This window comes from Cibotium barometz, chromosome 34, assembly GCF_041138505.1.
Source record: "Cibotium barometz isolate CiBa-2024 chromosome 34, ASM4113850v1, whole genome shotgun sequence".
NCBI lineage: Eukaryota > Viridiplantae > Streptophyta > Polypodiopsida > Cyatheales > Cibotiaceae > Cibotium > Cibotium barometz.
The window spans coordinates 13466552-13610730 of record NC_141079.1 but is presented as its reverse complement, the minus strand read 5'-3'; the positions used below and the strand labels follow the sequence as shown (position 1 = coordinate 13610730).

The window sequence follows — 144179 nt, the reverse complement described above, 5'->3', positions numbered from 1 at the left end:
GGATTAGCTTCAAGTACATTACGTCAACCAAACCGGGAACCCTTCAAAGTTCCCATCCCCCCATGAGTAGATCCTTTTGTAGTAACAACTTGGGAGCCTGCCTTGAGGCGGCATGAAGACGGTACATTTGTGGATGCAAAGCAGCTCGGATGCCAATCGGGGCTAGGGGGGATTTGAACTCAGAACCTCCCCCCTTCGGAGTTACGAACCCACTCTGCTAGTCTAGTCACTGGTTGGCTCCTTCTGGCTACTTTGATCCATCTCTGTCCGGTTCCGTCTGTCATTTCTGTCCGAATCTGTCCCCCACTTTCTGTTCCAGACCCAATCTTTGGGGCTGCTCACAATTCACATGTGGGATGCTTTTTGCACAAGAGAGAGCCGAGGGCTGATGATGATGAGGAGGAATGAGGGGACTAGGGGCCTTCTTTTATATATAGGTAAAATCCCCTCTGACTAACACACGTAGGCTAGCCCTTTGCAAGCCTTAAAAAAGTGTGATAAAAGTCACTTGACATGTTTATATTGGACTACAAAGGTGCTCAACCTTAGCCCCCTTGGTGAAACTGGTTTGCACATGCTTAGGCTGCTGAAAACTGATCTAAAACTGCCCCAAACCTGTTCTTCTACCCTATGCTGATTTGCTATTGATTTGCGCTAATGCAAGCATCCGGTATTTCCAGTTGTGTCCAACTCTGTCAGTTGCTTTTTGGTTCCCTACTTTATCATTCCCAAGCAGCGGCAACCCATCGTGGGCGTGCACCTACATCTACCCAACGTGTGTAGTCACTCAATCGATTGTGAGAGGGCTCACAAAGGTCTGCTTATCCTAACTCTCCCATGCTACCCTGTACGTGTTCTTAGTTGTCTTGGCTTCTGCAAGGCTTACTTGACAGGGAGGGAGATAGTCGTTCTGTGGCTGTCCTTCACACAATAATAAAAAATGAAGAGAAGAAATAAAAAACTTAATGATAATCAGTGCCAAAGCAGATTGACAAAGGGGTAGTACAAAGCTTGGAAGCAGGTACACAGTCTTTTTTCTTAGTACTAAAATGTGACTAAGTTCTTCTTCATTGCACAATGCACACTAGTGTACACCTATTAAGTCTTGCCCAAGGTTTCAAAAAAAGATATAAGAGGTATAAGGTGTATATGTCAAGTACAATCTTGTTCAATACCTTTCAAAATTTCGTTGTTTTTTGTTAGAGAAGTAGACTACAAAATTATGATTAAGGGTGACCATCTTTGTTGTAGAAAGAAGCGCCTAGCAGAACTGAAGGATCTTGGTAGCAAACCACGTTTTGGATCATTGCTGCACATTGTAGGGTCAGATTTTGTCCGTGAAGTGTCTAATGCTCCTCCAGATGTTTGGGTTGTGGTACATCTGTTTAAAAACGGGTATGGTACTTTGTCTAAAAGCATTCCTTGTCAGGGTCGATTCTCCTGCATGTTTAGCTGTCTTAATTAATTGATTTAAGCAAGTGTTTGACAGGATTCCAGAGTGTGAGTTGTTGGGCCGGTGCTTTGAAGAGCTGGCAAAAAAGTATACAGGAACCAAGTTTGTGAAGATTATCTCGACAGAGTGTATCCCAAACTATCCTGATCGGAACCTGCCCACCGTTCTGGTCTACAATCAGACCAATGTTAAAGCGACATTGGTAGGTTTGCATAACTTTGGAGGACGACGCTGCACACCTGAAGGTATTTGAAGCTATTTCATCTTTGCATATATAACAGGCGCGATGATATCTGACTTACCTTGAGGTACCATTAAAGGAGAAGGATTTTAGATAGTGGGATCTCTCTCTCTCTCTCTCTCTCTCTCTCTCTCTCTCTCACACACACACACACACACACACACACGCGGGCGCGCACAGAGGCCACATTATGACATGGCTGCGGTTAAAGTTGACGCGTCCTGAAGAGGATGGGAAGATCAACTACACTTGAAAACTAATTCTTCAAACCTATCTAGCAAGGGTTCCCTCTGCATAGAATCTCAAGAAGCATGAAGCAAAATACCAAAGCCCTTGGGTAGAAGAACGGAAAGTCGTTGGCAATCTTTGCCAACTAGATCAGCAGCTACACATACAGCTTAGCATTTCTGCATATATCAAGGCCCTAATCTCAAGTCAATTATGCTTGTGTAAATGCTCATCACTATGTGTTAAGCAAAAGCTTACGACTCTGTTACACTTGACAAAGCTATTTCCTTGGCACTAAGCTTTGAACTGAGGTCTGTCGGAACTGCATGAAATGCCTCGTAGTTCAAGATCAAGTTCATTGCCCAGCCATTGACAAGCCATATCACATTATCACCATGAATTGAGGGCTTCCGGCCTAGTTATCTGTGGTCCCTTTCATGGCTCTATCAGGGATGTAAATCCAATGCCTACCTTCAAGGTGAGAAGTGACTTATGAGCCCCCTTGGGTGTGGACAAGAGTGAAAGGACCTAATAATTAACAGGCGTGCTTCTATTATAATCTACCGTATATATAACTGAGTTATGAGCTCATAATCTGGGTTCCCCACAGGAGAATTCTTAGGAAAGCGTGACCTATGTTCCCATAGTTTAGGTGAATGGCATGGTTGGGTGTTGGTCTAGCCTCAGGCTCGGGGGTGCTTCCGAGAGTGCTATGGTTGGGTTATGAGCATGCTTACCCATAGAACAACGGTTTGATTATTTAAGAGTTCTTGCTGGTTTAATGAAAAACAGTGTGCCTTTTACTATCTGGCAGATGTGTAACTTCAGTACTAAGTATCTATCTTTGTAATGCAGATGTGGCTTTCACCTTGTGTCAGTTAGGCCCCGTGCTCTCAGGTTTCGGAGATGATGCAGATACTTCCAAGGATGTCGTTGCTGATAGAGTAAGAAAAGCATTTCTTGAAAAGATTATCTCGAAGCATGAGCAAGAGGATTCCGAGAAATCAGAGGATGAAGACTAACATTATGTTTCTCACATTAAATATTTTCATGTCTTTGTGTTGGGAAGTGTATGGTTTTTTAACCTGTGGAGCTCTTAACCGTTTGAAATTGCATGTTTGTAATGTAATCGAACACTTGTCATTCCCCTTATACAGCTTAATCAAGCCTAACAGCTATATGTGCGAGGGACAATTTTTCTCAAGACAGACGTGTTTCCCATCCTTTAATTTTTATGATCAACCTATGTGGGCTTGAAAAGTATTTTACTATGGCATCCATCAGTCTCTTTTGTCAACGAAGTCATTTTGGACTCAACCCTGGTGGGTGATCTCACACACACTACTGCGGTTCCTTATATATAGGCGAATATTCTTGAAAGAGAATCAAAGCCTGCAAAAGAAATTCTCAAAACTTAAGAAAACGCCATTGATCACTAATTTGCGTTCAATGGTTATGCACCTTCGACTCCTCTTTGCATACAGCCTCCATCAATATGGTTCTTGTTTGGCCATCAAAGCTCCCTTCATCACAGTGCACAAGTGGGAAGGAGATGCTAGAAATTTGAAGGACTTAATGAATGTCAATTTGCTTGAGCTTGTTATCATATGTGAAGTAGTTGCACCGTGATGACAAAGAAGGGCTTATGTATTCTGGTATACAAAATATGCTCACATGCCAGAAAACCATTACATTGAAAATGACGTGGATGATTGTGAAGTTACTTTTAAAATAGCTCTAAGTGAGAAAAGCCAAAGTTTTAAAAATGTCATGGGTTTTCAAATGGAACATTTGTGTATCTCTACCACACAAAAACTTACATTTGGTAAAGTAGCACAAGGTTTTTGTGAATTTTCACACCCAACTCTTTTTAGCATATAGAGCAAGCGGAAGGGTCTACAAGGCTTTTGCGATTTTGAGGTTTCCAGTTTTTGTTTGAGTTGGGCTAGTGTGTCATTGAGGAAGGTGACAGTTGAGATGGTACCTATGCAAGTCAATGAGGACAAGTTGAGAAAGGTGACAGTTGAGTATAAGCACACGCCTTGTGATCAAGCTTGTCGATGGGGAATGCAGTTAAACTGTTGGGCATCCTTTAGGATACAAAGATGAAGACCTTTAGGCTAAGCTTTCACGCCACATTCGTGGTGATGGATTTTCGTAGAAGAGGGTCATACACCATGATCCTTGGAAGGGCTTACAAGAGAGACGTAAGGTTGGTTTATGATTGGAAAACCAATCACATTCATATATGCAAAGGTAACTAGTCCTTGAAAATACAAGACTCGTCCCAGATGTCGAGGCGTTGATGATGAGTTTGCATAACTGCTCGGACCATGCCAATTGATAGCTATAGAGCTTGTAATAACAAGGTGTTGGATGGTGAAGATGGGAACCAAGAATATCAGCCTCTCCTAGAGTCCGTTGACTCCAAGGATTGGATTCACGTTTTGGCGACCATGGAAAGTCTTCCGTAAAAGCTTGGGACAAGGTTTGCATGATTAGGTGGTGCCAAAATCACATCCTTGTTCTTGCTTGCCTTGAGCTAGAGTTCCCTAAAAAAGGCCACCTAGTTGCATGGTCTGCCTTAGTTTGATGTAACCGCTCGGAACATATCAATTGATATATGTAGAGCTTGTAATAACAAGATAAGATGAGGATAGAGAATGAGCTCCTTCGAGAGTCTGTCGACTCCGAGGATTGGATTCCTGTTTTGGCGGCCATGGACACTCTTTCAAAGAATCTTGGGAGAAGGTTTGCACAATTGGACGAGGGTGTTGAAAATCACATCTTGTTTATGCTCATCGCATTTGAAAAAAAACTAGAGGTGGAACTCGCTTGTCTTGAGCTGGAGTTCCATTAAAAAAACCACATAGCTTCATGTTTTGTCTTAGTTGACACCGAGGCTACCCACAACATGTCTTAGGAGACATGGACCTCATTAGGCCACCCGTCCCTTGCACCATCTATAACAAATATTATCGTGATAAACAATTCCCAATCCATGACCATCGATTGCTTTGAAGCTGACTTTTATATTGGACACACCAACATTGAAGGGCTTGGTCGAGGAAGGAGACTTGTTCGGACTTTTTGGTAGGGGGTTATATGATCTCGCTCTCTTCGAGGTTTGTCGATGTATTGGTATTTAAAGTAGAGACAAAAGTGGACCTTCGAGATGGTCGCGAAGCCTCTTGCTCTTGAGATCGATCATTAATTGATCAATGAGCGATAATTCATTTAGTAGAGACTGCATATTTCATATTGTCTCTCCTATCTCTTGCTTGAGATTATAGATATGTGCAATGGTGCTCGATCTTGCTCCACTAGGTGAGGCTTTCCCAATGAAGGTGTGTCTCAAGACCTCATAATTGGCCTTTTTAAGTGGGTTTATTGTCCTAAACCATTGGCTTGCTTTGCCTCAAGGCAAAGTCTAAATGAGTAGATCTTGATGGGAGCTTTCCATTGCTTTGAAACTTTGTCAAAAAATTTCTAGGTATTGAATGGGATCTCCATTCTATCAAATTTGGTCATCATTCTTGAGATATGGACTGGATTTGTTTTATCTAACCACATGAGCCTCTAGGTGGTATGTGTGTGGCAACCCTCTTCTCATTTGAACACTATCCTAAGTATGTCTTCTGCATATTCACATGGTTGTGGAACATAAAGGAAAGGTTGCAAGAAACCCTTTGTATCACGGTTTAGAATTTCTTGCCCCATGGGGTTGGGATGTATAGTTTCCACTACACTTGCTAGCATGTGGCTTTGAGGCTAAATGCTTGCGAAAATTGAGGACACATTATACGATTGTTCTTTTGGATCCATTGGGTTTGAAGTAGTCCCATTCATTGGCTCTTTACTCTTCCTTGTGGTTAGATAAAATAAATCCAATCCATATCTCAAGAATGATGACCACAATACCTAGAAAAGTTTGACCAAGTTTCAAAGCAATGGAAAGGTCCCACCAAGATCTATTCATTTAGACTTTGTTTGCCTTGAGGCAAAGCAAGCCAATAGTTTAGGGCAATAAACCCACTTGAAAAGGCCAATTATGAGGTCTTGAGACACACCTTCATTGTGAGATTCTCACCTAGTGGAGCAAGATGGAGCCCCATTGCACATATCTATAACCTCAAGCAAGAGGTAGGAGAGAAAATACGAGATTACACGATCGAGTTTGAGGTAGTCGCATTCATTAGCTTTTTACTCTTCCTCGTGTTCCCTTTTCCTCATCCGAGAATGGAGAGGAATATGCCACACCTAGTGGACTCATGCTTGTGGTGGTAAGCTAGACTTATGTTATGCTTGGCGGACTCACGCCTATGGGATGTAGGCTGAAGAGTCTATAGGCTCACACCTTATTTGTATGAAATAGGCTCTCACAAATTTTATTTTTTAAGAAATAGGCGTATGTACCTAGGCATGTTTGTTTATGAAATAGGCCTATGACAGGGTTGGTGGGTAATAATTATACTTTTTTTAACACTCCAATAATTACAAAGGACAAGAACGTTCCTTGGAAATTCTAGTTGGTACATATTGTATGACATGAAAGTCTCAATAGGCCATGGTAGGTGTGTTCTTAAAAGTTTTCAAAGATATTTTAATTGCATGATACAATATTAGGTATACCTACCTCTAGACTCACGTCTCTAGGCTCATGTCTACATGCTCATGCCTTCAGACTCACATCTCCAAGCTCATGTTTGCGTACTCATACCTTTAGACTCTCACAGCTCATTTGTCCACATGCACAACTCACATGTCTAAGCTTACAGCTCACGACTCATGTCTGGCTAGATTCATGTTTGTTTTTTTATGGGAGTGTGGACTTATGTATAGGATATGCATTGGACCTTATGAATCGAAATCTCTCATGTCATTCCCCATTTCATCTTGCGTTGGAGGCAACAACACCTAGACTCATGTTTGATGGGTTTGAGGTAGGCTCTAAATTTTCCTCATAAAGAGTGGGAGTCTCTCATGTCGATTCCCATTGTGCTTGGTGTTGGAAGCTACACCACCTAGACTCATGTTTGATGGGTTCGAGCTAATCTACAAGTTTTCCTCCTGAAGAGGTTCCTTTGATTATTACGGAGAGAGAGGGGTACTTTCCTAGTCTCCTTTTGAGCAATGTAATGTTGATGCATAGAAGAGGGTGTGTTCTTGTTGGTAGCTTGCATGATGCTCCCCTCTGAATTGCTCTTAACAAGCTCTAACCAACACAAGGTACATGTTGCCCTAGGTGAGGAGCATTAGCAATCATAGGCCTAGTCGACATAGCTAGCAAGGCCAAGGGTTGTCCTGTCATGTGGAGGTTCCTACACCATATAAGTAAGGCTAGTGACTATTGCCTCAGGGGTTGTCCAGGTTCCTACACCATATAGGTAAGGCTAGTGGTTGTTGCCTTGGGGGCTGGTTCTTATAACAATGAGTGATGCCATGGGTTTTGACTCTATTACAATGTGCACACTAGACCCCTCCTTGTTTTGGTCTTAAATGTGGGCATCCCATGCTAGTTCTTATAGTAATGAGTCATGTCATGTGGTTTCTGACTCTATACAATGTACACACAAGACCCCTCCTTGTTTTGGTTCGAGATGTGGATATCTCGAGCCTGTATCATTAGGAGAAATATGGACTCTCCATCCCTTAAGGGGTTTCTCTCACTTCTCTCTCTCTAGAAAAAGATTCTAAATAATGTTATAATATTAGCTCTTGTAGAATCAAGGACATCTCTTTATATTGTTTTTAAATGAGATTCACCTATTATTTTATTGTAGTACTGTTCCATGTCCAAAGTTAGGACCACCTATCCTCAAAATTCTCAAATTTGAAATAACAATATTCTATTTGATCTAAAAACATGAAGCATCTAAGATGTGACACTTTTAAATACCCACATGACTTTTTAGCTTCTAAATTCTTCTAAATAGATTGCATTTACGTATTTCAAAATGGGAGAAGTTAAAAAACAGAATAACTTGATGTAGACATCACATTTTTAAATTTCTTTTTACCCACATCTACCTCTATGCTCTAAGAGTGTGACTATTAATTTTCGTCATTTTTCATTAAGTATACAGGGGTTTATGAAATTTTTCTTCATTTAGAGACTTCTCTAGATTTTTTAGAATAAGAAAAGTAGGGTTTTCAGTTTAGGGCGATTTTAATTTGCTTTGAGATGAGATATTGCTTTAGGTTTTTCACTTTCCCTCCTTTGTACAGAGAAAATTCAAATTTGTGTTTGTTTTCTTTAGTAGCTATGGTTTTTCACTTTCCCTCCTTTGTACAGAGAAAATTCAAATTTGTGTTTGTTTTCTTTAGTAGCTATGGTCAAAAGCTTTCTTTTCCTCCTAAACCACATTAATGAGTTTAGATCTTCTCAATCATGCGGTTTCTTCTCTTCTGTAAACAGAGAAATTGAAGGGTATGCTGATTATTTGGTGCCAATTAGTTGGAACCACATATTCATCTTCCTTTTTAATCATCTTTCTGTTCATTAAGCTCTGTAAAAGAATCAAAGAACAAGAGAGCAATGGAGGTATGTCCATCTTGTTATATGCTATGTTGTTTTGTTATGGTTTAATTTTGTCTGAGTTATTATGTTTTCTTTTCTATTTTGACCATCTTATTGTTCTAAATGCGATTTAGTCATGTGTGAAATAGAAGATAATAGTTAAGTTTAATGATGTTATTTTTGTGCTATTTGGATTGCTCATTTTACTGATTTTTTGAGTGCAACAAGTGTGAAATATAATTGTTGATTAATAGTATTGATTTAGTTTTGGAAACAAGAGAATAAAAGAATCAAAGAACAAGAGAGAAATGGAGGTATGTCCATCTTGTTATCTGTTATGTTGTTTTGTTATGGTTTAATATTGTCTGAGTTATTTTGTTTTCTTTTCTATTTTGACCATCTTATTGTTCTACATGTGATTTAGTCATGCGTAAAATAGAAGATAATAGTTAAGTTTAAGGATGCTATTTTTATCTTATTTGGATTGTTTATTAGTAATTTTTTGAGTGAAACAAGTGTGTAAAATATAATTGTTGATTAATAGTTATGATTTAGTTTTAGGATATATTGAAGTCTATATGTTATGTTCAATAATGTTATTTCTATGTTATTTGGATGAAACAAGTGTGTTATTTTGATTACAAGTTATGATTTAGTTCTATATTATATTGAAGTTATATCTTGTTAAAGTTGTGTTCAATAATGTTATTTTTTATTAAATTTTTGAGTTGTACAAATGTATAAAAACTACTTTTTTGTTAATAGTTGTATTTTGTCCAGAGCTAATTTTTGGTTAACAGCTGTGTTTTGTCCAAATGCTAATTTTAGGATGTAGGCCGGACAAGAAGAGAGATATTCACTTCCAATTGGAGGTTGAGTATGCACCGCTAGACAAGAGAACGACAACAAGTAAAAAGCAACCAGAGATAATGCAACAAGACAGAAATGCAGGAAAAAAACATGTCGATCTTTGGGTTGATGAGCGTATTTATCCACCCGATCCAATTACCCAAAGACCTCCACAATTTTGTGGGCTTACATCTTTCATTAAGTATGTGTGTGAAGGTAATGCAGGGTTATTGGGATACACTAGGAGGCTAGCAATGTAAGCTCATAGTGTTTCCACATCTGTTCAGTGCACCATGATGGGCATGGATGCAAGGATTAAGGAGCTCACAAAATCACTAAGTGAAAAGGAGAGAGAGTATCAAAGTATGCAAGATGCGATGCATGTTATGGAAAATGCGGTGCATGTTATGAGGTAGACAATGTAGAACTACATTGTAAAATGCAGAGTTTGAAGAAGGACAACAAAAAGATGGCAGCAATGCTTGCAAAGACTGTTGTTGCTGGACCCTCAATGAAAACCAAACAAGCACGTGAGCGTGTGAGGTTGCTCAAACCACTTCATGAGTTGACCAGAGGGAGTGGGCAATATAATCGGCGGGTCTATGCACAATGTGCAAACATGAAGAATATCTTTTTCAACCCAAGTGAAGAGGTTAATGATTCAATTGCAAAGGTCTTAAGCAAAGGTATGGTGAAGTATGCATTGGAAAACCCCAAATTCAAAACCATTGGTGAAGATGTTGCAAGAGTACGTTTGAAGGAGGTAAGCAATACCTTCACAGCAGATGCTCAAGGCATATGTGACGAGGTAGGGATTAGCTCCGAATCCTATGCTATGATTTATAAGCAATTGGATGCAGGGTTTAAGGCTGTTCTTAACACGAGAAAGGTGGTGCTCATCCCTAAATCGTTCCATGTAAAGGAGGCACGAAAAGATCTTAATGCAAAAGTCTTAGACACAATTGGTGAGCCAATGCATTTGGAACATACACAGATGCTTAAGTCTAGATCAAAGGAAGTGCCCTTCAAATTTCATGTAGACAATAACTTTGTATTGAATGTATGCAAACTACAAGCAGCAATGGTAAAGTGCAGAGGTAAGCCGAGGTAAGCTTCAATTTGTTTTGAAGCTTGATGAGAGTGAAGTCGTTATTAAGGGCCAAAAGCTTGAACGTATTAGCTTGACAGTAATGAATAGGGCGGTGGATCCTAGCATTAATTCAAAACATCCAAAATATTTTAGTGTGCAATCGGAGAATGAAATATGGTGGCTTGTTGTATTTGAGGTACCAAAGGAGGACCATGAAGTACTTAAGATTTTTTTAACTTAACAGAGATACCGGATATTGTACGACGGGGAAGTTTTGCATGTTGATGGATTTGGTGAATACAAGGTAGAATGACATCTTGTTAGCGATTTGAAAACTTTGAAATGTATATTTGGTGTTTCAAATTCAGCATGGCTGAGTTCCCTTGCTTATATTGCATGCAATCTAGAAAGAAAGGCAAGGATGGGAAGAAAAAATGGATTGCAAGGACAGAACAACGTGGTGCTCCAACACGTTACCAGTGTGTTCAAAGGAATGGAATGTTGGTGCCATTAGATCGTAAGTGGGATCCTATTTTAGAAATACCCTTAACAAGGGTCCACTTTTGCACCTTGCATTGCATAGTAAGGATAATAGAGAAGTTGGTGTTTGAGTACGTGTGTTTTGCCTATAAGATGTAGCCTGCTTTAGATGCTGATGGAACATGCAAGAAGGTAGAACAAGTCTTATCTGATGTTGGATTGCCACCGGGGCCAAGTAGAAATAAAAAAGGACGAGAAAAAGTTAGGAAAGAATGAAAATTTGCCATGCAAACCGTGTTTTAGGGGAGCGAAGGCTAGGAAATTCTTATCTCCACCACGAGATGAAGATGGTAAGTTGCTTGCAAAATAACCAGAGAAGTACGAAGCATGGAAAAAACTACACATGGCTGTCCCTAATCGAAGCAATGGGGGACGGAGACGGATAGCAAAGTCAAATGTGTGGATTGCACTTGATAAATTGGCACCACTTTTACAAAAGATGACATTCAATTCTGATGATGCCAATGCATTTAAAGAGGCGGTTGTAAACTTTCATAACTCAATGACAGAGGCATGGACTTCATATCGCATTACACACTATATGGTCAGAGTGGTCTCCATTTCATTTTTATAATTAAATTGTGAATGTAATATTTTGAGTTTAATTGTGGATCCTGTGTTTTTGAATGCAACACATACTTGAGGCTCATGGTCCATACTTTTCTGAACAAGGAAGTTTGGCGATATGGTCCACACAAGGCATGAAGCGATCTCATTGGCAAGCTCGATGCGGATTCCAAAAAGCAATGGCACATGGAGGTGGAATCAATGATTCCAATCATATGAGGTAGTTACTCCAATGGTAGTATAGGAGAATAGAGAATATATGAGGATAAATTAATAAAGTCTAAATCCAATGATACAGAAGCTGTCGTCGCAGAGGGCAATATATGAAGTGAGGAAAGCAAGATATGAAAATAGCATGGCCAAAGAACATCATGCATAATGGTTGACAACCCAAGAGATAGTCTCAGTAACAAATGGAAATATCGATAGAATTATAATTATGAAATAACATTTTATGTTTATGAGAGTATTGGAGCAATCCAATGTTTTAAAGAAATAGGTGTTTGCTAAAGTCAACATGGATAACTTTCTCAAAATAAGTGTTTACTAAAGTCAACATGGATAACTTTTTGATAGTGTTGATATTTTTAAAAGTAAGTGTCAATAACTTATCGTAAGTTCCATTTATAAATAAAGACACTTCTTTCATTTCTTTTCATTTCTCTCCATTTCTTCTAGCTTGTGAGTATGGCACGTACTAAGCAAACAGCAAACAAGATGCCTTCCAAGACACCGGTTCATTCATCCAGATCTAATGAACATACAGACATCGACAATGATGAAGGTCAAGCTCCTCCCGCTGCTCCAGCTAAGAAAGCTGCTCCCACTGCTCCAGCTAAGAAAGCTGCTCCCACCTACGTAAAAGAAGAGAAGATGGAGACCAGGCACCGTCGCTCTTCGTGAAATTAGGAGCTTCCAGAAGAGTCATGAGTTGATTATACCCAAGGCGCATTTCTCGAGGTTGGTGCAAGAAATACTGCAAGATCTACAAAAAGGAAAAATCACTACAAGTACTTTTCAAGAGATCAAGCATATAATGTGGAGCAATGGTCAGCCCAAGCGTTGCTTGCTCTTCAAGAGGCGGTTGAAAGTTACTTGGTGGATCTCATGCATGATGGTCAGCTGTTAGCCATCCATGCCCAGCGCATCACACTCAAGCCCTCGGATCTCACTCTTGTTTGTAGGATTCGTAAAACAATAGTGATGCATTCGACCTTAACCATGACATGGTTTGAAGAGCTATGTAAATGCTCGTTTATTGTTTTGTGTTTTCATGTTTTCCTTCAGTTCTACTCAACTAGTTGTACTTTATGCGATATGTACCAAATTTGGATATTTTAAGTTTCCTTGTTTCCAATGTTGTGTACTAGACTTACCCACCATTGATTTGAATATTTTAAGTTTTCTTAATTTCTAATGTCAATGTATATTCTTATATTTTTGTGGAAAAAAATTGCAAGTGCATGTGCTTGTGTAGGTGCTTTTTTATTTGTGCATGTGTTGGTGTATATTCTTTAAATTTTCAAGAAATTTTGACGCATGGTGTGCATAGATCATAATGGGCTGAAATTTGTTCTATGCATAGATCATGTGGCTTACATCATGAGCATGCATGTCCATGTGCAAGCAAGTCCATGAGCATGCATGCATGTGCATGTGCATGTGCAAGCAAGTCCATGTGCATGTGCAAGTGCTATTTTATATACAATAATATTTTTTTCTTAGAAAAAATTGATGCATGGTGTGTAGTGATCAGAATGGGTTGAAATTTATTATGTGCATAGATCATATAGTTTACATGTCTTAGATAAAATATCAGCCCTATCAAAGGCCTATAGGGCCCTTGTCCGAAGGCTCGCGTGTAGAGGCCTTCTTTTTTTAATAGCAGTTCTATACATGCGAGCCTTCGGACAAGGGCCCTACAAACCTTTGATGGGGTTGATATTTTATCTAGGAGGTGTTCCATGATACTTTAGTTCCTTCTCCCTCAAGTCCAAGAGCTCCAACACATCCTGCATGAGAAGGTACTCCACCCCTTCGATGGTGATGGCACTTAATGAAGCTAGTGGTGGGTCGTGACTTTGGGTTTCATCAGGTTGGATGGATGCAAGTGCCATGCAAGAGCTCTCTGCGGCCTCAACGACAGGGTCTAGAGTAGTCTCCTCTAGCTCTGTGTCTATGTATTTCACTAGAGGGAGATCCTGGATGTCATCATCCTCTGGCTCTTGAACATCAGAGTTCAAGATGTAAATAGCAAAAGCAATATCCCGCTCAATGAGATTGAGTGGGATGTGCTCTTCATAGAAGGTTGGGATAACGATAGTGCAAAAATCGTGCGACATGAGCTAGAGCTATGTTCAGTGCCTTCTTGTGGTTGGATCCACTCTTCATGTTGAAGAGGAACTCCAAAGGAATCCAACTCAAGGTGGAATTTGGGATAGAGTAGGTGAAGTCGTCGATTGCATCACAAAATGTAACTAGCAAGGTGGAGTTTGGGCCTAAGGTGTAGATGACATCCTCGAGGTCTAAACTCTTGCAAAACCTAGGGTAGATCTGTCCCCAAGGTGAGCATATAGCGAGTGCTGCTAATCCACGTGGCGAAAGTAGGGGAGGTGGCCATGATGGGTAGTGGGGAGTGCTAGCACACAAAGGAAGAGCTAGAGAATAGATAGTATAAATGAGTTTGATCTATAACTTATACTCATATTTATACTTACACTTAAATTTATAATAAATTTATACTTGTGTTTATTATATTACTTACAAATATCTACAAGCTTATATTTAATTTTATACCTTATGTTTATACTCTAGTAAATAAAGGACACTTCATTAAAATATAATAAATAATAAATCATACTTCTATTTCATGTTATATTATATTATTATTATTATTATAATATTATATTATTTACATAGTTACTTATATTATTATTTGCACTTAAATATATACTTAAAGTTATATTTTTTTAAAACTTATATCTATAGACTTAAAAATTAATGACACTTCATTAAAATATTACAAATCATAAAAATATATTTATATTTCTAGTATAATTAATTATATTATTATTTTCACTTTAATATATACTTATATTTATATTTACGTTTGTACTTACTCATACTTGTCATTATTTTCTTACATATTAAAGGGTTTGAAACACAGTAGACTTAAAAAACCACAACACTTTATGAAAATGAAGAAAAAGTAAATTTACAACACTTTTAGAGAAACAACTTCTTATATTCACTTGGAAGAATAAGAATTATATTGAATCCACAATATCAAGGATGTGTGGAGCAACACACTGCTTACATGTTTTACAATGTTCACTTTGACTCCCAACCTTTCTACCATCCACCTTAAAATAGAAATTACAAGGGGGATTATTGGACATAAGTTGGATTTCCTGCCTGAGAAAACTAAGGGGCCATTGACTCTCTACATTAATGTTAAAAGGGTCATGACCCTCCCAAAGAATAACCACATAAATGAGTGTTGAATGCATGCCATCTCGCATGTCTTGGTCCAAGATGAGCCACTCCCCTCGTAGAAGTCGCCACCTCCTATACTTGAAGCGAATGCACAAAGTTTGTCTTGCAATGAAGTACCTGCCACATAAAAAACAAACAACAACCAACATAAAAAAATAAAATCAACAATCAACAATCAGTGTCTTGCAATGAAGTACAAAAACCATCAACAATCAACAGAAGTGCAATCTTACCTAAAGAAGGTAACATCTGACACAGTAATTCTACACTCAATGATATCATTGTGGTGAGTTCTCTTAAGATGCCATGACTCACCCAGTAACTGAGTCATCTAATCCTCAGATGGGCACTTGCATTGATAAGTAATCTTAGTTTTCTTAACTACTGCTTCACAAGATCCAAACAAATGTGCAAACAAACCAAATGTTATCTTTACCCTACATGCTTCTAACATGTCTAAGCTAGGATTATACCATTCCTGTGGCTAAACAACAGTGGTAGTGGAATATACTCCAAACTATGTCTCTCCACATCATACATTGAATCATAAGAGTAAACATTCTGAGATGCCAATTCGCTTGCACTCTTGTTGTCATAGATCAAGGCACCTATCTTTGCATGTAAAACATTTAGCTTTCCACTAAAACATTCTACATTCTGCCATTTATGCAGAGTGGATGGATATAAAGCTGCAAGCCGCAACAAACATGCTTGTATTAAAACTCTATCTAATAACCATGGACTCAAAGCACAAGAACACAAAGCACAAAGATATAAACTTACTGTTAGGCTTATGTCTTTCACTGAAGTTATCATGATGCACTCGAATCTCTTTATACATCTAAACATGTTGAATGAAAGCCTCTGTTATTGTACTAATACCATTTGTGCATCTCGTGAACTCTATGATTCTACCTTTCCATTTCTTGTTGGGATTTGTGACATCTTTGAGCTTGACCTTGAAATTGCCACGAGTATCTGGTTGCATTAAAATCCAATTTAACTTATTGTACTGATTAGGGATCCAGTTACTTTCATCATCTCTCTTGTTAAACAGCTCCACCGTGTGAATATTACAGATATTCCTCCTCCTTGAAGACATCTACATTAATAAATCTAGACTGCATGATTAATAAATATATATGTTAGATTATAAGCAACAAATAAAGATTAAAATAACAAGAAATAAATAGCAACTTACTGCTTTGCTTTACACAACCTTGTTGCTTTGATTTACACAACCTTGTTGCTCCTATGAAAATAAACATAAACACATCAAGACAAAACATTAGCAAACCCTAAACCTATGATCATTACTCACACAAGACACAACATAGACAAATCCTAAACCTATAATCATTACTATTGTATTTCATGCCACTTGAAATGATTACTGTGTAGAGAAGATTGTAATCAATAAATAAAGATTAAAACAATAAGAAATAAACAGTAACTTACTCCTCACAACCTTGTTGCTCCTGTGAAAATAAACAGTAACACATCAAGACAAAACATAAATAAATCTTAAACCTATGATCATTACTGTGGTATTTTATCCACTTCAAATCATTACTGTGCAAAGAAGATTGTAAGCAACAAATAAAGATTAAAACAATAAGAAATAAACAAAAACTTATTGCTTTGATTTACACAACCTTGTTGCTTACAACCTTGCTCCTATGAAAATAAATAGCAACACATCAAGACAAAACATAAACAAATCCTAAACCTATGATGATTACTCACATAAAGATAAAACATAGACAAACCCTAAATATATGATAATTACTCACAAGAATTTGATGCCACTTCACATCAAGATGGCTATCTACACAGAGAAGAGAAAGTTCATGTGAGAAAATGGGCATAACTCACTGACATTTTGTCCAAATGAGATGAAATTTTAGGAGGAGAGAGCAATGGTGGAGAATAACATACCTGTAAGTTTTCGTGAAGAAAGAACCAGAGTTGTAGAAGATATGGCGAAATTGAATTCCGCCAAAAAAATGGGAAAAATGAAAAGGTAGTGAAATACAAAAGGAGGGAAAGTAAAAAGTTAAACATAAAAAATGAAATTCGGTTTTCAAATTTCCATGTCCTAACCACAAGGTACATTTGACATGAAAGAATAGTTTATGACATGAAATCTGACATTTCTCTATTTTTTAAAGATATGGGCTCTATTATTTTATTGTCTTAAGAGATTTGGGCAAAGATATGACAAAAAGATCCATGTTACATGGATCTATAATCCCAACTCTCTCATTGGCTAGGCCAAGCTTTTTTTATTCACTCCTTAAGGGAAAAAATGGAGAGTCCATATTTCTCCTAATGGATTAGCATGAAAATTGAACATCAGACCCTACCCACGTCTTGGGTAAAGATATGGTTGGCTTGTGTTATCGCTTCGTAACCCAACTCTCCATTGTCGGGTTATGTGCTACATAACTCTTGCGACAAGGTCTTCGAGGAAGGTATCCCTGAATGTTAGGGTCATATGGTGGGTAGTAGGGTCCCCCTAAGATTGGCCCTACACTGGAACCTCCTGCTCCGTGATGCATTTTCTTAAAGCCAAATGCACTAGTAGTTCCCATTACCTTTAGGGTCTCTGACATTTTGTGCCAAAGCGCGTGGAGGTGAAACATGAGGCTCTTACATCTCCTGACCATAATAATCTTGGGGTTCTTGCCCTATGACTTCGCGGGGTTATGTTGGACATTTATGGGGCTAGGATATCCGATGTGGTAGTTGTAAAAGTGGCATTGTTAGTTGTGGTTCTAGGAAGAAAAGATTCCCCTCTTGGGGGGGTTTTCACTCCTACCCCAGGTCCTAACGCGTTGGGGTCTAACCCCAAGAAGGGTTCTCTTGGGTGCATCTCCTCTATTCCTATGAGTAGAGTATCATGAACTAGTAAGGGCTGGTAGGGTTCTATGCCAAAGGCTCATTGTCCATGCAAAGAGTGACTTTGCTTTGTTTCGAGTCATAAGCTAGCGTCCTCACCATAGCTAGTGTCGTCGATTGCTAGGGCCGTATGGCTCCTAAAATTCTCCCCTGATGGGACTTGTCCACTAACTCCTCCCAAGATGTTTCTCTAGATTTAACATCGTTCAAAGCTTTTTCCTACAAGGGTGGATTATGTCCTACTACTCTCCCAGACCGTGTGTACATGAAAGGAGTTTTGGTCAAAGACCAATCTGGTTCAGGTTCCTCACGGATAATTACTAGAATTTGGGTACTACTACACCTGCAATTTGTAGGAATAGTAATGTGTGTGGACAATTTGGAACATGGGACGTGGAAGAAAAAATTTCAAAGATTATCCTTAATGAGTAAAAAAATTAGTAGATTAGATTTATCCTCTGTCAGTCATAGGAACGTCCGTTCCTACAAGTGAACATATGCACACAGACCCTGTAGTTTTCACCGTTTTAGCCAAAAAAGCCAGTTTTTGCTCTCTAATTCTTGCTTAATGGTGCATATTTTGGTTTGATAGGATGCACAATCTATTTCTAACCTTCCTAATGATATGCTCAAGGAAACCTTATTGTGTTTATACAAAAATTAGTGGCTTGATTAAATTCTAGATGCTTAAAAACTCAAAAAATAGAATAATGCAAAGAAGGAAGAAGCTTAAATCAAAGAGAAGAACTTGGAACACATGCTTGCATCCTTGAACCTTGATCTTGTGGGAATGCTCGTCGATAGCTCCATCAAAAAACCCAAAAAACAATAAAGAAAACAAGTTAGATCAAACAAACTAGTGGATTTGCACTCCAATCGGGCAATGAGAAGTATAGCAAGGGAGTCCTAAGCTAGAGTGCCTCCTCGTCGCAATGGCACCATCACCATTTCAAGAACACTTGCATGATGGGAGAGAAGAAGTGAAGAATGCAAGGCTCATTGCTGGTTTACACCTTTCACCCGTTTGTGGTAGAATGACCCTCTCTTATGGACAAGTTAGGGTCCTCAACCTTGCCTCCCTTAGTGTCACCACAAGGGAGTTTAGCACTTGGGTAGTGAGCAAAGAGGGAGAGAACTATGGAAATCTTAATGAGACAACCTCAATGCTAATGTGAGTGAGAGAATAGGGGGAGAGATGGAGATAGATAAGGAGAAGGAGAAGAAGAAGAAGAGAGCAAGCAACATCACTCTACACACTCACCACACAATCCAAATGAGTAAGCATCCATCAAAGAGAGAGAGAGCAAACATGCAAAAAATAAAGTAAGCATCAACACAAAAGCATAAAGCTAGACTTAATTGTGTTAAGCATCCATCAAAGAGAGAGAAAACATGCAAAAAAGAAAACAAGCATCGACACAAAAGCATAAAGCTGGACTCAATTGTGATAATGGGATTATGTGTGTTCTCATTGGTCAAAATGACTTATATATGAGCCTCAAATTTACAATGTCTGACCACCCATGCAATGTCTGAGAAGGGCCCAAAAGTTAGAAATAGGCTTATTTCCTAGGCTAAGTATATACTAGCAGTGTTACATAAGTTGTAAGCTTGGTAAATGACCATCTTCCCTGTAGATATCCCAAAATCTTTTACATGAAGCATTTTGAATGATATACAATGATATAGTAAAGAGAGGGTGTAGCCACCTGTTTGGAGTAATGGTAGTTTTAGCACTTCATGGAAAAATATGAAGAAATAGGACTTTAAGTCCTTATTTAATTGCATTATGTTGTGTTTTAATCTCTATGAGGACATCCGTCACCCATAGTAGTAACAACACAAGGATAGAGCATTGAGAAAATGCTTTTCTAGCATTTGGTTAGCCTACAATACCCTATATAACTTATCAATCCTTCAAGTTCAAGGGCTTGTTCTCACATTCGTCCTTCAAACTTTGGCCACAAATTGTTATCTCCTTCAAACTTCCATTTGAATCTCCTTTTGCCAAGTGGCATCATCAACATTCTCCATGTGTTGCAATATCTCCTACCATGTGTTGTAATCTTCTTTTTACACTTGTCTTCACTTCCTTCACCCACAAAATGCTACCTCATTTTGCCATGTGTGGCCATATCCTTTTGGTATACATCACCTCTCTCCACCACATGTATGGCAACCTCCTTCCACCATGTGTCATAATTTTCTTCTACCACTTGTCCTTCTCTTTTTGCCATGTGTTGCCATCTCTTTTTATCGTGTGTTACCAACCTTTGTCATGTGTGGCCACCTCCTTTTGCTATGTGTCACCTCTAACCTCCTTCCACCACGTGTCGTAATTTTCTTCTACTACTTGTCCTTCTCTTTTTTCCACGTGTTGCCATCTCTTTTTATCATGTGTTACCAACCTTTGACATGTGTGGCCACCTCCTTTTGCTATGTGTCACCTCTCTCCCTTCACCATGTATGGCAACCTCCTTTCACCATGTGCCGTAATTTTCTTCTACCACTTGTCCTTCTCTTTTTACCATGTGTTGCCATCTCTTTTTATCGTGTGTTTACCAACCTTTGTCATGCTCCTCAATCTCGATTTTTGACATGTTGCCATGTTTCTAAATCTCCTTTTTTTGCTGGTCCAATCTCCTTTTTGTGACATGTGTTGCCACCTCCTTTTTCCATGTGTTGTAGCCTTCTTTTTCCAAGTAGTGCTCTCCCTTCACCATGTAAGGCCACCTCCTTTTTCCATGTGTTGTAACCTTCTTTTTCCAAGTGGTGCTCTCCCTTCACCATGTAAGGCCATCTCCTTCCACCATGTGTTATAATTTTCTTCTACCGCTTGTTCTTATCTCTTTTTGACATGGTGTTACCACCTCTTTTTACCATGTGTTGCTAGCCTTTGCCATGTGCCTCAATCTCCATTTTCTACATGTTGCCATGTTTCGAAATCTCCTTTTTTTTTTTTTGCCTATCCAATCTCCTTTTGTCACCACCAAGTGGTATATTGAATAGTGTGGCCAAGAACAAAGACACTTTGATCATAACCTCAAATAGAGATGAATAAAAGGCAAATCTCTAGGTCTTTAATAAGGTCTTCACATATTTCACCTCACTAGCAACCCTTATTTGCACAAAACTCTCTAAACTTTATCATGAAGTCAATCTATCTTTTACATTTCAAATCGATATAAATCTTAATTAGGACATAGAGTTGGGAGGCTTTAAAAAGAGAAGTTAGTATTTTGAAGGGCTACCCATTATGACTTACTATTTAAAGATGGATCAGTTTCAATACTTAAATGAAGGTGAAGGATGGATTGGTTTCAATATTTAAATGAAGGTGAAGGATAAAGCTATGATTCCTAGGAAATCCTAAGAATTTGAATTATAGTACTCTAATCATATCACGTGGGAGACAAGGCCCTCATGCGGGATTGGGTGACAAGGCCCTCATGGTTTCAATATTTAAATGAAGGTGAAGGATAAAGATATGGTCCTAGAAATCCTAAGAATGTGAATTATAGTCTGCTCCCTTGATTGAAGAGCTAAATCATGTCAAAGTGGAAGATAAGGTCCCATACAACAAGGACATGGGTGTAGAAATCCTAAGATTCTACTCCCTTGATTAAAGAGCTAAATCATATCAAAGTGGGAGATAAGGCCCCCATCAACACTAATTAAGGCTTGCACTATGAATTGGAGAAGACGAATATTGACTTGCACCATGAATTGGGTAAGACTGGTCATGAACGCTAATTAAGACTTACACTGTGAATTGGAGAAGACTCAATCGCACGTGCGTATTTATATATATACTAAGTTTCTTTTAAAGGCGTCACATTCTATATATATATATATATATATATATATATATATATATATATATATATATATATATATATATATAAATGCGTTAATGATTAATAAAGTGGAAAATAACCTCTTAATAGTTTTATTAGTTTTTGAAAGAAATCATGATATTAATCTAGGATATGCACCTATATCCCTAGTAAAATGGGGTAGCAAAAAGAAAAAATAAAATCTTGGCAGACATTATGAGATGCATGATTTATGAGAAGAAGAGCACACCCCTTTGAAATATTATTACTCTACTTTGATGTTTGAAGCACTTTTCGAAGCTCTCCAACATGTCTTTAATCTCCTTTTGTAGCACCTATCATTGGTCTACGTCACCTCTTTGAGCTCTACAACACCTCGTTACGCTCTTCATAACCTCTTACTAGTCTACATTCTTATTGGTATGCAACACCTCTTTGATGTCTACAACACATCTCTAAGTTTTATAGCACCTCTTTGATGTCTACATCGCCTTTCTAAGGTTTATAGCACCTCTTTGATGTCTACATCACCTCTCTAAGGTTGGGTTTGCAACACCTCTTAGAGGTTTGTAGTACCCCTCCAATGTCTACTTTTGCCTCTAGGCAAAAAGGAGATAAGCTTTGAATGTAAGCTTGAGCATGTAAAGTCCATAAAGGATGTCATGGTGAGAAATCGACTTATATCTATACAAGATAAAAGAAGAGTGCCTACCCCTTCACGTGGAGAAAGGAGAGGGAGAATTTTTGAAAAGGAGAAAGGAGAAGAGAAGACAAGTGTTTGGGGGTTTCTTTCCCACACGCCTAGATGCATTGGGGGGTTTCTTTCCCACACGCCTAGATGCATTGGGGCTCACAATTAGTTGTCACCATCAAACTGTTTACTCATTGAACGAGTTATATATATATATATATATATATATATATATATATATATATATATATATATATATATACATAATACATTAGAGAGAAAATTGCCCACCCCCCGCCTCCTCACACACACACACATATATATATTATGTGCATGTGTAAGAGAGAGAATATACATACACACACACACATATATATTATGTATGTATGTGTATCTATAGGTATGTAAGCATGTATATATAAATAGATTTATATGTATGTTGACGCACACACATGTATGTTCACACACACACACACACAAGCACATGATACGTGCACACTCTCTCACACGCACACACATATACACACCTGCTCTCTCTCTCTCTCTCTCTCTCTCTCTCTCTCTCTCTCACACACACACACACACACACACACACACACATATGCACACACTCCCTCTCTCTTCTTACACTCTCCCACACATAGAAGCTCTCTCTCTCTCTCTCTCTCTCTCTCTCTCTCTCTCACTCACTCACTCACTCACACACACACACTCTCTCTCTCTCTCACTCACACATACACATATGTAAATATATAGTATATACAATATTATGTTTTAGATACATATACCTATACATAGACACATATACTTATATATATATACATGTATTTAAAAATATAAATATAAACATCGACATAATTTAATTAATTTTGATTAAATTTTAATGTGCGGAGATGGGTAATAAGTTGTGGTCACTTTTAAATATATAGATAGATATATCATACACACATCGACACACACACACACACACACACACACACACACACACACACACACACATGTATATACATATACATACATACATACATACATACATATGTATATACATACATATGTATATACATACATACATACATATGTATATACATATACATACATACATACATATGTATGTATGTATAAATGTAAATAAAAACACACACATGTATACAAACATATAAATATATGTTTTCTATTTAATTTATATTTCTGTTTATATTTTATTAAAAGCTACTTTTTATTCTCTATCTCTCGCTCTCTTTCTCTCTCTTTTCACCCTCTCCCTCTTTACATCTCTCATTCTCTCTCTCTCTCTCTCTCTCTCTCTCTCTCTCTCTCTCTCTCTAGGTTTGCCCCATCTCACTCTCTCAAGCACATTCTACACATAGATGCAAATGTACGCACATGCATGCATATACTCTCTTTCTCTCTCTCTCTCACACACATACACATGTACACACCACATATACACTAATGCAAACGCACTCTCAGGGTGTAATATTAGTAAAAGTGATAAGATAAGTTAGGGCACTTCCCATATGTCCTTAGTCCATAAATCTCATATCTTAGTCTGTTCTCTAATTTTAATGTTTGCTAATAGTATTAATTAAAAAAGTTGGCAACCTAGGCACAACATTAGCCATCTCTAGCTCTACACTATGGTTATGTATAAAAATGATGCTCAAATTTTTAGAATCCTTTTGTTAATACTTTGGAGTTGCCATCTTCTGAACCATATATGACAAGTAGACCAACATGCCATTTCTTGCAATGTTTATCAAGATAGTGGAATGGTGTCAAATTGGTCAATGGTGTTGATAACATCATCCTCTTCATGGCCTATATACAATACCTTGAAGAGGAAAACACTCTTGGTACTCAAATTGTTTCTCTTGGTGCTTCCACTTCACAGTTATGATTGTCATGAGGAGGTTCATTATTAAGATATGAAAATCCTTGTGCAAATTCTAGGCTAGCTAGGGAGACAATCACTACATCCATGCTTAAGATTTACAATGATGAGCTCAATAAATGAGAGATAAGATCAAATAATTGGATTAATAATCACTTTCTTACAATGAAAACAAGAAAGTTCCTGGTTGTACATCTTAAAAGAGCATAAATTGTAGACACTCTACATGTGTCTATCGTACAACTAATGTGGCTAGGACTTTCCACGTGGCTTGCTAGTGTACTTAACCTGTGATCTACATCTGCCATGTGAATCCATAACATTATTCAAGCACATAACCGCATCAATCTCTACACCTTTTCACATCTAATCACCAACTTGCATTCACCATATAAGCAAATAATCTCATGCCTTTTAGACCTCTGCATGCATGTAACCAAATACAACCTTGGAGTATGCTCCCTCTCAAAACACACAATGTCCATCATCACAATTTTTGGCACTCCTCATTGGTGATGGGGTTCCTTAGCACTCTGGTGTGCACTCATCCCTATACTAAAAAATCCTTTAGTTAGAGTAGTTCAAATTGGTTGTTACTAGTTTTGAACCTTCTTCGAATCTTGACCACCCTCACGAACATGACACAGAGGGTGAAGTCATACCCTTATGACATTAACATACTCATGGTAAGCTTGGGAGCATATGCGTGCTTCACAAACACATAATCACACATGTTTGTTACATCCTTTTGTAATGTGTAGTCAAACCTGGTCAATCGTAAACATTGTCTCTTCTTGCCAACACAAAAATAATGGAATAATTAGATATTTGATTGAGTAAAATGCTTGCTACTTCTTGGATCTCAAAGGAATATTGGCAAACCCGTAGTATCCAAATATTTGCACCTACTACATCTTGGATCCCAAGAATAATGGCAAGACTTTAGAGATCAAATTTTTTATTTAGTATGTTGGGCATTGATGCTAAGGATTAAGTTTATGTGTTTCATGGATGAAAAGAACTATAAGTTGATGTGCAAACGTCCACAACTACAGAAATTATGCCTAACAATGATACTATTAATAATACGTAAGTTTTTTTTTGTGCCCTTAATGCATGTTATTGTTATTTGTGAATGGACCATAAGTGATAACCCTCTTCATTTCATTTCAGGGAGTTGTAACTAATTAGGGTTCGTAGCCACACACAATAATGGATAAAGAAGCCTGCGAAGATGCGCCACCACCCATTGCAAACGCTGGAGATGATCATGCCGCTACTCTGATGCACATGGATTTCTGCTGTCATTTCTGCTACGCCTGCAGAGGAGCTGCTTCCGCCTGCACACAAACGTAGGGCTGCTGTATACAGGTCTGTTTTGACACCTTTTGCTGTATACAGATCTGGCCGTCTGATCTTCTAGCTGCCAGTTCGTCACTGCACAAGCTGCCCCCTCCCAAAGTCAATCCTCACTAGCCCAACAGCTGCCAGACAAAGAGAGAGAGAGAGAGAGAGAGAGAGAGAGAGAGAGCGCTCTTCCATTGGTTGGGATATATATATATATATATATATATAAAGAGAGAGAGAGAGAGAGAGAGAGAGAGAGAGAGAGAGGGTATTGATGTCGGTAGAATGCAACACGAGGGAATACACGACCAATGGTGGGACTTGAACTCGGGTGGATCATGGCTTTTGCAAGGGCCCTCGCACTAGCCAATCTGCCCCACTTGTGGGTGGCAGAAAGGTAGTGCCCAAGATATGTTTATATCCTTGGCTAACCTTTTCTAAAGAATATAACAGATAGAGCTAATAAAAAATTGCAACTCATACACAACGATTCTATGTGGTCCAATGAGGACTACTTCTTTGGAAGAAAATTTATACTTTGTTACTTTCTTGATGACTACAACAAGTATGGCTGGTCTCACCCCATGAAAGGAAAATCAAATGTATTTTCTCATTTTTAACACTTTGTTACTATGGTTGAAAATGAAACTAGCTTAGAAGTTTAAACTCTCCGTTCTGATAGAGGGGGGAATACATGTCTCATGTATTCAAATTTTTTTTGACATAAAAAGGTATTAAGCATGGTTTGAAACAACTCCCAGAGCTTGGTACCGAAAGATTCATGTCTGTTTGACTAGGTGGGGATTTTAAAACAGTCCTATACAGAAAGCACATTATGTAGTATTTGCTTGTTGTCATTCTCTATGTAGATGCATGATAGGCAACTAAATGTATCTTTAGATACTTGCAAGGCATTCAAGATCTTGGCTTGTTCTATGCTAAGGGGGGTGATTTACAACTGTAGGCCTTCAATGATTCTGATTGGGCAGGCGATTATGATACATGAGAATCCACATGTGGAAACTTCTTCTTTCTTAGCAATTTGTGCATATCTTGGCTCAACAAAAAGCAACCAACTATGGCAACATTGCCCTATGAAGCTAAATACAAAGCAACATTCATTATGATAGTTGAATGTGTATGGTTGAGACGATTGATGGAGGATCTATGTGTCTCTTCAGACACCCCTACTTCTATTCTCACTGAAAGTTAGAGCACAATGGTAATTGCAAAGAATAACGTCTTTCATGCCAGGACCAAGCACATTAAAGTTCATTTTTTATTGAGGTAGACATAAAGAAAGAACAAGGCACTTTCGGGCCTTTGTGAGTTAGTGCATGTTCAATGTACATATATAGAAATATAAGGGATACACACACAACCACACTAATATGGAAAAAAGAGAGATACGTACATGGTGCAAATTCTCCACACAACAATTGTTTTCCCTTTTTGTAACGCCCACATGCAAAGACTAGGCTATTTTTTCAAAAGGGCAAGTATAGGAAATTATTTTTAATCATTAAAAAAAACTGTATATCGAAACCGTAGAGAGTAGACACTCTCTGTATAAGATTCCATCATCCCACACCTTAAAAATCAAACATGGATCATGGGGTTAACGTTTCAAAAACACACACACACCCCACAAACATACATAACTAATATACACATACCCATACACCCATACATACCCTAAACTACATATTAAAACACACTTAAGAAAACCATTTATTTGTTAAAAAATAAAGATGAAGAAAACACACACCCATATACAAACATACAAACACAATCAAAACCATACACACCTAAACGTAGAAACATATAAACACAATCATACATGTAAACACATCAATGCACACACCACACACATCACAAAATGATTAAAATAGAAAAAAAAACAAAACACGCATATACACAATAACAAACACATGTTAATACCCTCACATTAACATACATATAACACACACACATAACGAGAAAGAAAAACCAACACAACTGACCTAAAAAAGTTAAAAAGAAAAAACACAATCCAAATCACTAAAAATCCTTAAAAAATTTGCATTCCATCATTAAAATCCAACACAGTAAAAAGATTTATCTTCTTGCAACAACCATGCACATGCATACATCCATGTATATACATGACCACATTGCATACACACACTATCAAGTATAAGCGCACACACATGTATTGTCTACCTTTACCTTTGATTGGACCCCTTCTCCTTTTGTGTGCACTCACTAGTACTTCTGTGTATTGTTGTACATCAAATGGATCTTGTTTGTGGGGTCCTTGTGGCATTGATGCAAACTTACCATTGGGTGTGGTGGTGTGTGCACATTTGGTGATTTTCATAGCCTTTTGAGTATATCTCTAGACAACAAGGGGGCCAGGGTGGGCGCATGTTGGTCCATGGTACATCCCATCCCATCGCCTAGAGGTCTTAGCGGTATTGTGATTTGGTGTTGGTGCAAACTAACCATTGGGTGTGATGTGTGGAAATTTTGTGATTTTTCACAACCTTCCAGGTACATCATACCATGGTGGGTGTAAGCGTGGTCCATGGTACGGCCCATCACCTGGACATTTTGTAATTATTTGACCTATAAAAGGGTATCTCTATTGGATATTCCATGTGTTTCGTGGGCCTCTAACTACCTTTTCGAGGGCACCCATGCTATACTCGATCATGTATAATTCCTTACTTAAAACTCACAATGGGGTCCACGTATGTGGACCTCCATAAATATGGACCAATTTTGCATGCATAAATTGCATTTTCTTCAACCAAAGCTTCATCAGTTGGTGGGTTATTTGTCAAGGATATTCTCGTGCTACCACATGGTCCTTCCATGGGGCCTAGGTACATTTCTCCACTCCTTTTCATGGCATGTGTGTCCTTATTTCTTACATTTGTGTCCTTTGTGGGTGGATTGATAATGATGTTTAGGCATCATGTCTTTTGCATGTGCATGTGAAGCCTTGTCCCATGGTTAAGCATGAGTACCCTCTCTTCTTGCCTTGCATGTGAGTATATGTCAAAGTCGGGGCTACATGTGTTTCTTGTGCTTGCTTTTGCTTCTGTGATGACTCGTTATTGTGTGATGATGATGACTCGTTATTGTGTGATGATTATTTCTTTACTTATTACAATTCTCTATTCATGTGCAAGGCAAGGAAATGTCTATCATCGGGAAATTCATGCATCATGTGTTAAATCTTCCTGTTAGGGCTTTCATGTGTCATTCCCAAGTCCTATATCCTTTCTGATTCGGTTGTTATAAGCACCCTAAGGGTTTCAGACTCTCTCCTTAAGCAGGTTTGCATGCCCTTTAGGATAGCTATCCTTACAATTCATAATGGATCCTCTCCTATGATAATTATTTGAATTCTTACAAGATCTCTTCATGCCTAAGCGATGTTGAAATAATACACCAAAATATCATGCGACATTGGAGATATGGGCATATGGTTTTATGGTCTAAAGGCCTTAATTGGCACAAGGTTTTTGAGCATGACCACACCTCCAGGGGGGCAGCCATAGTTTGTGTGGAAGTGATCTTAAGTTGCACTCCATTCTAGGCAATGGGTTCTCTTTTTTATACAACTTTTGGATTAGAAGGATGTGATTATCTCTTAATCACTTTTTAATTACTTTTGTACCTAGCCTTAAAATAGGCTACCATCATCCAACAAATACAAGTCTTTCTTCACTCTCTACATTGTCATTATGTTGAACTCTTGATTAATCATGTGTGCTTAATCTTAATCACTTTTTATCTTGATTCATCATGCTTAATCCTCATGATTAGGATCTTTATTAATAAGTAACCATGAAATCCAACATGGTATCAGAGCCTTGTTCCTCATTGCTAAATCTCTGTCTAATCAGTTCTTAAGTTATCTCTTAGGTTTGATTACCAAAACCCCGATCTTAAGTCTTGTAAGTTTTCTTCTCTTTTGTCCCCTATCAATGCAGGACTCTTGGCCAATCCAACACTTGGGACTTCTTCACAACTCAAGGACACATCGGCATATAGATTTAATGGCAAAAAAACATAAACCATGAAGGCGAATTGAGCAGATTAAATGGCACCTACGTTTTTTGGGCAAAACAATCTAGTGCTTCACCAATGAGGAAGAATTAGCCCAATTCCACACACCCCCGAGGGTTTTTGAACATGAAAAATTAAATGGCATCTATTTTACATTTGATGGCTTGTAGCAGCTGCTTCACGACTGTAATGCCCATAGTAAGTAAGCTCTTTTAACAATCTCTTTATTAACACACTTGATCAATTGAGCATGCTTATGGATTAAGCCTTATCTAGACACACATAGAAATCAGTGGCTTGAAGAATTTCATTCGTGTTTTGGTGAAAGGGCCTCAATTTGATGCTCCAAAGCCTCCATTTTCCACCTCCAAAACATTGAGTTTTCTCACTAACACTAAAGCTCTTAGATAATTAGTGCATATTAATCATGCCTTCATCATGTGAGTCATCTAATGTAAAAAATATCAAACCAAGGAAAATGGTTAGAAAATCCAAAGCCAAATCCAAACCCTATTGTTACTCTCATGCAATGAAAATGTGGCTTTAAGATTTTCTTGCCACACATGTGTATTTGTATGGAGAAGGTGGTTTTTAATCTCTCTTTTTTTAAATCTTTTTGTAAGGGTTTTAGACACTACACTTGGACTAGTTTTCCAAGTGATAAGACCTACCCACATAATGTCTAATTCATCTTAACTACATGAATAAGTATATTAACGCAACTGACAAGTATCAAGAAACACATTGATGAAGATGTCATCATAGTAATTCTTTTAAAGACTCTCCCTTAGGAAGAGTATAGTAACATTATTACTATTCTTAACAACTTGCCTATACCCATACTCATGGATGTTGAAGCATCTTTGCTACAAGAGTTTAATAAAGTTAAGCAAAGAGAAGGCAACACAGAAGAGGCTTTCTTCAACAAAGGAGGCTTTAAGAAGTTTGGTTCAAAAGTTCCCTTCAAAAGTACATATTAGAAAAAAAGATTTTCCTAAGAAGTCTTACAACCTCTATGGAAAACCAAGCTATGAAGAGAAAGACTATTTCCTCAGAAACAAAGCACAAAAAGGCACTTCTTACAGAAAAAGATAACTCAAGTGGTGAAGAAGTAGAGGAGAAAGAAGCAAAGACCTCAATAGAGGTTAACTTTGCTCAAGATTACTGGGCTTTCTAGAGCCGAGCCCTACCTATTGGTCACTCCTCTATCCTAAGTGAAATGTAATCATAACTAGATATCTAGCATCTGTCTCATCATAACTGGCATTGTAAACCTCCATGAGTACCTATGGGCACTTGGATGGTCATCATGACCAGTGTTGTAAACAATAACTAGAGCTAGCATTTGACATCATAGTAGCCATGGATATTTTATTGAGGGAGGGTGTTGAAATAATACACCAAAATATCATGTGACATTTGGGATATGGGCATATGGTTCTTTGGTCTAAAGGTCTTAATTGGCATAAGGTTCTAAGCATGACCACACCTCCAAGATAGCCATAGTTTGTGTGGAAGGGATCTTAGGTTGCACTCCATTCTAGGAAATGGGTGCTCTTTTTGATGATGCAACTTTTGAATTAGGTGGATATGATTATCTCTTAATCACTTTTTAATTACTTTTATACCTAGCCTATAAATTGCACATGAAAGCTAAGATTAAGAAAAATAGAGAAATCACCATGAAAGCTTGCATGCAATCAAAGTAGGAATACCATCCAATGAATATTGATAAGTCTTTCTCCACTCTCTACATTGTCATTATGTTAAGCTCTTGATTAATCATGTGTGCTTAACCACCCTAATCACTCTTCATCTTCATTCATCATGCTTAATCCTCTTAATTAGGATCTTACTTAAGCAACCATGAAATCCAGGAAGTAGGCCACGAAACAACTCTTCATTGCTGCTCTTTCTATTATCAAGAGTGTAGTTTTTAATGGGGCACAATTTATGAAAAGACGCATCTTCATTACACCAATGTGGCTAAAAGCTAGTCGGTCTATGTCTAGCTCACCATGCTCTTTTCACATTGGTTTATCCCCAAGCTCGGGATCTTACCATGGATAGTGGTTACGAGTTAACACCCCACAATATTGGTCTTGTGTCTTTTGTTTGTGAAGTACTCTTAGTTTGCTTCCAAACTAGTGTCTTGCTTAATTAAGGAGGTCAATTCCACATGTGATCTAGTACCACTCCCTCATGTCGAATGTGAGATGAAGTCTTGTATTTAAAGGTTGGGTGAGAGTATGATTGGGCAATGCTTTGACCTGATTGCAATTGTTCTTTTCTATGAGGATTTTATGATTTTTGAAGTTTTTGGTGGGTTTTTTATGATGTTTTTATAAAGTTTTTGTGTATTTCAAGGTTATTTTTTGAAAGAAAAATGTTAAACTGACATCATAAAAGAGAAAGGAAAAGGACACACTAGATGCATATAAACAATGCAAGTATGAATTTTTATCTTTTCTTTACTTTTTGGAAATCCAGTAAAAGTAGGTAGACAATTCAAGAATTGCATCGACAATCTAAGTAATGGCAATGATCTAGATCGAAGAGGATTTAAAGTTAGGATTGAGGATCGGGGATAGACCACGATCTAGCTTTAGAATCGCTCGATGCGAAAGGTAGAAATAAAAAAGACCCAGTTTCCAAAGAACGATTTGAATATGCACTGATCCTAGAGTAGCATTGGTGATCCAGACATGTGAGTTGAGATTGGTAATCGAAATGTGATGCTATTGAGGTTGATGATCCGAATTCTTGATCAAATGATTCAACTGTGTATTAATGATGGTGGTTGTTGATGATGATTTCTATGTACATTCCAAGTATAGCATGGGGTTTTTACACAACTTTATACACTTCTTGACATCCCCCTTTACAGCTCAAGTGTGTGGAAATGAGACCAATTACCATTGACAATCCCTCATTATCCACTTTTAAACTTGGGTCACAACGATCTAATCACGGATTCAATGATTCAAAAGCTAGAAGATCCAAATCCTAGTCAATGTGATCCTAAAATTTTAGAGAGTAGAAAACACAATCTTTTTAAGCATTGGCGAGCTAAGATCAGTGATCGAAATCTCATGATGTCAGGGTCAACAACCTGAATTCTTGATTGTAATCCAACTATGTATTAATGATGGTGGTTGGCAGTGATCTCTATGTACTTTTTAGGTCAACAAGGGACTTTACACAACTTTATACACTCTTACACTCTTACAAGAGAATATTTGATTGGTACCTTAACAACCCCCTTTTATAGCTCAAGTGGTGAAAATGAAACCAGTTACCATTGACCACTTTTAAACTTTGGTCACAACGATTTGATCACGGATTCAATGATCCAAAAGCTAGACGATCCAGATCATGGTCGATGCGATCTTAAATTTTAGAGAGTAGAAAACATGGTCTTTTAAGGATTTTAGTTTTTTCAAGGTTTCCCTTAATGTTTTTTTAAAGCTTTTTTGGGGTGTGTAGCAACACTCCAATGTCATGTATTTACACTTAATTTTACTAAAAGCAACAACTACAAAGATTAATGCCTTGATTTAGCTAATCTATGTTAAAATATAAAAAATGTTAATATATACTAATTTACTAAATCTAAGGCTAATGCTCATAGTAATGATGAAATCAACTAAGTGGAGAGATAACCTACCTCAATCACACTTGGAAGAGCTTGTTCTTTGTCCCATCACTTCCATCATGAGACAAAGAATAGATATACCTTTATCAACAAAAAGCACAAAGAAGTTTGAGGTTAGAAAGAAAACCTATTCTTATTACACAAATCCACTCCCAAACACCCAAATAGCACACACACAATAATCACTCAAAAAACAACTTGAATCCTACTCTAGAGCATATATCCCTAACATTCAACCAAGGATTTTCATCCAAGCGCAAGATAGAGCGAGAAAATTAGAGGATTTTGGAGTAGATGATAGCTCTACTTCCTTCCTTCATCCAAGACTAATTTGATCCCTGACAGCATCAGCATTTGTTTATATTAAGAACCTTCTTGCTCTCTAGTAAGGAACCATAGTGTTATCTCATCTTGGATCATGGAAGTCCCAATTAGAGAGGCAAAGGAGGCCAAGAGGTGTGTCAATCCCTCTTGTTTAAGCCCTTCCTCTACTCTCATTCCTCTAAGTAATCCTTCCGAAAGGTAATGCTTAAGCTAGGAAGCTTGAACCACTCTCCTCGCCACTCTTGCTCAATCACACACTCACTCAAGCTGGCAAGCATGCACACTCAACACATTCCATTCACCCACATAAGCATGCACACTACAATCAAACAAGAAAAAGGGTAAGAGTTCAAGAGAAGAAAAAGCTTTGTACTTGAGAAATGATTCAATTCTCCCTATTCACATCATCAAAAGTTGTATATATACAAATGGGTAATGGTTAAGCTATATGAAGCTTGAATTATTTTCCTTTCCACTCTTGCTCAATCACACACTCACTTGAGTTGGCAAGTATAAACGCTCAACACATTCCATTCACCCATATAAGTATACACACTACAATCAAACAAGCAAAAAGGTAAGAGCTTTAGGGAGAAGAAGAAAGCTTTGTACTTGAGAAATGATTCACTTCTCCCTATTCACATTATCAAAAGTTGTATATATACAAATGGGCTTTGCTTGGTCGCCCAATTTAAGTGGGTGCCCATTGTCTATCTCCACCCATATATATAAGGCTTTTGTTACATCATTGGGCCCATGGAAATACATAATGTGAAATATTCCTAGGCTAGAGATAGGGGATTTTAAATTTATAAAATATGTGAACAGAAGCTTTCAACTCACCAATGGCCTTATACTTCAACAACAAAAGAAGAAAGGAGTATTGTAAAATGAGCTCATCTTTCTCCTCAAATGAGGATTCCATGGTCTCACCCTTGGAGGCTAAGGTTTGGAGTTCACCAATCTTGATTGAAAAGGGAGATATAAAAGTCGAAAGAATGGTAAGCAAGAAGGAAGAGACTGTTATCCCCCATAATACTCTAAAAATTAGTCATCGTCCCCATATGAAGGACTAGAAATAACGTCAGAAAAAAAGGACTCCACAAAACATCCGATACCACATCCTCGCCTAATAGATGAAACATGACTATAATGAGCAAGGTCTACAGTTTTAAGCTCCGCAAAAGTAGTCACTTCTTAGCCTTGGCCTTTGACGATGCAAGGGTGTGTAATGATCTTTTCTTAGAATATGAAGTTTTAGAAACAATTGGACCATCATTGAGGAGGAAAATCCTAACAGCACGGCAAGGAGAATCATCACTTGTAGAGCTTCTGCTAGTAAGAACGAAGCCTAGTGAGCGCTATAGGTATTCATGGGTGAATCATGCTGAAAGATGTCAAGCAGCTCACCGAACTAGAGAGAAATGGGCCATTAGTGAGAATGCTGGGGAAAAAATTCAAACTCAAACAACAAGTGAAACCTATGTGCTAAAATGTTATGGTTATCATGAAACTGTGAGCATTCCAATATACATTGACTAAAATAGAGTGCTCTTAGAGCGATGGTCACTTTTGGCAATTCTAGGGTGTGAACGAGAGATTCTGGATAACCCAAAAGTTGTTGTCGCTTCGCACGATGGACACGAATGCTATGTAGACCCAAAGGAAAACATATATATCCCAATGCAAGTCTCCTCTAGTGCCAAATTGTTTAGCATGCCAATAGGAGCACAAGGACCTCATAGAGTCTTTGAGTGTTCAAGACTCAACCAAGTTGAGCCGGTTGTGACTCAACCTCCAAATGTAATAGACAAATTCTTCCAGAGAAGAGTTCAAGTAAATCAAGGTAATATAAATAGGCCAGAATTAGGATTACGCTTAAGGAAACCTCTTCAACATCACCACTGCATAGAGGGATGCAAATGGAAACCATAGGTTTTCGGACGCACCCCTAGTTACAGATGTTATCATCCCTCTAGTGACGTATGTGGATGAGGATGATAACACATACATCCCAAGAATGGCCGAGGAAATGAGAGGGACAAAAAGGTCTGGGCAGGGGGGTTTTCCCATCCAATATAGACCTAGAGCGTAGTACTTCTAGGCCAAGAGAAGTGAGGACCTCTCATGAGAAAATTTCCTCAAGGCTAGGAAGTGCAGCAGGAGAGAGGAGAATTTTATTTCTATTTCACAAGGGAAATGACCCACAAACCCAAAGAAAAAGTCAGTCTTCCCTCCACATTAGACCCTTGATATGGGACGACCATTCAACTTGGCAACGGGGATGAGAATCATTACGTAAGAGCCTTTAGAAAGAACTAGATCAGTAACCCCATCACAAGAGTTGAGAGCCATAGCCACAAGTATACCAAAAGATCCAAAAGCACGTGTATTAGATACCCAATGACACATTTCAGGATTTGTAACCCTAAGAGAAGCATCTTTTGGGGTGTCAACCTATGGTGGTTATGTAGGACCATCCTAGAATCAAGTGACTCCTACTGGAGGGCGACCTAGGCACATGACTATAATATCCCGTAAGCCAATTGTAGAACCGAAAGAGGCCGGGCCTAGAACTCATATAACCCTAGAGATAGGAAGAAATTTCGAGGTTTTTCTGGCACTAATCAGACCTACCTAGGGATCGAGGGAGGATTTGGAGTATGGCATCCTAGGATAAGACCCTCTCTCATGGCCCAGCTAATTTCAAAGTTTGACAGAATGGGAGATGCCTACAACCATCTTTGTTTGAGGATGAGACACACTTTTGCAGTACAGACTTGCTTTTGGCTTAACCTTAGAAAGTAACGCTTTGCCCTAGTTTCAAATGTTAGAATATTCCTAAAGAGAAACCATGGAATACTTAGAGCCAACGTTTATGATAGGATTCTCTAACATAGGTGTCAACAAGCATAGCTCAGTAACTTAACTCTATCAAAAAACAAAATAGTGAGACAGCATCAATCATCTCAAGAACTTAAACAACATGTGGTACGAAGTTCCATTGAAGATCATGACAAGGACCCAAGCCAAGTAATTGCAAGATCAGGCGGCCCCATCTGCGAGACAATGATGTCTTCTGTATATCGGAACCCCTAAGAGTAAAAAAGGGAAAAGAAAAAGCAGAGACCGTAATAAAGGGGAAGACACACATTGCCAAATGATCCTAGAATGGAACCACTTGGACCAAAGTTCTCAGATGATGGATGAGACCAAAGAGAAAGACCCGAGGGACCTACAAGGTTGTTTTGAGCTCGAGGATGTTCTAGATTCCTCCACTCAAATTACCTTAGGAGAAGACGAAGGTATAGAAAAACCTAATGGACCCAATCCTCATGGAAAGAATAGAAGAACTTATGGAAAAAGCCCAAAAGGTGTCACAAGCCTATAAGGATGAGAGGTGCAAACAAACCAAAGATCCAAGGGATAATCCAAGATATATCAAAATTGAAGACGTTGCAAAACCTCTAATACAAATCACTCTGGACGAGGAATGAGGGATGGAAAGCAGACCGGTTGATCCTGATGGGGGAAAGGATAAATGAACTCTCGGAAATGGCCAAGAAAGCTATAGAAGGACCATACAAAACAAGACCAAGAATGCCCTAAGTCGAGAGAGGAGATCTCAAGATTGAATGAAACACATGACACAATGTAGCGGATCTAACTAGAAATAGAGGGACCTACATGACTAATCATGTTGTTTCCACACAAGATTCTACATCAAGACCTCTAGAGCCAATCCTAGAAGTATCCCAAGAAGGTAGCATCTCAAGCTAGGAATTACAAAAAGACTGACTATCGAAGGACCACTCAGGAAAAATAGCTAGAAAACAAGGAAGCAATGAAAGAGCTCTAGAACCATTAAGAAAGAATTTGACATGCTTATTTTAGAAGGTTTTATATATGAAATGGAGCTTGCCAAAAGACTCTTTGGCACACACTTTTGAGTGGTTGCCTTTCTTGAATGTTACTGAGGCTCAGGCCTTGGTTGTGCCCTTTGTCTTTGTTAGTGAGGCTTTGGATAAGGTTGAGTTGGTGGGGACGTGCGACTTGACAAGGTTGAGTTTGTTTGGGTTGAGAAATGGTTTGATGATAAGGCTTGGGACGTTATGTGGTTCGAGATATCTTGATGCATTGTGGCATGGCTAGAAAAGAGCTCTAAGGTTATGGATATCTTTCACCAATTGTACAATCATTAGTGGTAGCGATCCACAATGCTTTCTTCCATGTGGCCTACAAGGGTCACATAAAACTTACAGAGTACATACTCAAAACCAATGTAGAGTTCCACTTTAAAGCATCTAACTATCATGGTTAGGTAGGTATAGACTACATTGATAGTTGCTATCGGAGGGGTTAGAGTTGGACGGCCTAAATAGGTTCATGTTTTGCATGGCATTAAGTAGAGACTAGCCCCAGTGTGTCAACCAAGGAAAGCCACACATCTACATGCTAAACCCCGGCCTTAGTAAGAGGGTTTTATAGTTGCTTCTATTTCAGCCATGTACCTTAAAGGTTAGCTTTGTACACGAAGCTAGTACTTCAAGATGAGCATTAGGCAATTGGAAGGGAAACTTTTGTCCAATATACCAATAAAACAACCTTGGTGATTATTTTGAGCAAGATGATACCAATGTGACATTGCTAATTGTTTACAAAGGTTGGTTCCTAGATGGGGGTGTTCATGCCATAGTTGTAACTAAGCATTGTTGGCAAAAATAATGTAGAATGCAAAGGAACACAATGACTTGATTGTCAAAATGGTTGAAGCCATGATCACCAGATCAATGGGAATCATTGGAGACTTAAATATCATACTTATTGCCATACTTCCTGAAGCATATAGATGTCTTCGAAGGGCCCTATCATAACTTCCACCTAAGAAATAGAAAGTGGGTCCCATTTTGTTATGAAACTGAAAGGAGGCAACCCGAGTTGAAAAAACATATAGAATAGTTTAAGGATTAGAAAACTCATCATACTAAGAAAGATTATTTTGAATCATTACAAGAGATTTCAAGAGATTTGTCTCCCTATTGGTTTTTGCAAAAAGAACAAAAATTTGTGCATCCCACAAAAATGGAGATCTCCTACCCTACATGCCTCTCAAAGTAGCCATTAATATTACTTCCCAAGAAGTAGCAACCACATTTTTCCTTGTTGTGAAGCATCTGCAAATGCATACTTGATAACTGTAAGAGAAGTAGGATATCTAATCTATATATGGTTTTTTTAAATAAAAAATTGAAGTCCTTATTTTTTTCCAATACGTAGTGTGCCCATGATACGTACATGAAATAAAAGTGTAATTAAAGACAAGTGTAGACAATCCAAAAAAATAAAAGAAAGGATTAAATAATGGATGGTATATAAATAATATGATTGAGGAAGTTGCTCCATGTAAAATTTTGGTCACTAGATAGGAGCTTCATAGGTACACTAGAAACGAATATATACTTAAGCTATATCATGATTGAAGATTTTACATGATTCTTCCATCTAAAAAGTCTATAAACTATGCCTTCAAATCTGCATATTGTAAACAATGCAAATTGTAATATGCTTGCATTGGGCCAATTTTTATTTTCTTTTATAGGTACTTAAAATATCAATACATTGATTGCATTAGAAAAAATAATGCTTTTAGGTAAGGAAAATGAAAAATCTTACCTTGCAAGCATTAGCTTTAGAAGAAAGTTATGGTAAAAGCTCAACCTCATCACATTTATAAGATTGTCCCTTTTATGGCTTTATTTTTTTGAGACAAATAATAGTAATCATGAAAGAAAAAATTCTCATTTATGTAAACGTCTTTGGGGATCTAGTCTAAAATCTCCTATTATTAGTTTTTCCTCTTATTTTTTTTGTGAATCTAGAAGTGCACATCTTGGATGGTGTTTAAGCTTTTTATTATTGAAATATCCTTCCATTTTAATCCCGTCAAGGGCCCATCTAGAGTCTCTATCCTTAGAGTCATTTTGGACACTCTAAAGGGAGCTAGGCCTTTGTACTTGAATTTTCATTTGCTATTTTCGACAATGTACATGAGTACCATCTCTCCTTCTTTCATGTCATTGTCTCTTAGTTGGTTGTCAAACCACTACTTGCGCGTCCTGTTCATTCCATATATGAATTGTATTCTTTGCTCATTTACTTTTTTAAGGGCAATAACTCTTTCTATGAGGAGATTTCCTTGCACATTGTTCCTAGCTACAATTCAAAGACCCGGGACCAAATGTTCCATTGGAATATTGCATCGAGCCCAAAACCAAGCTAGAAAGGTGTGTGCAACCACTTTGTACGTAGTGTAGTAAGCCCATTGAGCTGAACGTAGCTTCTGTTCCTAGTCGTTTCTTTTAGCTTTTTCCGTCTTAGTCACGATAGCGCACAAGATTTTGTTTGTGCTTACACCTTGACCATTTTCATGATCCTTCTCTCAACTAACCTTGTCACAACCTCCTTGGGTTTATCCCAAAGGTAGAGCCCTTACCTCCCAAAAGGGAGGTACAAAGTTCGAATCTACCCACTCACCTTGTCACTACATTGGCCCTCTTTATAGAAAATTGAAAAATACTACTGTGGGCACTGTTCTGCAAAAAGTATTTAAATACTACTATGTGTTGAAACATTTTGGAGGTAGTTTCCACTTAATACTAGGCAATTAGCACGCCTCCAAATTTGTGAGTTCTCCTTTGGAAAAAGCAGGGAAGCCACAAATGACTGCCAAACTTTCTAGGCGTCCAGATCCGGAAACTGCAAGGGCTGCAAGGTTCCAACAAAATTGCAGTCTTTGGATTTTCTATTCCATTGCAGTGGCAATGAGAAAGCTTTCCACATTTGTAAAAAGCTTCTGAGCAGCTCCACCCTTGTTGTAATGTAAGGGCCTTTGTAATGCAATATACAGAGACGGGCAGGCTACACACACATTTGACTGCCTGTCCATGAAAAGCTTTCCCCCTGCTCGTTGTCAGATCCTCTGTCAGCAAACACAGGTGTATAGACTTCCAAGAACAAAAAGCCACCTCCCTCAAACCCCTTTCCAAGAACACAGGCGAGCAACTCCAGGGTTCAGAAGTGAGTCCGCCATTATCCAGCCCTGTTGTTCATACAAAAATCACAAGTTAATCTCATCACAACACCATGACAAATAACATATTAGAAAGTAAAATTGTGAGAAACTCCATCCATGCACCTGAGAACGGGCCTGATGCTTGAATGCCTCGAAAAGCTCTGACACATGCTTGCAGCTTTCTCTAATGGCAGCTTCGATGCTCATGTCGGACTTGCAACTCCTCTTAAGCTCAGCAAGAAAATCTGTGTTCTTGCTGTGGAGTGTAGTAGGGGCAATACTACTGGAGTCTGGGTTCCAAAACAAAGGTCTCTCTAGAATGTTTAGAACCACCTGTGCCTGTCCACAGCAAACAGAATCCATGACATCCTTTGTACGAGTACAAGCCAATCAGGGATAATGAAACCACAAATTTAACACCGATGGATGATGGTGGTTAGAAAGCCAGACAAAATCTTGTACTTTGGATGGTAAGTGGAAAAAAGAGCATATCTAGTAAATAATAAAAGCAGTATAGGTGAGACTGCAAATTTGATTCTACCCTTGGATGATGTGAGAGATTTTTTTAAAGAGAGAAGGAGAGGAGGCTGGGGGGGGGGAGACAGAGAGAGAGTGTGTGTGTGTGTGTTGTCAGACACACTTCCAGGAACCTAGCACTAGGGGATGGCTCTTTTGACACCTTAGTAACCGTTGCAATGATGTATGGAGCAGCAAACCATCGGTACCCCTATCATATTGGCAGAGTTCGGGGCAGCCCACCTGGTGGCAGATGAACTTTTCCAGACAGTGACATACATAGATCGCCTCCACACCTTGGACAGCCACAGCTTACCAAGGCTTGCTTTGCAGTCCTCCCTACAGCTAGCGTAGCAGGAGTATGGTCAGGTATGGTATGCTAGGGTCACCGATTGCTTTCTCACACAGGCTCCAAATGGATTGCCTACCACCATTTCAGTACAGTTTGGAGAAAACACAACCCCCCCCCCCCCCCCCCCCCCCCCCTCCCAAAAAAAAAAAAGAAAGAAAAAAAAGCTACCCATGAAGATGCAGTTCTGCAGAGATCACTTTTTGAGGGTCAGCGGATGGATTCATCCAGAGGCCAGGATACCTGCACATGTTACATGCCACGGGTTTCATCCCACCGCCTTAAGATTGGAGATGGGGAGAGCAAAGGGCATTGCCACAGAGTGATTGGACACATTCGGGCTTCATCCCACCGCCTTAAGATTGGAGATGGGGAGAGCAAAGAGCATTGCCAGAGAGGATGAGATCTGTCGACTCTGCTCCACAGAGGTCGAGATGGAGGAGAATTACATACGCAGATACCCAGTATTTGTGAAATCTGGGGGAGATTACATTGCCTCTTCCGAGATCATTGACTTTCCTGACCAACATTACCTGAGACTTCACCTGATAGAGCTCAACGGGCACCAAGTGTCAGTCCTTAGAGAGAGCAGAGCACAACCCTGCTGGGGATGCTGGTGAGATGATTGGCAACAAGCTTAACGGGAGGTAGAAAGAGTGGGGGGGGGGAGAGAGAGAGAGAGAGAGAGAGGGAGGGAGGTCTAATCTCGATCATTGGATGGCAGGTGAAAAAGATTATTACGAATTAATTATGCCTGTACAAATGCATCATTAGCTTTTAGGCTCAGAACTCACGTGAAATGTAGCCCTTAGCACATCCTCGGAGTTGGCCTTTTCTTTCAGAACCACATACGCTTGCCTCCTCGTCGAATTATAAGTGACTATATAATTTTCCTTCTGAAATCACAAGCAACAAAACATTTTTTCAGAGATTGAAAAGAAACGGGAACAAATTGGCCTAACAAATACAGATGAAAATACCCCCCAGTAGGTTGAAAATCACAAGCATGCTTAAGAGTGAGCGAGTGTGTACATGCGTGAGTGGGTGCATGAGTGCACGTGTGCATGTGCGTGCACCTCATGTAGATATCAGGGATAAAGTGCTCTCTAGGCCTAAATGAATCCTCAATGTACAATGCCAAATGGACTCTACAAAGAAAATGCCTCTACGATGCTTTCAGTTCCCACTGTGACCTCCCACCAAAGCTTGACCAGTAGAACCCTGGATACATGTTAATCCTCCTAATGTGGGCACCTAGCTGATTCCTGTGCCTGTCCTTGACAATGCAGTCAAAAAATGGAATGACCGCAACATCCCCATCTCTCCATCCATCGGACATCCCCACTCACCCGGATCCAACTGTGAATCTATGATGAAGGATCTCCATGTGAACCATCAAAAGAGTATCCACATACCACTGCCTCCTACACTGACCTGAAATCCTAACAAGTAAACCCCTCATTGTTGGGCGAGGGTTTGGAGCAATAGCTACACACCCAACCCTGCACCAACCCCCCCCGTCAACCATGAGTTGGGGAGGGAGGGGGCGGGGGAGAAAGAGAAAGAGAGAGAGAGAGAGAGAGAGAGAGAGAGAGAGAGAGAGAGAGAGGCACACAACTCGATGTAGATTTGTGATTAATGAAATGAGTGCCAAGTACAAAAGATAAGGGCACCCAATAAGTGGATAAGAGGGAGTTCACATGCACGAGGTAAAAAACCTTCTAAAGAGGGAGAAAGTGTCCTAGCTGGTCCGAAGTGTGTTCACACGCACCACTACCATATCTATGGCTACAAATCCCCCCTAGAGTGATGATATGAACATGTATAGGGATATAACTGATCAATCCCCATAAGGCAACAATCCCAAAGCTTTGCGAAAAGCTTCAAACTTTTCACGAGGTCTTCCTTCATGAACAAAGCTACCATGTTGTCATCTGTAGACACATAAACCAAGCTGATCTCTCCTACAAAGAGTCTCTTCTTGACATAATGATAATGCACTTAATGTGCTTCCTACGAGCATGGAACAAGGGATTCCTCGCGCAAACTGCCAATGCACTCCGGCAGTCAGTGAATATGGTAGTGGAGGACAATTGTCAAACACCCAAATCAACTACAAGGCATCTGATCCAAACACACTCAACTGTCAATATAAAAGCTGCCATATACTTAGCTTCACCGCTTGAACCATCGTGGGATCCTTCTTATTGAGCCATGATAAGCATGATCACCAAGACAGAAGCAAAAACCACTAGTGGACACCCTGGTGTCATACTCTCTTTTCTCATTGATCAAGGTGATGTGGTGGAGCGAAAAGAGGGTGAGCTTATGTTCAAAAAACCACCTCGTCTAAACCTGCTTGGACCGTTTCTGCAAAGCTGAAATCTAAAATACAACAAGAGAGGGAAGAGGTGACAGTAGCCTCTCGCCATGCCTCTACTACACATGGAATCTCATCCCACAGGCATGCTTCTTCATTTTTAGGTACACATGGCAAGGAACGGACTCATGTTTCGGCTCCTATATGAAAGGAATTGTATCATTACATTCCTTATGGAGATGAAGGCAAAAAAAGACCCAACATTGGTGAGGAGGATGTTCATCATAGCAAGAGGGCCAAAGAGTTCAAGATAGGAGACAAATCTGTAAAATTTGAGTACCACCGCGAGTATGACTCTACCAAGCTTTATCTTTCATCTCCCCATTTGAGATTGCTTTTCATGACGGAGGGCTCACTAAGGGATTAAAGCTTAGACATGTTGGCATGTACATGAAGGGGAATGCAACATATTGGTGGTTGGCCGAGAAGCTTTCTGGCAACACCATTGCGACATGGGCTGAATTCAAAAGCAAATTTTATGCTCAGTTTCTACCTCCCAATTTTGGGAAGAACATACACAAAAAGTGGGATTGGTTGGGTTAGAAAGAAGGGGAATCAATCACTTCTTATATATCAAAATTTTGGAAGGTAATATTGGAAGTGATTCCCTTTATGAAAATAGATGAAGAGGAGAAGAGGAAGTTTGAGTCAGGGTTGCAACCCATCTTTCAAAATGCACTTGAAATCTACCCTAGTCAAACTCTACAACAACTAATAAATTCAGCTTTAGACTCCGAGCAACTCAATGTCAAATGGGTGCAATCAAAGACATAAGCATGGGAAAAGGGAAGGACAAAGATGATTTTAGAAATTAGAATGCAAAAAAGGTGGATGGCCACCAAAAAAAGGACTTTAACGATGCCAAAAGTGCTCCGAAAGCTGAAAATGTACAGGAGAAGAAGCCTTGGAACAAGAGGAGCACTATGGGTTATCTCAACAGCAAAGGGCGCAATACATGCGAAAGGGCAAATGCTTTAAATGTGGTAGTAAAAATCACATCTCGTGCCAATGTACAAACAAGGACAAGAAATATGCCACGCGGATATACTACTGTAAATCTCCCATCTCTGGCTAGAACATGGGGTCAACGACTAGTAGGCGGAGCTAGAACTAGCACAGTGGAAATACAAAGGTTAGAGACCTGAAAGACTAGTCCCCTATTAGCAATCATCTCCTGTCTGTACACTATGTCAGGGCCTCTGTTGTGGGTGTGCCCGCCCGTATTTGGTGTCTTCCCATTTTTCCTCTCTTCATATTTTTTCCCATTTATCTGGAGCTGTGTATGGGCTGTTGGCTGCCCCCAGATGTTGGCCGACTGTGTCTGCTTGCTGCCCGACTACTCTGTTGATACCCGACCACTCTTACAGTGCTGGCTGACTGGATTTACTCTGGCCGACTGACCTTTTTCTGGTCATGAGCAGTCAGGCTGCTGTTGACCTGTTTTGGGATGGCCGACCAGCAGCCAGGGGCCATATAAAATGGCCCCTTGCCCACACACTCCATCTTGTAGTATTCCGGGATTTTATTGGTATATAGCAGAGTTACACAAGCTTCTCTCTCTCTCTTTCATCTGTGTATTGCTCTCTACAATAGTTGTCTTCATTTCCGTTGTGCATTCTAACATGGTATCATAGCGCCACGTGGCTTGAAGCATGGAGACATTGGGACGTCGAGGGTTTGTTGATTGAGGTGCTGATTGGAGATTGTTTGGGCTGTACGGGACTTGGAGATTGGGTAGAAGGTGGCGACAGCCACCTTGCATTCTATTTGCAGCCTCTTATTCTTCTTTTTTCCCACCCACCCTCCCTTCACAAGACCTTGGAAGATAGGTCACATGCAGGCAGGAGATAGGTCACATGCAGGCAGCGGTCACAGGAGTGGACACATGTTTGGTACAGCCTTGCTACTGATCGGACAGGGGACAGGGAATCCATGGCTGAGATGGATAGTACCCTTGGAAGGTAGAAAGGGAGTGTACATGTGTGTCTACTGTATGGTATGTTGTGCTGTGATGCGAGTTCTCTTTTGGGAGATAGTTTGGGAGTCTTTGCTGTGATGCAGAAGCACTGAATGTGTCAGGGTGTGATGCTGTTCATAGGGTGAGAGGCTATGGATGGTTGTGTCAACCCTGATCATGGGAGAAAACTTCTATATGCAGAACTCAATGTGAGAGAGTCTTTCGATGTGAACAATGGCTGGACTTGTATGTGGATGCCGAGTGGACAAGAAGCCATGATGTAAGGTCTTTGCAGGCTTTAGGGATTCTATTGTGACGGCTGAGTTTCCAGCCTTATTGTAATCAAAGGCACCACTGCGTTTTGGGGCCAATCGGTGTCGGTGTACTGTTTGCAGGAGCACTCTAGCTCCCCTTGTTTGTTTTCCTTTTTTTCTAGGTCCTCAAAGGTGTTGAAGTGTTTTGTGTGCAAGTTTGTTTTTGCACCGCCCTTTGGTTTTGTCTGAAGGCTGGAGGCCGGTTTACAAGGTTCCGTTGCCGGGACATCGTCGACTTTCTCAAGTAGGTGAGTCCGTGGTTCGCCCTGGTCGGGACAATCGCCAACTTTCCTAAGGGGGCGAGCTCGTGTTTGTCTCATGAGAGTCACATCAAAAGCTTCAACATGTGGAAAGTGAAAAGGAAGTGCAAGAGGCAGTGCAGGACTGTGTCTTTGCCTGTATGAGGTGAAGAGAAAAAGCTGAAGATGAAGCTCAAGAGAAAAGACACCAAGGACAAGAAGTAGTCGGCTAGGAACAAGAAGCAGTTGAAGTATTATGGTGCAAAAGATGGGTTGAAGGCTATGGCTTTCGACACTTTGTCACCGGTGGTATCTTCACGGAGGCTTCATGCGTTCGGAAGGCAGCTTCTTTCTATGTTTAGCAGTGGTGATCTACTATGCTTCATTGGGGACTTGTGCTTACCACTTGGGTGGAGTGCAAGCAAGTTTTGGGTGCCTGAGGATGTATCAGATAAGGCTTAGACGGAAGTGGAGGAACTTGATGAGGTTCTTATTCCCGAGCAGATACTGGCACATAAGGAAAGAAAGGTACAAGATAAAGTTTCCCGTCGCGATCTTGTGAAGTTCAAGAACTATTCACCGATGGATGCGAAGTGGATGGAGGAGGGTGACTTAGCAGATTCACTTAAGGTATTTGAGTTGCCTTTGAGTTGGAGCCGACTTTATCTTGATGCCTTTGAGTTGGAGCCGACTCTTGCTACGGCTCATTCAAGTTCAGCAAAGCTGGGGTTTGGAGCATTGCCTGGGGTCTGGAGCATTGCTTGATGCTCAAGAGGGGGGTAGCACCTCTGCTCCCCCAACCTTCGCCAATTCCGAACCAGCCATGGGAAAGCATTGCCATGGATTTTATAATGGATTTGCCTTGTACACAATATGGCAATGATGCAATATGGACTATTGTGGATAGGTTTAGCAAGCAAACTCACTTCTTGCCTATCAGAAAGACCATAAAAGCTGAGCACATGGTTAGAATCTTTGTGTCATAGGTGTTTAAGCATCATGGAATGCCCAAATCAATTGTGGGAGATAGAAATCCTACAACAACGAGTCTTTTTGGAGAGCCCTTTTGCACAATATGGGCACTAAGCTGAATTTTTCTTTCTACCTCTCTCTAGTCCTCCCTCTGTAACTCTCTCTACCTCACTCTCACTCAATCTCTCTCTCAAATTATCATCCTCAAACAAATGGACAAAGTGAAGCTACAAATTCAACCGTATTAGATTTGCTTGTATGCTATGTGGCTGATCAAAAAAGTTCTTCGGAGAAGTATTTGCCACTTGTGGATTTTGCATATAACAACACAGTGCATGCTTCTACAAGAAAGGCCCCATTTGAGATCATGTATGGAAAAGGGGTATTGCCACCCATCCTTCATACAAAGGATGAATTCTTTGTTGCCGATGAATTTGTCAGGAACCTTGATATTGCCTTTGCACAAGTGTTCTCAAAAGAATCATATAAAGGCTACAGATAAGCATAGAAGGCAATTGGACATTAAAGAAAATGATTGGGTATTGCTGAAATTCGAGAAAGCCAAACTTAGAAAGAGACCTAGAAAAGAGGAAATGTGTCCTAAGCTCTCTACCAGGTACTATGGACCATTCAAAGTCATTGAGTAGATCAATGAAGTGGCTTTTCGGTTGGCTTTGCCGAATCATTTGAGGATACACAATACGTTTCATGTAAGCCTCTTGCGCAAATATGTGGGACCAGACCCTAGAGAGCCGGTTATGGAAGATCCACCTGAAGTGGATCAGCTACAAGAGGTGTTACAACCACAGAAGATTGTGTCTCACAAGGAACACAAGCTTGCAGGTGGAAAACTTCAAAGACGCTACCTTGTGAAGTTCAAGAATTATTCACCCATGGATGCTAAATGGATGGATGAGGTATACTTCCAGGAGTATCCGCAGCTCCTAGAAGCATACTTTGAAGCTTTTCAGCTACGGTCAACCGTTTAGAAGCCGGTGAATTCTCTACGTTTCCGGACCTACGGATAGGCGCCATAGTGTGGACATGACACCTCATGGCAGGGGACTTACGTCTACGCTAAGGGTCATGTGGACTGGCAATCTAGCACCTCATTGGTAGGGGACTGATGTCTACACCAAGGGCCAATAAGTTGGATATGAGAGGCTGGGCATTTTGGTCCATGCCCATATTCAGATTACGGTATTCCAGTTGGCTTGGGGATGTAATGTCTACCCGGAATGATCGCCTGCTACAAGCTAAGTATGAAAGGGAGATTGTCCAACACATTCTTATGCATGGCATACTTGCCTCGAATTGTTTTTGGGTGAAATGTTTTATTGCCAGTGCTCTACATGCTCCTCAAGAGAATGACTAAAGACCAAAATATCATCTAAGAATACCAAAACAATCTTGAAAGAGATCATTTATCATCTAATGAAATGTGGCAAGAGCATTCGCTCGTGAGCCCAAAAGGCAATACAAGAAACTCGTAATGCCAGTATCCCATACGAAAGCCTATCTTGAAGGCGTCTTCCTTGGCAATCCATATCTGGTGATAACCAATACGTAGGTCAATCTTCATAAAATAGGCTGCACCATGCAACCTATCAATCAAATCATCCACTTTGTGAAGGAAATATCTATTCTAAATAATAACCTTGTTCAAAAGCACGGGTGTCCCTCAAGGAGATTTACTTTTCCAACTGGCTCATTGTTGCAAGCTACAATACTCACAGGTTGTGCACCTCGAATGAGATCAATCTTATGATCAACCGCCCCGCTAGGAGAAAGACCAAGAGGCAATTCAATAGAAAAAACATTACAAAAGTTAGCTTTGATGTTTTATACAGCTTGCGTCTCCCATGGATCTAGTTCTAACGAATGTAAAGTACAATCAACATTAAATGAAAGGAAATCAAGAACAAATTGAAACATTCATACTCAAAACTTTGAATTATATCATGAAGTTCTATTGCATTTACAAGTGTCGAGAGTTGAACCACAAAATCGCCCTTGAAGCAAACTTGGGCACCATCAATACTAAAGGAAATGGTATGACCCTTCTAATCTACATGAAGGGTACAATTATAAAACCATTCTTTACCTAATATCAAATCTACCATATCTAGATTCATAAGAAGAAAATCTAGATTGTCAATATAATTTTGAATAACTATACGTAACTAGGACGCTCGTCTATCCCAAACTTGTCCATGTTCCGCTGCCAAATTCACAAGATAAACATGATCACTTGGCTGCATCGCTACTCCCATTTTCTCCACAACCTTAGCATTAATGAAACTGTGAGTACTCCCAGTGTCGAAAAGGATGTGGAGAGTCTTTCCCATGACCAACTCGTATATTCAAATCAAAGCATTAGGCCCAAAGACTGTTGAACTTAAGTTACAATCTATGCATGAACTATGATCCAAAGCATAAGTACCAATGGAAGTGATCTTAGGGTTACCTTTTACTCCGGTCACGTGTACCGCCTTGGTATTAGTCTGTTCGTCGAGACAATCAGCCTTCATTTGGCCCTTTTGACTACAAACAAAGCATCGACCTCCTTGCAGTTTCCAAAGTTTCTTCGTCAAGACTAGGTTCATTCTAGTTCTGGATGGCCTTCCCAAGTTTAAGCTTTCATTTACGCTTGGGTGTCAAATCAGTAGGGTGGTTTAAGGCATCATCTCATCATACATTTTAGCAAAATGGATGGCATCCTCCAAAGTTTTGCTATGGTTCCTCTTGACCTCGAGCTTATGATCCTTGGACAATCCAAGGATAAAAAATTGCCATGTTTGAGAGTTCATTCCCAAGGAGAATGAAGAGAGCTCCGATTCCGGAATGTGCATTGTGACCATTGTTTCCGCCGATGTAATTGGACCGCAAGAGAGGGATGTGTTCATATAGATTCCTTACAACCTCAATTGTGATAGGCAGTTTGTTGGTTGTACCCCGTGTTAGAAAGCCCTTTTTCAAAGTTCATTCCCAAGGAGGATGAGGAGAGTTCTGGTTCTAGGATGTGTACCGTGACCATTGTTTATGTGGACGTAGCAAAGAGAAGTGAAAAGAGAAAAGCTTGTGCCTATAGTTGGACTACAAGGAGGGATGTGTCAATACATATTCCTTAAATCTTCAATTGTGATAAGTAGTTTGTTGGGAGTTGTAACATGCTTTGTTGATTAACATTGCCACTCCAGGCAAGTTCGCCTTCTTGACTCAAGCAAGGAGCTTGCACACCAAACTAGTAATGCAATTAAACACATATTGATGGCCACATGCACATTCCACATGAAAACTTAAAACTCTTTAGTTGCTTGGAACATTATTCACGGCTTATGCCACCATAGGTATGCTGGCTTTGTTGATTATCGCTATCACTTCAGCCAAGTCCGCCTTCTTGATTGTGGCTGCCACTCTATGCAAGTCAACGTCCTTCACAATGGCGATCCCTTCTTCTAGGGCAAAGACACCCCAATTGATGGCTTTGCACCTCATGGAACCAACAATACCATTGTCCAATAAATACAGTAGGCAAGCTTTGCTTGTAGGCGGTGAAGCTTGGGTCACAACAGAAGAAGCTGTGAAGAATATTAACCAATGATAACAATTTAAATATTTGTGTGGAATGTGGCTATGGTCATCAATTAGTGCTTAATTGCATTATCTTTGTGTGCAAGCCCCTTGCTTGAGTCAAGGTGATAAATTTTGAAAGGGCAAGATTTGGGCACATGCAACAAAGAAAGGTTTAGTGCACTTGGAGCAGAGTTCTCTGTCTTCCAGATTTGGACAAGCCCTTCACTGCATTGTGTGAGGTTGGTGGTGACGGACTTGGAGTAGTGTTGTAACCCCTTGCCTATAAGAGCCTCAAGCTCCGTGGTGCCGTGTTGTGGGAGTCCAAGCATAACCAAGAGCTTCTTGCAACCATGCATGCTCTTGGGAAGTGGTGGGAGTACCTTATTGGTGTTGAGATTCGGATCCACACAAACCACTAATCTCTCAAAAGGCTCGATCCAAAACAGCGATAGTGAGTATTTTCCGCTTCAGGGAATGTATTTGGAAAATCTAGGTTTCATGCACATTAGAGCAAGTACTCACAATGCATTACTTTGAAGCATACCTTCATAATGTGTCTTATAAAAGCACCACCCCCACTACGACCACGTCTACGCATAGACAAGCAACAAGAGTAGGTGGGGCCTGATTAGCCTTGGGACATAACATACTTCCCCCCTTAAGAATCATTGATGTCCTCGGCAATGAATTTGAGGAAGTGAATCTTCAAACCACGCACTAACACCCATGTAGCCTCAACCTTAGACCATCCCTTCCATTTGATCACTTCTGAATAGCTAGTCGAGACCGTTTCATACATTGATCCAGAACCAACTCTGGTTCCATAGGAATACACCTAGTCATACCCTCGAGGTTAAGGATCTCCTCCAAGGGCACAATCTATCACCTGCACCCAGACGTTCTTTCAAATCACTGATGTGAAACACAGGGTGGATCGTGATTCCAGGAGGTAGTGCTAATCAGTAAGCCACATCACTAATCAACATCGGGAAGATAACTTGTAATGCTTGCCAATCCTCATTGTCTTAGAGTCGTTTGGGGCTTTTAAGATACACCCACATGCCCTCATGTAAAACTCCCGAGGTCCATCGCTCGTTAGCGTAATATTGAGCGTGATCCTGAGTACTCTTTTTGCTTTCCCTTGCAACTTTCAACATATCAAGAAATCCACTCATGATTGCAACTTGATCCCCCTTAGTCCTATGGCAATGGGTGACTTCGGCTCATAACATACATAAGCATAAATGGGCTAAAACCAGTAGCCGCATGCTTACTACTTTTATAAGCAAACTCAATCTATATAGAAGATACCTCTCTCTTGGAGACATATGCCCTCAACATATCCTCCATAGTTTGGTTCATCCTCTCCAACTCACCATCCAATTCGGGATGATCCAAAGATGACATGCTCAAGCGTGTTTCCAATTCAGAAAACACTTATTGCCAAAATTGTGCAAAGAATTTGGGATCCTGGTCGTTGACAATCTCCTCGAGCAATCCATAGAGCTTATACACCTGCTCCACGAAAAGCTGAGCCTGTGTGACAAACAGGCCCAAAAGGGCAGACAGGAGGGGGCGGCAAACAGGCCCAAAAAGGCCCTCCATAAGGGCCCAAGAAGGCCCTCGATACAGGCCTTTTACCAGGTCGGCCAGGCTGGCCGACAGGGCTAGCCGACCTGGTCTTTTGGGGGAGCCAGCACTATATAATGCCTTCACGCTACCCCTCCTTCAGCATTCATCATCGAGCAGCAGAGCTCTGCCCCCACACCATACAGCATCCAACAGCGTGGCACCCTGCCCCCACGTCATCAACAGCATTCACCACCAGCCCACTCCTACACCACCAGCCTGCTCAGTCACAGCCCTGGTCCAGGTCTCCCCCCTGCACAGCACACATCTGTTGCCGCCCTGCTCATTGCAGTCAGCGCCCAGACCTGCGTTTTGGCGGCCCCCACCCTCGGGATTCCTGCACATCAGCTCCTCCTACGCAGACCTGCGTTTGCACCCCCGACCACCTCTTGGAGTGCCCCTGCTGTCTTCGGCGCGAGCCTTCGTCACTGACTTTGCTTCAGCTCCAACTTCATCAGCGCTTCGTCACCACTTTACTTCTCGGGGTCGCTTCATCAGTGCCTCACACAGAGGCCCTCTTGTATTGGATTACATTCACCATTTTACATATATTCATTCATCCATTTCATGCTGTATTGATTTGCTATGATCTACACCAGGTTCTTTCATCCTTTTGCCCTCACATGGTATCAGAGCTATCTTGAGCAAAGGGAACGAAGACCTTGAGAGCACACAGCATGGACAGACTCCGCGATTCCGGAGGACCAGCCTCTATCACCAGAAGTTGATTCTCCTTACTCAAATCAAGACCACACAGAGGTTAGGACTTCTTACTCATTGGAGAGCCCTATTCGAGGTTTGACATTGGGAGTCGACCAGCTTGTCGACACCTACTGACCTTCTACACCTTTGGCATACTCACCTTCAACCCTTTGGCATCACGACATTCCTCTCCGAGCTTACCAAACTCCGCTTCCAGAGAGGGATACATGCCTACAGAGTGTCCAGTATTGGACCCCAGTATCCAGCCTTATCTGCAGAGCCCTGCTGCAAAGCCTAGCCGACAACCTAGACTTCAGTTTGGGTCATTATCTCAGGGAGGACAGGTAACAACATGGTCGTCCAGAGATCCATTGTCATCAACTTGACCGGAGACCATGTTAGGTTCGTCTGTACCATTGAGTGCTTATGTGCCTAACACTACCTAGGTGTCCACCACTGCAGCACAGGTTCAACATATTGTACCAGCTACTACCCTCGAACCCGGGATAAATGTGAACCCGAATAGAGGAGGGTCTGGGAGCAACATGCGCTCTCAGACTACTGGTGTACAAGGAGGTAACCCTGTTTTCTCTTCTGGTTCACCTTCTGTTTCTGCTCCTAATGTGTTTTGGAATATTGCACTACCTCAAGCACAAAACCTCCCACCCAACCCATGTTCCTTCTTGCTGGCATTGGCATGCAGCCATTAGCGGCCGCACCTCCACAAGGACCTACATATGAGTTTTACCCAACACAAGGATCTCTCGGCACTATAACCACTGGCACTGTGTCGCCACCCAGAATTCCGGGGTATCAGGTAGTTTACCAACCCATCACAGGCACTACACCCATCCCAGCTTATGTGCCTATCCAAGGATTTGTGCCTCAGCCAGGCATTCCACCTAGGCCGAGTGCCTAGCCTTCTATCCCATCTTATGAAGTACCCTCGCCAGGTCTTTCACCTGTGCCAGGTATTCGTGGTTATTCTGGAGTGACACCTAACCCTCTACCCTCGCGATATGGGTATTAGCCCTCCTGGACCCCCCATCTCCTTCCCTCCATGTATCTATGTCCAGAAATGCTTTTACAGAAAAGACTCGTTTCAATGGGTCTAATTACACCACCTGGGCTAACCTTATGGAACAAGTCTTCACGTCCCAAGGTTCTTGGAACCTGGTGAAGGGACTTGAACCAAAACCCCACCCCTCACTAACACCTCCTAAAGTCATCAACTATTGGGAAGTTAGAAATGCCACTGCTATAGTGGAGCTCATGCAAGGCCCACTACCGGAGTTTCGTTCGCAGCTCCAACAGTTCCCCTATGTCTCTGACAAATGAGCACACCTTGCAAAGAGATATGCAGCGTGTGATCGCATGCATCACATTGATCTCGGGCATCAAATCCAAAAATTCACTATAAAAGAGGGGGATGACCTAAAAGTCCAAGGTTGTCGAGTACCGGCGCCTTATACGGAGCTCGCCACCACTGGCTCCTCCAAGTCTGAGGAAGACCAAGTCATCACATTATTGAACAAGTTGCAACCTAGTTTCTTTACTTTTGTCACACAAACCATCAGTTTAGAAACTCTGCCTAACCTATATGAGTGTGAGTGCCAACTCTTGTGCTTTGCCCGGTTGCATGACCAATTTCACCCCAAGAAGTGATCTTCTTCCTCCTCTACCCAGAAGGAGGCGCCAGTTTCCAATACCACCTCTACCCACAGGGGGCTACAAGGGAAAGGGAACAGCAACCCAAGAAATCAAGGCAACAACACTGATCCCAAAAACACTGCCTCAACACCCCCTCCCTACTGGAAGCATATTCCTAAAAAGAATAGATACTGCACTCATTGCCAGATGTTTTGGACATGTTGATGATGAGTAAGGCATCAAAGCTAGGGAAAACAGAGGTACCAACCCCAACACCAACAACTTGAATCGCCAAAACAACCAAGGTGGCGGCAATGCCCCAAATTGGTGGTCGAGAGGGGTTAATGCTCCAGCACCTACTCTACAAGGTCCCCCACTAGGAAACCAACAACAAGGCATTGGTACAAACTGGCCTAGGCCTTCTCAGTGTGGCAAACCACTGGTCATGTCACTCAAGGTACAACCCACCCCCCCCTTCCCCAATCAGTATCCTTCGCCACCTCAGAAGGGATGTTTGATTGGTTATCTCGGCCCCTCGGCCAATATCGCTCAAGCCACATCTGAGTTGGACTTCGGCCATTCTTCCGAAAGGAAGACGAAACATCGGGCTAGACGAGGCAGTCAGCGTATGGAAGCTTCTACCCTAATTCAAATCTATCAATTACCTAATGATCCATCATTGAAGCCCACCCAACTCTTCCCTGTGGCCATCCAGTCACTAGGATAGTCGACAGTGGAGCTACACACCATATGGCACGCAATGCCAACATTTTCATCTCTCAGCGTCCTGCTAAGGGTGAATTTCGATGTGGCAACAATTCATTGATGCCCATCAAAGCTATTGGCACCGTATTATTTGACACTACCGCAAGCCACAACTAGGCAAACCTAGACAATGTCTACCTAGTTCCTAACTTGGGCCTCAACTTACTTTCTGTATCCCAGCTGACCCAACTCGATTGTGGAGTTTACTTCAACAAGCGAGTTGTCGAGATGATTGATGAGACTACTGGTCTCGTTGTTGCCCGAGGTCAAGCATAGAAGGATGGCTTATACCTAATGTCTACCTTTCTATCTGAGACATCTTTCGAGGGTTCTGATTTTCACCGGATTCGTGCCTATGTGATCAGAGCTCCTTCCAACACTGAACGACTATGGCACTATCGCTATGGTCACCTACCCCACGACACACTCTATGAGTCCTCTAGGGACCAGTTGGTTGAAGGCATACCCCACCTCAAACTGACCAAGGATGTCTGCCAGCCATGTCAAATGGGTAAGCAACATCGTACACCATTCCCACAACGTGCTACTCATCGTGCTCAGGGTATCCTCAAGTTGATTCACTTTGACTTGACTGGACAATGCCCAATCTCCTCCTTGAATGGATCACTCTAGTACATGCTGATTGTAGATGACTATTCGAGGTACACATGGGTGTATTTCCTAGATCATAAATCAAAGGCTTTCCAATACTTTACCACGTGGGTTTGGTTAGTCACTAACCAAATGGGCGTCTTGATTGGGATTGCTCACAGTGACAATGGGGATGAGTTTATCTCCCATAAGTTCACCGAGTTCTTGCAAGAGCAGGGCATTCAATGCCAGCTCACCTCCACCAACTCCCCATCACAAAATGGAGTGGTCAAGCGCAAGAACCGTACCATAATGGATATGGCACAGCAAAGATGCCTGAACGCCTTTGGTCAGAAGCGGTCAACACTGCGGTGTACCTTCTGAACCGTTGCCCTACAGTTGTTGTCCCTCAAAGACTCCGTTTGAGGCATTTCATGGCGAGAAACCGACTGTTTCTCATCTCCTGTGTCTTCGGGTGTTGTGCTTACACACACACTCCAAATGACACGAGAGGCAAGCTTGAGCCAAGGAGTGAGTTGCTCATTTTTGTGGGCTACTCTTCAAAATCAAAGGCCTACAAAGTCTTTGATCCAAGAACAAACAAGGTCTTAGTTCGTCGAGACATTATCTTTGACGAGCCGGATGTACTTCACCTTCCGCTGCCCATACCACCCGATCAAGAATCTCTGACTGTGCCACATGAACCCAATCAGTCGACTCTTACTCCACCACTTGAGGAGCCGTCCTCCTCCCGACAGCCACCCAGAGACCCTTTACCCCGCTAGTACCAACAAACCATGCGGGATTCAGGCATGCTTCCTAGCAATACCCCCTTGGATGGTCCTCGTCGGTCCACCAAGCTCAATCCTCATGCCTCGTTTGCCTCTTTGTTTTCAGCAACTATGTGGCGCATGATTAGCCAACATCGTGGAAAGAGGCAATCAAATAGCCCACTTGAAAACACGCTATGGAACAAGAACTCAAAAGCATTGACCGAAATGGCACGTGGTCCCTTGTGGATCACCCTCGTCAAAAGGGTCGTCATTGGAACCAAATGGACATTCCGCACCAAATTTAAGGCCGATGGTACCTTGGACAAGTACAAAGACTAGCTTGTAGTGCAAGGTTTTCGCTAAAAAGAAGGCATTGACTTCGACGAGACCTTCGCACCTACCGCTCGAATGACGACCATCCGTCTCTTACTCAATCTGGCAGCACACCACAACTAGCAAATCTGCGAGATGGATGTCAAGAGTGCCTTCCTAAATGGCATTCTCGAGGAGGAAGTCTATATTGACCAACCTTTGGGCTTCCCGGTCCCTAGGTATGAGGACAAAGTCTTCCGCTTACATAAAGCTCTTTACGGGCTTAAGCGAGCTCTCCAAGCGTGGTATCATCACATCGACAAATGTCTACACATCCAAGGTTTTCAACCATCCCACTATTATCCCAATATCTATATCCATATAGATCAGGGGAAGGTGTGCTACCTAGGGTTGTATGTCGATGATCTCATCATAACTGGTTCAAACTTCAAATCAAGCCAAACTGGCTGATATCATGACTCAGCCTGCGACATACATTTGAACATCCTGATGGTATTTTTGTGTCACAACAAAAGTATTGTCTTCAACTCATTAATTCCTATTTTCCTGATGGTGCTATCCCTGTGGCAACCCCATTGGATCCAACCATCGAACTTACAAAGGAAGCGGATTCACCGCCACATGAAGAGCAAGCCTACCACCAAGTGGTTGGGAAACTGATATGGCTCACTAACTCTAAATCTGACATTTCCTATTGCACATCCATATTAAGTTAGTATTTCAATGCTCCGAAGGAGCCACATTGGAGTTCCGCGATGAGGATTGTTTGCTATCTAGCAGGTACCTATATGTGCGGGCTTCACTATAGTCATGGGTTCACCCTGCGTGGTCACACGGACTCTTACTGGGCTGGTGATATCGATTCCCGATGCTCACATGGTGGTTATTTGTACTCACTTTGGATCTAGCCCTTTCTCTTGGTCTAGCAACTTGCAAGAAGCAGGACACTGCTTCAGGTTCTTCAGCGAAGGCCAAGTACCGGGCCCTCTATGACACCACCACTATGACTGTGTATCTCTATCAGCTTCTTGAGGAGATGCATGTTCCCATGGACACCTCTACTACCATCTACGTCGACAGTGAGAGTGTGATTGCCCTCGCCGGCAATCCTATTTTTTCTAGCCGTATCAAGCATGTTGGTGTTCATTTTCACTTTACCAAGGAACATGTTGAGCTTGGTACCATCAAGCTCCAGTACATTCCTACGGCGGACAACCATGCGGATATTCTTACAAAGTACGTCAATCGGCCTATTCTCAAGCGTCTTTGCGAGCGGATCGGCATCAGTCCTTCACCATCACCCTCAGCATCTTGAGAGGGAGACCATCCTCACCATTTGTAATATCTATCATTCTTGTAAAGGGCGCATGAGTAAGTGAAAACCCAGTGAAGACAATGCTCATGTGAAAACCCTATGCATACCCCTATGCATAGCATTTACCATCTTGCATACCCTTTGCATCACATTCTGTTTTGTGTGTTTGGGACACACGTGTGAACCAAACCCATATGGGCATTCATACATAATAAAACCCTTTGCATGTAGCATTGATCCAGTACGGGCCCAAACTCAAAAGACTCTACAAAAGTCAAAGAGAAGAACAAATGATCTACACCTGCAACAACCAAACCTACCTAATGTCAAATACTTCATCATGTTCCTCTTCACCCACTTACTTTTTTTTCATCTTCTCTCATGGTCCGCTTTTGGCCCAAGAGGGTGTGTGTGACAAACACGCCAGGAGGGGGCGACAAACAGGCCCAAAAACCCCTCCATAAGGGCCCAAGAAGGCCCTCAATAAAGGCCTTTTACCAGGTCGGCCAGGCTGGCCAACAAGGCCAGCCGACCAAGTCTTTTGGTGGGGGGGGAGCACTATATGATGCCTTCACGCTCCCATCCTTTGGCATTCATCATCGAGATTCATTATCGGGCAGCAGCGCTTTGCCCCCATCCAGCATCCAGCAGTGCGGCGCCCTGCCCCCACCTCATCAACAGCATTCAGCGCAGCCTGTTCCTATGCTACCAGCCTCCTCAGTCATAGCCCTGGTCCAGGTTTGCCCCCTCCGCGCAACACACATCTGCCACCGCCCTGCTCATTGCAGTCAACGCCCAGACCTGCATTTTTGCAGTCACCTACCTCGGGATCCCTCAACCTCAACTCCTGCTACGCAGACCTGCATTTGAAGCCCCCGCCACACCTCGGAGTGTCCCTGCTGTCTTCGACGCGTGCCTTCATCACCGACTTTGCTTCAGCTTCGACTTCATTAGTGCTTCGTCACCAATTTCCTTCTCAAGGTCGCTTCATCAATGCCTCACACAGAGGCCCTCGTCTGGATTATATTCACCATTTTACATATATTCATTCATCCATTCATGCTGTGTTGATTTGCTATTATCTCTCGCACATCGGGTTCTTTCATCCTTTTGCCCTCACAGAGCCAACTCGTGATTCTTCCTCAACAACTTGGTAGGGATAAATCTAGCCATCTTCGTCAATCGATCAACGACCCTAATTGAATCATGGCCCCTTACTAGTTTGAGGCAATCCAACTACAAAATCCATCAAGCCACTTTGCCACTTGTTCTCACGAATGTGCAATACCCCTCCAACTCTAAGCCTTTGAGCTTTATTAAGCTGGCACTGGGTACACTTTTGCACATAATCCTCAACAAAGGATTTCATGTGTAGTCAATAGAAATGCCCGCCAACCAAGGCCAAGGTTCTATATATGCCCGGGTGGCCTGTACTAGGTGCGTCGTCATGGCACTCCTACAATATCAAAGCTTGGACATTGTCATGTGCACCCTGCACTGGGGTACACAGTGAGACTCGCATGATCATCAGTGCAACAGTTGTACAGAAGTAATACCTTTTCCTAGGAATACTTGTTGTATGCCGTGACCCCATTGTGAGCCCTCAGCCCAAGGACAGTCAGGCACGAGCTACGTAGGTCAATCTCCGAGCCATAGAGGTCAATCCTCTTAACCCACTTGGAGAATTCATCAGATAGGTGCATTTAGCAGTCAACCTTAGTAGTAGGGTTGCATTAGCAAGCATGTAGCTGCATTGTAGACATGTCTATTGGCCAGCCCATAAGGGCAATAAATAGGCCATAGACATCAAAGGCAGCCAGTCGGCAGCCTATAGATGCCTTATATAGGCAGTCAGCCAGCGTAAGATGCAAGGAAGCATCTATCGGCTGTCGGCCAGCATATGAGGCTGCCTAGGGGGGCTGACAGCAGCCTGTGGGTAGGCAAACAGCATGCCGTGACCCCATTGTGAGCCCTCAGCCCAAGGACAATCAGACACGAGCTACGTAGGTCAGTTTACCATAGAGGTCAATCCTCTTAACCCACTTGGAGAATTCATTAGATAGGTGCATTTAGCAGTCAACCTTAGTAGTAGGGTTGCATTAGCAAGCATGTAGCTGCATTGTAGGCACATATGTCTATTGGCCAGCCCAACCCTTTAAAAACTGAGTCGAAGGGGTAGAAATCTTGGCATAAGCCTCAATGAACTTCCTTAAAAAGTAATGAAACCCAAAAATAATTTCTCTTGCCTAATCATCTGTGAAATTGGCCATTCGAAGGCCTTATGAACCTTATCAAGATCAATCCTCACACCATCAACAGAGATGATGTGACCTAGATACAAAAGTTACGGCTTGAGGAAATCACATTTTTGAGTCCTTCGCATATTTCTTCTCTCGTCTAAGTACCTCCAAGACAACTCTAAGATGTTGTATGTGCTCTTCCAATGACCTACAGTATATCAATATGTCATCCAAGAAGATAACAATCCACTTTCCCAAACATGGACAGAATAAATCGTTCATCATCTGCTGAAAAGTAGCACGAGCATTGGTCAAACCAAAAGGTAGGACCAAAAACTCATAGTGGCCATAGCGCGCGTCTGAAACGAAATCTTAGGCATGTCCTCAGGTTTAATTCTTAATCGATGATAGCTTGATGGTATTCCTAAGGCTAGGTTTTGACCAATACTTACTACGTGTAGGCTGTCACATGCTGCACAACCATGTCAGTAGATAGTTTCGCAAGCACGGTTCACAGGCGGGCGTCCCCTTACCGAAACTACACCTTGGTCAAGCAAGCATGAAAACAACATACAAATTCAATTTGTAGGCAAACACACAAAGATGCTATGTAATCCTTAATCGATGATAGCTTGATGGTATTCCTAAGGCTAGGTTTTGACCAATACTTATCACCTGTAGGCTGTCACATGCCACACAACCATGTCAATAGATAGTTTCGCAAGCACGGTTCACAAGCGGGCATCCCCTTACCCGAAACTACACCTTGGTCAAGCAAGCATGAAAACAACATGCAAATTCAATTCGTAGGCAAGCACACAAAGATGCTATGTAATGCAACATTGGTATGGACAATCCCCGTTTATGAGACTATATCAAAATAGACGTGTTCCACGCAAGTACACGAGGTACCAAACCCAACCGAACACCAATACTCAGGCATTTCCGAGCATATACACTCAAGCGCAAGTCCCAACGGAAAGCCAAATCCACAGTATCACATGACTGGCATCAATCCCCTCCATATGCAACTCCCATGGACACCAATCCAATGTATGTACATAATGAGAAAGCATGGGTGGACCAATTGGGTGGCCAAATGGTGACACCTGTGCAGGCCGCTCACTTGCAAGTTTAGACCATACAGCCATGTGCGCCCCATCTCTAGATGGGCTGCACTTGCTACCACCCGCCTAGCAGCTGGTTGCACATCCACAACCCTGACTGTTGGCACCCAGATAGGAGTATATCCAATCATATCAGATAGGCGCCTATCTACTGCTTACAAAACCTACACACAATGCCTCTCGTTTCCTACATGTCTGGCTGCCAGTCAACAGCCCATGCAACACCACGTACACCATGATAAACCGTCCTAAACTACAACACTAACATCAGAGAGAAAATCTAGGGTTAACCAAGGGTTTCCCGGGACGATTCCGCCTGCACACATGCATACAAATTTCCCCTTTGTCCCCCTTCTCTCAGAATCCAACATGCACTTTACCTTGCCAGCAAAACCTGAAAAAGCACTTAGTTCTTGCAGATTCAAAATGCAAATATGGAGAACTGAGAGATACCTGGCTTAGGCAACCTTGATAAAAACATGACGACACACAAACCTTGCTTTTTCCCACCTCCACGATTAGGATGGCTCTGATACCAACTTGAGATCCCTCCAAGATTCAACCTAATACGCAGACACAAACAAGGTTAAAGAAACCAAATAAAAGGGATGCAGGCAAGCTCACCACCCAACCAAAGGTTCACGTCCACAAACCTCCCCCGAGCTAGGGGCAAGGTTCCACTCCCATAGGCCAAGCCAGTCAACCCTAGCATCCCATACCATCAGAGCCTGTCCTAAGGCACCCTCAGCAAGACCGCCTGTGATCTACCATGTCCATGGTAGGAGTAAGCTTTATGTCCACGTGGCATCCAAGTGTGGGATGCACGTGATATCTAATAACTTGTCCACCCAATTTATGAGTGAGTGAGAATGCCCAATAAATAGACATATCTATAAACCTTTGTTCACATGTGCAAATCTTCGAATGTCCACAAAGGCCCACTTCTTGTGTTTTCACGTGCACAAAATCCCGACTCGTGGCCACAAGGTGCCTGTCACAAGTTTTATTACATAATCTCCCATTCCCAAAGCTTGTATGCAAGTTTTAAGGAGTCTATGTCACATCTTATGACAATTACCTTGCAGGCCTCTAGATATGGGGAAGATTTCTACCCCCACAGATAGTGGTTTTTTATATATGGTATTTTTAGACAATTGATTAAACCCTTGCTAAATCCATTTCTTAAATTTGAATCAAGATAATCTGGACTTGTCTCCAGTTTGGGAGAAGATTATACTAATAAAATACTCCTTGGTAACGAACTCTTCGAAGGGGAGTCAGCCCATTCTGGCCCCAGTGTGGTGCCACATGCAAACATCTCATTTTCAATTTTGTGTGGATTTTGGTTGGTTGGGTTTTATGTTCAACATGTATTAATGGTCAAATTGTATGCAAGACCCTAGTCCCCCCAGTGATTCCTCTCTTGGTTTTTTTTTCTTTTGCACTGCTTTTTTCTCTGCATAGGGCTGTAGTCAGCTTCATGCACACATTCTCTTTTGACTAATAGAAGGATCTTTTCTTGAAGGAAAAAGGAAAAAAATTCTTCTTCTCCTTGCCTGAATTGGCCTTGTAGTAGCCCAAATGTTGCACCTCTCTTTTGGCCCATTTAACCCTGAAGTGGCCCAATTTAATGAGGGGTCACCTTATAGAGGTGGCCACCTGCATTAAGAGAGGGGCTGCCACGTGTCTCAAGGGCATAGGACCCCATCTACAAACTCTCACCTCTCTCCTTTCTCCTCACGTATCCACGTGGGTGCATCTCTCTGGCTTCTTACCCAGCCCGTACCTGCTATGTATCGACTGTACCTTCTCTGTACCAGCTATACCCAACCTGTAACTTCTGTGTACCTGATGTACTTGACTTGCTCCTACAATGTACCTACTCTGTACTTGCTGAGTCTGCAATTGTACCTGCTACACTACCTGTACCAACTCTACCTACTGCATCTACACCTACCCATGTACCTGTTTGAGACTTGAATACCTGCATCGACACCAGTGTACCTGTCGAGTACCACTTCTTTACTGCGTGCCTGTTCATGTACTTGGTGCTATATGAGTACCTATTTGTGTATCCATTCCTCAAAGACTGGTGCCGTAGTCTCTACGAGTTGAGTGAGCCAACCTCTAGGACAAAAGCACCTGTTCGTGCATGGTCTCCGAACGACAGTCATTCACTCAGCTCTAGGTGTATGAGGCTGGTGGTCAAGTCACTTTGACTCTTTCTCAACGAGACCGGCTTTGACAGCCTACACCGACACACACTTGTTTGGGTAGCATGTACTCATTGTTTGCATTGCATTGAATACCTAGAAAGCCCCTGGAACTTTGTACACAGATTAAATACTCCAATAATATACAACAGTATTGAGTGGAGGGTCGTCCTGTTCGTGGCCCTAGTGGTGGTGTACTAAGCAGTCTCTATCTTTGCAGTTTTATCTTGTGCAGTGTTGTACACTTTCACTTATCTGTTGCATTGTTGCTGGTTCATATTTAAGTGTTGGCGAGCTTCTTGTTCACAAGACGGTGCCCAGAAACATTCACACCTAGCCGGTGTTATTACATCAGGGTAATATCTAGATATTATACATGTCTAACAAAAGCAATGATGTCATTCAGATGAGTCCTAGGGTTATAAAAGCATTGTACGTGGTGAAGCTTCACATCAATCATATCAAATCATTGAGTATTGCAAATCATTGTCTTCTCTTTTTAGCATTTAGCATTATCATATCCATGTCACTCTCACTCTTTCTAACCATGGACTTCTTACATCCTCCATAGACTAGCCAGCTCTCTCTAACCCTAATCCTAAACAAACAATGGTATCAAAGCTTTTTAGGGTTTTTGTTTTCCTCTGTTTTTAGGATTTCTGCCTTTCTCAGCTGCGCCCACCTCCGCCCAACTGGCTAGTCCATCTCCGCCTAACTGAGCTGGTCCATCTCCGTCTGTGCGCCACTTTTGCTCCAACAATTCCACCCTATGCTACACTAGTTCCGCCCTCTGTTGTCACCTCTACAGCTGCGCAGCCCCATCCCACTGCCGCCAAGCATTGTTGCCCGCTGCTACTCGTCACCAATCAGCTATTTCACCTCCACCTGCTGCTCATCGCCAATCAGCTGTTTCACCTCCACTGGCTGCTCGTTGCTGATTGTACCTGCATCAGCCCACAGTTCAACACAAATTTGGGGATTTCAAAAATCAAGTAAATCCATCAAATTGAAGTCTCTACATGCATAAACTTTTAGGGGCTATTTCAATTTGAGTCAAAATTGATGCCTGCTGCATGGGAGCTTTTCCAAATCTAGGAAAGAATCATCAATTTAGAAGCCCAACACACTGCTTGCAAACACCATGGATATGATCAAAAGCAACATCAATTTTGAGAGGTTCTCCAAAGCCAACTTCCCTACATGGCAAACCAAGATCAGACTATTGCTGATGCATGACGGGTTTTGGAATGTGGTCAAAGGCTCAAAATATAAGCCAGAAGAAGAAGAGGGGATCCCCATCAATGCAAGCTTGGCAGGACAAGAACGATAGGGAGCTTGCACACATCGTCTTGTGACTAGCTCTGACAACCTCATTCATCATCTTAACCTGGACAAGCCAGCCAAGGAGGTATGGGAAAAACTTGAGAATCTATTCGGTCACAAGATCAATAATTCCAAAGTTTTTCCCATACAAATGTTTTTTAACATGAAAATGAAAGAGGTTCAAACTTTGCAAGAACATCTGGGTAATCTGGGCTCAGTTCTTTAGCAACTCGCTGCACTCTCAAGGCGCGAGTTGATGAGGTCGACATGAAAGTAGTCATTCTATCCAGTATAGAAGAGATTCCAAAGTATGCAGAGACCCTCATTGTTATCAAGGTGGCCCATGAGATGTCATAGTCGGGTCACATGCCTTTTGGTCTAACAATGCATCGTCGGCATCATCAAACAAGATATAAGGAGGGTCTTCAAGCGGCAAGCGCAATGAGTGTTGGTGTTTTTGGATGGTTTTCTGGTGTTCACAAGGAGCAAGATCTAGAGAAGGTGTTGCGGGAATAAGTTCTCCATCAGCAGAAAGTTGTTCTTCAAGGACAAGGTTTCGGCCCAAAGGGATTGCAGCTGAGCTGAGCCAAGATTAGGGATTGTTGAGTGGCCAGTTCTTAAAGGGTGTGAAGACCAAGGGCAGAACGCCAGGTGACCAAGAAAACATTTAAGGCCTCCAAAAGCTGAAAGAGGTCTCCTTATCAACACCAGTCTTGGCAATGGCACGGTGGATTAAAAAATTCAGGTAAGTTTTCCAGCACACGGTCAACTAGATTCCACCAATATACACCAACTAGGCTCTTAAAAGCTTGCTTTGATAAAATAAAATTTCAAAATATATATACACATATATATAAGAAAATTTCAACAGAAAACTCTGGCATCAAACCAGTAAAAATTCATGCACCAAAACCTGGAATAGGGGCAAGAGATTTAGAAACTTGTGTGGGCTCTCAAAAGCTTCGTTAACACGTGCCCCTGCAAAATTGTACACAACTCAAAGTGAGTGACTGACAATAAAGACACCCTACTTAAAGTAAACGGAACATAGAGACTGCATTGGAACCATTACCAAGAATCGATGGTTTATCTCGAGCCCATGGAGGCACAAATATGCTTTCCTTTCGGTTCCCTTCGACTACTGATGGAACAAGTCCTATGTAATTCAACCATTACAAAAGGGCTCTCATCAATTATAAGAGGATCATGCTTTCTGCATGTTTCAAATCATTAGAATTGATATCTTAAGCATAGTCACATAGAACGGGATCCGAAACAGATAATGTCTGTGTAATGGAAACTTCCTGAAATAGTAAAGCGAAACCGCCAGGAAACGGGGCAGGTCTTTTACTAGTAAAAATAAAAAGTAGAATTTGGGAGCAAAGTGAAACGAGGGAAAATTTTGAGAGAAATTCATGTGAGTTCATAATTTGGAGGACTGTGAGAAAATTTGGAAAAGATCAAAACTTAATGGAGAAAATGAGCAGTGAATATGTTATGTTGAGAGGAGATTTTGAAACAGGAAGCAGGACACGAACATGGACACAGAAACGGAGACGGAAGCAGTGAATCTATAGAAACAGCAGTTACACATTTTCTGCTAGGAAATTGCTGTTTCCTCTTCCTGTGAGATTGTTAAGTACACAAACCTGTATCAAGGAACGACTGTACTGCAACTCCAAACCTTGCTCTATTCAACGTTGGAAGCATTACTGATTTGACCTGCAGCAGGTATATAATATATACATACATATGACAGTTCATTTACAAAGCTGTCAACTAAAAGAAAACAAAAAGCTCCAACTTTACAAAGGATATAGACCAACCTCTTGGTATGAACAGCATAGGTAACCACATGAAAGCACCACAAATGTGGCCATCAATGAGGGATTCTTTTTTGAAATGAAAATGCCCAGACCTGTTCCTAGCTGGTCATCAAAAAAGTAATCACTGCCGTGAACTTTTTTTTTTTTAAACTTTAAGAAAGAGAGATGGTTCTTTTACCGTAAAAGCAAAGCCAACAGACCACATATGATCCACCTGATGAAATCAAAGTGCAGGAAACGAGACTTGAAACACAGGATTCCTAACTTACCATCTCTCTGCCTAATGGTTCTTTTAGCGTAAAAGCAAAGCCAACAGACCAAATATGATCCACATGATGAAATCACAGTGCAGGAAATGAAACTTGAAACACAGGGTTCCTAACGTACCATCTCACTACCTAAACCACTACACCAGCGATTCACACACACACACACTCTTTTTTTTTTTTTTGTGAAACCACTACTTCATTAAGGAGTGTAGGGTACATTCATAGTTGTCCCAAGGTGGGACAGCTACTAAGATACCAGAAACAATGGGAAAACACCTCCAACTATTGAAAGATCTCCGAGGTCAAAAGAATCTCGGAGTGAAAGGTAAAGAGACCTCTTGAAAAATGAAACATATGATCTCCTCATGGCAGAACATCAACTAATTTCGTGCATGGTAGATCGTCCACAAAGCCCAATATCTAGTGCAAGAGTGTAAAACTATGTAATCTAGCAAAGGCGAAGAAAAGCGCCCAAACATCCAAAAGAATTTCCCGAAGTTGTTGTCAGAAAATCACACTCTCAAGTGCCCTAACAGTCTATCCAGGAGAGCATGAGAAGAGGGGCATCCCCATAGCAAATGAATAACTGTCTCTTGGCGATGAGAAAGTTTCTCTTAGCTAAGAAGGTGCCAACCGGGAGTGCACCCACAATGCACACCACAAGAAAAGTCGTCGTTTGAGAGGTAATTTGCTTTTCCAAACTGTGGCCAAAGAGGCCTTCCACCAGCGAAGAGGTTTGTTTACATGCCACAACTAATTTGCATGTGTCTGTATCCAAGGTGAATGGAGCAGAATTTTATAAGCTCTAGCTGTCGTGAGGTGATGCAGAGAGAAAGGAGAGTAACCTAGAAGCTGCCTCTTAAATTTCTAGTCTCTCAATCTTTCCTCCTCAAGTGCAGGCAGCGGCTGAAAATCTTGAAATATAGAAATTACTTCGTGCCATACATGTATGTGATGCATACCCAGATTGTATCTTCTGACAACCTGTAGAAGGAAAAATACATTGCCTTGATTCTTGATCATCAACAACATCATCAACTAAGCCTATGCCAAAGTTGGAGAGGAAGTATGCTTTTCTAGGTTGTAGTGCAACCAATGACTGCTGAAAAGCCCTGCTCCAATGAATACTTTCTTTTCGCAAAGAGTTGCCTCTATCTGGAGGTCTGCCCGACCAAGAAAGATGGCAAAGAAGCATTTGCCAGTCATGTACAAGCGTGGTAGAATAAGGGCAGCTCACAATGCGGCCTTCAAATCCTCCAAATATGACGTCCTGGTGGGAAACTATCCAATCCCCTAAAGCCTTTGTTTTCATTGCCGCAATCAAATGTGCCAACATCAAAGTCCAAGGTTGCATTTGGTGAAGGAATTCAAGAAGTAGAGCTACCTTTCTTGCAATGACATGGTAGCAAATATTGAGTATATTCCAACCTCCATGCATTTTGGGAGTACATACAAGTTCTTTTTTGAGCAAATTGATGGCCTTTCTATATGTTTTTATCCGCCATAAACATTCCAAAGCTTTGGACATGAAATTGTCAATATCTATCCTTATTTGACCAAGGCACAAGAGGTGTAACTGTTTGGCCTTCCTAGCATCTTTGTCCAGAGCCAAGATACAAATAGCACCAAAAGCTGTCCAAAACTGTCTCAAAACAGTCACAAATTCAGCCCCGAAACACCGCACTATTACATTGCACCAGCTGAAAACCCGCACGTGTGGAGGCTGTATGGCTGCTGTAGAGCTGTCTGTACAGCCAGCAAGCCACCAACTAGAAGGTGGCCAGCAATAGCAAAACATGGCTGTTGGTGGCTCTGTAGACGACCAGCTCCAAAACAGGGAAAAAGAGGGGGGAAAAGGTGGCTGCTGTCGGCTATGCACATCCCAAGGATAGCGCTATGCATTAAAATAAGCAGAATACATAGCCACATAACATCTTGCCATGCCCTTGGACTGCATAAGAGCACCACTCCTATTATCCATACGCATGCCCAAGCCAAACATACTTTGCATGTCCATATGGTTCACCAGGGCAACGACCCTTCCATGAAACCATAGATGCTCGCCAAGGTTTCTCCTTTCCTCGACACTTCACTCACTAGGGTCACCAACCTTTCCATGAGTCCAAATACTAACTCACTAGAGTCACTAACTCTTACATGAGTTCGCAGGGTCACCAACCCGAAGTCACTCACTAGGGTCACCAACCCTTGCATGAGTTCATGAAATACTCATGCGACAGAGTCACCAACTCGTCCATGATTCCATAAGTCCACTAGGGTCACCAACCCTTTCATGAGTCCAGATACTAACTCACTAGAGTCACTAACTCTTACATGAGTTCGTAGGGTCACCAACCAGAAGTCACTCACTAGGGTCACCAACCCTTGCATGAGTTCATGAAATACTCATGCGACAGAGTCACCAACTCGTCCATGATTCCATGAGTTCAGATAGTGAGTAGTCAGAGTCACCAACTCCTCTCACTAACTCTTCTCACTGGACACAATCACCAACTCTTCCATGATTCCATGAGTTCAAATAGTGAGTAATTAGAGTCACCAACTTCTCTCACTAACTCTTTTGACTGGACAGAGTCACCAACTCTTCCATGAGTTCAGATGCTCACTCACCAGAGTCACCAACTCTTTCATGAATGCAGGTACTCACTCACTAGAGTCACCAACTCTTCCATGAGTGCAATATAACATAAGATAAGAATAAATCACAAGCATAGAGATCATGGTTCTCCATAAATATATCTGCAATTTGATAGTTTTACAGGCATTTCGGTCGATAAAAGAAATCCATAAAAAAAAAATCCTTGATCCAGAAGATATCCATAAATCCACTACATCCTGAATAAAAGGGAGCCAAAAACATACTCCATCCCAGTAAAGCGAGCCAAAGAGCTGTATATAAAGCCCAAGAATCACCGAGCCAATGATAACCATATAGATATACCAAACCATTGTATATGTATAAATCCTCGAGTAAAGATATGCCATACCCACTCACAAAGTTTCCCCCCATCGGATGCCAGACGGCTGTGATGTCCTACCCAAACTAGCCCTTTTTTGCATAGGGGATCACTTGGGCACTATGTAAAAAAGAGCGTGTGGCAACACACCGTCACACCGATTCGGCATCCGATGGAAGTAAAACTTTGTGAGTGGGGGGAAAGCAGTCCCATGGATCCACTCACAAAGTTTACCTCCATTCGCGCCGGATGGGCATGGTCCTACCCAAACCCACTCTTTTTTGCATAGAAGACCCCTTGAACATTATGCAAAAAAGAGTGGGTGGCAACACACCATCATGCCCATTTGGCATCCGATGGGGGTGAAACTTTGCGAGTGGGAGAGAGAAGCCCCATGGAATACTCGCAAAGTTTCACCCATAGTCCTTGGACATATATATCCGTATGAAAAACCATATAAACTAGGCTTTTCAACCATTAGCACTGTTTACCTGAAACAGTTCAAGGAAAACAACACTCAATTCTCCTTGTACGGGCATACAAGGGTTAAGTGTCCAAAAACTCTTTCAACAAATTTCAAAAAGTAGCAACTTTGCAAAACTCGGCTTTCCTTTGCTAGGTTCGTCAAGAAGCCAAAAGAAATATCTCATCACCATATCCATAAGATATCCTAAGATATATCTTCAAATAGCTTGCTCATAAACTTGATTTATAATCCACAATAATCCATATGGAAAAAAGTGTTGAACACTAGCACACGAAAAACTAACTCCATACTCCGAGGATAAATACTGTGAATCCATAAATCCTTAATAGTCCAAGCTGTGTACTGCTCATGCTTCTGACACATGACCGCTTCCATAAGCTCAATAGCAAAACTGTTGGTCAATGTAGTCTCCACTTCTGATCTTTTCTCTTTCTCATTCATGAAAGAAAGCCTCTTGCTTCCAAGAAAGCCTATGCTCTGATACCATTGTAACCGAATCCGGCCCGGGAGACAAGTCTCTGACACACTTTTGCATGACCATCAATCGACTTAAAACACTTTAACATAAAGCACAAAATATTGAAAATCAATCATGTGCACAAGACACCACACTGGGACCGGAACGGCCAGTCCCCCATAGGAACTTCTTTATTCAGATAGAAGCTTTTACAAGAAACCAAGGTGCCAATGCAGTCTTGCACCGGATTTTCCACAAAGCGACAGCAAAACTCTTGCCTAGGTCTCTGTCTAGACCCAAGATACAAACAGCAGTAAAAGCTGTCCAAAACTGTCTCAAAACAGTCACAAATTCAGCCCTGAAACACTGCACTGTTACACGGCCAGATGTGTGAGAGAATCACCAGCTGAAAACCCATACATGTGGATGCTGTACGGCTGTTAGCCAGCAAGCGTCCAACTAGAAGGTGGCCAGCAATAGCAAAACATGGCTGTTGGTGGCTCTGTAGACGACCAGCTCCAAAACACAGAAAAAGAGGGGGGGGGGGGGGGGGCGGGGGGGGATAGGTGGCTGCTGTCGGCCGTGCACATCCCAAGGATAGCTGCTGCTGTATGGCCAGCACAGAAAAACACCAGAAGATGACTGTGTACAGCCAGCGCTGAGAGGGAAGAAAAGCTGCTGCAGCCGGCCAGAACTGTATGCGTATGATGATGATCAATAATAGCTGCTGCTCCTGCTTTTCAAAAAGTCGACCAGCCCTATATTTATGAGGGTGCTTTTTCGTTTTTGCCAAAAGAGGCTGAGAATGCCCAAAATATCCACTTAATGCTTTTCCCAGCTTGTTGCCCAAGTTTATGCTAGGCACCTCCTTCCGTCCACCTTTCGATGCCCCAAATAATGATATGTCCAGCCCTTCATTAATGATGTGTGAATGACTTATAACCATTATAAGTCACTTTGATGAATAAAATCCCATGCTGCTCATGCTCTGTAGCCATCTTTCAGGCCAAACTTTGCCAGTTAATGCTTCAGCTTTCTCTTGTGGAAAATTCCCATTCTCACCTTGGTTCTGCTCACTATGTGAAACACTAATCAAGACTAGTGAAGGGACCAAATGGTGACACCAATCGCCTCCAGCACCTGGCCGCCTCCACCATGTCTCCTATGCCGATGTCTTGTTGAACGCCTGTGGCCAGGAGGGATACCTGCAACCAGCACCACATGCTGCCAAACTCCTACTGTTGCCAGCACCTGTTCCGTTCCCTATGCCACCTTCGCCCTTTTGACTGCTGCCAACTGTGCCTCTGTTCCTGCTACATCCAGCCAGCACCAGGACCGCCAGCTACTGTTGCTACCACTTGCTGTCACTTCAGCGATTGTAGGCCACCTGCTGCCTGCCCTACATAGTACATAGTACCGCCGCTTGATCACTACCCTCCCTTGGGCTGCGCCACCTGCTATATTGGGGGACTAACTGAGCATACAGTGCTACCTCAGGGACCTACCTTGGTTCATACTTCACCAAACGATTTCTTGCGCGTTGTGTTTACTCCACATTGGGCAACAGAGTTTTATAGCCGGTCATCATAAGCTTCGTCTTTTGCTCATACCTCCTATGTATTTCGACTACAAGACAAGGGATTTGGACTTGGACTTGAACTTGAACTTGGATTTGGACTTGAACTTGGATTTGGATTTGGGCTTGAAACTTGGACTTGGATTTGGACTTGGATTTGGACTTGGACTTGGACTTGGAAGTTGGACTTGGACTTGGATTTGCACTTGAATTTGGACTTGGATTTGGATTTGGACTTGGATTCATTGGAGTCTCGATCTGGTACTAGCTCGGTGAGAGATTCTTGTGGGTCATCCCCCGTGGTGTGCTCGGCATCAGATATCTCATGCCTCGACACCAACTTCAACTTGGAAATTCTACATTGGCACATTTGTTTGCTATTGAAGCCGAAGGAGTTGAAGCTGCTAAAGCCTATCTTCGTGCTAAAGGAGTCACCATTACAAAAGGATCTAGAGCCACCCAGTCTATTTCTCGTGGAGGAAACAGGGAGGCTATTCCCAGGCTTGCTTTCTCAGATGTAGCTTCTTCGGGACAGGTAAGGGAAAGGAAACCAAAGGAGCCTTCATCAACCGGCAAGATGGACTTCAAGCCGGGAGAGAAGAGCATCAAGTTTGATGCTTTTTTTGGAAAGCGGGACACCCAAAAAGCTCTATCTTTTGTCAAGCAATTTGATGTCGCTTTTGGAGGAGACGACTACCCCGAAAAGTCAAAGCTTGAATGGTTCGTATGCATTTGATGGATGCCGCCTTGAATTGGTGGCTGAAAGTGGTACAAGAAATGACCGAGCCAAAGACATGGACCGGACTTCAAGACTATGTTTAACAAGAAGTTTCTACCCGCAAATTCTGAAGCAGATGTGCAAAAAGAGTGGGATGAAGTAAAGCAGAAAGTTGGTGAGAATGTGGCATCTTACCTTAACGACTTTTCAACAGTTTCTTTGAAGTTTACTTCATATACTCCCATTTCACCACTAATGGAAATGCATAAGTTTGAAAATGGATTGCAACCTAAGCTTATGCAAGCAGTGTATATGGCTGGACCAAAAACCTTGGAAGAAGCTCAAGAAAAAGCTTTGTAAGCTGCGGCCTTGTACATGGACAAAGAACGACAATCGAGATCCACCTCAAAGGAAGAAGTTTAAAGACCAATCCCCATCAAGAGCCGAGTCTCAACAGAAGAAGGATGCTTGTACCACGAGGGCCACGTTGTGGCCTATGAAAGTCTTAGATGAGGATTTCAAGGATTGTATTGGAACAGATTGTAGAATGGAAATTTTGTGACTTTTCTTTTCTTGTCATCAAGAAAGATTCTTTTATGAAGTAAACCCGTTTATGTGTAACAAAGCACTTGAACCCAAAAGAGACTACAACTCAAGCTTGGGAGAAGCTACTACTATCGGCCTAGCAGAAAGAACATTAAGTTTTATGTTCAAGAATGTTTGGAGGTCAAGTTTGACCGACAAAAGCTAGCATGATTATTGCACCCATTGAACGTTCTATGGGAGAATATTGTCATGGATTTATCTTTGGATTGCCAAAGTCAGAGAATGGAAATGATAGTATTTGGACCTTTTTTTTTCTAGATTACCAAGAAGATCGATTATGTATGTTATCACTCAGACTTTCCAAAGCGTTGGAGGATACATAATGCCTTCCTTGACAGTTTATTGGAACCATGTACAGGGTTACCCCCAGAGGAGCCTATATTGAAGGATCCACCAAAGGTGGAAGAACCAGCTCAGATTGAGTTTCATTCCATGAGAAAAAGAGAAAAAACAATGGTCAAAAAGTTCCTCTTGGAATTCAAGAATTATTCGCTATTGGATGCGAAATGGATGCCAGAGAAGTAATTCAAGGACTATCTGGATACACTACAAGCTTATGAGGAAGTGGTTAGTCCACATGTATTTGAAGTACAGATATAAATGTCTTGCGATCAAGATAGTCGAGCGGTCATTGCGACCAAATAGCCCAAATGCCTGTATTGGATTTCACAATCGGGCGGTCATTGCGATCAGATGGCCCAAATGATTGTATTGGACTTCATGGTCGGGCGGTTATTGCAACCAGATGACTATTGATGAACTCTCGGGCGGTCCTAGTGACCAGATGCCCTTGAGGATAGTCTGAGCGGTTTCCCTCAAGCCAGATAGCTCAACACGGTTTTTGATGAAACCAGACAGGACAATCCATGAACAAGAGGATCATTACTTGTGCACTGCATACTGATGTATGTTTGAATTTCTTTGACTTTGTGTGCTATTTTTGATGTGTGGACAATGCTTGGATTTATGACATGTGATAGTCCATTGGGCTCCAGACTACCTGGCCAGTACCTAGAATACCTAGTAGACGCAAATGATGCATTCTTGTTAGTTGCTTCTATCTAGCTTTTGCAGGAGGTAAGTATGCATTTATTTTATCCAACACATAAACAGGCCATGAAGAAGTACCATCAAGAACAAAGCGATTGGTCAAAGAAAAGGCATTGAGATGTTGCCAGATGAGCAGATGACACCACAGATATGGGAAAAGACCAGATGCACAAGCTCACCAGACAGGGCTAGTATTGGCAACATATGGATGTACTTGGAACATATGGATATCGTTGGAACACCTCTATTCTGTAGTTGAGGACAACTGCGATATAAGAGGGAGGGAATGTAACTATTTGGCCATCCTAGCTCTATTTTACATTATGAACCCTTGCCCGGACACCAGACAGGTGGAAGAAGGCATGGGGACAGGGACCATAAGGTTTGCTCAAGAAAAAGCACCAATCTTCATCAAAAAGCAAGTAAAAGCAAAAAGTCAAACTACATTGACCGTGAGCTAGGGGCACCACTGGCAAGAGAAGACTAAGCTGGACCAAAAAGCTAAAAGCCGCTTTTTCAAAAAAGCAACTCCAAGACCAAAAAGCAAGGCCCTAAAGTTAGAAAAGCACAGCTAAAGAACTTTTGACGAGTAATATTTTATTATTAAAAAGCAAAAGGCAAAAGCAAAGAGTAAAAAGAACAAAAGCAAAGTAAAAGAAGGAAGAAAAGCAAAAGCATTGCTTTTGGTAAAAAGCAGGGTTCTCCTCAAGTATAAAAAGGCTTGAACCTCTCTTGTAGCCCTAGGAACAAGATCATTGAGGGTGAAGATCATCATCTCCATCCTCATCGTTGAAGATAAAAGCTCTCCATCAACCTCATAAACAGAGTTAGGTGCTTTCATCAACATCATCATTGAGCATGGATTTCATCTTCGCCGATTGGTTGATTTTCCCTTCATCAATCTGCTATACGGTTGCATCTTTGCCGCTAGAGCTGTGCCCCGCCTTCAGTTTGTTTGCGCCAGCCGCCTCCAACACTTGGCCGCCTCCACCATCTCTCTTGTGCCGTTGTCTTGTTTAAGCTTGCAGCTACCCGCAGTAAGCACCGCCTGCTTCCAAACTCCTACTGTCGCCACAGCACCTGTTCCGCTACCTGCGCCACCTTCGCCCTTTGACTACTGCCAACTATGCCTCTGCGCCTACTGCTGCAACCAGCCAACCCCAACGCAGCCAGCTGTTGTTGCTGCCACCTACTCTCACTTCAATGCTTGTGGACCACCTGCTGCCTGCCCTACATAGTGCCACCACTTGATCACTACCCTCCCTTGGACTATATTGGGACACTAATTGAACATTCAGTGCTATCTTGGGGACCTACCTTGGTTCATACTTCACCAAACGACTTCTTGTGGGTTGCATTTACTCCAAATTGGGCAACATAGTTTTACAGTTGGTCATCGCAAGCTTCGTCTTTTGCCCATACCTCCTGTGTACTTCGACTACAAGACAAGGGATTTGGACTTGAACTTGGACTTGGATTTGGACTTGAAACTTGGACTTGGATTTGGACTTGGACTTGGACTTGGATTTGGACTTGAACTTGGACTTGGATTCATTCGACTTGGATTAATTGGATTCTCGATCTCGTACTAGCCCGATGAGAGATTCTTGCGGGTCATCCCCGTGGTGTGCTCGGCATCAGATATCTCATGCCTTGACACCGACTTCAACTTGGGAATTCTACATCGGCATATTTGTTTGCTTTTGTATTCATTGTTGTATTGATCTTGGCCAACGTGCCCGTAGATTATTCCTGAATAAATTCCTGAAAGGGGACGGGGTCTATTCCCGCTCACTGTGGTGTACTGTGCAAAGTACCCTATCCCTTTTCTCTCCCTCTCTCTATCTTCTCTCTCTATATTATATCTCTTGGATACGTTGTAGAATCTGTCATGGCACGCCCCATTGGGCTTACAAGAGGCAAGTGAAACTAAACATAGGCCATGATAATGGATTGAACAATACGCAACCATAACATGCAATGGCCATGTCAATAGTTTCCAATACTCAATCTTGTGATTCAGCTTATCCATAACCCATTCACTTTCTTGCTTGAGAGACACTTTTCATCCGATAGGATATCCAAGATGCCATACTATTTGGTCCGGAGGCAATATGAGTCTTGACCAAAGAATGGAATGCCAGTCACATTCTTTAAGAGGCGATAGCTTCGACTTAGTGAAATTAGCCTTCGATCCAGTAGCTAATCCATATAGCTTCAATGCATCCATGATTGTATTGACATCATGTTGTGTGTTCCTAAGAAAGAAGAAGGAATCGTATGCATACGCTTGACTAACAAATTGACTGCCTCCTGTGATGTCAATACCATGTAGCCTCCCTTCTACGATCAAATTGTCCATGTACAAGAGAATTGGGTGAGTAATTATCGCATAAAGCACGGCACTCAATGGACATCCCTGTCTGACATGATCGTCCAAGCTTCCATGGAGCAGAGAGTTCATTTCCAATAATACATTGAGTTGTCCCTTCCTCATACAGCCAGTATATGATATCCTCATTTTTGGACCAAAATCCATTTTGTCTATCACTTGAGCTATGAATTGCCATTGAATTGTGTCAAACATCTTTTCAATATCTATTTGCATTATGAGTACATGATTTGTGTATTTAGCATATTCAAAGCCTATGTAGACATTGCAATGTTATCCATGATTTGTCGCCTAGGCACAAATCCACATTGAGTAGGGTGCAGCCCATCATGAAGGACATCTTTTAATATGTTGACTAGCATTTTAGCAACTAACTTGTAAATGACAGGCATGAGGTTGATAGGTCTCCAATCTGTCAATTTATCACATAGCTGTTTCTTAGGGAGCAAACGCACCAACCCTTGCTTCCAAGAGCTTGGAAGCACACCAGAGTGCCAATATTAATCATATAAAGCACTTAATTTTTGAATGAATCCAAACACTCGAGAAAGAACTCTACTATAAAGCCATCCCAGGTAGGAGATTTCCATTTCCATAAACCACGTAGGGCATCATGCAACTCTTCCTCTATAAAAGACACTTCCATTTCCAATTGCTTTCTGAGGCGTAACAATTTGGTTAACTTGCTGCAAACGAACGCAACACGTATGCAAGGTTTGCTGCAATGGTTGTGTAGGGGCAGCAAAAAGGGCAGTAAAATGATTCAATACTTCTGTCTCTAGCTGATGTTTATTTTGAGTCCACTGCCCATTGTACACACACATAGCACCTCTCTCTCTCTCTCTCTCTCTCTCTCTCTCTCTCTCTCTCTCTCTCTCTCTCTCTCCTACATAGGTGATGAATGCTACATTGGAAGAGAAAGCCAAGAGATGGGCACGTGCCTTACATGTACGCGTGGTTGGTTGGGAAGATAAGGGAAATCCCCAGAGGATGCAAAAGCTCTTGCAACAAAATTGGAGCCATTGATGTACCCATTGCTGGAGCATGACGAGTAGGCAGAGATGAAACCAAGGCGAAGACATTGATCATCAGGTTTGGTGACTTGGAGAAGAAGAAGCCTTCCTCTCCAAAAGGATGGCCCTTAAGGGGGAAAAGATCTATTTAGATGAGGACCTTACACCGGGCACAAATAGCACACTGGAAGGAACACATGCCACGTGTGCTTGAGGCAAGGAAAGAGGGGAAATGGGCGGTATACAGAGATGGCCAAGTCATCATTACGGAGAGGAGACTAGCCTGACGGTGCGCAACCTATGAGACCTTGCGATTCACAGTGTGGAATTGCAATGGAGCCCTAAGAACAGATGTAGGATACTTTCAGACACAGTGATATTGCTATGTATATGGAGACCCATCAATGCACAAACAAGAGGCTTCCTGACGTGCGGGGTTATAGATGGGAATCAGTGTTCCGCCCTCAGCCACGCACAGTGGGAGGTACCAGAGGATCTAGAGGAGTGGCAGTACTTTTCAAGGAAGAGCTTTGTGACAAAATACATGTGGTACATAGAGATGCAGATGCGAGGTACATGTGGGTCCGAGTATGTAAATAGGGGCTCCGTGAGCTATATGTGGCGATATGCTACTTTCCCCCAGCCCACTCCAGGTTTGCACCATCAGGAGAGTCGCCCTATACGCCACCATATCATGATATCATGAGGTTTGCCAGCATGGGAGACATATTACTATTGGGAGACTTTAATGCACATACAGGCACAGAGCAAGCACAGCTGTATGATACTCGAGAGGCTATGTACCAAGACATCACGGCACAAGATGTAGGGTTGCAAAGATCAGCACAGGATGAGGAGGAGATTACAGATTATGGCAGGCATTTTCCCACACTCGAGATTGCACATAGGTTGGTCATATACAATGGCCTATCGAGATGGCAGGGATCTGATGCTCTCACACACTGAAACTCTAAAGGGGGAGCGAGCACAGTGGACTACTTGATGGGATCTCCTTCATTGATACCTGATGTGCGGGGTTTCACGATTTCTAGTCGGCCCATTGGCATAGCAACCGATCATGCATACCTGAGTTTCACACTAGTAGGTAGATCCCCGAGAGATGGGCCACCCACTCATCTACCTAGGTACCCGAGATATCAGTTTACACATGAGACACGGGGGTTTACCGAGATGCAGTATTTGATGGCTTGTTTGCTTTAGACCCGCATAGCCCTCAAAACGAGATTACAAGAGGATTGGCAGGTGTACTACATGCATCCGCCTCATATGCGTTTCCCTGCACTATGATCCCTCCCCGCCCCAGCCGCTTGCCCCCCCCCCCCCCCCCCCCCCCCCCCACCTCGCCAAGCAGCACTGCCCCACAGAACAGTTGGTATGATGATGAGTGTCGTGAGACACAGGCACAGCTACAACGTGAGATTGCCATTGGGACTCACACACACACATAGGCCAATATGATCTTTCAGCGCCTTGTGCGGAAAAGAAACGAGCCTACCTGGCTAAATTTAGAGGAGGAGATCTACCAACTCTTCCTGGGAAGGACAACAAAAGGGCATGGAAGATGTTTCTGGAGAGAGCCTAGTACTCCGATTACTGCACCTGAAGGATGCATTGCTTATGCTAGAGAGCTATATGATGCACCAGGACAACCCCCCACCCCCCCTCCACTCGTAGCTAGACCGGCTAGCAACACCTCTTTTACTATGCGGATGGTGCTAGATGCGGTAGACAAGTTACAGAATGGAAAGGCATAGGATCATGATGGGCTAGTTGGAGAGCACTTCTCATATGCGCGCGATACTTTGGCTCTGCTAATTGTACATGTGTTTAATCGTGCCATTTGTGAGGGTTTCCCGGCAAGCTGGATAGAGCATATCATTGTACCACTCTTTAAGAGTGGGGACCCCATGGTACTAGGCAACTACACGACGATCATGATTGGTCATTACTTGGCCAAACTATATGGCTCTATATTGGAGTCGGAGCTGAGCCGTTGGGCAGAGGGGCATGGTCATCAAGCACAGGGACAAACCGGCTTCAAGAGAAGATTTACTACCTTGGATCACATACTAACACTTCGAGCACTTATTGAAGAGGGCAAGGCATAGAAGAGAAGGATATACTACTACTTTGTGAACTTCTGCAATGCCTTCGATACCGTACCACGTGCCAAGCTTATGCATAGATTGCATGACATTGAGGTACCTGAAGATATGCAGTGGGGGATATATGCTTTGTATGAGTCTGTGACAGGCAGAGTCCGAGATCCAAGCGGACTATCTGATATGGTGACCAACACGATAGGGGTGAAGCAGGGATGCCCGCAATCACCCACCCTCTTTGGACTGTACATTGATGTGGTCTTCGATTATGTAGACAGATTGGGAGGCCCAAGGGCATGCCTGGCAGGAGTGTTGATACCCATCTTGTTATATGTTGATGATATTGTTCTAATCTCAAACTATCCGATGGGATTACAAAGACATCTGGATGCATTACAGGCATTCTGTGCGGATAGAGATCTGACAGTGAACCTTGGGAAAACCAAGGTTATGGTGTTTAACACCACACAGGCATGGGTGACGAGACTAGAGCCTTAGTTCACTTTCCGAGGGGAGCCGGTTGAGTACGTCAAGGTCATACGTCTATTTGGGAGTTACTTTCACAGAACTGCGTTTCTCCCTGAAGGAGGCAGCAGCAGCTAGATTAGCTCGAGGGCATGTAGCCTTGGGGGCACTTGAGAGGCAGTGTGCACACATACAATTTCAGGAGCCGTGCACCAAATTGTGGTTATTTGATACACTTGTCACACCGACCCTCCCATACGGAGCTCCAATTTGGGGGCCTAGCATACATCACAGATCTCAGAGAGGGACAGATGAGGGATGGAAGCATATGGAGAGACCACACATTATGATGATTGCCTGCATGATTCAAAGCAAATCATCGATACCACATGAGATTGTTCAAGCTGAGTTGGGTGCCACACCAATAGTGACTGAGGCCCTATTCCGAGCAGAGCGGCTATGGGAGCTTCCTCAACAGAGGTACTCCGGATTGGCATTGACCTCATCCATACACTTGGCAGAGGATGGAGATACTCATTGCTTGTATGCTCAGATGAGATCATAGTTTGACCTACATGGTTTGTAGATAGAGGCACTCCCACCCTTTCAGTACAGCCTGGATTGTCCATTTTTGGATCTCACCCGCTTAGAGCAAACCGCGTGATTAGAATGGATTTCATCAGAGTGGACACAGAGAGGACATGGACTAGTCCCCTTGAGCCCTTAGGCATGAAAATGGTGTGTGGGAGAATTAGGGTTAGGTCATGTGGGAGACATACACAGAGAGAAGAACAAGGGAGAGAGAGAGAGAGAGTTGTGGGGATAAGTCAACTCATGAGGCATGAGTGTGTGACTCCCCTATCACACATGTATATTGCACTAGTACACATAGTGCACTTAGTACATTAAAAGTACTAAGTGTACTATGTACTATAACTTATGGGCTTGTACACACTATAAGGGTGGGCATAACGCCTTTACCCCAACAACCTCCCACTTAAAGGCAAAGTGCCCTTAAATGAAGGAAAAGAAAAAATCAGCATGTACATGATAATATACAAGGCCAAATCAAGGCTGAAACTGGCCTCATCCAATGCCCATCAAGTGTCTGCAATGAGCAAACCGCTCCGGAGGCAAACTCTTTGTCAACAGATCAGCCGGGTTGTCATCCGTATGAATCTTAACAAGCTGAATTTGCTTGTTCTCTATCACCTCTCTGATGAAGTGATACTTCACATCCACATGCTTCGTCTTTGCATGAAAAACAGGGTTCTTTGCCAACTGGATGGCACTCTGACTGTCACAATGCAACAATGGAATATCCCCTGTATAACCCAAATCAACCACTAACGGAGATAGCCATAATGCCTCCTTGCAAGCCACTGTGGCTGCAATATACTCGGCCTCTGTAGTAGATAAGGCTGTGCACTTCTGCATCCTCGATATCCATGACACAGCACCTCCTGTGAATGTAAATACATAACCGGTAGTAGACTTCCGGTTATCTGGATGACCGGCATAATCCGAATCCGTGTAACCATGCACTAATGCATCCTGTTTGCCAAAGCAAATGCACATATCCTGTGTGCCCTTCAGGTATCTCATGACACCTTTCACTGCTTCCCAATGCTTCTTGCCAGGGTTGGCCATGTATCTAGAAACCACTCCCACTGCAAATGCAATGTCCGGCCTAGTAGCAACCATGGCATACATGAGACTGCCACAGGCTGAAGCATACGGAATCTTGGCCATATCAGCCCTGTCTCTATCTGACTGTGGGCTGTCCATAGCACCGAGTTTCACATATGGAGGCAAAGGAGTACTAGTCTTCTTCCCCCCGTCCATATTGAACCTCTGCAAGACTTTGCCAATGTATTCCTTCTGAGACAAATACAACACATGCTGATTTCTGTCCCGAAGTATCCGCATACCCAAGATGTGATTTGCATCACCCAAATCCTTCATATCAAAGGTTTCATGCAGCCTCTTCTTCAAGGCATCCATCTCTTTACGAGATTTCCCGGCAATCAACATATCATCAACATACAAGATGAGGATCAATAGACTGCCATCCAAAGCTTTCTTGGTGTACAAGCAGTGATCTATGTCACTTCTCCTGAATTTCTGAGATTTCATGAATGTATCAAATTTATGATACCATTCCCTTGGTGCCTGTTTGAGCCCATAAAGACTCTTTTTCAGCTTGCATACAAGCTTCTCCTTTCCACTCACTGCATAACCCTCTGGCTGCTGCATATATATCTCCTCATGGAGATCACCGTGAAGAAAAGCAGTCTTCACATCCATCTGAATCAAGTCCAGATCATCATGTGCAACCAAAGCTAACACAGCTCTAAGTGTGGTCATTTTGACCACTGGAGAGAAGATCTCCTCAAAGTCCACACCATATTCCTGCTTGAAGCCCTTAGCCACTAACCTGGCTTTGTATCTTGGCTTTGCATCTGGTGCAACTTTGAGCCTGTATACCCACTTGCATGGCAAAACTTTCTTGCCTGCAGGCAAATGCACCAACTTCCATGTTTCATTTTTATGCAGAGTATCCATCTCTGACTTCATGGCACGCTCCCTCTGTAAAGCCTCCTTATAACATGAGGGCTCCCCACAGTCAGTGAGCATCAAGTAGTCAACCCCTGGAACAAACCTGTCAGGGGCTCTGGAGGGTCTTGTGGACCTCCGTACCCAATGACCATCATTTGCAGGTTGCTGTCCAGCCTGCATATCACCCATTGGTGGCTCCTGTTCCATGCCATAAGGCTGAAATATCATGCCCGGTATCTCCTCTAACTGTGGTATATCCAAAGGGATATCTTCTGCCATCTCTGGCTGTCCATTTGGACCATTTTCAGCACCATTTAAGGGCTGGTTTTCCTGCTGTAATGGCTGATTTACAGCCCTTTGTTGTTGTCCATGATGTCCATCATCATCAAAGATGACTCTGCCAGGCTCCTGTTGCCTTGCAGGCTCCTTATACATGCATGTTTCATCAAAAATGACATCATTGCTGCGTATGATCTTTCTATTCATGGGCTCCCAAAGTCTATACCCCATTTCACCTCTGTCACCATATCCTAGGAATATGCATTTGTGAGACTTAGGATCAAGTTTGGTGCGCATTTCCCTGCGTATGTGCACGTACGCAACGCAACCAAACACTCTCAAGTGCTTGTATGACGGAGGCTTCCCTGTCCATACTTCTTCTGGCACTTTCCCACCAAGCCTCGTGTTAGGTGACCTATTTATAAGGTGAACGGCTGTCATAACAGCTTCAGCCCAAAAACCATGAGGTAATGCAGCATGTGACAACATAGAACGGACCTCTCCTGAATGGTCCTGTTCATCCTCTCTGCTGTCCCGTTTTGTGGAGGATCATACGGAGTAGAGAGCTCCCTCTTGATGCCTTTAGCATCACAAAAGTCCTGAAACTGTTTGGACATATACTCTCCACCATTGTCGGAACGCAAAGCCTTCAGTGTTTTGCCAGTTTGATTCTCAACATGAGCAACAAACTTCTGAAACACTGAGAATGTATCACTCTTCAAACGAAGAGGATAAACCCACACCTTGCGTGTGGCATCATCTATAAAAGACACAAAGTATTTTGCCCCTCCCAAAGAAAGCTGAGGCATCTCACATACATCTGTATGCACAAGCTCTAACTGAGCATCTTTCTGTCCAAGAGCTTTCTTGTGGGGGCACTGTAGTTGCCTACCATATATACAATGCTCACAAAACTGAAAACTTGAAAACTTTAGAGAAGGCAAGTAACCCAAACGAGACAATTGCTCCATTCCCTTGACACTCATGTGTCCCAACCGGCTATGCCACATAGAAATTTCCGGCAGCTCGGTTGCATTTACATTAGCATGGTGACAAACACCTGCATGCATAAAGTAAAGAGTGTCCACCTTAGAGCCTCTGGCAACAACCAGTGAGCCCTTACTAATTTTCCACTTTCCACTACCAAATGTGGTAACATAATCAGCATCATCAAGCTGTCCAGTAGAAAGCAGATTCTTCTTGATCTCAGGCACATGCCTCACATCATGGAGCATAAGCTGTGAGCCATCTGAAAACACAAGCCTCGCATCACCTCTGCCAAGAATTTTGCATGCATGGTTATCACCCAAATAAACCACTCCTTCATTGCCAGCAGTATACCTGACAAACAAGTCTCTGCAACCTGTGACATGAAAGGAGGCACCTGAATCAATGATCCATGAGTGCATACCATGACCACCTGTAAGAAGTGAATGGGCATCAAGTGAAGACGTAAAGAGGACCTCATCCTCACTGCCACCTGCATGTGACACATTGATTTCTTCAATCTTGACTCCACTTTTGCCCTTTGGCTTTACATCTTTGGCTTCATCTTTCTCTTTGTCTTTGCCTTTTCCCTTTTCCTTTTGATCATTTTTCCATTTGTAGCATTGCTTTTTAATGTGTCCCTTCTTGCCACAATAATGGCATTCCAAATCCTTTTTGGAGCGAGACTTGCTCCTTCCCCTTTCTTGGCTTTTCCCCCTTTGCTGGGATCTCCCACGTGCATTCATTGCATTGGACTTTCCAACAGAGTTGTTTTTCCTGTTCATCTCTTCTTGAAGAAGAGCACCCTCAACATCTGCATATGACAGCATAGCATGCGAATTGCTAGTGGTTGTCCTGAATGTGTCCCAACTCTCTGGCAAAGTGCATAACAGAAAAGTGGCTTTGAACTCATCATCCATGGCCAACTTTTGATTAATGACTTGGCTGACAATACCATTAAACTCATTGAGATGGGCTGTCATAGATGCCCCTTCCTTCATCTGAAGACCTATGAGTTTCTTCAACCAATACACTTTGCTTGAGGCACTTTGCTGGGCATACAAGTCCTGCAATCTCTGCCACATTCCCCAAGCTGTCTTCTCTTCACGAATGCTGAAAAGTAATGAGTCTGACACACACAACATGATAGTAGATCTTGCCAGCTCATCCATATCTTCCCACTCTTCAGCAGTAAGAGAAGCGGGCATCACACCCCTTTCTTTGATAGGCTTGTGCTGCTTTTTCTGGAGCAACACATTGTAGCACTGGGTTTGCCAAATATCATAATTATGCGAGCCTTCAAGCTTCTTGATATGAAGCAATGAAGAGCTCTCACCTGTGGTTGCCATAGCAATATGCAACCTGTTAATGCCTGACTCCCTGCAAAATGTGCAAAAACTGCACCAAAAGCACACAAAGTGCTCACAGTTTCTCCCAAGCTTTATCTCCCACTGCGGAAGCACAAATGCAACTTTTCTCCCACTTTATGTGATGAAATCACCAAAATCTGGTTGCTGCAGATTTTGGACAGCACCTTAAATGTGCTCTGTTGCCCTTCCAAAGTACTGTACAGCAGTACCAAGTGCTCACCAATGATGTACCAAATCTGTACCGGCAAGTACAGCAGCTGAAATTGAACCTTTTGGTCACTCAAAACAGTGTACAGCCATGCCAAAACTTGCACAAAGCTGTGCCAAATCTGTACCAGCAGGTACAATAGCAATAAATGCTCCCCTGGCTGTCCAAATGAGTGAAAATCAGACTTTTACAGTCCTGTACACTGCATACAACAGTCCCGAACAGAAATTGGGCAAAAGCCCCTTGACTGCAAGCTGATTTCTGAGGATTCAAGGCATAAAAGTCTTGCCTGCTGCTTTGCCAAGCTCAACAAGCATACGAACTTGAAAAGCCCCTTGATTTACAGATCAATTTCTGATCATACATGGTACATTGACGCACATGACGGCATCCAGAGTATTCACGATGCTTCCCCCTGGCCACATATACATCAAATACATGAAAGCCCCTTGATTTACAGGCACATTGAGTGCTTGTAAGGCATCAACACATTATCCACAGCATCAAATGCGATTGCCTGCATGCAAATCAACCAAATCGGCACAAAAGCCCCCTTGATTTGCACTGCAATTTGCTGCAATTTTGCCCAAATGTGCGATTTTTCACATCATACAGCATGTATGAGTGCTTAATTGCACAATTACATCAAAAGCCCCAAATTTCGACATCCAATTTCCTGCAAATTGATCCTGATTTGGCCAATTTCTTGCAAATTGATCCTGATTGTGACCAATTTCACCCAATTTTGCCAATTTTGCTCAAAAATTGAGCAATTGGGCACCTGTACCTGCTCAATTGATTACTGTACTTGCTCAATTGCAAATCCCAAAAAAAAATTGAGGCAAATACCTTGTAATTTTCTGATTTTTTGTTTTTGTTGCAAGAAAAAGGGGGGTTTGCTGATGCTGCTGCAGAATTAGATGGATGCTCCAATCAAGCTGATGCGTTTGTTGCTGTACGGATGACGGAGGGCTTCTCCATCGCTACTCGTGAGCTTCTTGAACTGCTGGCTGACGAACTCCTGGTTTCCCCTCTTCTGCAGAGCCTCAAGAGTCTCAATTAGCAGAGCTTTAAGCAACACTTTCTGCAGCCGCACGTCATTTCCCTGGACCAATTGCTTCAGAGAAGCTTCCTCGCTAAACTGCGCAGCAGCAAGCCTTCTTGCAGGTACGGCAACCCTCTTCTTCGAACCAGTAGTAGGCAGAGACGATATGTATGGCAACGTCACCAACGCTTTACTTGTCTAACGCCGTGTAGTGCTACACGCTTTGTGGCTTTACGTCTAGCGCCTGCGTATCCAGGAACTCCACGTTCACACGCTGCTTTCGCCTAGCGCATCTACGCCCAGCGCTACACGCCTTGCCTCTGATTCGCCTGAGTTCGCACAGCCGGCGCCATCGCTTGGTGGTTCTTTCGCGATACCAGGGTGCTATCGCCTGAGTTCGCTTCTTCGCTCGCCTAGCTTCGCCTAGCGCCACTCGCCTAGGTGGCCAGCCGACTCCATATTCGAGCTGTTGACGCCCGCCTGTGCGCTTGACTCATGGTGGCCCTTCACACGAAATGCCTGACTGCTGTGCGCTTCAAAGTTGCCGTCACCTTCGCCTATTCACAAGCATCTCCGCCATCACTGCCGGTGCCTGCTATCAAGGAGAAGAGGGAAGAGGGAGGGATCACTAAGCTCTGATACCAGTTGTGTGGGAGAATTAGGGTTAGGTCATGTGGGAGACATACACAGAGAGAAGAACAAGGGAGAGAGAGAGAGAGAGTTGTGGGGATAAGTCAACTCATGAGGCATGAGTGTGTGACTCCCCTATCACACATGTATATTGCACTAGTACACATAGTGCACTTAGTACATTAAAAGTACTAAGTGTACTATGTACTATAACTTATGGGCTTGTACACACTATAAGGGTGGGCATAACGCCTTTACCCCAACAAATGGCTCATTACAAGAGCCATTTTCTTCACCTCGCACCAAATGATTTTATCACCCACCCGGCATACATGGATGTACACCTATCATGTGCCCTTGGACAGATCCGGACCTCATCACACCAGCTGCGGATTGAGACGGCGCGATATGTGCATCAAATCTTGGATGACCGCCTTTGTCAGCTATGCTACCAAGAGGCACAGACAGAGGAGCACTACATTTGCCGATGTACAGTCTATCATGAGATCCAAGGGAGATATCACTGCCTCTTCTGAGTGGGTTTTGCACCGTTATGCAGGGTCATGGAGTTTGAGAATCAGAGATGCCTGGGGTTGTTCCTACTTGAGCTCAAGAGACACAGAGAGACCCTCTTAATAGACAGGAGACCGAGCCATGATGTACCTAGACAGAGGATCCTGACAGATTTCTTCAGCACCAGCACCAGCACCAGCAGCCCATCCCACACACCTCTTGATACCTCCTCCATCGGGCCATCAAGGCACCAGCCATGCTCCCAGGGAGTCACCACTGATAGAGCAATCGTCTTATGTCGTGCTCATCGGCCACGCTCACCAGGACCCCGACCACGGCATCCTCACCTCGCCAAATTAGAGCTATTATTGCTCGGCATCGGAGGCACCTACCTTGCTTCTATGACCTCTCCATTCTAGACAGCCCCATGGCGGAGATATTTGATCTGAGGAGAGGGCAGCACTTCAACTGATCAGCATACATGGATCTACTTGATATACATTTTTCAGTATTTTCTACTCAATATCAACTAGGAGTCTTACTTACAGTTCTTATAACTGTTAGATAGTCAGTTTATTGTACTTTTCAATTTCATTTGGTTGTTCTTTTTGATGAGATACCAACTTCAGATGTACTCTCAGTTTTGGTCTCACAGGCCATTATGGCCTCTTAGAGACGTTAATATATCATTTCATTTCCTCTCTCTCTCTCTCTCTCTCTCTCTCTCTCTCTCTCTCTCTCTCTCTCTCTCTTTGCCTCGTTTTTTGTGCTGCTGTAGCGTATCCCGTACCTGCACCGTACTGCTACTGGCGGCTTCTACTATCGTACCTGTACCTACTGCTGCTGTCGGACGCCTTGCCCCAAGGTGCACCCACGGCTCTCTCTCTCTCTCTCTCTCTCTCTCTCTCTCTCTATATATATATATATATATATATATATATATAGAGAGAGAGAGAGAGAGAGAGAGAGAGAGAGAGAGCCGTGGGTGCACCTTGGGGCAAGGCGTCCGACAGCAGCAGTAGGTACATATATATATATATATAGAGAGAGAGAGAGAGAGAGAGAGAGAGAGAGAGAGAGCCGTGGGTGCACCTTGGGGCAAGGCGTCCGACAGCAGCAGTAGGTACAGGTATATATGTATATATATAGAAGGATATCATGACTTGGTGGATCTGCTCACACATGCCAAGCTTGCTGCTGTAGGCATTTATATCACCAAGATTCTTAAACATCATGGCTACCTTACAGCACAATGCGACCATACGACAAGCTCCATATCACTCCCATGAAGGGAGAAGGCTTTGTATTTCCCTCCAATGAAGGGAGAGGGCTTTGTTTTTTTGTTTCTTACAGCTTTGTAATAATTTCGTGGAGGTCCCATGGGCCGTTTATCGGCTCCCAGAGGACGATAATACATTCTTCTCACACGCCCTTCCGCCTCGCTGCCGCCCACTAGCGTTGCCCTGCTGACTGTTCGCCGATTCACCTCGCTGCCGCCCACTAGCCCTTCCACCTCGCTGCCCTGCTGACTGTTCGCCGATTCCACCTCGCTGATTCGTTCGCCGCCGCCCGCTATGCTGGTCCGCCTTCCTCTCCGGTAGGCCCTGTGATTCCGCCTCGCTGATTCGCTTCACTGTTCGCTGCCGCCTCACGCCTGTGATTCCGCCTCGCTAATTCGCCTCACTGTTCGCCGCCGCCTCGCTATGCTGGCCCGCCTCCCTCTCCGCTAGGCTCTGTGCCCCCCCTTTCCCCACCGACACCCTTGCTCAAGCCCCCAAGGCAGTAACATAACTCTCTCTCTCTCTCTCCTCGCTGCCTATCGGAAGGACTGCAAAGTAATCTGGAGGAATGGCCCCGAATCTTCTAGAGAAACTCAAGGCCCTCGAGACGGCAATGAAGGCACTAATCAAGGAGAACAAGAAGACATCCGATTCCAACCTCAATGAGGTGGAGAACAAACTACACCGGCACATCATGGCTCTCAAGCACGGGTCACGGACCTTGAACAAGAGAACACGGCACTTAAGGAGGAGGTGAGTGCATTGAAAGTGGAACTGCTAGCCATCAAGAATACTAAGAAGGAAGAAGGGGAGATTGTAGGCATATGCTCACTTATGGTAGTGCTATGTGTGAACAGGGCTTAACCAAGGGCACTTTTTCCCATGTGGTTTTTCCCCTTGGACATCAAGTGTGAAAGGACACATATAATATTTTGTAGTTCTATATTATATGGATGTGGCACACATGCAAGGGTTGACTTGCATTTTGTGGATACCACACTTTTGGCTCTCTCTCTCTCTCTCTCTCATTTCTGTGTGTGAGCTTCTCTACCCTGCACCTAACCCTAATGTGCAGGTTTGTGTGTGTGAGTGTGTGAGTCCAACACCCAACATTTGGTATCAGAGCTGGGAGCTGGGAGCTGGCCTTGGAAAACTGCTGCTGGAAAATTTCTGTAAAATTCCGTCGCCTGCGTTTTTCCGTCCGTCAGATTCCGTCGCCGCTGTGTTTCCGTCCGTCGGAGCTCAGCCGTCCGGCCGCCAGAGACGGGCGGCACTAGTGGGGAGCCCACCACCACCGCCCAGCTCGCGGGCGGCGCCGCCGTTCCCAGCCAGCGGCCACAGCAACGTGCGTGGCTTCGTTCTTGTGCCCGTCGCGGTTCCGTTCCTCCGTCGGAGCCCCCAGCCGGTCGACGTCCACACCTCCTCCGCAGCACCCGCCGGCCAGCGTCGTCCGAACGCTTCCGGCCAACCCTCTCCGTTCCGGTCCGCGCCTTGCACTCCGTCACAGCAGCCGACGTCGCCGGCTCACTGTTCCGTCTCGACCCGTGCCTGCTCCGGCCATCCTACGCCGGCGACTCCAGTCGCCCTCCGTTCGCGCCTGCAGTCCTCACCGTCGCCCGTTATAGGCCATACGCGTTAGCTAGCGACTCCAGCGCTGGTCTCTCGCTTGTCCGTCTACCTCTTCGCTAGACAGCGCCCGTCTCCCCGTCGGCTGCCCACAGCCATCGTAACTGCCCGCCACCAGCTCGCCTGCCCAACACCAGCACGCCTGCCCGCCTCTGGTTGGTTCGACTCCCTCCAAAGTCTGCATCTCCAACGACTCTCAACATTTGCAGCTTTGAGTCTTCCTCATCCTTGAAGTCTCCAGCTCTGCTGGCTCCCCCTACTCAACTGTCTGCTCCAAGCCTCCTCAACTTGCACAAAGGTATTTCTCTGTCAAAATTTTTTATCAAACCCAAATACAAAATCTGCAGCCATTGCACTGCAGGTCATATGCCAATTTTGCAGACAATGAATGCTGTGCAAGTCAGATTTAAAGGAAAATTGCAGGTGCAATTTGGGGAATTTACCAATTTCAGGACAAATTGAAAATTGGGCATGCTGCTTAGCCTGCAATTTGGGGGTTTTCAAAATTGAGGCAAATTGAAGCTCTTACATTTGCAGAAATTTGGGGCTTTTGTGAAAATTGGCAAATTAGATGCACATTGAAGCGATTGGAGTGCATAAAAATTGGGGATTTTCTGATTGGAGCATGTAATTGGGCATTACAGCTGCGATTTGTCGCGTATGTATACACATTGAGTGTAATTGGACAATTTGGTGCAGGTTTACACTTGCTTTGGTTTGCAGGCATACATTTGCACAGGACATTTGGTTGCCTAGCAGTGCACATTGGTGCTTGGTTTGCTTGCAGTTATACTTTCTTGACATGGCACAGAATGCTACAGATGTATTTGGTGTGCTCACCCAGGAGGACAAGCTGGATGGATCTAACTACTCACTTTGGAGTTTTATGATCCGTAATTTGCTGGTAGCCAAAGGGCTTTGGGGCATCGTGTGTGGTGATGACACACGCCCACATACCATTCAGCCAGCCACGCCTCAAAGGGGAGGTGCTCAAAGAGCTCCTGATGTAGATCCTGCTCCCACACAAGAGCAGAAGAGATGGGACTCTAGAGATGCACAGGCCATGTCATTGATAGCCCTTTCAGTGAAAAGGACTATTATTCCGCACATTCGTTCATGCAAGACATCGAAACTTGCATGGGACACATTGGAAGCAATGTATCAGGTACGCAACGAGGCAAGAGTTGCCTACTTGAAGAGGCAATTGGATCTTCTTTCTATGGATGAGGGTGACTCCATGGCAGATCATCTCACCAAAGTGAAAGATTTGCAGGAACAATTGCTCAACATTGATGAGGTTATCCCAGACAGACAGATGGTCACCAACACTCTTCATTCTTTACCGCCTTCCTACTTGGGTTTTCACACCTCTCTCAACCTCTCAATGAGAGGAGGTGGTGATCCCGTCACTTTTGAAGAGCTCGTGGGTTTACTCTTGCAGGAAGAGCAAACATATCGAGCAACCGTGGTGGAGAAAAGGCATTTACAGCCAAGGATAAGGGTAAAGCAAAGAGCTTTAAGCATGGGGGACAACAATCTAGCAAGGCTGGTCATGGACAGCCCTCTTCTAGTGGTGAAAAGTCTGACAAAGGGGATGCAAACAAGCCCAAAAAGAAGGGCAAATGTCACTACTGCCATAAGCCTGGACACTACATCAGTGAATGTAGGAAAAGGATTGCAAAAGAGAAAAAGAAAGAAGCAGGCAATGCAGTAGCAGACTCTTCGGATGACAAAGCACAGCAATCAGCTAATGTAATCCAGGAAGAGTACACTTTTTTGGTCACATGCACTAGTGACACACCAGGTGCTTCAGACACTGATATGTCTTGCATTGCATCTGACAGACAGAATGCATCATGGTATTTTGATAGTGGTGCTTCGAGCCACATCACTTCATGCAAAGATGTATTTCAGCACTTGGTTTATGCTTCAAATGGCCGCACTGTATCATGTGCAGATCATACCACATATCCAGTAAAGGGAATTGGTAATGTCATACTTATTGCAGCCAATGGTGCCAATATATGTATGAAAAATGTATTGTATGTTCCAGGAATAAAGAAAAATCTGCTCTCCGTCTCAGCCATAAACGACCAAGGTTTAAAGGTTGAATTTGAAGATGGGAAGTGTTTGGTAAAAGACCCATCAAAGGGTTATGAAATAGTCACTTCTGGAACACGATACAAAGGCTTGTATAAGCTGGACAGCTATGACAAGCGCACTTATGATGCAAATACAGTGGCTGCCCACACTCCTGCTATGCATGATGCAGAGCTATGGCATGCTCGTTTTGGGCATGTAAATTTTCAGAGTTTGATGCTTTTGCAGAAGCATCATATGGTTGATAATATGCCGCCTCTTGAGTCTCCGCCAAGACATGTATGTGAGGGGTGTATTTTGGGAAAGATGCATCGGAAACCATTCCCCAAAGATGGAGCTGTTAGAGCTGAAAGTAAATTATAGCTCATACATAGTGATGTATGTGGTCCAATGCGGACACCATCCATAGGGGGGCATCTTTACTTCATCACATTCATTGATGACTACTCCAGGTTTGCTTGGGCTTACCCTTTGAAAGCAAAAGAAGATGTGTTTACATGCTTTCGACACTTTGTAGCAATGGCTGAAAATATGTGTGCATATAAAGTCCAAACACTCCGCTCAGATAGAGGTGGAGAATACATGTCAAATGCATTCAAGGATTATATGCTTCAAAAGGGCATCAAACACCAATGTACTGTGCCTTATACACCGCAGCAGAATGGTGTAGCTGAGAGGAAAAATAGATCTCTCATGGAGATGGCAAGATGCATGGTGAAAGCACAAAAGTTGCCTCACAAATTCTGGATGGAAGCTATAATGTGTGCAACTCATGTGTTGAACAGGTGTCCAACAAAAGCTTTGAAAACCATAACACCATTTGAGGCTTGGTATAGCCGAAAGCCAACAGTGGATTATATGCGTACATTTGGGTGTTTGGCATATGCACATGTGCCAGAACAACTCCGAACAAAGCTTGATGACAAAGCAATTAAATGCATTTTTGTGGGCTACAGCAATGAAAGCAAAGGATACCGTCTTTATAATCCAACTACACGAAGGATTTTTGTGAGTAGAGATGTGGTATTTGCTGAAAATTCAGAACAGCCCATGGTCAGCTTGTATAAAAGCAATGATACAGGCATACAGGACATGTTTGATGGACTTTTACCCATTGCAATTAGGGGGGATTCAGATCAGCCAGCCCCTACACAAGAAAATCCACATGTAGAACATGTGGACCAGCCAGCCATTCAGCCCCCTTCTGTGGAAGAAGTGGAAGATCTTGTCAGGGAAGAGCAAACAGCCATAGACACAGCCAAGTCAGTGCCAAGATGGTTGCTGAAAACTTTGCAAGAAAGCAAACTTGCAGCTCCACTCACAGGTAGAACAAGGGCTAGTTCCAGCCATGCCTTGAATGTACATCGTGGGGAGTCTGCATTCGCAATGGGTGGTCTCTTTGATTCAGAAGAGCCTTCTTCTTATGAAGAAGCACATGAGAATAAGCATTGGTTGCAAGCTATGCAAGCTGAAATTTCTTCTATCATGAAGAATAATACATGGGATCTTGTGGAATTGCCTAAAGGCAAGCATGTAATTGGCACAAAGTGGGTGTACAAAGTCAAAAGAAAGTCTGATGGTACTATTGACAGGTACAAAGCAAGACTTGTGGCTAAAGGCTACTCCCAGAAAAAGGGAATAGATTATGAAGAAACTTTTGCTCCTACTTCGAGAATGACCACAATAAGATCTGTGATTGCATTGGCTGCCCATAAAGGATGGAAAGTGCATCAATTGGATATCAAAACTGCATTCTTAAATGGGGATTTACAGGAGGAAGTATATGTAAATCAGCCCATTGGTTTTGTAGTTCCTGGTGAGGAACATAAAGTATGCAGGTTGCACAAAGCATTGTATGGGTTAAAACAAGCTCCAAGAGCTTGGTATGATAAGATACATGCTCATCTAACCAGCCAAGGTTATGAGAATAGTCCAGCTGAAAGCACATTGTATGTGAAGAAAACCGATGCCGATATTCTCATAGTCATCTTGTATGTAGATGACATGCTCATTACAGGTACAAGCAAAGCACAAATTTCAGATTTCAAAGCTGATTTGAAAGCTGAATTTGATATGTCAGATTTGGGGCCTTTACACTACTATCTCGGCATACAGTTTATGTATACAGATGATGGCATTGTTATGCAGCAAACTAAGTACATAAAAAGTTTGCTAAAAAGGTTTCACATGGATGAATGTAAGCCCATTTCTACTCCAGTAGAATTAGGTGTACGGCTTACTATGCATGATATTGGAGAGCCTTTTGAGGCCGGCCTTTATAGCCAGGCAGTGGGATGCCTCATTTACTTGTGTAACACGAGGCCAGACATATCTTTTGGGGTGTCTTTGTTGAGCAAATTCATGCACAGCCCAGGCACAAAGCATTGGCAAGCAGTCAAACGCATTTTTCGTTATCTTAAGGGTACCCTGGATCTTGGTTTGTTCTATCCCAGGGGGGGCAGCTTGCAGCTTTATGCATACAGTGATTCAGATTAGGCTGGTGATTACGATACCAGGCAATCCACCAGTGGGAATTGTTTTTTTCTTGGCAGCTCATGCATATCTTGGTTGAGTAAAAAGCAACCCACTGTTGCTACATCTACTTGTGAAGCTAAGTACAGGGCAGTCTTTACAGCTACAGTAGATTGTGTATGGTTGAGGAGACTATTGGCTGATCTTCGTGAGTGTCAGCAGACACCCACCACCATTCTCACTGATAGCCAGAGTGCTATGGCCGTGGCACGAAATCCAGTATTTCATGCACGTACCAAGCACATAGAGATTCATTATCACTATGTCAGAGAGAGGCTACATGCAGGGGAGATCAGTTTATCTTATTGCCCTACACAGGATAATGTTGCAGATCTATTCACAAAGGCTTTACCTCGAGAAAAGTTTGAAGCTTTCCGCAAAGCTTTGGGCTTACTCTCATACAGAGAGTGATCTGCTACCTTGTACAGGTTCACACTTCCACTACAGGGGGGATTTGTAGGCATATGCTCACTTATGGTAGTGCTATGTGTGAACAGGGCTTAACCAAGGGCACTTTTTCCCATGTGGTTTTTCCCCTTGGACATCAAGTGTGAAAGGACACATAATATATTTTGTAGTTCTATATTATATGGATGTGGCACACATGCAAGGGTTGACTTGCATTTTGTGGATACCACACTTTTGGCTCTCTCTCTCTCTCTCAGGTCGCATGGGCGACGGATTTATTGTAGCTTTGTGGACTTCCGCAAAGCATTTGATACAGTGCCCAGAGCCAGATTGATGAGGCGATTACAGGAGATGGGGGTACCCACAGAGCTCATATGGGGGATTATGGCTTTATATAGATCAGTTTTGCAGGACAGGTACGCACCCCAGAGGGGGTCTCTACTTTGGTTCACTCCACTATAGGAGTGAAGCAAGGTTGCCCGTTATCTCCTTCACTGTTTGGTATGTATGTGGATGAGGCTTCTGACTACATTGAGAGATTGGGGGACAGAGGAGCCCAGCTAGCAGGTACATGGATCCCACTATTGTTATATGCTGATGATATTGTGTTGATCTCTGATTCCCCTGAGGGTATGCAGCGTCATCTGGATGCTTTACATGAGTTTGCACATGATAGTGGATTGTCTGTCAACCTTGGCAAAACCAAGGTTATGGTGTTTAACACCACGCCACAGTGGGTTAGGCGATCAGCTTCCACATTTACATATGGGCAAGAGATTGTGGAGTATACAGATGCATATACATATCTTGGGGTAGTATTCAGTGGGCCAGTGTTTTCGATGAGGAGAGCAGCAGAGACTAGATTGACTAGAGCACATGCAGCCCTGGGTGGTTTGGAGAGGATGTGTTCGCAGGTTCAGTTTCAAGAACCTCGAACGAAACTTTGGCTTTTTGACACTCTAGTGACATCAGCTATGCTTTATGGAGTGCAGATATGGGGACCTTCAGTGGGCCATCATAGCGCAGGCGGGTGGAGAGGTATGGAGAGGCCTTTGGTATCTATGATTGCAAGGATTATAAGAGCCAAGGCCGTGGTACCTCATGAGATTATTCGAGCAGAGCTGGCGGCTGCCCCTCTGGTGATTGAGGCTCTTACGAGATCAGTCTCCTACATACATGGCTTGTGGGATCTCCCCCGAGACAGATATGCGTGCCTCGCCTTGGAGTCCTCCCGACAGTTAGCTTTACAGGGAGACACGGCTTGTTGGTATGGACAGATGACATCTTGGTTCCAGGCACATGGTTTTAGCATGGACAGATTGCCTCCCTTCCAGTATTCTCTGGAGGCACCCTCTCTCACTCTCACACGGACAGAGATTACCAGACTCATCCGTCGGGATTTAGTTCAGCTGGACATTAGGAGGACATGGATACAGCCGACTGAGGAGCTGGGCACGAAGATGGCTTTCTACAGAGAGCATTTTCTTCAGCTCACAGCAGATGGTTTTGTGATCAGACCCAGTTACATGGATGTACACTTGTCTCATGCAGTACGATGTGCTATTGGTCAGATTCGCACATCCTCACACCAGCTTGAGATTGAGATTGGCCGATATAGAGGTATACCAGCTGAGGCTAGGATATGCCGAGTATGCCATGGGGAGCCAGAGACAGAGCTGCATTATATATGCCATTGTACTGCATACTATGAGATACGTGGTCGTTTCCACTGTTTATTCAGAGAGGGTTTTGGACCACTTTCCAGAGTCATGGGGTACCAGGACCAGAGGTGTTTGGGATTGTTCTTGCTTGAGCTGCGGAGACATAGAGATAGCCTGCTTAGGCACACAGAGAGCCAGACTCAGAGGCACATTACAGATTTCTTTAGTCCAGCCATCACTGTGCCAGATGGACCACAGCAGCAGCAGGACATGGATACCGCCCACACCAGGGGTACACTGATTGATCGTGCGATTGAGCTTGGGTGGTCCAGACGCCCACGACTACGGAGGGGGGCATCCCAGCATAGACGGAGGTTGCAGCGGCAGATTCGGATTATTCTTGCGAGGCATGCGGGACACCCAGTCAGGGTGCTGACCACAGAGGATATTGAGGAGATCCGCCAGTGTCCGATGCGGCATATACTATGAGATGGACGCACCTCCATAGTGTACCCCTCCGTCCCACATGATATTGTATCCCCTCACTATATTCCACTCACCTCCATAGCGTACCCCCCCCCTCGCTATATTCCAGTTCCAGTTTCATTTTCTAGGTACCAGTAGTATCATCTTTATTTTTCATTTTTTGGGTTTTTTTTTATTTTTATCCAGACATTGTATCAGATCCACCATGATGTAACTTTTGGTCTCATAGGTCATTATGGCCTTTTGAAGACGTTAATATAACATTTCATTTCATTTCATTTCTCTCTCTCATTTCTGTGTGTGAGCTTCTCTACCCTGCACCTAACCCTAATGTGCAGGTTTGTGTGTGTGAGTGTGTGAGTCCAACACCCCACAGAGATCAATGACAACACTCTCACGGCCATCAAAGAAGAGATCTCCAAGGAGATCACAAAGGACATGGAGGGAAAACTCGAAGCCAAGCAGTCAGGATGGGTTGAGGTGGTGAAGAAGAACATCCGTAAAGAAGTGAGGGAGGAGACTCAAAGGGAAGAACACCAAATCATTCACACCACCATTGAGGAGGAGAAGATGAGGCATGGCCGCCGCCTCAACATTCGAGTCACAGTTATAACCGAGACACCCGACTCCACTCCCGAGATGGACAGCTTCTATGCATGAAGCTCGGCTACAGGGAAGAGGACCCTCTCCCCTTCACCAAAGCATGGAGAGCCGGGAAAGAATCAACACGCAAGCGAGCCCTCATCCTACAGTTTGCAGGAGAGACAGAGAGGGTTACTTTCATGAGGAAGAGGGTCATACTACGAGATGTAGAGGGAGCTCCTATTTTCTCGGATGATGATCTCACGAGGATGCAGCTTGAGCATAGGAGAGCTTGCATGCCACGAGCCTTGCACAAGAGGAGAGAAGGCAAGAAGGCCTTCTATCGAGATGGTCGGGTCATCATTGATAGCCGGCCCATGGATTAGCGGTTTGGGGCCTATGGGACACAGACCAGGCCACTGACAGAGATACACATGGTAGTATGGAACTGTAATGGTTCACTATGGGTGCAGCCTGGATGACTGGAGCATGTTATGGTGGGGAGAGACATCATACTTCTGACAGAGACACATCAGAGCCCAGAGAGAGGGCTACCTCGAGTAGAGGGATTCCAGTGGGAGTCAGCATACAGGAGGACCACACGCCAAGGTACCTCAAGAGGGTCGGGGGGGAGTAGCAATTCTATTCAGACGGGAGCTACAAGGGAGACTGAGAGTGGTAGCACAGGATCCAGAGGCCAGATACATGTGGATCAGCTTACAGCTCCCACAGGACAGGGTTATATACATAGCCCTATGTTACTTTCCTCCAAAAAGCCCTATGTTACTTTCCTCCATCAGGATCCTCCTATGTCATTACAGAGGACATGCCACAGGAGGAGGAGACAGGAGCCTCGCCATACACTTGTCTGTCAGAGGAGATTATGCATTATTCTACACTAGGGGAAGTATTTCTTACGGGTGACTTCAATGCCCACACACAGAGCAGACAGTGTGAGGTGTATGACTATGATGACATGGAGATCCTCCACCCTGTGGATCCACAAGAGATAGGGGCTAGTCGGGCATCAGAGGACACTGGACCAGACAGAGAACATTATGGGGACCACTTACTAGAGTTGGGAGCCAGGCATCGTCTCATTATTTATATCGGGATGCTACAGTGGCCGGGATCAGGAGGGCTGACATGCTTCCCACATGGGGGTCATACACGGACCGGAGGCACAGTGGTAGACTACATTATGGGTTCTTTGGAGGCATCACAGCTTGTCACCTCATTCTCCATTCCACCTCGTCCTATTGGGGCAGATCATACATACTTGGCATTTTCACTAGCTAGATCACCAGTATCACCAGCCCCCCACATACCGACACCACACACTACCATCTACTTCACACATGACATGGCAGACATAATACACTAGCAAAGTAGAGGATGGGCTCCTACTCATGGATCCCCAGGCACCTATGGATACCATCACAGCCCAGCTGGCATCACTCCTACACACCGTTGCATTACAGAGCTTCCCACATCGTGTCCACTCAAGAGAGCCTGCGATATCTGGGACTATGCCCCAGAACAGATGGTATGATGACGAGTGCAGAGCCCTATACTCACGGCTCCGCATACAGAGAGCCTTGGGAGCCATCACAGAGCAGGAGTCGAGGAGAGAGATGAGGAGACTTACTCGCCACAAAAGGGGGCCTTCACAAAGATACAGGAGCTAGAGATCTTTCATTTCTTCATGAGTAGAGATAGCCCTATCTCATGGCGGCACTTCAGAGAGCCCCGAACACTGACACCTATTGCAGACCCATAGACATGGCACACATATACAGAGGGCCTATACCACGCCCCACAACAGCCACCTATACCTCAGCCACCACAAGAGCCTCGACCTACCATATCTAGCTTCTTTACCCACTCGATATGGTAAAGGAAGCTATCCGCCGCCTACAGCATGGACGGGCCGCCGACCATATGGGCCTGCAGGGTGAGCATCTCATATATGCAGTAGATTGTTTGGCTCCTTTTCTTGCACACCTGTTTAACAGGGCACTAGCAGAGGGTTTGCCTGCGGAGTGGACGATGCACACCATTGTGCCGATTCACAAAACAGGGGATATGCTCGATCCGAGCAACTACAGGATGGTTATGGTTGGCCACGTGTTGGCCAACAAACTCTATGGTGCAGTGTTGGAGCAAGAGCTTAGCTTATATGCTGAGCGAGCAGGTTTACGCTCATCAGGGCAGGCAGGCTTCAGGAGAGCTTTCTCTACCACTGACCATGTATTCACTTTGAGATGTATGATTGATCAGGCCAGAGTGAGGAAGAGAAAGCTCTATTGCTGCTTTGTGGATTCCCGCAAGGCATTTGACACAGTACCACGAGAGAGGCTCTTTCAGCACCTGCAGTCTCTTGGCATACCAGCAGATATGACATAGGGCATCTATGCATTATATGAGCAGGTTTTTGGGCGAGCCAAATGTCCATGAGGTATGTCCGAGACTATTGCTAGCACCATTGGTGTGAAGCAAGGATGCCCACTTTCCCCCACGCTATTTGGGTTATACATTGATGAGGTGGCTGACTTCATTACACGGGGAGGCGGAGATGGAGTTGAGTGTTTAACACCACACAGGCATGGGTAACGAGATCAGAGTATCAGTTCACTTTCGGAGGGGAGCCGGTTGAGTAGGTCAGGTCATTTGTCTATTTGGGGGTTACTTTCACAAGACCGTGTTTCTCGGTGAAGGGGGGAACAGCAGCTAGATTAGCTCGAGGGCATGCAGCCTTGGGGGTACTTGAGAGGCAGTGCGCACACATACAGTTTCAAGAGCCGTGCACCAAATTGTGGCTATTTGATACACTTGTCACACCGACCCTCCTAAACGGAGCTCCAATTTGGGGGCCCACCATACATCATAGATCTTAGAGAGGGACGGATGAGGGATGGACTCTAGAGGCATATGGAGAGACCACTAATTATGATGATTGCCTGCATGATTCGGAGCAAATCATCGGTACCACATGAGATTATTCGGGCTGAGTTGGGTGCTGCACCAGTAGTGACCGAGGCCCTATTCCACGCAATTACCTTTTTACAATGGCTATGGGAGCTCCCTCAACAGAGGTACTCCCAATTGGCATTGACCTCATCCATACAGTTGGCATAGGATGGAGATACTCATTGATGGTATGCTCAGATGAGATCATGGTCTGACCTACATGGTTTGTGGATAGAGGCATGTTTGCAGTCATCTCCTGTCTGTATATTTACACCAGGGCCTCTGTTGTGGGTGTGCCCGCCCGATTTAGGTGTTTTCTCATTTTTCCCCACTCTCCATATTTTTCCCTATTTTTTCTGTTGTGTGGAGGGCTGTCGGCTGCCCACCTGCCTCTGTGTGGTATCCAACTAGACTCCTAGAGCTGGCCAACTCAGGTTCTGCTGGCCGACAGGTCTTCTGCAGCAGCCAACTTGGATTGCTGCTGGTCGGGTACCTTCAGGTAGTTGTCGGTTGTCTCTACAGCAGGCCGACTACTTGTAGAGGCCATATAAAATTGCCCCTTGGCCCCCCACTCATTGTATTCAGTCACCGGGATTTTCTTGTCTATATATATAGCAGTGTTATACGCTTCTCTCTCCCCCTCTCTATTGCTGTGTTTTTCTGCAGTGCACTTGCTCTTGTGTTTTCAGATCTTGTCTTCAACTCCGTTGCATATTCTGACATGGTATCAGAGCTCCAGGCTCTTGATAAATCTTGGGAACTGTGTGAGCAAGAGAGGGGCTGTTTTGTTGCTGATTGGTGGACTGTTTTGGACCATTTGGAAAGAGGAGAAACAAGAGGAAGGCGGGCTGATTTGCTGGACAGCCACTTGTAGGTTTAAGTTCTTTCTTTTTCCCAGCCACCCACCCTTGCAGGAATTTCTCCAGGCCGGGAAAGAGATATCATCGGAGGATATGGCCATCACGTTGCTGTCACATTTACCCTCTCAGTACTCAACATTTTACTCTTCTTTGATTACCAGTGGCAGGCTCAGCAGCATCACATGGGAGGAGCTTGTGCCCATGGTCTTGGACCAGGAGGAAAGATTCACGAACCCTCCACAGGGCGAAGGTTCGGAGGCCTTAACTGGCGGAGGTTCGGAGGCCTTAACTGGCCAACAGTCGAAAGGCCGGAATAATAACAAGGGCAAAGGGAAGGCTTTATCGGAGAAGTCTTCTGAGAAGAAGCCTGACGCAGACCGAGAGAAACTAAAGGCTGAGAGGACTTGCAATGATTGTGGCGAGAAAGGCCACTATTGGAGGAAGTGTCCTAAGTGGACTAGGAAGAGTGTTGATTCTTCAACTTCAGCAACCTTTGTGCACTTAGAGATGATGGACTCAGATGCTTCATCTTCTTCGAGCGAGGAGGCAGTTGGCTTCACCGCAAAGGATACTCGGGAATGGATTCTCGACAATGGTGCTTCCAGGCACATGATTCCTTCCCATGACGTCTTTTTGGATCTGAAACGGCAGTCATGTCGCTTTTTCATTGGCGAGAATTCCACAATTCTGATACACAGTGAGGACCGGATGGAGATCATTCTCGACGGCAAGGGGGTTAAGCATTCCTCTCGTGTTCTTTACATCCCAGCACTTGGTTTTCATCTATTGTCAGTGCATGAGGTATGCAAGACTAGCTTCCGAGTGGAGTTTGAGCATTCAGTTGCTCTACGAGACCGCAAGATTGGCCAGGTTGTTTGGGAAGGCGGCGTGGAGAATGGTATCTACAAACTCTCTGCACTCTCCTCGTTGACAGATTCTCAAGTTGGTGACTTGTGGCACTTTCGGTTTGGCCACTTAAATGTGGATGTGCTACACGGCGAGCTTTCCGGGACCAAATGGTGGTTGGCTTGCTAGATGTTGGCAGCAGGCAAGGACGTTACACTTCTTGCATACGTGGTAAGCAGCACAAGGAATCCTTTCCGAAGCAGGCTTCCACGCAGGCTTCGAAACCATTGGAGTTGTTTCACACTGACTTGTGTGGACCTCTGCAGACACCATCCTTGGGAGGATCTCTATAATACTTCATGCTGCTTGTTGATGATTGTTCCAGATTCACATGGGTCTATTTCCTTTCTCAGAAGGACCAAGCTTTTGCTCGGTTCAAGGAGTGGCATGTGATGGTGGAGAAAGAGTCTGGATTGCAGGTGAAGAATCTTCGGGCTGACAAAGCAGGTGAATTCTCTTCAAATGCTTTCGTGAGATTTTGTGCAGATCATGGCATCAAGAGGGAACTGGCCAATACAGGTTCGCCATCAGAGAATGGAGTAGTAGGACGCAAGAACACAACTGTGGTGGAGATGGCGAGGACGATGCTAGAGCATCGTGATCTTTCTCATCCACTTTGGGGAGAGGCTATGGCTACGGCTACGGCTACGGCTGTCCATATCCTCAACCGATCTTCGACGACTTCAGTACCTAACATGACTGCCTTTAAGGCATATTTTGGCAAGAAACCTGATGTCTCCCATTTCCGTGTGTTGGGAGCGATGCGTATGTACACATTCCAAAGAAGGATGCAAGATTGCGAATCTTGCGGTATCTGCAAGGTACAAAGGATCTTGGACTCTTCTACACAGGAGGGGGATTGATGGATGCAGTCAGACTCCATGGATGGAGTGACTCAGATTGGGGAGGAGATCCAGACACGAGGAGATCCACATCAGGCTACAGTTTTTCCCTCGGCTCAACAGCAGTTTCATGGAGCAATAAGAGGCAGCCAACTATTGCCTTATCATCGACAGAGGCAGCGTACCGGGCTGCTTGTGGTGCTACTTGCGAGGTTGTGTGGCTGCAGAGGTTGCTTGGCGAGATTGGGTTTCCACAGAAGGAGCCCACAGTCATCCAGTGCGATAACCAGAGCTATATAGCTATTGCTCGAAACCCGGTCTTCCATGCCCAGACCAAGCACATAGAGATACAATATCACTTTGGACGTGAGAAGATCTTGGCTGGTGACATCTTGCTTCTTTATTGTTCGACGGATAACAATGCGGCGGACCTCTTAACGAAGTCTCTATCTCAGGCTATGCTCCGGCGGCACTCCAGCTCTCTGGGGTTGGTTCCACATCTAGGAGTTGAGAGGGGGTGTTAGCAGTCATCTCCTGTCTATATATTTACACCAAGGGCTCTGTTGTGGGTGTGCCCGCCCGATTTAGGTGTTTTCTCATTTTTCCCCACTCTCCATATTTTTCCCTATTTTTTCTGTTATGTGGAGGGCTGTCGGCTGCCCACCTGCCTCTGTGTGGTATCCAATTAGACTCCCACAGCTGGCCGACTCAGGTACTACTGGCCGACAGGTCTTCTGTAGCTGACTTGGATTGTTGTTGGTCAGGTACCTTCAGGTAGCTGTCGGCTATCTCTACAGCAGGCCAACTGCTTGTAGGGGCCATATAAAATGGCCCCTTGGCCCCCCACTCATTGTATTCAGTCACCAGGATTTTCTTGTGTATATATAGCGGAGTTATACGCTTTTCTCTCTCCCTCTCTATTGCTGTGTTTTTCTGCAATGCACTTGCTCTTGTGTTTTCAGATCTTGTCTTCATCTCCACTGCATATTCTGACAAGGCACTCCCACCCTTTCAGTACAGCTTGGATTGTCCATTTTTGGATCTCACCCGCTCAGAGCAGAACTGCGGATGGATATCGTCACAGTGGACACAAAGAGGACATCGACTACTCCCCTTGAGCCCTTAGGCACAAAAATGGCTCATTACAAGAGCCATTTTCTGCACCTCTCACCAGATGGTTTCATCACCCGCCCGGCATACATGGATGTACACCTATCACATGGGATACGTTGTGCCATTGGACAGATCTACACCTCATCACACCAACTGCGGATTGAGACAGGGCGATATGTGCTTCAAACCTCGGATGACCGCATTTGTCAGCTATGGTACCAGGAGGCAGAGACACAGGAGCACTACATTTGCCGATGTGCAGTCTATTATGAGATCCGAGGGAGATATCACTGCCTCTACCACCAAGAGGGTTTTCGGCCGTTACTCAGGGTCATTGAGTTTGAGGATCAGAGATGCCTGAGGTTGTTCCTACTTGAGCTCAACAGACACAAAGAGACCCCCTTGGCAAACAAGAGACCGAGCCATGATGTATCTAGACAGAGGATCCTAACAGATTTCTTTGGCACCAGCACCAGCAGCCCTGCCCACACACCTCCTGATACCTCCTCCATCGGGCCATCAGGACACCAGCCGCGCTCCCAGGGAGTCACCATTGATAGAGCAATCATCTTATGTCGTGCTCGTCGGCGCCACCAGGATCCCGACCACAGCATCCTCACCATCGCCATCAGGACACCAGCCGCGCTCCCAGGGAGTCACCATTGATAGAGCAATCATCTTATGTCGTGCTCGTCGGCCATGCCCACCAGGATCCCGACCACAGCATCCTCACCATCGCCAGATAGAGCCATTATTGCTCGGCATCGGAGGTGCCTACCTTGCTTCTATGACCTCTCCATTCTAGACAGCCCCATGGCGGAGATATTTGATCTGAGGAGAGGGCAGCACTTCAACTAATCAGCATACATGGATCTACTTGATACACATTTTCCAGTATTTTCTACTCCGTATCATCTAGGAGTCTTACTTACAGTTCTTATAACTGTTAGATAGTCGTTTTATTGTACTTCTCAGTTTCATTTGGTTGTTCTCTTTGATGAGACACCAACTTCAGATGTACTCTCAGTTTTGGTCTCATAGGCCATTATGCCATCTTAGAGACGTTAATATATCATATCATTTCATGAGGAAGAGGGTCATACTACGAGGTTTAGAGGGAGCTCCTGTTTTATTGGATGATGATCTCACGAGGATGCAGCTTGAGCATAGGAGAGCTTGCATGCCACGAGTCTTGCACGCGAGGAGAGAAGGCAAGAAGGCCGGCCTTCTATTGATATGGTCGGGTCATCATTGATGGCCGGCCCATGGATTAGCGGTTTGGGGCCTATGGGACACAGACCAGGCCACTGACAGAGATACACATGGCAGTATGGAACTGTAATGGTTCACTATGGGTGCAGCCTGGACGATTGGAGCATGTTATGGTGGGGAGAGACATCATACTTCTGACAGAGACACATCAGAGCCCAGAGAGAGGGCTACCTGGAGTAGAGGGATTCCAGTGGGAGTCAGCATAAAGGAGGACCACACGCCAGGGTACCTCGAGAGGGTCGGGGGGAGTAGCAGTTCTATTTAGACGGGAGCTACAAGGGAGACTAAGAGTGGTAGCACAGGATCCAGAGGCCAGATACATGTGGATCAGCTTACAGCTCTCACAGGACAGGGTTATATACATAGCCCTATGTTACTTTCCTCCATCAGGATCCTCCTATGTCATTACAGAGGACATGCCACAGGAGGAGGAGACAGGAGCCTCGCCATACACTTGTCTGTTTCAGAGGAGATTATGCATTATTCTACACTAGGGGAAGTATTTCTTCGGGCGACTTCAATGCCCACACACAGAGCAGACAGTGTGAGGTGTATGACTATGATGACATGGAGATCCTCCACCCTGTGGATCCACAGGAGATAGGGGCTAGTCGAGCATCAGAGGACACTGGACCAGACAGAGGACATTATGGGGACCACTTACTAGAGTTGGGAGCCAGGCATCGTCTCATTATTTATAACGGGATGCTACAGTGGCCGGGATCACGAGGGCTGACATGCTTCCCACATGGGGGTCATACACGGACCATTGCACGGTCATAGACTACATTATGGGGTCTTTGGAGGCATCACAGCTTGTCACCTCATTCTCCATTCCACCTCGTCCTATTGGGGCAGATGGGCCTGCAGGGTGAGCATCTCATATATGCAGTAGATTCTTTGGCTCCTTTTCTTGCACACCTGTTTAACAGGGCACTAGCAGAGGGTTTGCCTGCGGAGTGGACGATGCACACCATTGTGCCGATTCACAAAACAGGGGATATGCTCGATCCGAGCAACTACAGGACGGTTATGGTTGGCCACGTGTTGGCCAACAAACTCCATGGTGCAGTGTTGGAGCAAGAGCTTAGCTTATATGCTGAGCGGCAGGTTTACGCTCATTAGGGCAGGCAGGCTTCAGGAGAGCTTTCTCTACCACTGATTCCAGTATGACAGGGATGCACCACATATCCGTCTCTCTCATAGTGAGAGGAACAGAGTATTGAGACAGGACCTATGGCAGCTCTATACACGAGAGACATGGATATCGCCTACACAGCCTCTTCCACCGAAGATGCTATACTACAAAGATCACTTCATGAGTATCACTGATGATGGATTTATAGAGAGGCCTAGATACATGGAGGGCTTTTTACCACACGGCTCCCGAGTGGCTACTGGTCAGCTTAGAGTTTCATCACATCGATTGGAGATCGAGACTGGCAGAGCAGCACGGATCCCCCAAGAGGAGAGGGTATGCAGATTGTGCAGAGAGGAGGTGGAGAGTGAGGAGCATTACGTATGCAGATGCAGAGCATATACAGCCATCAGAGAGAGATATCCCATTTTATTCAGAGAGCCACATTCCCTACAGGCTACGCCAGATCTTTGAGGCAGCAGACCAGCGCATACTGGGGAGATTCATTCTAGACATACAGCGTCACAGAGAGACATCATTACAGGCTCAGACAGCTCCAGAGGGGGGACGACAGACACAGATTACTACATTTTTTCAGAGATCCATCCCACTCCCAGCCCCTACACGGCAAGGAATTACTCTCCAGAGAGCAGAGACACTCAGAGCCCGGAGGAGACAGAGGACACCTGGCTTTCGGACACCACGCCTATACCAGAGAGAGATGACAGAGATCAGAGATCAGCTTCACACGGAGGGTGCGGAGCGACTTGCTCGCTTCAGAGCAGACCCGGGCATGTTCTTCAGGGAGCTGTGGACACCCCCTTCATTGATGTATACCATTTTATACCCCCAGTATGGTACAAGAGGATGGAGCTAGCTAGGTTGCATATCATGATTGTATACTCCAGGCATATAGCTTTGCATTCTCCTAGTAGTAGAGCTCCATCCCCTCCCCCACTCATTGTACTTATTGCACACCCAGATTCAGCTTTTTAGTTCAGTACTTTTTCATTTTGTTGGGATGACAGAGGATACCCCATACAGGTACACCGATTTGTCTCATAGGCCGAGTTCGGTCTTTTGGAAGACGTTAATAAAATCTCTCTCTCTCTCTCTCTCTCTCTCTCTCTCTCTCTCTCTCTCCTTCGCTTCGCCTCCTTCCCGGCTGCCTCTCGCCTTCCCCTCCTTCACCGCCTCCCTCCTCACTGACCCCTCCTTCGCTTCGCCTGACCCTTCCGCCTCCCGTGTAGCCGCCGCTCCCTTCCTGCTCGCTGCCCAGCGTGCGACTACCACACGATTGCTGGGAGTTTGTGTGCTCTCCTTCGCTTCGCCTCCTTCTCGGCTGCCTCCCGCCTTCCCCTCCTTCACCGCCTCCCTCCTCGCTGACCCCTCCTTCGCTTCGCCTGACCCTTCCGCCTCCCGTGTAGCCACCGCTCCCTTCCTGCTCGCTGCCCACCATGCGCCTGCTGCACGATTGCTGTGCGCCCCCCAGCTGGTCGACTCCACCCTCCGCCAACTCCCCCTCTCTCTTCGCTTCTCTCTGTTCGCCCGCTTCTCTTTGTTTGCTTCTCTCTCTTTGCTTCGCTTCTCTCACTGCACCCCCACAAGCTCTTCGCTTCTCTCACTTCGCCTGCTTCTCTCTACTCGCTTCTCTCACTGCGCCCCCACAAGCTCTTCTCTTCTCTCTTATCGCCCCAAAAGGACTCGGCCATCTCTCTCTCTCTCCTCGTAGCCCCCTCCCGCCACTCTCTCTCTCTCTCTCTCTCTGTCTCTCTCTCCCCGCCTACTTCCCTCTCCCGCTTGCTGCCTATCTTTCTCTCTCTTCGCAACAGCCCCCCTCTGGCCTCTCTCTCTCTGTGGGAAGCGCTGCAGACACGCACGGAGCTCTTCCTATGGCCAAGGGTTAATTAATTTTTAACCCGAAACCAGCCTTTTTCAGCCCAAGATAAGATGGAGAGGATCGACATTGAAGACCTGATCAAGGCAGCCATCCAACAACACAAGAAAGAGACGGACAATGCAATTAATACGGTCAACCGGAGCCTTCTTGACAAAATCAAGAAGCTTGAAGCGCAGATAGCAGCCCAAGATGCAGAGATCGCAAATCTCAAGAAGGAGATAGAAGAAGCACGTGCTCAACATAAGCTCGAGGAAGGTGAAATTCAGCCTGTCATGATGGAGGAGCTGAACACCATCAAGGCCCAAGTGAGAACGCTTCAAGAGGGAGAAGAAAAGAAGGCCGGGAGACCTCCTCGTGGGTGGAGGTGCTCACGAAGACGCAAAAGCAAGTAGATGAAACGGAGAAATGGATAGAAGTGGTCAAGAAAGGTAAGAACAAGGAGGCCAAAAGCACATCTACCTCGAAGATTATCAACCTAACCATTGAGGAGGAACAAAGAAGAAAGACAAGGGAACTTCATGTGCGGATCACGGGTCTTAAGGACGGTGACAATGTAGAGGAGGAAGCCAAAGATTTATACACACGCATGGGCATTTCGAGGCCTACACACACGGGGGCTTGGAGAGTGGGCAAGAAAGACAAGAATGGAGGAGAGAGCTCTCATTTTACGCTTTCCCACCTTGGAGGCCAAGAAGGATTTCTAGGCCAAGCGCTCCGCCCTTAAGAAAACGGGCATCTTTTTAGGAGATGACCTCACGTTGGCACAGCTAGCACATATAAGGGAGTGCATGCCGGAGATTAGGGCAGCCAAAGAAAAAGGGAAGCTAGCATTTTACAGAGGAGGCAGAATGGTGATACTAGAGAGACGCACCACCTAACGGTGCGAGACCTATGGGACCAGTCTGAGACTTGCAGTATGGAACTGCAACGGAGCATTGAGACTGGATGTGGGGGCCTTTGAGGACAGCTTCAGAGATAGGGACATCATCTTCTACTCGGAGACACATCAGGCCCCAGGTAGCACATTACCGAGAGTGGCGGGATACAGATGGGAGACGACTTGTAGACAGGAGGCCCGTTCGAAGCATGGTGGTCATGGATCTGGAGGAGTCGCAGTTCTTTTTAGAGAGGAGCTTCAGCCACTCATCCATGTTATGCGCCGTGATGAGAGCGCGAGGTACATGTGGGTCAGAGTGAGGGCAGATGAGGGTAGACCCCTATACATTGCTATATGTTACTTTCCACCCAGCACATCTCATTATGCAGCGCCCAAGGGGCAATCTCCATATATGATTCTAGATGAGGACATATGGGAGTTCTCCAGGGAGGGAGATGTTATCATACTTGGGGACTTTAATGCTCGAATGGCTCAGTACTACCAGACCTCCTTCTTTGACACTTCGGAGGAGATGTTGAAACTTGAGAGAGAGAGATGTGGAGGAGATGTGTTTGACCCGGAGATCACAGGATGAGGTGAAGTGTACTGAGTATGGGAGATACCTCTTGGAGATGGGGACTGCACATGGGCTGGCCATTTTAAATGGCCTAGAGAGGTATCCGCTTGCCAGTGGCTTTACTTGCTTTCCACACAGACATGGGGCCAGCACAGTGGATTATGTTTTAGCCTCGCCAACCTTCATCCCGAGTATCCAGGATTTTGCGATTGGCCCCAAGCCCATCGGAGTTACGGTGGATCATGCACTTCTCTCCTTTATGGATTTTCGCTACAGTACCCGCCAGGTTGGGCAGTCCTCCTATCACCCGAGATATACCTTCTGTAGAGAGACTGATGGAGTGTACACCGCAGAGATTTACAGCTTGTTGAGTGCAGAGGATCCACAGAGGCCATTAGCAGAGCTCACACAGATCCTGACAGAGGCTTTACATACAGCTGCAGCGACGGCCTTCCCACACGCAGCCCACAGTACAACCACGTCCTGGGAGCATACCCCAGAATAGTTGGTATGATGATGACTGTAGGGAGCTCAGAGCCCAGCTACAGAGAGAGGTGGCCACAAGTGTTACTACATATAGACAGTCACGCATCATCTTCCAATGCCTCATTCGGCGGAAGAAGAGAGCATTCTTAGCCCGGCTGGAGAGAGACATGTATCAGCTATTTTTGAGTCAGGATTCTAGGGAGGCCTGGAGATTGCTTAGAGAGCACCCCCCGCCTCTAGCCATTACCTCTCCAGATACAAGGGGCGAGTATGCAGCCTCCCTCTACACAGTACCAAAGCAGCCACCACTACCGAACCCTCCAGAGCCTTGTCCACCCCCTTCTACCTTCTTCATAGCAGAGATGGTGAGGAGGGCCATCAACAGATTGCATACAGGGAGGGCACAGGATCATGAGGGCATTGTAGCCGAGCATTTCATACATGCTAGAGATATGATTGCAGACTTGCTAGCTCTCATGTTTAATAGAGCCATGTGTGAGGGGTTTCCTGGGACTTGGAGTACTTCCACGATTGTGTCGGTACTCAAGTCTGGAGATCCAAGCCTGCCGACTAACTACCGCACCATTATGATTGGTCACTCGCTTGCCAAGCTATATGCCTCTATTCTTGAGCAGAAGTTGAGCAGATGGGCAGAGAGACAAGGGGTCCGAGCTCAGGGACAGGCCGATTTCAGGAGGAGATTCTCTACTTTGGATCATATCTTTACCCTCAGGGCTATCATTGAGGAGGGCAGAGCACATGGAAGGAGGATCTACTGTGGCTTTGTGGATTTCCGCAAGGCCTTTGACACAGTGCCCAGAGCTAGACTGATGCGCAAGCTACAAGACTTGGGGGTTCCATGTGAGCTCATTTGGGGTATTATGGCACTTTATGAGACAGTAGTTGGGCAGGTGCGGACTTCAGAGGGTCTCTCCCAGCCAGTACACTCCACTAAAGGGGTGAAACAGGGCTGCCCGCTCTCTCCGACTCTATTTGGACTATACATTGATGAGATCTCTGATTATATTGGGACACGAGGGGACAGAGGAGCCTAGTTGGCTGGCACTTGGATACCTCTGCTCTTATATGCTGATGATATTGTGCTTATAGCAGACTCACCAGAGGGTATGCACAGGCACTTGGATACTTTACATGCTTATGCACAGGACAGTGGGCTCTCAATTAACCTTGGTAAGACCAAGGTTATGGTGTTTAACACTACAGCTCAGTGGGTCTGGAGATCAGCGCCTATTTTGACATATGGGCAGGAGACAGTGGAGTATGTTGACTCATACACATATCTTGGAGTGGTGTTCACCTGGGCCCACATTTTCCATGAGGGGGGCAGCAGAGGCCAGATTGACTAGAGGATATGCAGCACTAGGAGGTCTAGAGAGGATGTGCTCACAGGTACAATTTCAGGAGCCACGCACTAAGCTATGGCTTTTTGACACGCTGGTCACATCGGCTATGCTATATGGAGTACAGATCTGGGGGCCTAGCCTAGATCGTCATAGTCGATCAGGACGCACATACGATGGATGGAAATCGATGGAGAGACCACTTGTGTCCATGATCTCCAGGATGATTCGGGCTAAGGCCTCGGTACCCCATGAGATTATCAGAGCCAAGATGGGAGCACCACCGACCGTAGTCGAGGCTCTTGCCAAATCAGTGTCCTTCATTCATAGCACCTGGGAGCTTCCCCGACACCGGTATGCATGACTTGCTTTAGAGTCCTCTCATCAGCTAGCCATGGAGGGAGAAACTTCATGTTGGTATGCACAGATAGCATCCTGGTTTGAGCTCCACAGGTTCAGTTTAGACAGACTTCCACCCTTCCAGTACTCTCTGGAGGCACCCTCTCTCACCTTGATACATTATGAGATTAGTAGAGTCATCAGACAAGACCTCATTCAGTTGGACACTAGGAGGACATGGCTAGAGCCCTCACAGGAGTTGGGGACGAAGATGGCTTTCTATAGAGAGCATCTTCTCCGCACCACTGAGGATGGCTTTATACTTAAACCGAGCTACATGGATACCCATCTGTCTCATGGATTGAGGTGCGCCATTGGGCAGATCCGCACCTCTTCACATCAGTTAGAGATAGAGACAGGCAGATTTAGAGGCATACCTCTAAGGGACAGGATTTGTCAGATTTGTTGGAGAGAGCCAGAGACGGAGGAGCACTACATCTGTCGCTGCATAGCATATTATGAGATTCGAGGGCGCACTACCATTGCCTTTTCAGAGAGGGATTTGGACCACTAGCTATAGTCATGGACTATTGATCAGCGATGCTTGGGTTTTTATCTCCTGGAGATCCGCAGGCTCAGAGAGTCCATTATCATAAGGAGCAAACGCCCGACTGGCAGGGAGTCCACACAGAGACAGATTACTGACTTCTTTAGAGGGACTACCCAGGAGGACACACAGAGACAGATTACTGACTTCTTTAGAGGGACTACCCAGAGGGACACACAGCCGACAGCCCAGCAGTGGGCACCCTGTGGGACTCCAGCTAAGAGAGCTATCCAGTTGGGCAGATCCATACGCCCGAGGGTTCGCGGATCCTCACATCGGAGACGGTGCCTACACCGAAGGATTCAAAGCATCATTGCAAGGCATCGGGCTCATCCGACCACGCATCTCACTATGGCAGATATCCAGGCCATCCGGCAGAGACCCATGCTAGAGCTCCTAGGATGATTATCACTCCAGCCATATACTGTTGTACTCACTGTCACTTTTGTACTCCCCCATATTCATGTATTCATGTATCCATGTACTCATGTACCCCATTTTGACTAGTAGCATTAGCTTCCCACTCTCCCTAGTTGCTGCTTCCGGATGCTCCCTACTGATGTATTGTAGGGCTAGATACTTACCTTCAGTTCTTTCTTTTCTTTTCCACACAGTGTATCACATGTCACATGGTTGTAACTTTGGTCTCATAGGTCACTTTGGCCTTTTGAAGACGTTAATATAACATTTCACATTTCATTTCTCTCTCTCTCTCTCTCTCTCTCTCTCTCTCTCTCTCTCTCTCTCTCTCTCTCTCTGTGTGTGTTTACACTAGGGTAGGGGAATATTATGTTTTAATAATATAAAAGGCCTAGACTACTAGTAGAATGTAAGATGCTTAGAAAGCAGTACAAAGAGTTCTACAGAAAGGGTCATCTAAAAGGCCTAGACTAGAAGCGGTAGTAGAATATAAAAATGCTTTAGGAAGACTTTTATGATCAGTATCAGATCCAGGGGGAAAGGTCATCACTTATAATCGTGCCAGATTTAAGATATTAAAAGGTTTTCTTGGCAAAAAAGTTGAAATACTGCTGTAAATAAGGTATGTCAAAAAAGAAAAGAATTTACCAAATCGGCAATGTTGCTTATGCATTCGCCTTTGGCTGTCACATCACCTATGTTCTCACCCCGTGAGAAAGCTTTGTAAATTGGGGCACGTGTTGACGTCGATGTTACAGCTGCAACATTCTGTTTCAACAAACAAGCTGATCAGTTAAGACACGATTCACACACGTCCACAAACGAGGAGTGAGTGTGCTGACTGAAACAGCGCCATCAGGTTGTGGAGAAGATCAGGCACAGCCATCTTTACATACTTGGCAGTCACATCTGCTATTGGTTGCTGAGGTGTATGTCCTACAAGATCTCACTGTTTTTTTCCACTAGCTCCACCCCAGACAAGAGATGCCCTAGATGGCAACCAATGGAAGAATATCGCACTCATGCAACCCCCCCTGCAGCTTGCTGGCCTCTACCACTTTTAGTTATAAATCTTGTTCAAAGTCCAGACAAAGCATGTGAAGATGATCTCCTGCCCAAGCATACAATGTGAATAATCTGAGCTTCCAAATTTCCTCGGACTCACCCGCAGACTCTTGTGAACTGGCTCTTTGTTGGAACAAAAAATCTCTAAACGACAATCTTTTGACACAAATATATGCAAAAATAACATACACAAACCTTGGCTACGTTTGCTGCACATGCCAAAGGTAGAAAAAAGTTGGGAGCAGCTACAGTAGCAAGCTCTATGGCAGCTCCAAACTCCATCAAAAGATCACCCATAAATCGCAGCTGACCAAGCATCAATATGAGTGCTTATAAGCTCTCTGCATTTCCTTTCTCCTAGCTGAAACAAGATGTTCATGCATTGGGAGGTCCACATGTGGGGGGGAGGGGGAAGGGCGGGAATCCAAACCTGTTTCATGTCACAATCAAACTTCTTCCCATGTCGAGCAAACAACATCTTCCCAATCCTCCCTGCTCCATCCTGTCAAACGGTTCGTATTTAGGAGTTCTGGTAAAAGCCACGGTTCGTATTTAGGAGTTCTGGTAAAAGCCAAAGGTTGCACTCTTCTTTTGGCTGATATCCTTTAACAGTCAATCAGTAAAGATGTCATGGCCGACTTAACTAGACTGGCAATACTGATGAGTTACATCTTATGTTAACTTGTGGCTCAATTATGGAGACTTAGTACTAAATAAGTGTTAGTAAGTTACTAATTACTGAGCTTGTATAAAGTCAAGGAAATTTTTACTTAGGCTGCCAATATTTTGCCTACCTTGATGACCCAATTGGCAGCCACAGCAGTAGAAGCTGCCCCCTGAGAAACTCCAAGAGCATGTAATAATGACCTGGTGGTGAAGACGCTCATAGCACCTCCAAAAAAATACTGCACTCGCAACCAGAGCCACAACATGCAACGTCCTTTAAGATCTCAAATACATATCTGGCTAGATGCATGCATACCTACATATGTACAATACACACTTGACACTACCTTCACGGCCCGCCAATGCATGTAGGGCGTGTAAGATGGTGAGACGCTTTCTGGGTATCCTTCTGGAACTACACAAGACCTTACGAAAGCGACTATATCCTGCTTTGACATCAGCAAATTATTGAAATTAGAGCACAACAAACATATCAAGCCACCCTAGCATACTAGCAAACACATGAACCTAGGTCAGGAGAAGGGTATATCCTGGCTTGATGAACTTACAGAAAATGGATTCTGGTTTAATTTCATGTTGATAACTTGAAAACTGTTGCTTTCTTTCTTGCCCTTCTCCTGCTTTGCTGCCATGTACTTCCACTGAGTTCCTCTTCCTGCGACTTCAACGCAAATAACTTGGCTGCCATCACCTCTACTGGATGACTGGTCTTTGGATAAGTGGTGTTTTGTGATGTTCTTTGAAATTTTCTCCTGAACCCGGCTCCTGCTAGCCATTGAAGGTCTCTTTGGGGTGAAGGCACTATCTTCCACATTGTCAGCTTGATTGGAAGGAAAATCATCTATGCAATGGGACTGAGCACATGTCGCCATGGCCTCCTTCACTATCTTATGAACGTTCTGCTGAGATTGTTTACTATGAGGAAAAGAGAGATGAACCGAGGACATGTGATCAAAAGAGGAAGAGGTTGCGGGGCAGCTTATGGGCACATTAGTCTTCTCATCATCTAAACTGCCGAATCTGTGTTGCAGATGCGCAGTAGGAAGACCCCTGCAGGGCATGGGACTTGGCATGGTAATAGTTCACAGACTGCATAGCCTAGTAGACCGCATTGCCAGAAAAAAGGGATGTCTCAATATATACCATGTTTGGCCATGTCTTTAAGTCTTTAACAGATCCAAAATGAGTGAATGAAGAGGACCCAAATCAAGTCAAGAAACTCAGGGAAACGTTAGGGAAGGAGAGTGTCTCAATGTGTGGTGACTGGCGATTGCAACTCGTGACTGACGACCTGCAACTGGAGACTGGCAAGCTGATGACCCGATGACTCAGCCAGTAACTGGCAACCCGCGGCTAGCGACTGATGAGATGACTTCGGCTGTGGCAGCCGCAGAGGCGGCAGTCTGTTCTGGGAGACACAGAGATGTGCAGAAAGGCAAACAAATCAATCCAATTGAACAAAGAAAACAACAATTGAAGCTCTAGGTAACACACAGGCAAGGGAAAACTGAAGAATGAAGACGACCCAATTCGAGTTAAGCTCAAATTAAGAGGACCCAAATCAAATTAAACTAAAACTTACGCGGACCCAAATAAACCTAATTAGGAATTCGCCTAAGAAGATGAAGAAGAGAAGCTTAATAATTAACGCACTGATGTAAAGCACAAAGTACCTGAATTAAGGCCATGATTAAGGACCGTAATCAATTAACGCACGAATGTGGCGAAGAGAATGCAAAACAGCTATCATACATACACATTTTGTATCTAAAACTGGGGAGGGAGGGTCTGCAGTGGGCTCCTAAATGGCATGTAAATCATATGATCTGCTGTACGTGTTGCGTCCTCCTTCCCTTTGTAGCCACCAGTGCCACCTCAGTTGGAGCCCATGCTCTAAGCCTTTTGGTTCGTTACACACAGCGTGGGTTAAAATTCTTTTTTTTCTGGGGTGGGTGTGACTTGTTGCAAAAATTTTAAACCATTTGCTATTAAAAAAACATTTACTAATTTGTGAGGTAGACCCATGAGAAGGGGGATAGAGTGTACATTTCATCCGCAAAGTAGGGACCTTACCTGAAGTTACTAAAGTTGAAAGACCTTCGATTCCCATCCTCTTCCCAAGTTAATTCTTTGGGGGTTGGGACTTGTTCTGCCAAAGTAGCTAGAAAGTAACCCAATTTTAATTTCTACCCAAAATTTTGAATTCTGAATTTCTACCCAAACAGTTCTCACATTCCCCAAATGCTATTTTATGCATACTCATAAAAGATTTCTCAAAATCATAACCTCTAAATTAAGTATCCAAATCTTGTATTAAGTTCCCTACTTTGTGTAAGATTTAATTTTCCATCTTCTCAAGCTATGAAATCGATGTTTTTTCCTACTTAAGCTTCCATGCCCTTCCTCTCTCCCTGTAAATAATCTCTCTCTCTCTCTCTCTCTCTCTCTCTCTCTCTCTCTCTCTCTCTCTCTGTGGATGATCATCACGAGTATGTGATCTGTGCCACATGAGATTGTACGGGTGGAGATGCGGAGAAACCACTGCCAAACCTATTGAGCCTTCATGCAATCCCAAAGATAATGACACTAAGACTCCTGAGGAAGGCTAAACCTTGGACAAGCTTTTAGTCGGTCGTCAATGGCCAACCACGTGCCAATTGCCAAACTCTTGTGTGCCAGCAAGCCAAATAAAGAGGGTGATCTTTCAAGGCCCACCAATAGTAATAGAGGCCATGTTCTTCCAGAGACTGACATTCGACCACACAGATTATGGAGCCTCCCTCTACACAGATACCATCACTTAGCTTTTGTGTACTCTATTGTTGAAATCCATGGACAACATGTGCATGAGCAAGATGATTAGGACTAATCCTACACTAAAGCTAATGTGATTAGAGTGAATTAATCTAAGGCGGGTGTAATCTAAGCTTACTTATGATGATGAATGTGTGCAATAGACTCAAGCATAATTAGGTCACAAGATTAAGACTTGTACTCAAGAGGCTTGAGATGTGTGTAAGTCATATGATTTCATTGCTTAAAATGGCCCCCTTTTATATGAGGAGGTACACCCTTGGGCTTGTACATCAATGTGGGATAAATCCCTTTACTTACATGGCTTCATGCTATGCTTTGCACTTTCTTGGCTTCTCAACTCACTCCCTACCTCTTCCTTTGTGATCTTTGATACCACATTTCTCAACACCCCCCTTATTGCCAAATCTTTGGGCTATGCAAATAGGTCGGATGTGAGGTTTAGAACATATCATCACTCCCCCTCATTTCTAACTTGGCTAGGTAACTCAAAGGCTCTTTGTCTTGGTTACTCTCTAGCTCCTCAAAGGTTACTCAAAGGCTCTTTGTCTTGGTTACTCTCTAGCTCCTCAAAGGTTACTTTTAGAGGTGGTGGGGTGTGAGTTTCAACAATCATTACCCCCTTAGGTGCTCAACTACCTACTCTCAGGTGGTCAGGTATGAGTTACAACGATCATTACTCCCCCTAGATGCTCAATTGGCTACTCTTAGGTCGTCGGGTAGATACACACAACAAACAAGATGATAAGATGGGTGTCTACTCGTATGGTATCTACACAATAGACAATATGATAAGATGGGTGTCTACTTGTATGGTGACCCCAAGATGGCTAGGGTAGTGGTGGTAGCTCAATGTTGCTTAGTGCTAGTGGCTCAATGTTGCTTAGTGCTGGTGGCTCAAGATCTCCTTGCTTTTGCTTGATGAAGATCCCTTGTTGCTTCCTTTGTTTTTCATGTCGATGTTGTTTCGTCTTCACTTTGTTGACTGCTTCTTGGCTCTTGGTCTTTACTCTTTGGCTTGACTCTTGGCTCTTTGACAGCTTCTTTGGTGTGGACGTCGTTCTTCTTGTTGCCACTTGAGATTTGGTTCTTGTTTTTAGTGTGGATGCCATGATGTGTGTTATGGTCATCCCATGCACTTGTGCTTTAAGCATGCTCATGATAGTGTTTAATGCATCTTTCCTTTGCTTTTGATGCTTATGCATATGTATTTTTCCATGATAAGTTTCCTAAGGATTTAACCCTTCCCCAATGAACTTCCCAATGTTTGATGCAATGAGAGGGTCTTACCATGATCTTGTGACAAGTCTCTATGGCAGTGTCTATACTCTCTTACAATATTCAACTCTAATTTTTCGTGCAATGACTTATTTCAAGCTGATAAAGATGATTTAGTTGCAAACTATACACTAAAAATGAACTGAATGCAGTGAAAAATGCTTAAATTGAGCAATACAAATGGATGAGATAGACTTGGATGCAAGAGAGGGATTCCCACTATAGATTCACACCCTTATTTTTTAAATTTAAATCCTAATTAGCCTAATTTCTGCTAATATTGTTCTAATGAAATGATTAGTTCTTTAACACAATGATTAATAGGACTGATTTTTTGGAGGCTTCAATTGAGCTTGAGGAAGCATCCATTGAAGGGGGTTTTTTCTCAAGGCTATTTTCCTTGATAGAAATCAAAGCTTTGAATAGAAAAAATCAACTAAAAACCCAGAAAAACGGTGACATTGAGACCAATTTCGTCGACTGGTTTTTTTACTGATTTTGCATCGCCTAGTTGATGAAATGATGTGAGATTTAAACTGTGGGTAGCTTGTACCATCCTCCAAACTCACCTAAAAGAGCTTGGCCCGATTTGGTGTATAGTATAGGAGAATAAACGAAAAAACCTGCAAGCTCACCTAAAAGAGCTTGTACCATCTTCCAAGCTCACCTAAAAGAGCTTGGCCCGATTTTGCATCGCCTAGTTGATGAAATGATGTGAGATTTAAACTGTGGGTCGCTTGTACCATCCTCCAAGCTCACCTAAAAGAGCTTGGCCCGATTTGGTGTATAGTAGGAGAATAAACGAAAAAACCAATCTAGACGGTGGTAGTGTTTTTGGACAGCAGGATGCTCTTTTGCCTGATTGCTTTGGTGAGGTTAAGGAGCTATATAAGGCCAATTTACACCTAAAAGATCTCGCCCAATGGTGCCTTGAGTGAGGAGAATGAGTAACTCAAAGCTTGGCCACAAATGGGGAAGAAGAGATAAGCTTGTGAGATTAGTGGGTGATTAATAACTTAAATACACTAATGAGCGAAGATTAACTAAATGAAGTGATTAGGAGAAGCTCTAAGGAGAGAGGGAGGCTCTGATACCATGTCAAAATCCATGGACAACATGTGCATTAGCAAGATGATTAGCACTAATCCTACACTAAATCTAATGTGATTAGATTGAATTAATCTAAGGTGGGTGTAATCTAAGCTTACTCATGATTAGAGTGAATTAATCTAAGGTGGGTCTAATCTAAGCTTACTCATGATGATGAGTGTGTGCAATAGACTCAAGCACAATTAGGTCACAAGATTAAGACTTGTACTCATAGAGAGGCTTGAGATGTGTGCAAGTGATATGATTTCATTGCTTGAAATGGCCCCCTTTTATATGAGGAGGAGAACCTGGGCAAGGCTATGGAGAAATGGGTGGAAGCCATGGAAGAATATTTTGACGTCACCGACTACAATGAGCAAAGAAAAATGGCTCTTGCCAGGCTGAAGAAAGTGGAAACAGCCAGGGTGGCATGGAGGAACCATTGTGACACCAACCGTCTAGACAGAAATACTTAGTCTTGGAACTACCTTAAAACCTATTTAAGGAAGATATTTTTTCCCCCTGGATTTTTGGAAACCAAAATGAACAAATTCTTAGAGCTGAAGCAGGGGAGCAAAACCATTAAGGAATATCACTAGGCTTTTGCTCTTCTACTTAAATATACACCACCTCTAGAGATGAAGAGAAACTCATGGCCAGATTCATTTGGGGAATGAACAAACCCTTGGACACACTGGTCAAAAATCCCAAGCCAGTGTCCATGGCTAAAGCTGTCAGAATGGCGAAGGACTTTGCCAAAGCCTTCATCATAAAAGTCCTGCCAAAGTTAGCCTCATTAGGCTTGTACATCAATGTGCCAGGATAAATCCCTTTGCTCATGTGGCTTCATGCTATGCTTTGCACTTTCTTGGCTTCTCAACTCACTCCCTACCTCTTCCTTGTGCTCTTTAGCACCACATTTCTCAATAGGTATGCATAGGTGGTTACATGGTTTAGAGTTCATGGTATGCAAGTTGATGCTTTGTTGCCATTTTAGTACCACACAGAGCAAAACAGAGTGATTCGATAGGATATCATCAGGCTTGATACTCACACGACTTGGATGTCACCCACAACCACTAGGGACAAAGATAAGCTTCTACTATAACCACATGCTTCATTTGACACATGACAGCTTCATCACATGACCAAGATATATGCATACACAACCACTAGGGAGGATGAAGATAAGCATCTACCCATCGCGACCACATGCTTCACTTGATAGAGGATAGCTTTATCACATGGCTGAGATACATCTATACACACCTATGTTTTGGAGTGAGGTGTGTGATTGGCCAGATTTGTATATCCTCCCATCAGCTAGATAGAGACAGCCAGATATAGACCAATAAGGATTGCACCAGTAGATCGGATATGTGAGCTATGTCACATAGAAGCTGAGACATGGGAACATTACATATGTAGGTGCTCGGTATACTATGAGATCAGGGGGAGATTTTATTCTCTACTATGATGGATTTGGTCCACTTTCTAGGGTCATGGACTACCATGACCCTAGATGCTTCCTAGGACTCTTCCTCTTGGAGCTCTGTAAACATATCCCTGCTACACCATAGGCCAACAGGGGGGCCAAGGTAGAGGGCACCTATAGACTTCTTATAGGTAGAGACTTTTAGAGTAGTCCCCCTTCATTTGGATCCCATGCAGAGACCTCTGCCGTAGACCCACCCTATCACCCAAACCCCAAGCAGTAGCAGTTTGAGGTCGATTAAGAGGAGTGCAATTAGACAGAGCCATTGAGCTTTGCAGAGCATGATGCCCTTGCCCATGACCATGATACTTTAGGCAAACCGTGGCCATCATCTCCCACCATAGGAAGACCTTCTCTCACTAGCTCAGTCCCACCACCTTGAGCACTATGTAGTAGCTCTCAATGAGGATAGAGAGCTATATGCTCTCAGTTCTAGTACCAGCTTTAGATTTTCGTTTTTAGTTCTTAGCATTTCCATTTTTAAAATGTAACTCAATCATTGTATCACATGGACTTGATGTAATTATTTTGGTCTCATAAGTCACTTTGTCCTTTTAAAGACGTTAATATATCTTTCTTCTTTCTTTTTTTCTTTCTCTCACTCTCTCCCCCTTTCTCTCCCCAAGTTACAATATCCATTTGAGGTGCTCCCTTTGTTTTTTCACCTTCTCAAGCTTCCATCTTTATATATTTAGCTTCTTAAGTTCCCATATCCTTTTTCCCTTATCCTTGGCTTCTTCCCAAGTTCCCATAGCCTCTTGTGCATGGTTTTCTACCTAGCCTCTAAAGCCTTCCATTTCTATCCTTCATGGCTTCTATAGGCCACTTTAAGATGCCATATTGATTTAATCGAATCTATCTCTTTACATAATAAGTATGAGCACGGGTATTCACTCCATGAGGATCAACTCTTTGCATAATAAGTATGAGAATGGATATTCACTTTAAGATGGCATATTGATTTAATCAAATCTATCTCTTTAAATAATAAGTATAAACATGGGTATTCGCCATACTGATTTAATCAATTCTATCTCTTTACATAATAAGTATGAGCATGTATTCACTTTGTGAGGATTAACTCTATTGGGTTCATGTAATAATGAGGTGTGATGGGGCCTCATGGAGTTTGGCAATTTTGGGAACCATTAAAGGGGATTATTGGTTTCTTTTAATGAATTGAGGTTTGCGAGCTCAAAAAATGTACATGCCATGTGACATAAACCTTGACCCAAACAATGGTCACAAAAGGTTCATATCCAATGGTAGTGTAAGTGAATTTTAGCCAAAAATGTTCACATCCAATTATAAGCTAACTTTAGCCAAATATCTATTTGAGATTACCCTACTATGCTTTTCTTAGGCTCATTAGGCTTTGGAAGTCCTTAGGTTTTAAAAAGATTTGTATTATTGTGTTTTGTTGGTCTTGAACAACTAAGTCAAACTAGTTCTAGTAGGAGATGCAAGCCCATAGTCCCATGTAGAAAGACATGATCCTAGACATTAGATGTGAGCCTCAAGATGTGGGTCGCAAGCCTGGACACATGAGCCATGAGCATAGACATGTGAACCTATAGGTGTGAGCCATGAGCATAGACATGTGAACCTATAGGTGTGAGCCTTGAGGTAGGTATAACTAATATAGTATAATAAGTGCACACCAACCCCCTCACCAAATAATTGTCCATGTACACCAATCTTATCATAGGCTATGTTTTTAGATTTTTATACCCTAGCTAGGCCTATTTCACAGCAGGGAAGTATGTGAGCCGAGTTCATAAAAGGCATAAGCTTGCATATACGGAGCCTAAACACGTGAAGCAAGAGATGTGAGCTAGGAGGCATGAACTTACATACGTGAGCCTAGACATGTGAACCTACAGATTGTAAATGTGTAGATGTGAGTCTAGAGGCGTGAACTTGGACACATGAACCTAGAAGCGGTTTTAAAAAAATAATTTAAAAAAAGTCTGAAATCAAATACCTGACCAGAAGCACCCATGACCTTTGATCTAGACTAACCACATGAAACGATAATATAGTCAATTGAAACATATTAAACCACACCTCCTCAAATCCACCAAGCCTTTGTTCCTAGCAACAAATGACTAGCACCACTCAACAGAGTGTTTCCTTGTTAAGAAGGCCACCTCCTATGGATCCACATCAAGCGAGGAGCTTTGAAACACAAATGTGAGTGGAGTAACAATGGAATACTTTGAAGCAAGAGCTATGAATTTCATGAAGGAGGCACTTAACCACGCTTTCTTTGGGAGTAGCGCTACTGAAAGAGTAGGACCCAGAACCTCAAGGTTTGCTCCCACATGAACCGGTTAAACCATGTCAAAGATGCCACAATGTTTGATATCAATCCTGAGCTAGATTTATCCCAAGCCGAGGTGACTAGCAAGTACCCTAACAATTGTAGTTATGTCAATCAAGACATGTCTCTTTTGCAATACCACTAGGGACAAGTGCTCCATAATACACCTAATAGTAACACAAGAATCAGAAGTCCCACCATAGGAGCCCACTATAAAAGTGTCTTTTTCACATAACTAAGTTCCAATTCTTATCTGTTTAGATGAAGAATAGTGAACGTGGGGAAGGGTAAAGAGATGATTCTAGGGACTACCTTATCACACACAAAGGCATTCACAGAATGTGTCTTCAGTCACATCAAACCAGCAACCTTAATTAAACTCGGATATTGAAAATCGCACAGCCCAACTCTATAGGACAAGAGATCCCGTACCTTAGAATAGAGGGTCTCATGTAAACACCTCCTTATGTGCCATCGCCATGTAAATACATAGACGACATGCTTAGGATGGCATCCACATTGGGAAGGGGGATTTTAGCCAACCTAACATCTACATGCTCAACTTAGAGGCTCAGAGTTGGGTGAAACCAAGCTAAACTACATCTCAAGGATGATGACCAAATTTGATGGAATTGGAGATTCCATTTAGTGCCTAGAGAAGTTCGATCAAATTTGTGAGGCCATGGGATGCATTAATAATCCCACCAAGATCTGCTCATTTGGACTTTACCTTGAAGGCAAAGCAAGCTAGTGGTTTAGGTCACTAAACCCATTTAAAAAGGCTACCGATGAGGTCTCAAGATACACATTCATAGTGGGATTATTATCCAATTGAGCCACATGAAGTCCTATTGCACAGATCTATAACATCACATAGGAGGAGGGTAAAACAATGCGTGGCTACATTCCTAGAACCAAGTATCTCCACATGAGATGTAGCACCTATGCAAAAGAATAGATTACTTATCACTCATCGATCGATTTATAAGATTAATCTTAAGAGCAAGAGGCTTTATCACCATCTCTACAAGTTTGGACACTACATCTTTATGAGTAGACAACCTAAAAGACAAGGACGTATAAGTTATCCACCCGAACCAAGAGATATAGGATGCATCATCCAAAGCTTCATTGTCATCCAAGCGTGACAAACCACCAGCTAGAGTCCTAGTTAAGGACATGAACATGGATGAGTTGGCATAGAATTTTCTCAATCGTTTAGGTGAATGCAAGGCTAACCCCAACCCCATCACCTCAAGTAGGACACCCACGAAGAGATATGGTTTAGTGTGTAATTTGTCACTGAAATCATACAAGTACGTGGAGTGTCCCATGCTCACGCCTAAATCCGGCACCACAACCTATACTCTCGATGCCAAAGAAATCACTAGCTCTACTACCCATACCAAATGCTTCTTAACCTACCCTTAACTCATTGTCTTCAGTAGTAGTGAATTTCTCTTTGAAAGAATCATTGCTTTTGGGGGCATGCAAAGTCCAGGAAAGTATCGAAAGATTAGAATCAACTCCATGTGATGCATCTCTATTTGCATTATCTTTGGGAAAAGATACCCCAAAATTAGAACCCTTTTTGCAACCATGGATCTTGCTCTCTCACTAGAACAACCTTGTGTTGCATGAGTGTCCTCTCCTAAAGCATCTTCTATGAAGCTACGACCTAGCTATCATGCTTTCTCCTAACTTTGTACTCATTGTGCAATGGATGCAATGTATCAGTAAGCATGGTGATGGTCCTCTCTGAATGACTTACTTTTGTCAGAAGTCATCTCTTGTTTATACATATACACCAGGGCCTTTATTGTGGGTGTGCCCGCCCTTATAGGTGTTTTCTCATTTTTCCCCACTCTCCGTATTTTTCCCCCATTTTTCCCTATTTTTCTTGGCTTGGGTGGTTGCCCTGTGGTGGCAAGAGGACCCTGTTGTTGGCCGACTACATCAGTGTCCATACTGGAGCTGGCCGACTGATTTGCATGAGTCGTGGACTTCACAGATGCTAGCCGACACCCCTGCTATTGTACACATCAGCAAGTCGTGGAGCTTTTTGTCCTATCGACTGCCTTTCTATAGGCCGACTGCATCATTGGGGCCATATAAAATGGCCCCACACCCCTTGCTAGTTTTGTATCATTCCGGGATCTTCTTTGTGTATATAGAGCACAGTTACACGCCTCTATCTCTCTCTCTCTCTCTCTCTCTCTCTCTCTCTCTCTCTCTCTCTTGTGCTGTTGTTTTCTGCATTGCGTTTGCTCTTGTGTTCCCAGATCTGGTCATCATCTCCGTTGCGTATTCTGACAACTTTATGCCTTTGATTTGGGAGAAGTTGGTAGTGGGGAAACCAATCAGTAGTAGGAAGCATGCTAATGTGGCTTGATGTACCTTCTCAAAGTGAGGGTCTCCTTTACTGTTAGGTCTGTAATACTGGGATCCACCATTTGCATTGCTTTTGGTGGTGTTCTCTTCACATGAGGTACAAATGCCAAAACTGATAAGTCCACTAGCTAAGTCTCTAGTTTGATGGAATGTGGTACCATTAGAGGGTTGTAATGAAAGTTGAAGCTATGTACCTGCCATTAGACGTGCTTGCTAAGAACTTTACGATTTTGGTTTGCTTCTTTAAGTAGCCTTGGACCTCTTCTCTTTCTCCTCTCCCTACCGACCCACTTTTCATATAACAATAGTCCTCTCTCCATATGGCAGCAGCGAGAGATTGTGGTCTGACCTCGCCGATCTCACATCTTTGATCTTGGATCTTGGTGATTCGAGACTAGTAGACGATTCCACTTTCCAAACGATTCACCATTTTTAATTGTTGATGCTCAGATTTTGGCGATCTGACTAGTTGATGATTCCACTTTCCACACCATCTTCAATCGTCAATTCACTTTTACAATCGCAATCCAACCTCACCGATTTCACATCTTAAATCGTCTATCCTACTTCTCAAATTGTAATTCAACCTCACCAATCTCACATCTTGAATCTTCACCTTTAAATTACTGGATTTGACTTTATAAATTGCATGACCCCTCAAATCATAATGATGTGACCCATGTCCATCCAATGGTTTCTTGTGGATGGAGCGACGAATGGGTGGCCTAATGAGGTCCACGTCTCCCAAGATGACATTGTGGATGGAGCGAGGGGTGGGTGTCCTAATAAGGTCCACTTCTCCCAAGATAACACATTGTGGGCCTCAGTGTTAACCAAGGTGGGCCATACAACTAGGTGGTCTTTTTTCGGAGAACTCTAACTCAAGGAGGCAAGATAATTCCAACACTGGTAATGTCTTAAATGTGTTGACCATGAAAAGGATGTGATTTTAGTACTATCTAATCATGTAAATCTTGTCCCAAGGTTTAGTGGAAGAGTATTCATGGTTGTTGCAAGAACGTGAATCTAGTCCTCGAAGTTGAGAAGATCTAGGAACAAGCTCTACACAAGGTGTGAGCTTCTACATAGCAAATATCGATTGAAGCGATCCGAGCAGTTGTGTCTAACTCATTGGCAAGAATGCCTTCAAGAGATGAGTCTTTCCTATTTTCAAGTTTTTTTTCAAGGACTAGATACCTTTGAGTATGTAAATGTAACGTGTTTCCCACTCATGAACTAGCCTTGCTTTCCTTGTGTAAAGCCTTCTGAGGATCATTGAGTATAACCCTCTTCTCTGAAAATCCATCACCATAAATATGTGGTGGAAACCTAGCCCAAAGGTCTTAATCTTTGTATCTTGAAGGATGCCCAAAGGTTTAGCTATGTTCCCATCGATAAGCTTGACTAGGAGGCTTGCTTCTCTAGGTCTCTTGACAATTCTTGGTGATCATGCTGACACCAGCACCACCATCGAAGATTGTGGAGACCATCATTCCTTTATAAATGATAAGTAATACAATGTTCATTCTATCAATTTCCTAGCTCGTTCATGGGCACTTTTGGGTGTCCTTTTGTCTTGAGTATAATAGTACTGTGGCACGGCTCATCCTCCTCTTCTTCAGGTTCAGCTATGTGGGCTCTTAAATTCCTAGTTATCAGGTTGGATAATCTCTCCAAAGTTGAGAATTTTCTTGTAAAAGAGAACGTATTATGGGACTCAAACTTCCAAGGATGTTAGGCATGCTATATCCCTAATACGATATTCATGCTCACTTGGCTTGTACTTAGTCAGAGGTGGGCTAGCTCCTACCAATGTGTAGGAGCTGTGGTAGGTGCCTCTCTGATAGGGTCGTTAAGCGTGCTATGTCTCTCATGTGATATTCATGCACACGGCTTGTACTCACTCGGAGGTGGGCTGGGTCCTACCAATGTGTACGGGATGTGGTATAGGTGCCTCTGATGGGGTCGAAATGAAGTTATCACTTATAAAATACTATGGTGACTGATGATCAACTTTCACCTCCCTGAGCCTTCCTTCATTGCATCTAGCAATGTAGAATCTAGTTGGATTGGCTCTAGAATTGGCTCTTTTCATAGCCTCTTAAGAATGGTTATGGTCTCAATCAAGGCCTTTGGTGGCTGGTACTAAGGTTCCTTCGTTGGTTCTATGGATTGGCTCTAGGTGGGGTTAGGGATTAGCTCAGGTAGGGTTCGTGGTTCATACTCAACCACTTGCTCAAGTACTAGCTTTAATTTAACTTGCATCTTCTCAATAAGCTCTTGGGCTTGCTTCATTCGGTCTTTCTCTAACACGGGGTTGGGTTCTCTTTGAGTTTATTTAGAATGATTTCATAGTCAATCGATTTCTACTCTTTAGGAAGAGTTGGTTTGAATGGGCGATTGCTCGTTGTCTCTACATGAGAGGGAGGCAGCTTTGGAGCTATTGTCAGAACCACTTCTAATGGTCAGGACGTCATTGCCTTTGATCATTATGTTTTTGTGTGAGCTCTTCGAGGTCTTCTTCTTATGGGTCTAGTTTATTAGAGACTTTTAAAGGGCCGATGTAGCCTTTCAGGCTTGCGCCTCTAGCTCTTATGCTAGTGGCTTCAGGATTGAAGCTTGAGCTTTCTTCTTCTTTGCTACTTTGGATGTCTCCTTGCAACTCCCCTCGACTTGGTCTACAGCCTTGTGATAACATTAAGGGGGAATGTATGAATCAGTCCTCCTTGTACACTTAATAAGTTAAGGCTCATCAATGATGCTCCTACCACTAGGGTAATTGTCACTCTATTGGGATAATCCTTGAAAGCATGTTTGAATCCACACTTGTAACATGTGCCTCCAGGGGTATGGAATAACATTAGGGTTTGGAATTGAACTAAGGGATGGAGTTGGGGCACTAGGTGCAATGGCTCTATGTGGGCAATGGAAAATTAAAGAGGTGGCTTGCATGTTATATCGTTGAGGCACCTCGCTCTTTGTTGCACAATGGCTTCAAATAGAGAGGTATAATAAATGGCTAGTGGTTGCTCTGGATATCCATATAAATCATATTTCTTATATGACTCACCGTTCTTGTGTTCTAGGCTCTCAAAATCTGTTGGCAAAGTCACCAAATACAATTTTAGTGATGTGGTTCTAGGAGGAATCGGTTGGGGTGATAATACCGAAGGTGGGTATGGCATTGGTGGTGGCATATACATAACTCGCGGTAAAGAGTTCTGATAAATGGGTTCTGGATTATACATCAGTTGAGTGGCATTGGGAGTATAGGTTGTTACAGGTATATATTTTATCATATTTCTTATGCATAATGATCTTGATTTAATGTGTGCAAAAATCACCTTAATGGAATGTGCGAATGTGCACAAGATTATTATATGTGCAAATGTGCACAAGGTTATTTCATGTGTCTTTAAAGGCCCATTAGTATTTATATTTGGGCAAAGGGATTTTGATATGGTTAATAATATGTAATGCAATACCCAAAAAGTGGGAAAATCAAGCCCAATTCGTACGCCCAACTATCAATAGCTCCTTGGGCTATTTTTATGAATACAATTCTCAAAATACTCATGTTGTGGAAGTGGAGCTACATGCATGAGGGGGGAGATTGCACACAATCTTGTGTTCTTTGATTTTATGCTTTTGAGTTATGCTATGGTATCTTTGATTTATTTTTGTGATTTATTAATTTATGGATTAATCAATTCTCCATGTACCTTGGTCCTTGTAACAATGGTATTAGAGCACGATAAATTCATGTATTGAATTTGGGACATAGAGATTTGAAGAAGAAAAATCAAGAAATTGATTTTTTTACCAAAGGTTATTAGCTTGGAGCAAAATTTTGAAGGCTTTTCAACAAATTCAAAATACTTGCACGGGAAGAGGAAATCTGCAAAAAGCCTTCAACAAGGATACAAAGACTTTGGACAAAGATAGTTCATTCAAAAATCCAAGAGATAAAGGAAGAGAAGACCTTTGGGCAAAAGAAGGCAAAGTTATGTCAATTTTGAGAGCTCTTGGATGTGACTTAAGATCAAGGGCAAGGAAAGAAGGTGGAAAACCATTCTTCACAAGACCAAAACCACCCGGTAGTACCATGCATAAAACACACGTATCCTGCCCATGTAAGGGTGCCCAAAACAGACAAACCATTAGTTAGCGAGAGAGTAGGGAACAGGGACTTCTTGATGAACGCAGAGGTACAGGTGGAGATCGACGGTTCAGTTGTAAGGGCGCGCTCCGGGGACGGTCCCCTGGATAGCGTGGGTGGGCAGGTGCCAAGCAAGAAGAGATCATGTCTAGATCAGGCCTTCAGTAATATGGAGCAGACTTATGCAGAAAAGCTGCAGTATGGGGGTATCTCTGAGGAGACCTAAGCCTCCTTGTATCAAGAGATGGCTCAGGACATGGACAAGCTATCTGCCAAGAATGGGGAAGGCAAGAAGGTCTTCCAGACCAAGGTGGAACTGTCTATGGGGAAGGCAATTGCAGGGCTGCATAAAGCAATGTCCTATGGGGTATACATGTATTTTATGGGGAAACCACCTTCTGAGGATGAGTTCAGAAGATGGTTTGCAGAGGTGTATGGGGGCAGGGTTGGACTTAGTAAGTCACACTTTGCAGGCAAAGGTTTCTTCCAGGCCATTATGGAGACTGAAGCCCAGAGGGATTATGTGCTTGGGACAGTTGCAGCTTTTAAAGGCAACCTGGTGTATACTATGCCATGGGTCCCCTCCATCAAACCAGAAGAGATGCTTCAATACTATGCCATGGGCCCCCTCCATCAAACCAGAAGAGATGCTTCAATACCAGTGCCCTGTATGGATTGAGTTCCCTGAGCTGCCATACTACTTGTGGGACCAAGTCAAAGTCATGGCAGGAGCTCTGGGGAAGGTCCTGTACACTCATAAGGAAGGCATGCGTGAAAGTAAGTCAGCTAAGAGGGCATGTGTTCTCTGGGACAGAAGGGTTGAGGTTCCAGATGTGGTACAGTTCACATTGACAGTTCACATTGGGTGATCATAAAGTGGATATTGCAGTCAAATTCCAAGCCTTCCCAGACTCTTGTTACAAATGTAGAGGGCAAGGCCACTATGCAAGGGAATGTCCAGAGCAGACAACTCACCCAAGAAACCCCAAGGTCCCACCTCAGGCTCAGCAAAAACCTAACCAGCAGTAGATAGCAGGCCCTTCCCCAGGCGCAATCTAAAGAAGGGAGCTCTCAGGTCCCTCCTCAAGCAGCTCCTCAAGACAAAGGCAAGGGTAAATTCACCCCCCAAGTTCCCCCTGCTATAAATCACCAGGATAAGGAGGTGGTGGAGAAGCAGCAGAATGATGGCTGGCAACAAGCCAAGCAAAGGAAAACAGCCACTAAGCAGGTAGTAGCAGCACAAGCAAAGCCCTTCATGACATCACCAACAGAATCAGGCTGTCAGGCACTTGCTCAGTCAGGAGAAGCCTGATTTTTTGTTCCTACAGGAAACCAAGACAGGCTCCATGTTGTTTAACATGAAGCAGTTTGAATGTATGGTAAGCACCTCAGACAGAGGTACTGGGGGCTATATGACACTAGTGAACAGGAGACATAGAGTTGAGGAGGTAATCAGGCCCCCCTGTGGTAGAATGATTACATTTAAGGTCCATGTGGAAGGTGAAGTGATTGGTCTCATTAATGTGTATGCACCCAACTCTGAACCAGAGCGAAGACTGGTGTGGGATTTGCTTTACCAGCTGGACTGGGATGTCCCCATTTGCTTTACAGGTGACTGGAACTTTGAACCAGCAGTTGATGCTCCATCCCCCCAGTGGGATGGAGCATCCCAGCTGGACTGGGATGTCCCCATTTGCTTTATAGGTGACTGGAACTTTGAACCAGCAGTTGATGCTCCATCCCCCCCAGTGGGATAATTAGGTAGGCCAGAAAGTTTGACATCAAAGATGCTGCAGAATTGAAAGGTTGTGAACCATACATGCTCCCAACATGGAACAATAGGCACACTCTGCAGAGACTCATTGCAAGAAGATTGGATAGAGTGTACCTCTTTGAGCAAGGGTCCTAGACCCATCATGAAATTAAGGGGAAGCAGCTACACTGCCACACAGTTTCTGACCACACTCCAGTATCCATAAGCCTCAAATGTAAAATAGACAGGAAAGTCAGTAAAGGACCCCCACCCTTTAAGTTCAATGTTTCATTCTTGAAGGATGTAGCCTTTTGTGAGAGGAGATGGAGAAAGCTTGGCTGCAAGCAGTATTTGGTGTTCCAAACCCCATTGTCAAATGGCAGAAAGGGATGGAGGCAGAAATCAACCTGGCCAAAAAGACAGGCAAGAGAAGAGCCAAGAAAAGGAGAGCAGACTCAATGGGGCTAGAGACTGCACTTGAGAAGATAAGACTTTCTTGTGGTCACAACTCAGATGATTCCATTCTCAACACACTGCTCCACACCCTTGAGGATAAAGCTAAGGCCATTGAAATGGAAAGGGCAGATGCAGCAAGAGTACAGACAGGCTTGTATTGGCTCAAAACAGGGGACACTCCATCTAGGGTATTTTTCAAAACACTTAGAGCCAAGAAGGACAATGAGCTTATAGCTGCAGTCAGAGGCCTAGATGGGTCTATAGTTACAGATGAAAAAAGGGTGAATAAACTCTTTGTCCAGACCCTCTCTAATATTGTGGGCTCACCTTTATGTATTGAGAATAGCTATATGGCTAAACTCCAAGAGTTTTTGGAGCCAGTAGAAAGCACTATCCCTGTGGCAACCCAAGCTCTACTTGGCAGACCTTTCTCTTCATATGAGGTGGAGCATGTAGTCCTCTCTATGAAAAAGGAGAAAGATCCTGGTCCTGATGGTATCCAGGCAGAAGTCCTCCAAGAGCTTATCAAGTATGCTAAGGATGATCTGTGTGACCTGCTTAATGCATTCAGAGCTAATGGTGATATCCCACAGGACATTAACACAGGGCTGATCAAGCTGATCCCCAAGGGAGGTGACAGGTTGGAGATAAAAAACTACAGGCCCTTGACCATGCTCAACACAGTTTACAAGGTTATGGCTAAAGCCATGGCATACAGGATTAAAGCCACTGTGGCTAGAGTAGTTCACCCTATGCAGTTTGGGTTTGTTCAGGGGAGGAGTATCCATGAAGCCATCCTAAATGTAATCATAATCATGGAGTGGGCTTCTGATCAAGGGGTTGAACATGTAATGATCAATATGGATTTAGAGAAGGCTTATGAGACAGGGTAGGCTGGGAATACCTACTAGCAGTTGTGGAGAAAATGGGCTTTGGCATGCAGTTTCTTGGAATGGTCAAGACACTTTTCAGCAATGCATGTGCACAGATTCAGATCAATGGTTATGTGTCTGATGGCTTTCAACTAGCAAGATCTGTGAGACAAGGGTGCCCATTGGCCCCCCTGCTCTTTGCCCTAGCAACTGACGCTCTATTGAGAAATGTAGACAAACTGATTCAGAAGGGTACCTTGAAGCCTCTGATGCTGCCCCAAGGTCAACCCTTCTCCACCCAACTCTTTGCAGATGACAATTGCAACATAGTGCAGTGCAGTGAAGAATCTATCAAGGGATTGATGCAAATGTATGACAACTTCTATGCTGTGTCAGGCTCCAAAATTGCCCCTCACAAAACAGAGTGTATTAAACTGAGCTTCTCTGATAGGGATGATTGTTTGGCCTCTTTGGGGTTGAAGGACTTGGGTCCTGGGAAGATTATCAGATATTTGGGTTGCCCTATAGGGCTGGGGCTGACTCCCCACCAATGTTTTACCTAGGGCCCATTTAAGACTCAGCTTGGCTAGCAGAATCATTGCACTAAGGCACATCCTCATGGCACTTCCTGTGTATGTTGCCACACTACTGAAGTTCTCAGGTAATGACTGGAACAAGCTTGCAATGCAGTTCAGAGAATTCCTCTGGAGTTTTGCAGATAGAGGACCTGATCCTTTATTTCATGGGAGCAGATCTGCTCTCCTAGGGAGGAAGGGGGCTGGGGGATCCCTGATATCATAGCTAAGGCTCAAGGCCTGCTTAACAAATGGATTCCCAAACTGGAGAGCCCACAACCTTGGGCACAGATTATTAAGTGGAGAATTGAGTAGGCCTCACTTAAAGGCTCCCAATGGCTCAATACAAGCTGGATTGATAAGCTAATGCACCATGACAATCTAAAGGGCTGAAACTCCTCCCTTACCATGAAGCTAGTAAACAGCTGGAAAGCAACAACTAAGGAGGCAGTATGGATGGGTTCTCGGTTTGACTCATCCCTAGAGCAGAGCATATGGCTTTGCAAAGATGCAATGCAAAATGGTGTCCTAGTAGTGGAAGCTAACCCCAGAGTAGCAAAAAGGCTGGAAGCAAAGGGTCTGGCAAAGTTCAAGGACATTTGGTGCTCTACTACTAAACAATGGCTGATCCCTGCTGGTAGATGGAATGCGCTTAACAATGAAGAGCAAAGACTGATGCTACATGTACTGAGCAATATCAGGAGGGAATGGCCCACCTCCCCAATGGTGACCACAAGTGTTAGCATCAAGTATTGGTCCCTCCCAAGCATAAGACCCAAGGTGTCTAGACAGAAATGGGCTATGAGAATAGCTGTTGCCTGGAAGAAGGAAAACTGCACTTTGACAGTGGATTATTGCAGGCAGAGAGCCAGGCAGACATGGGGCTCTACAGGCTCAGGCATATTGGACTTACTCCTGTGGAGAATACTGAACAGGAAACTACCAGTTAGGGGCATAACCAGCAAGTGGAGCCAGGGGAACCCTTACTGTCCCAGGTGCAAAACCCATAAGGAATCTATGAGGCATGCTTTTTGGGAGTGCAAGGAGGTGTACCCTGTGTGGACAGCAGTCAGCATAATCCTCAGTGATTGTGGAGTGCTTGACAAGATCAACTGGAAGCAAGCAGTCATTGGATGCAAGGGCAAGATGAACCCTACCATATATCAAGTGTGGCAAACACTGAGAGGCTTGATACTAAGCAGGATATGGGAATCTAGGAATGCTATACTACACAGGGGATCCAGCTGTGACTATAGCTCCATAGGGAGAGTAAGGAATCTAGTGGTAGAAGGTCTTGTACTAGCAAGTACTAGGGAGAGAGGGAAGATAAAAGCTACTATGGATCTACTATTTAGGAAAGTCCATAAGCTCCAGTGTTCACCTTAGGGTGCTGTATCTATTTTGATACTTAATATAAATTTCTTTGCATTAAAAAAACCAAAACCACCCTCGTCATTGAAAAGTGGTTTTCCCAATTTCATAACCTCTCTATGATCTACCTATAAGGATTGAATCAACTTCTGAAAGAAGTATTAGACCCATTATCCAATTGCTAAACCATTGGAAAGATCGTTGAAAAATAGTCTACAGGGAATATTTTTTAAGAAAATTAAGAAGAAAGAAAAGAATTATTCTCTCTCTCTTTCTCCATGGCAGCAAGCGGTAACACAATTTCTTTTTTTTTTAAATTCCTCTTCCTCCTCTCCAATCGGTGACCAACAAGCGGCGAATTCAATCTGAATTTCGTATTGAGTGCTGGTTGCTTTTGGCTGCTATGGAAGAGCTTAATACAACAAGCTTATAAGCTTAATATTATATAAGCTATTTTAAAAAAAACTGGATTTTCTATCTCCCTTCTACACGACGGCAGTCGTGGCAGCGCAATCATCTAATTCTTTTTTTTCCCTCCAATTGGCGACCGGCGGGAGTGTTGAATTTGCTCTCTTCTCTCTCTAATGCGTAGCCCGGTTTTACTGTGAAGACTAGAGAAAACTTAAGGCTTGAAAACTTTATTCCTTTAAGGCTTGAAAGCTTTATAAAAAAGAAGCTTAATATTAAAGCCCCAAAGCTAAAGCTTATATAAACTTTAAAAAGCCTATCTTCAATAAATTCAAGAGATCTCAAAGAAGAACAAGGGTTTATATAAAGGAAAATTTTAGGGAAAAAAATTCACATTTTACAGAGGTGCAAAAAATCTATAAAAAATTTTCAAAAAGGTCTTCTTCGCTTTTTCAAAAAAAAAATCAAAAGCTTCTGGTAATAAAATATTCAGCATCAAAGGACATCAAAGAAACATCGGCAATTCGTGGAGGTGTTATTTTGGGCTCTTATTTCTTCACCGAAACTCAAGCTTCTTGACCACGCTCAGATTTTATTCGAAATTTGAGTCGTAATTTTTGAGCTAAGTATTATTTGTTTTTCACTCACATATTGAATATGTTGAACTTGAGGTTTTTTATGTGTTAATTAGTTGAATAATCAAATTTCTTGCAAGTTGCTTTTCACTTTATTTTCCTAGAATTGGATTTGTGTAAGAGAGAGATCTTTACAAAAGAACACTTCAGCAAGTGGGTAAAAACTTTAACGAAGGTTCTTCTACAAAATATAACATCCCTTTTCAACATTCCTTCAACCCATTATTATTGGCATTATTTCAACATCAAGATATTATTATCCTGGCTATCTTCTTATATATATTTTTGATTCTTTTGAAGACTTCTTCAAAGAGTTATTATTTGGATTTATTGTCCACATCAAGGCGTTATTGGATTATTATTCTTATTGTTCATTGGACACCATCGACTTTGAGTGCTTCAACAAGGCTTTCTTTCAAATATACGGGAGTCAGATAAGCTTGTTACTTTTTCTATTTTATTTTCGCACTTTCATATTATTTTGCTTCATTCTTCTACAATGGCAACCTGTCCTCTACCCCCAACCATTCAAGAACATTCATATTATTTTGCTTCATTCTTCTACAATGGCAACCTGTCCTCTACCCCCAACCATTCAAGAATAATTTTAACTTCAAAATCAGATTCTTGTTGAGAATAACTTAAGGATGGATTTAGAAGACAAGTTATTCTGCAAAAAGAGGCATAGACATGTCAGTGCTACATCTTCAAATTTCGATAGTGATTAATTTTAGAGAACCGTACAAGCTACTCTCAGAACTCAAGAGTCTACAAAAGAAAAGAAGATTAGCCCACAAATTTTTTACTTTCCAGAATTTTGATGGAAAGAAGGACGCTCGCACCATACTTGCTTGGCTCAATTGACTAGATGATTATTTTTCAGGGGAGAAATTTTCTAAGAAAGACAAAATCAAATGTGCTACTATGCTGCATTGCTCTCACTTGGTGAGAGCAATGCAGCATTATGTTGGAACGTCATTAGAACTAGCAAGCTCAAACCAAAATCTTGGAACAGATTTTAGAAACTCATCAAGAATGATTTCCTATCTTCACAATACAAAGCTAAGGCTTGACAATGATGGTCTACATTCAGACAGCTTGACAACGATGGTCTACATTCAGACAGCTTAATGAAGAGGTCTACATTTCCTATCTTCACAATACAAAGCTAAGGCTTGACAATGATGGTCTACATTCAGATAGCTTAATGAAGAGGTCTATATTCATACAGCTTAATGTGAAGAGGTCTACATTTAGATAGCTTAATGAGATGGTCTACATTCAGATAGCGTAATGAAGAGAATATATCAACCTATGTGGATAAGTTTTGGCAAACTTTTTTACAATTACAGGCAATCGAGAAGGTTCACAACAAGGATCAAAGAAGAAAGTTCATAGCAAGTTTGAAACCTACAATTCGATCAGAGGTAAATATATTTCGACCACATTCTCTTAGCTTAGATATTTTATTAGGCTTAAATTGTGAAAAGAAAAATGATTTTACTAAGAAACCAATGAACTTCGATATCAACATTTTTGAAGCTTAAATCCTCTCTGAAATCAATGGATACATCTCTTAATGACCATAACACATGTATTGACACTAAGATAAGTCAAAAAACACTAATAAACACGATTCAAAGAAGTGTTATAGGTATAAAGAGATTGGACATATTACATCAAATTATCCACGAAAGTCAAAGTTTATTTCACTAGGACTCAATATGATTGATGATGATGATGAAGAAGAATACTACGACGACTACTCCGACTCTCCAACTCTTGAGGTAATATATTTATTGCATTTGATTATTTAACACTTTTATGTAAATTTCAAGGAGAGTTTTTATGCATCAAAAGTAGAACTTCTTGAAGAAATTGGCCCTTCCATCTTGAATTATATTGTATGATTTTTTCACTATGTATTAGTCTTGTGGTATGGGACATGAGATTAATCTTGTGTGACGGATTCCAATGCATACTTATCTCTAGATCTGTGTGGGATAATTTTTGGTGGTATGGGACTCTAGAATTTATTACACATAGAAGTCCTTGATACAATGTCTTTTGTTATAATTAGAGAACATACTCGAATTTCTATATTATAAGACAATTGATCTCCTTTGCTCGCAAATAAGAAAACACACATCTGAGGTCAGTTGCTTATCCAAGCAGGATGGATGTTACATAATGTCCACCTTTTAGTTGTACGGGGATGCTTGGATGCTAGTGTGCCATCCTAGTGAATTGAGAAAAGCAAGCCCAATTTGTACACCTTTTAGTTGTACGGGGATGCTTGGACACTAGTGTGCCATCCTAGTGTACGGGGACGCTTGGACGCTTGGACGCTAGTGTGCCATCCTAGTGAATTGAGAAAAGCAAGCCCAATTTGTACATTCAACTATTAATAGCTTCTTGGGCTATTTTTATGAATATAATTCTTAAAATACTCATGTCGTAGAAGTGGAGCTATACAGGCATGAGAGAGGAGATTGCACCCAATCTTGTGTTCTTTGATTTTATGCTTTTGAGTTATGGTATGGTATCTATGATTTATTATTGTGATTTATTAATTTGTGGATTAATCAGTTCTCCATGTACCTTGGTCCTTGTAACATAGGTTGTGGTGTCGGGTCAAGATACGAAGGAGTATAGGTTGTGGTGCTAGGTCCCAGAGCTTGTTGAGAAATGTGGTGCCATGGAGCACAAGGAAGGTAGGAAGTATAGGTTGTGGTGTCGGGGGTCAGGGTACGAGGGAGAGTATAGGTTGTGGTGCTAGGTCCTAGAGCTTATTGAGAAATGTGGTGCCATGGAGCACAAGGAAGGTAGAGAGTGAGTCACATGAGCAAGAGAAGAAGCATGCACATTAGGAAAAAAATAGACTAAGGGTCTAATGTCAAAGGTGAAGTCAAAGGTTAAAAAGGTAGCACATGAGAAGCACAAGAGGGCATATAACATGTGAGCATTTATGGACACATGGTTGGCACTAGGGTGCACACATCTTGTGAGTTGAGAGTCGAGAGCTCCATGAGGGCTATAAAATGATGTATTTGGATCATCTTTAATGAATGACATTGTGTGGTTTTATTATGAGCATTATCATTGTGTTGTTAATAATATCTTAATTATTTTCTTAATTATCTTATTAGTCTCTTCAAGCACGTCTATAATCTCTTACTATGAGCCGCCCTAGATCCATGTTTAACATGGTATCAGAGCCACCTAGGACAGAACTTAGGATTAGGGTATTTTTTCAATGCTTCCAATTTGGCTTGTAGTCAAATTAGAGACCTCTCGCATTAGGATTTACTCACCATTGAAGATACGAAGAAGAAGAATATGTGAGGAAGTAGCTTGGATTTTTTCAATGCTTCTAATTTGGCTTGTAGTCAAATTAGAGAGCTCCAAGCTCTCGCATTAGGATTTGCTCACCATTGAAGACACGAAGAAGAAGAATATGTGAGGAAGTAGCTTGGATTTGTGAGAAGATGTGGAGCACTCCAAACACCAGGATTTGAGAGATTAGGCCTATTGCATGTCTTAGGGTTCCATTGAGGCAAGGCGACTGTAGGAAGCATCATTTCTACAAAATAGAGGCTGGCAGGCTATTCCAATTCAGCGCAGACTACTTCTACGTTTAATATGCAGCAAGCTAGTATCATTAGCAAGTAGCCATGAGACTATTAACAGTCTATGTAACCATCCATAGAGCTCTTCTGCCTGTAGTACACGCTAAGCTCTTGCATTAGTGTGGCATCACACAACCAGGTAGCATCTTCAAAGAAAGTGACACAAAATAAAATCTGGACGTAGAGAGAGAGAGAGAGAGAGAAAGAGAGAGAGAGAGAAAAGAAGCGAGCAACAATGGTATCATTCACTCATTTAATGTATGTTGAATGACTGAGCATGAAGAGAAATAGAAGGTATCAATCTTGCACACTCATGATAAAAAAAAGGGTTCACACCGTGAACCAATCTTAAAGGGTTCACGCCATGAACTTATCCAAAATAGTTCACGCCATGAACTAATCCAAAATAGTTCACACCGTGAACTAATCCAAAACAGTTCATGCCGTGAACTAGTCCAAAATGCTTCATGTCATGAAACAGTTACTTCTCATCACGGGCCAATCACAAGATGCCATGCAACATTCTTCATTAAGGCAGTCGCCTAGGCCGACGGCTATGCTATAAATTCAAAAAGCTTTTCGTTTTTTGTCATTTTACATCGTGTGCTCAAACGCAATTCGTCTTCCATCGTGCGCTCCCGCAATCAGTCTTGCATCGCATCCTTGCTTATTTCAACTCTAATCGACATTCAGACATTGAGATGGGAGCTTGGACCCTTCCTTGTTTTTCTTTTCTTTTTCTTTTTCTTTTTCATGTTTTTTAAAAAACTTGATTATGATCAACTGAATGTCTCAAAAACTCAATGTCTTGCACATTAACACCATTTGCATTTTTATCACATGATTTTTGTGTTTTTTCTCTAAACTCTACTAGGTGGACTCATCACTTGCATTTCTTAAATCTTTGAGAGAAAAACAAAACATAAAAACGTAACCACCAAAAACTTGCAACTTCACAGAACTTAACCTGCAGTTTCATGCTACTAAAACTCACTGGATTCTGTCTCACAGAAATCCCTCTCACATTTTTAGCTTTTACGTTTTTTACTCTCACGGGATTCCGTCTCATGGAAATCCCTCTCACGGGATTTCGTCTCACGAAAATCCCTCTCACGTTTTTAACTCTCACGGGATTCCGTCTCACAAAACCGCTCTCATGGAATTCTGTCTCACTGAAATCCCCCTCACGTTTTTGACTCTCACATTTTTAACTTTCAAGATTTTGTTCACGGGAATCCCTCTCACGTTTTTAACTTTCACGTTTTTAACTCTCACGGGATTCCGTCTCAGGGAAATCTCTCTCACGGGATTCCATCTCACGGAATAACTCTCATGGGATTCCGTCTCAGGGAAATCTCTCTCACGGAATTCCCTCTCACGGGATTCCATCTCTCACGGAAATCCCTCTCACATTTTTAACTCTCATGGGATTCCATCTCTCACGGAAATCCCTCTCACGTTTTTAACTCTCACAGGATTCCATCTCACGAAAATCCCTCACACATTTTTAACTTTCTCGTTTTTTAACTCTCACGGGATTCCGTCTCACAAAAATCCCTCTC

At 43.2% G+C, this 144179-nt stretch overlaps 2 protein-coding genes across 5 annotated transcripts in view; one reads left to right on the top strand and one right to left on the bottom strand.

The window, feature by feature from the left end:
* The window catches only part of LOC147618719 (Thioredoxin superfamily protein), an 11532-nt gene extending 8347 nt beyond the window's left edge, over nt 1–3185 (top strand). Inside the window, exons 2-4 of the mRNA XM_086773753.1 lie at nt 1252–1395; nt 1490–1698; nt 2778–3185. Coding sequence (XP_086629879.1) covers nt 1252–1395; nt 1490–1698; nt 2778–2944 — 520 coding nt within the window. The 3' untranslated portion in view covers nt 2945–3185. The remainder of the gene's footprint in view (nt 1–1251; nt 1396–1489; nt 1699–2777) is intronic.
* Nucleotides 3186–40281: 37096 nt separating this feature from the next.
* LOC147618718 (protein root UVB sensitive 6-like) lies at nt 40282–119297 on the bottom strand. 4 transcript variants are annotated; one of them, XM_086773749.1, is made up of 14 exons: nt 119043–119297; nt 117918–118777; nt 117696–117794; nt 117477–117587; nt 117113–117184; nt 116878–116988; nt 116266–116385; nt 67550–67651; nt 67373–67445; nt 66796–66879; nt 66637–66701; nt 42419–42520; nt 40883–41098; nt 40282–40786 (listed from the first exon to the last, which is right to left on the bottom strand). In XM_086773749.1, exons 2-14 carry the CDS (start codon nt 118440–118442, stop codon nt 40718–40720), a joined length of 1749 nt encoding a protein of 582 aa, XP_086629875.1. In that variant the 5' UTR covers nt 118443–118777; nt 119043–119297; the 3' UTR covers nt 40282–40717. The 4 variants fall into 4 exon arrangements, with proteins under 4 accessions (XP_086629875.1, XP_086629877.1, XP_086629876.1 ...); XM_086773751.1 differs by having other exon boundaries at nt 117918–118772; nt 119043–119197; XM_086773750.1 differs by lacking the exon at nt 119043–119297 and having other exon boundaries at nt 117918–118885.
* Nucleotides 119298–144179: the final 24882 nt, after the last annotated feature.

What these genes read in the sequence shown, in the direction of transcription:
- LOC147618718 (XM_086773749.1), bottom strand. Translation starts at nt 118,442, where the DNA reads ATGCCAAGTCCCATGCCCTGCAGGGGTCTTCCTACTGCGCATCTGCAA. An exon ending in TAAACCAGAATCCATTTTCT is followed by an intron (nt 117,795 to 117,917) that starts GTAAGTTCATCA and finishes ATGTCAAAGCAG; the next exon opens with GATATAGTCGCTTTCGTAAG. An exon ending in TGCATTGGCGGGCCGTGAAG is followed by an intron (nt 117,588 to 117,695) that starts GTAGTGTCAAGT and finishes TTGCGAGTGCAG; the next exon opens with TATTTTTTTGGAGGTGCTAT.